Raw genomic sequence first — 144,179 nt, 5'->3', positions numbered from 1 at the left:
TGTTCCCCTCCCTCAGTCAGCCAGTAGGTAATGCAAGGTTCTTTTCACTACCCTGGCCACATCCCAGAACAAATTATCAAAAAAGACCATTATAACAGGCAGGAGATGGCCCTGGCTATGAATCAAGGCAAAAGACTGTTTCAGTATAAACAGAGTGTCAAGGAAGGCATTCTGGATTCATTCACTGAGAAAACCCCTTAAGGCAGTGATCCCAAATTGTGGGGCATGCCCCCCCAGTGGGGCATGGAGGAACATTTGGGGGGCTTGATGGGGCTCCAGCCAGCCCCCATTGGGGTCAGGGAAGGAGCACCACCCAGCCCCACTCTGCCCCCATCTCTGCTCCAGCCCAACCCCAACCCCAGCTGAGGCCCTGGCTTTGGCTTCTTGCTGCCAACCATGGCCCGGCCCTGGCCTCAGCCACTGACCATAGCCCGGCTTCCGGCTTCTGGCTCCCGGCTCCAGCTCAGCTCCCAACCATGGTCCCAGGTCTGGCAGTGGCTCTGCTCCTGGCCGCAACCCCAGTCACAGCTCTGGCCTTGATCTCCGGCTCCCAGTCTCCAGCTCCCGAAGGGATGCAGACAGATTACATTACAGGTAAGGGGGAGCATGACATAAAAAGTTTGGGGATCACTGCCTTAAGGAGCAGGGGTCTTTCATGAACATTTTGATGCTGGTTCTGGTGAACCCAGCCAACTTTGCAACAGACTGAGCTTTGCAGGGGAAGCCTACTTTAGTATATTGGAAAGGTAACTATTGAGAAGGGTACACCAAGATTTGTGTTTTATGCTTTTATATTCTAGCCATTTGCTTCTATCACTTTCTCTCAATTCTAGTTAAATACTTATTATTTCTCAAACAAACGTTCTTTCATTCTATTATAAGTGCTCACCAGGGCTATGTGGTTTACAGGAGTGGTGGTTTAAAGTAAAACTGGTAAACTGAGGTAAACTGCAGGGGAGCTAGGATTTCTGTGAGTAGCCCGTGGCCGGGACTGGATATCACAGGGGAATGAGTCTCGGGGATTGAGGTTCACATACTGTTAACCACCCTCAAGGCAAATCTACGACTGGCACGGCCCAGAGGAGAGAGCTTGTGTGACTGAAAGGCTGGTGGTGTCAGGGAGCTGCCACCCAGCTACCACAACAAAGACTTCTTCGAGCTGGAGGCAGGGAGAAACAAAGTGACTTAGGCCTTGTCTTCACTACCACGCTAAATCGGTGCTGCTGCCATTGATGCAGTGGCGTCGATTTAGCGGGCCTGGTGAAGACACGATAAGTCAATGGGACAGCGCTCTTCAGTCGACTTCAGTACTCCAGCTCAACAAGAGGCGGAAGCTACGTTGATGGAAGAGTGTCTCCTGTCAACATAGAGCAGCATAGACCCAATAGAAGTCAATGTCATTTATGTCAACTTAAGTTACGGAACTTAACTAGTGTAACTTAGATCAACTTCCAGTGTTAGTGTAGGGCTTAGAGTCCCGGGATACCATCCCAAACATCAACTACCCTCCTGTGTGATTTGTCAGCTTCCTCATAACCAATCACTGGAGTAAGGTGGATGATCCCATTCAGGACACAATCCCCCATCCCTTTTGATTCACCGGGTGAAATCCTAACCCCAGTGAAATCAACAGGAGCTTTGTCATTGATTTCAGTGGGGGCAGGATTTCATTCAGAGTGTCCATAGCAAGATTTTATTGCCTTTGATTAAACAGCCATGGTCCAGGTCACACTTCCTACAGCAGTGGTTCTCAACCAGGGGTACTCATATCCCTAGGGGAATGCAGAGATCTCCAAGGGGGTACATCAACTCATGTACATATTTGCCTAGTTTTACAACAGGCTACATAAAAAGTACTAGCGAAGTCAGTGTAAACTAAAATTTCATGCAGACAATGACTTCTTTATACTGCTCTATATACTACACACTGCCATGTAAGTATAATATTTATATTCCAATCGATTCATTTTATAATCATATGGTAAAATTGAGAAAGTCAGCAATTTTCCAGTAATAATGTGCTGTGATACTTTTGTATTTTTAGGTCTGATTTTGTAAGCAAGTGGTTTTTAAGTGAGCTGAAACTTGGGGTATGCAAGAAAATCATACTCCTGAAAGGGGTACAGTCATCTGGAAAGGTTGAGAGCCACTTTCATATGGAGTAAAAATAATGAAGGGCAGGTACAATGAGAGGAAGGGTGTCTCATTGAAATAACCATGGATGAGGACACATAGCTGGATGCCACTCAGAGACCCAGGGTGAGAAGAAAAGATGCCACGTCGGTTACATAGGTATGGAGGAGGGTTCTGTCTTCACTACACAAACACAGGGCAGATGGGAGCACAGAGACCGTTTGCTTTCTACAGACCAATGTAGGCAAAGAAGATATGGAGGCAAAGAAGATATGGATCTGTGGCCCTGCCCTCCCCCTTCCGCAATGCAGAACCCGGAGGACCACAGGGGAAAGTATGCAAGGCCCCATGAGGCAAGTGTGTTTCCTCCGCATAGCCAGGAGGTGTAGGAGGATTCCGATGTAATACCTCCTACCATGGACTGTGTGAACATGGCACAATCTATCCCATAAGGTGTTGCATTAGCTGGGTGAGGAAAGCTTTAGGAAATCAGGCACAAGATACTAGAATGCCATATTCAATTACCTTGATGGAAAATGAGTCATATTTCTCTTTTAAAGCTCTGCAGTCTGTTGTCACCTGGGGAGCAACAAAGAAAACAGTCGCTAGTATCACAATCATAGCTCTACCTTTGCAGATTAGTTATTTTCCCTGTTTGCGATCACGTACTTACAGATAGTATCCTAGTACATATATCCATGGAGGCAGGACATGAAATAACTGCTCAGGTGGAAGAGCTATTAACAAGATCTTTTTAATGGGGACATAGGCACGGACTTCTCCTCTAGCTGGTGGGTGCTCGACACCCCCCCACACCCCAGGCCTCACCCCCACTCCGCCCCTTCCCCCCAAGCCCCCACCACTGCCCTACCTCTTCCCACCTCTGCCCCAACTCTTTCCGCCCCCTCCCCTGAGTGTGCCCCATCGCCACTCCTCCCCCTCCCTCCAGGAGCCTCCTGCATGCCGCAGAACAATTGTTCAAGGCAGGTGGGAGGCGATGGGAGGGAGTGGGACGAGTTGATCAGCGGTGCCGCCATTGGGCAGGAGGCACTGGAGGAGGGGGAGCTGGCTGCTGGCGCTGTGCTAAGCACCTGCTAATTTTTTAACTTGGGTGCTCCAGCCCTGGAGCACCCACTGAGTCAGTGCCTATGAATGGAGGGGTAATTTTTGTTTTCCTTTCCTGCAGTTCTCCAGCCGTCTCAACTGCTCTCGCTCAGACTTTTTGAACAATAAAATAAATAGTTTAAGGCAATGTCTACAGTAGCACTTTTGTTGGTCAAACTTTTGTCCATCAGTGGTCTGAAAAAACACCCCTCCTGACCGATAAAAGTTTCACCAACAAAAGCACTGGTGTGGACAGCACTATGTCGGCAGGAGAGCTCATTGGGGGTGGTTTAATTATGCCGGTAGGAGAGCTCTCTCCTGTCGGCGTAGAGCAGCTACACAGGAGACCTTACAGTGGCACAGTGCAGCTGTGCCACTGTAAGATCCATCCTGTAGACAGAGCCTAAAGGTAAAAAGAGAACCAGATCAACCAGAACCAATGTATTTCATTGTTTAAAGAGGCAGATAGGCATCTACTGGCATTTTCGAAAGCACCTAAGTCTTTAAGCCCATTGAAATCACACTGATCTTTTGGAAATATCGAAAGAGGCTAGATTCACAAATGGATATAGACATCGCAGTGCTACGTGTCTCAACACCTAACTTTTAGGTGCCTAGAAAATCACTGGGATTCACACAGTCACATTCTCAGTCTACACAATGAAGAGTGGAAGAAAGGTTAGGCACCTAAGAATGGGATCCACAAAAGGCAGCAGGCTGAGCTAGCTAAACTGGCCAACAAGAGTTGCCAAAGAGAGGGGTGTTTCCTAATCCCTACCCCTCCCAGGGCATTCAACGCCTATCTCTGCTTGGGGATCTCAACTGTGAAGCCTCTCCTAGAGTCAGGAGCCTAAAGCATGTCTTGAAATCAACAGCACCAGCCTCATAGCTTTTCCTAGGGGTTTGGGTACTCACCAAGCATGTGGGAAACCTCTTATGCAAGTCTTCCCTCTATCTGTGCTGATTTGAATAGGGGATTTGAATAGGGATCTGTCCTCTCGGTTGAGATACTGCACCCTCTCTGGTGACGCATTCACCCATGTGTATACTGCTAGGACTTCTGGGGCCATTTTCCATGGTTCTCTGTGCCATATTAAGCTGAGCCACTGTATGATTCTTTTCCAGAACTTGTTTGTATTTCTGGGCACCCGGGGGTGGGGATTGTGGGAAGGCATTGGAGGACTATCAGAACTCAAGGGTTTTAGCTTGCATCTTCACTGCACACACTGAGTTGCCAACTAGCTCAAGTGAACACAGACCCTTAGTTCTAACTCAGACCCTCAGCCATAGGCACCAACTCCGTGGATGCTCCAGGGCTGGAGCATCCACGGAAAAAAATAGCTGGTGCTTAGCACCCACCAGCAGTCAGCTGCCACCCCCTACACCCCAGTACCTCCGGCCCGCTGGTGGGTCCAGCTGATCAACTCCTCTCCCTCCCTTCCAGTGCCTCTGGCCTGCTGAGGTCAGCTGTTCCATGGTGTGCAGGAGGCACTGAGGGAGAGGGTGCATGTGGGAGAGAGGCCGGAACTGGGTGGGAAGAGGTGCAGAAGAGGTGGGGCGGAGGCGGAATGGGGGCAGGAAAAGGTGGGGTGGGGGGTGGCCTTGGTGGAAAGGGGTGCCGTGGGGGTGGGGCCTGTGGTGGAGCAGGGGTGGGGCAGTGGTGGGAACATGGGGGAAGGGGTGCAGTGGGGGCAGGGTGTGGGGTTGATATGGGTTTGAGCACCCCACGGGAAAGGAGGAAGCCAGCAGCTGTGCCCTGAAGCAATGCCAGCTAGCCTGGGTTGAAAGGACCACTTAAGTTGAGTGAGATGGTTTTGTGTGTGGATGAGATGGGGTTTAGGACCAAAATCTAACTTTGAAGTGAAGAGCTACAGTACAAAAGTCCATTCCACAACACACATACCTTATCCAGTGTCTGGTCATAAAGTTCACTGGCAGATTTCCCTTTCTCTGTGGGAAGCAGAGGGTATTGCAAGATATCAGGGTTTCGGTCAACATCTCTAGATTTTGCCCTGATGTTGTTAGCCAAATACCAGGCATTGTCATTAGTATTATAGAATGGGTTCAGTTTAAGTTTGAATTTGGTAATAAATTCACGCACAACCCTAAAGAAAAGAGAAGGAGTAAAAAGAGAAAAATTCCAAAATGAGAGAGAATGTTATATGCTCATATATGGTCCCGAGCATGAATGGCCCAGTCCTACCTAGGTAAATGACATTATTTGTGTGTCATATGACCTCAAATCTATATTTTACCAAATCCACATTCAACCTTGTTTTGCAGTAGATGAAAAATGTGGATAACTAGTTCAATAATGATGATAAATATGTTCATAATAAAAATTTTAGTTAAATGTGTCATGAAACATTTTGCTAAAACTGAAACAAAAAAATGCACTAAACAATTTACTTTTGAAAAAATGCCACTTGGCATTTTGGCTGGTGGAGTAGATTGTTATAACTCAACCCACTCTGCTCTTCCGCCCACCCAGTCCCATCCCATCTATGCAGGAAGAGTTACAGCTCCATAGAGATTTCAGTCCATGCACACAGACTGACTATTTGATGCAATGCAATTAGTCCACATAAGGAAGCCAGGGGAGATTTTAACTACTCAAATTTGAGCCTTCAAAGATTTTTTTTCTTGGAATTATCATAAAAGTCTTTGAAATGCGGCTTCCACTATTCTGAACAAGGTTGGCGGGTGAGGAGGGCAACTGTGTCTTACTTATGGTCTCTTGGCAAACGCATGGCTCCCAGCTCCGCATACCAACCTTTTTCTCGATAGGTCAAGATACGTCCTCCCACGCGGTTACTGGCTTCCAGAATCAGGACCTAGGGGCAAAACACACGTCATGATTTTCAATCCTTTGCTGGTACCTAGTGGTTGTAGGTAGGACTTGATTTATCCCACATCCTTTCGTTTGTAAATGGCCATCAAAGAAAGAACATTAATGTTTTATCAAAGTAATTTCAGATGATATGTAAGCATACAAGCCTTGATTCAGAAAAGCAGGTACACATATGCTCAACTTGAATTTCAACTTCATAGGACTTAAGCATAGGCTTAAAGTTAAACATGTGCTCAACCATGCTTCCAGAATCAGGCTTTATTCCTGCATTGGGTACTCAAGGAACACATTCCAGTATGGAAGTTTTCATAGTAATAGTGATTTTTCCATTAATTATTAATGCCAGATTTTCTGCAAGGGAGGTTTTAAACCAACATCATCAACTAAGCACTTCAAATATAAATACACAAGCTATCTCTGTTGACTTTTCCAGACTCAAGGGCTGTAGTTCTTGGGTGGTTTTGAGAAGGGGGAGTAGAGGATGTTTAGGCAATCTATAGGGATAATGGATTTTGGTCTTTCCCATGGCACAAGACAGTAGCTCTTTCTATGGAAAAACAAAATAAAACAAAAACAAACAAACAAACATATAAGAGTGAAAGTTAAAGTTGTTATGGGATAGTTAATATCAGTTTTCACAGGTAGAGAATTTTGTCAGAAATATGCGAACTGTTAGGGCATTTGAATCTTTTGAAACATTTACTTAACTAATCACCATTTCCATAAAAGGTACAGATTAGAATTTTTTTAGCTGCAGCATTATTTTTCATACAGCTATGCTATTATTTCACTAATAACCTTAACTTCAAGGCAATTAACATGTCTGGAAATCAAAATAATAGATTTTTCTTTCTCTCTTTCTTTCGCAATTCACCCAGTTTACTTAAGTTCACATCGTTTTGTTCTTCAGCATTGTTTACTTTATCAAAAAGGAATGATAAGACTATTTCAGAGGAGCACTGCCTCCCTGGCCTGTTTCTGGCTCCTCTTGGTCATTATAGGTTTCAGAGTAGCAGCCGTGTTAGTCTGTATTCGCAAAAAGAAAAGGAGTACTTGTGGCACCTTAGAGACTAACAAATTTATTAGAGCATAAGCTTTCGTGAGCTACAGCTCACTTCATCGGATGCATTTGGTGGAAAAAAACAGAGGGGAGATTGATATACACACACAGAGAATATGAAACAATGGGTTTATCATACACACTGTAAGGAGAGTGATCACTTAAGATAAGCCATCACCAGCAGCGGGGGCGGGGGAAGGAGGAAAACCTTTCATGGTGACAAGCAAGGTAGGCTATTTCCAGCAGTTAACAAGAATATCTGAGGAACAGTGGGGGGTGGGGTGGGGGGGGGAGAAATAACATGGGGAAATAGTTTTACTTTGTGTAATGACTCATCCATTCCCAGTCTCTATTCAAGCCTAAGTTAATTGTATCCAGTTTGCAAATTAATTCCAATTCAGCAGTCTCTCGTTGGAGTCTGTTTTTGAAGCTTTTTTGTTGAAGGATAGCCACTCTTAGGTCTGTAACCGAGTGGCCAGAGAGATTGAAGTGTTCTCCAACTGGTTTTTGAATGTTATAATTCTTGACGTCTGATTTGTGTCCATTCATTCTTTTACGTAGAGACTGTTCAGTTTGACCAATGTACATGGCAGAGGGGCATTGCTGGCACATGATGGCATATATCACATTGCTGAAGAAATACTAGAAACAGAGATGCAAAGAAAACACCCATGTTGAAGCAAACTCACTCTTTGAGACCATGCAGCTCAGTAACATCACTGACATGATACTCCTCATCTCTAGGAAGACGCTAACAACCTCAAATGCAGAGCTCTTTTATATTAACAAACCAGGAATGTTATTACAATCCAATACAATCAGCGTATAAATCCAGAGAAGGGAAATCAGTTCTCAAATCCTCTCACAGTTCATGCATTCTTATAAACTGGAAAATATAAGAAAGGCCATACTGGGTCAGACCAATAGTCCCTCTAGCTCAGTATCCTGTCTTCTGTCAGTGGCTGGTACCTCACATAGCCCACCACCCAGTCTACCATTGAGGGTCCTGGGCCCCACAGATTCACTTAGATCTGTGCATACCACAGGGATGTGATGATTTTGGGGGCCAGCCATGATCTAAGGGAATGGTGCAGGAGAAATTCATCCATGGTGGACAATGTGACTGAACAAGGTCTTCAAGATTTAACTTCATGAGGTGAATTAAGGAACCTAACCAGAGTCTCTGTCTTATGCCATTAAAAAAAACCCCTCAGTTCTGTTTTTGCTTTCAACAATTCAAGATAAGTGTTTTTTGTTTTTCAAAATGGAAAGCTGTGATTCCCCCTCTCGATGACCATGAAGGAGCTCTGTGTCCTGTGGAGCTGTGTCCAGTTACAGAAGGATCACAAAAAGAAATATGTAGTTCATGAGTCAACAGTCCCTTACAGCTTTAAAATCAAATCAACACTCGGAATTCTGTCTGGAAGTTCACAGGCGGTCAGCGCAGTTTTCAAAGCAAGATTATTATGATATTCTCAATGGAAAGCTCCTTCCTAGTGAGTACCCACATTTTCCACTAGTATCAGTTTTTGACTGGTCTAAACTGAAAGTGACAAAGGCATGGAGGTCCCACATTTCACAGAAATGGTGACTCTGCTGCTTTTTTCTCACCTTTTTGAGCTTCCTTTATCTCCCTTTCCTGCTTGATGACTCTGTTCACTGCTTCAATGCAAATTAAGCAGAGCACACAATCCTCTGTTTGAGACAGAGCTGTTTGCCAACCTCAGTTTGGGACATGAGTTAAAAACACCATACAGTGGAATCTTATAACTGCATGACAATGTTGCCACACGTATGTTATCAGGACAATATTAATCATCAAATTATGAGTTTTCAATTGATACCTTAAAAGACATATTGGTACAAAGATTATTACCATAATAATATGGAGGGTGTGGATACAGGGCTATATCCTGTCACCAATCCTGTTACTCCTTCTCATAACACAAGAACTAGGGGTCACCAAGTGAAATTAATGGACAGCAGGTTTAAAAGAAACAAAAGGAAGTATTTCTTCATACAATGCACAGTCAACCTGTAGAACGCTTTGCCAGAGGATGTTGTGAAGGCCAAGACTATAACGGGGTTCAAAAAAGAACTAGATAAATTCATGGAGGATCGGTCCATTAATGGCTATTAGCCAGGATGGGCAGGGATGGTGTCCTTAGCCTCTGTTTGCGAGAAGCTGGTAATGAGCGACAGGAAATGGATCACTAGATGATTACCTGTTCTGTTCATTCCCTCTGGGGCACCTGGCATTGGCCACTGTCCGAAGACAGGATACTGGGCTAGATGGAACATTGGTCTGACCCAGTCTGGCCATTCTTATGTTTTTATCTTCTAAATAACTATCCCATGAAACCAAAAATGGTACAGAGTCACCACAGCCATAAACACCCATGTAATGTGTTTTTAATGACAGTGTTGGAACTGTTAGCAAAAAGCAAAACCAGGAAGGACTGGATTAAAGCCATCGATACTCTTGACAATTATGATGTTCTCCTTACTCTGCAATTATCCATATCTTCAGATGTGATACGCTGATATTGCCAACAGGAAGCATGGGCTGGAGGATTGCCACCACACCTGTTTATTTGCAGTGACACTGAAGGGGATAGTGCATCTTGACCTTTAGCAGCATGATCACGTTATTCCCACAGCGCATAATGTTTCTTTTGTTAAAATGTGTGTATGTGGGGGGGGGGGGAACATGGACTCCTGGCCCTCCTGTTTCTGGCACCAGTGCACCACGCTCAGTTGTGGCCGTATGAGCATTGAGGCAATTACGCTTCAGTTTTCCTCCTGTCTTCTTTGGCCTATTTTGTCTGTAGGAGTGGCCTGACCTTCCATCCATGACACCTTCAAATGTCTGACCCCATCCAGGACCACAGCATCCTTTAACACAAGGCTCCTCAACATTTTTTCTTTCTGAGGCCCCCCTGACAGGCTATAAAAACGCCACAACCCACCTATGCCACAACAACTGTTTTCCTGCATATAAAAGGTAGGGTCAGTGTTAGGGGGTAGCAAGCAGGGCAATTGCCCAGGGCCCCATGCCACAGGTGCCCTGCATAGCTAAGTTACTTGGGCTTCGGCTTTCGTCTGGGCTTGGGTTTTGGGCCCGAATGGCGGGACTTGGCCTTCAGCTTTCTGCCCTGGGCCCCATTGAATCTAATACCAGTCCTGCTTGGCAGACCTCTGAAACCTGCTTGTGGCCCTGAACGGGGCTACAGACCCCCATCTGAGAACTGCTGATTTAACAAGTCCAACAGAAACATAGAAATAACTACATCTTCGGCCTCAGCTGGCCACCCCTCTCCTTTGCAGGTGGGACCCAGCTACCATGCACATCTGTCCTCAGTCTCCTGTGCTTCGCTCCACCCCACGGTCTAGACCTGGCTCAATTCTCCCCACCTTCCCAGGGGTTTGCAGGAAGGCTGACATCCCTCAATGGCTCCTGACAGCCACTCAAGCATCAGGCTCACCTTAGGGGCATCTGTTTTCTTCTTAGTCCCTTAAACCTTCTATCACGCACAGAGAGAGGGAACTCACTACATCCTCCCTCCTAGGTCTCCATCCCCAGCTGACCTCAGTCATGGAACGGCAGGGATTTCCTGGTGGGAGAGGTGTAAGGATGCCCATGCGAGTTGGAAATGGTGACAAGACATTCATTTTTCTTTACTTGTTTCAGATGTTACAAATCAGCTTCAACTGCTGAAAACCAGAATGTATCCAATCCTCCGTTTTTAATTAAAATGTATTTTAAAAGACAATTAAAAATTTCCCATCAACTTTTTTGTTTAGAAAGAAGGTAAATTTTCCTAAAAAAAATATTCTTCAAATGACATATTTTGACCAGCATTAAAATTAACTTAGTTTTCCAGAAACATGCTTTGACTCAGCTATCTTCAAAGAAAGGACAGACCACATCCTATTCATGGAGCCCTTCCAACAATCAAAGGACATGACAGCAATCATAGAATCAAAGAATCGTAGGACTGGAAGGGACCTCAAGAGGTCATCTAGTCCCATCCCCCACACTCAAGGCAGGACTAAGTATTATGTAGACCATCCCTGACAGGTGTTTGTCTAACCCGCTCTTAAAAGTCTCCACTGATGGAGATTCCACAACCTCCCTAAGCAATTTATTCCAGTGCTTAACCACCCTGAAGGTTAGGAAGTTTTTCCTAATGTCCAACCTAAACCTCCCTTGCTGCAATTTAGCCCATTGCTTCTTGCCAGTTAAGAAGAACAATTTTTCTCCTTCCTCCTAGTAACAGCCTTTTATGTACTTGAAAACCGTTATGTCATGTCCTCTCTCAGTATTCTCTTCTCCAGACTAAACAAACCCAATTTTTTCAATCTTCCTTCATAGGTCATGTTTTCTAGAGCTTTAAATGCAGATTAATTCAGGACTGTGAAATACACCGTACAATTTAACTGTAACAGTTGCAGGTGAAAACAATCAGCCAAGGTATAATAAATAATAAATAAAATAAAATAAAAATAAAATAATAATATTAATAATAATAATATTTGCATTTCTCTTCCATCCACATTTCCAAATGAACATTGGACAAGAAATAAACAGGGCATCTAACATATACTGTGAGAAAAAACAGCTTGCAGTTTGGAGCACCCTTGCCATGGTAACTCAAGGGAACAATTCCTTAGAACCCCCACAAGAACTTCAGCAGCATCAGTACTTTGATTTTTGAGTAAATGTATTTAAAAGATCAAAGTTTTTCTGTTGTATAAAAATAAATATGTTCAGCACTGACTTACAACACTGTTGTTCCTTCCCTTGGTGAACATACAATTTGCTCTCTTAATGTTTTAAATGAATCTAATCACTGAGTCACAACCATGGAAAGTGCAGAGCTGCTATACCTGCATCCCACAGTGTCACTGAGGCCAAGTGCGACCGAAAATACCACATTGGTGTTTGTTTCCTCCTAAATTCACACAAAGAGGAGTAGAGGATTCTGGGAGAAGCTCAACTGAAAGTTAGGAAGAAAAAGACAAAAAGAGAAAGACAATAAGAGAGAAAGATGTGAAACATGAAAACCCATTGATACAGTAAGATGTGCCCAAAAGAATAATGTATCCCATCGCTCTGAAAAAGCTCAAAGAGAAGTTTCACTCACCGAACCTGTCCATTTCAGATGGTCGGTGGAGTCATCCAGTTGCCCTCTTATTTTATACCCACCTTTTATATAGACAGATTGATTTTCTGTAGTATCTGGCTGGTGAATCTTGCCCATATGCTCAGGGTTTAGCTGATTGCCATATTTGGGGTCGGGAAGGAATTTTCCTCCAGAGCAGATTGGAGAGGCCCTGGAGGTTTTTCGCCTTCCTCTGTAGCATGGGGCGTGGTTGACTTGAGGGAGGCTTCTCTGCTCCTTAAAGTCTTTAAACCATGATTTAAGGATTTCAATAGCTCAGACATGGGTGAGGTTTTTCATAGGAGTGGGTGGGTGAGATTCTGTGGCCTGCACTGTGCAGGAGGTCAGACTAGATGATCAGCATGGTCCCTTCTGACCTTAGTATCTATGAATCTATGAATATCCTAGCAGGAACTGCTGACTCTGTGTCTAGTGAAACTGGGAGATGGCTGTCACATGGCCTTATAAGACCTCCTCCTGAAATAAGCTCATAGCCTGCGGGTTACTCTGAGTTGAGTCAGCTCCAACTAGGCACATAGAACTTGGGAACAAAGGAATTGTGGTAGTAGACTCTGTTCCATCTATCTTCCTCCACACCCTGCTGAATCTGGCAGCCTCCTATTCTGTCCTGGAAACCACTCCACATTTCCCTCCATATCCTCATGAGCCCATATCCTCTCTCCTGTTGAAGCTGTTCCCCTGTGGGGAAAAAAAAAGTCATTGGCACAGAGGGACTGGATGCTGGGTCTCCCACGTCAATGCTTTAACCACTAGGCAATGGAATCATTCTCAGGCTTGTTTTCTTTCTCTAGCCCAATGTGTTCTTTCAATAGTTAGCCACAGTGGGTGCTTTGTTTCAGAGGCACAAGTTAAACTTGCATCTGATGAAGTGAGCTGTAGCTCACAAAAGCTTATGCTCAAATAAATTTGTTGGCCTCTAAGGTGCCACAAGTACTCCTTTTCTTATCATGGCTGCGATAGGGCAGAGTTATGGTTAAGCTGGTGTGCATTGTGGCAAAGGAAATGTTGCAGGCTCAGGAGACCATTGCCATCCTTACAAAGATCAGCCGGCTCATGATAAGGGTGTAACAGAGTAGGTGGCATTTGGTGACGTACCAGTCATTGGCTATCATGGCATGGAGGATGCACTTGGTTATCCCCAGGAAGAGGAAAATGTAAATCTGGGTGATGCAGCAAACATAAGAGATGCTCTTCTTCCTGGAGAGGAGAAGGAGCAGCTCCTGGAGCATGGTGGTTTCAGTGTAACTGATGTCCAGAAAGCAAAGGTTAGGCAATCCCAGCAAGGGCAATGAAGAGGCTGTTCTGAAAGGAGGCCTCCAGAATGATGGCCTGAAAGTCTACAAGGAGCAGCAGCTGCATTCTCTGCCAGCTGGAAAATCTCAGCAGGATGAAATCTTGACACTGAGCTTCTGCATCTGAAGCTATCATCCAAGCAGGGTCTACATGGCCATGCAGGAGGGCATGGGAAGCATAACTCAGCTGCAGGGACAATCTGGACCTTGTTAAGTCTGAATTTCTCTTGTGTGAGAATGCCAGGAGATCAGACCAATAAGCACTTTCCTGGCCTCTCTGGCCAAACCCCTCTCTTTAGGGCTTCCCAGAGTAGATGGTGAGGGCATTTCCAAGAACCTATTGACAAAGTCCATCTATCTATTTGCCCAGGGGCCTTTTGCAAGGGTGTCTACTGGTATAAGCATAAATGTGAGTTAACTTTAGAAATTTGTCAGGGGACCAGTTAGATTTTAAAGCCCAAATATAACACATAAGATTTGCCCCCAAAAAAAGGCCAAAACAAGCCAGTCCCTAAGAACCCCAACACTCTATGTAACTAGATCCCCCGAGTGTGCAATCTGGGACTATGGTGGACCTGCTCTGTACCCCTGACTCTCTTTCTCCCTTGCCCCTGCTTGCCCCTGGCCCCTGTTTGCCAGGAGCTGATCAAAAAAAAGAAGCAACAAGCAACAACCTACAAGCCCAACAAGCGACAGGCCTGTCATGAATGTGAAGGGAAGGGTAAACACCTTTAAAATCCCTCCTGGCCAGAGGAAAAGCCCTTTCATCTGTAAAGGGTTAAGAAGCTAGGATGGCCTCACTGGCAGCTGGCCAAAATGACCAATGGGGAGACAGGATACTTTCAAAGCTGGAGGGGGGGAAAAACAAAGGGTCTGGGTCTGTCTGGGTGATGTTTTTTCTGGGGACAGAACAGGAATGGAGTCTTGGAATTTAGTAAGTAATCCAGCTAAATATGTGTTAGATTATGATTTCTTTAAATGGCTGAGAAAATAAGCTGTGCTGAATGGAATGGATATTCCTGTCTCTGTGTCTCTTTGTAACTTAAGGTTTTGCCTAGAGGGATTCTCTATGTTTTGAATCTAATTACCCTGTAAGGTATTTACCATCCTGATTTTACAGAGGTGATTCTTTTTACTTTTTCTTCTGTTAAAATTCTTCTTTTAAGAAACTGAATGCTTTTTCATTGTTCTTAAGATCCAAGGGTTTGGGTCTGTGGTCACCTATGCAAATTGGTGAGGTTTTTTTTACCAAACCTTCCCCATTAAGGGGGGTGCAAGGTTTTGGTGAGGATTTTGGGTGGAAAGACGTTTCCAAACAACTCTTTCCCAATAATAAACCCGGTTAGACGTTTGGTGGTGGTAGCGAAAGTCCAAGGGCAAAAGGTAAAATAGTTTGTACCTTGGGGAAGTTTAACCTAAGCTGGTAAAAGTAAGCTTAGGAGTTTTTCATGCAGGTCCCCACATCTGTACCCTGGAGTTCAGAGTGGGGAAGGAACCTTGACATGGTAGCAGAGTGGTGGGATTAACTTGAAATCATTTTGAGATCAATTTGAGATTTTTTGAACCAGAAACACAGATTTTAAAAGGGATTTTTTTTTTCCTTTGGGCTGCTGGAAAGCAGGTTTCCAACTGGAAGCAGTTGGAGGTTTTTTTCAGTGCTTTGGGGCCAGAGCAGAGACAAAAGGGAATTGTCTTTTGTGAGCTGGAGTTTTCTCTACCTAAAGGCAGGGTAGGTTTCAGAGTAGCAGCCGTGTTAGTCTGTATTTGGTGGAAAACCACCAAATGCATCCGATGAAGTGAGCTGTAGCTCACGAAAGCTTATGCTCTAATAAATTTGTTAGTCTCTAAAGTGCCACAAGTACTCCTTTTCTTTTAAAGGCAGGGTAGTTAACCTCCTGCAGGGAAATTCACAAGTCTTCACAGACCTGAAGTTTTTTGCTTTTTGGTTTTTCTTTCTTCTCCTAAGAACAACTACAGGGGTTTTCTGCCTATTTGCCTGGAGACAAAGGTGTTAGGGGTTGGGGTTTTTTTAGGATTTTCTGTAGGCTGACAATCACTATCAGAGAACATAGGTATCCGGACAGCACAGCAAAATTTTACAAGCCAAGTTTTTTTGGTTTTGGTTTTCTTTCTAACTCTCAGGTGTAAAGTTAGTTGAAAACAGAGAGTTTAGAATGACAGACTCCATGGTTCAACAAAAGTTGGAATTAGCCAGATTTGAGGCTGAGGAAAAACAAAAGGAATATGAAAGACGGATACAACTCATGCGGATGGAGATGGATGCACATGCAGCCAGGGAAAAAGAAATGGAGGCTGCCCACAGGAGGGAAATGGAGGCAAGGGACAAAGAAGGAAAAAGAGAGGAAGCATGCACTGGAGATGGAGAAGGCAAAGGCTCAGCAGAATATACCAACAAACCCTAGCAATCCTTCTCCAGGTACCACTTCCCATCCCAGAAAGTTCCCCACCTACAAGGCAAGCGATGATACTGAGACCTTCTTAGAAAACTTTGAAAGGGCCTGCTTTGGGTACAGCATCTCTACAGACCAATACATGGTAGAGCTCAGTGGACCCTTAGCTGAGGTGGCAGCTGAAATGCCTAAGGAACAAATGAACCAGTATGAACTGTTTAAAACCAAGGTGAGAGTCAGAATGGGGCTAACCCCCGAGCATTCCCATCGGCAGTTCAGAGCCCTAAGGTGGAAACCAGATGTGTCATTTACCCGATATGACTACCACATTGTGAAACATTGGGATGCCTGGATATCAGGAGCAAGTGTTAAATCTCCAGAAGATTTGCCCTTCCTAATGCAAATGGAACAGTTCTTAGAGGGTGTTCCTGAGGAAATAGAAAGATACATCCTAGATGGGAAGCCCAAAACTGTAATCGAGGCAGGAGAGATTGGAGCCAAATGGGTGGAGGAGGCAGAGAGGAAAAAAACTGGTCACAGTTGGAGCGGATACCAGAAGGGACAACCTCAGACCACACCCTACTACCGGGGGCAGCCCAAGGCCCCACCTACCCCCCAAGGAACCCTCCAGCCACCTTATCGTCCCACCACACCATTCTCCAGCAGTGCCCCATCAGCTGGACAATGTTTTAAATGTAATGAGCCGGGACATGTAAAGGCTAACTGCCCCAGGAACCCCAACAGATTACAGTTCATTGCACCGGAATCACCCCAGAGGTCCTCAGGCCCAGATACCTCCCAGATACACCTGGAGCAGAGGGAAACTGTGACCATGGGCGGGAAGAAGGTCACCGTGTGGCGGGACACCGGAGCACAAGTGTCGGCTATCCATGCTTCCTTAGTGGACCCCAATTTAATCAACCCAGAGATCCAAGTGATGATTCAACCCTTCAAGTCAAACTCTTTCAATTTGCCTACAGCCAAGTTGCCTGCCCAGTACAAGGGCTGGTCAGGAACGTGGACTTTTGCAGTCTGTTCCATCCCCATGCTGTTGGGGAAGACTTGGCCAATCATGTGAAGCAAGCCAAGAGGGTGGGAATGGTCACACGCACGCAGGCTGAACAAGCCATCATGCCTAGCTCTGTTCCGGAAACTTCTACCAGGACCTGGTCAGAGGTGATGGACCCAGACACCAGGACAATGCCTGCAACAGCAGTAGTGGATCCAGTCTCAGAGACCCAGACAGAGCCAGTCCCAGAACCAGAACCAGCGGAACAACCAGCACCAGACCCATTGCTAGCACTGAATCCAGTACTTGCAACCCCAAAACCAGAGAGCCCCACTGAACCTAAACCGGCAGCAGCCGATAACCCTACACAAGAGGCTCAGCCGGAGCCTGAAACCCAACATAGTGCACCAGTGGAGAGCGGTTCACAGTCAGTGGAAACAGCCCCATCCCCTACATCGCTTCCAGAGGGACCAAGCATAGGTCCACAATCCAATGAGGAACTGACGTTTCCAGCATCAAGGGAACAGTTCCAGGCTGAACAGGAAGTACATGAAAGCCTCCAGAGAGCTTGGACGGTGGCACGGAGCAACCCACCGCCTCTCAGCTCTTCTAATTGATCTAGGTTTGTTGTAGAAAGAGGACTTTTATACAAGGAAACTCCTTCTGGTGGACACCAGGAAGACTGGCATCCTCAGAGACAGTTGGTAGTTCCAACTAAGTACCGGGTCAAGTTCTTGAGCTTAGCCTACAATCATCCTAGTGGCCATGCTGGGGTGAACAGGACGAGGTCATTCCACTGGCAGGGAATGGGCAAGGATGTTTCTACCTATGTCCGGTCTTGTGAGGTATGCCAAAAAGTGGGAAAACCCCAAGATCAGGTCAAAGCCCCTCTCCAGCCACTCCCCATCATTGAAGTTCCATTTCAGTGAGTAGCTGTGGATATTCTGGGTCATTTTCCGAAAAATACACCCAGAGGAAAGCAATACATACTGACTTTCATGGATTTTGCCACCCGATGGCTGGAAGCAGTAGCTCTATGCAACACCAGGGCTAAAAGTGTGTGCCAGGCACTAGCAGACATTTTTGCCAGGGTAGGTTAGCCCTCCGACATCCTCACAGATGCAGAAACTAATTTCCTGGCAGGAACTATGGAAAGCCTTTGGGAAGCTCATGGAGTAAATCACTTGGTTGCCACTCCTTACCACCATCAAACAAAAGGCATGGTGGAGAAGTTTAATGGAACTTTGGGGGCCATGATACGTAAATTCGTAAATGAGCACTCCATTGATTGGGACCTAGTGTTGCAGCAGTTGCTCTTTGCCTACAGAGCTGTACCACATCCCAGTTTAGTGTTCTCACCATTTGAACTTGTATATGGCCATGAGGTTAAGGGGCCATTACAGTTGTTGAAGCAGCAACGGGAGGGATTTACACCTTCTCCAGGAACTAGCATTCTGGACTTTGTAACCAACCTACAAAACACCCTCCGAACTTCTCTAGCCCTTGCTAAAGAAAACCTACAGGATGCTCAAAAAAAACAAAAAGCCTGATATGATAAACATTCCAGAGAACGTTCCTTCAAAGTAGGGGACCAGGTCATGGTCTTAAAGGCACTCCAGGACCATAAAATGGAAGCATCGTGGGAAGGGCCATTCATGGTCCAGGAGCGCCTGGGAGTTGTTAATTATCTCATAGCATTCCTCACCTCCGACCGAAAGCCTAAGGTGTACCATATTAATTCTTTAAAGCCCTTTTATTCCAGAGAATTAAAGGTTTGTCAGTTTACATCCCAGGGAGGAGATGACGCTGAGTGGCCTGAAGGTGTCTACTACGAAGGGAAAAGTGCTGGGGTGTGGAAGAGGTGAACCTCTCCATGACCCTTGGGCCTATGCAGTGACAGCAGATCAAGGAGCTGTGCACTAGCTACGCTCTGACGTTTTCAGCCACCCCAGGACTGACTGAACGGGCATACCACTCCATTGACACAGGTAATGCTCACCCAATTAAAGTCCAACCTTACTGGGTGTCTCCTCAAGCTAAAACTGCTATAGAATGGGAGATCCAGGATATGTTTCAGATGGGCGTAATCCGCCCCTCTGGCAGTGCATGGGACATTTCCAGTTCCCAAACCAGATGGGGAGATATGTTTTTGCATGGACTACTGTAAGCTAAATTCTGTAACTCACCCAGACAACTATCCAATGCCACACACAGATGAACTATTAGAGAAACTGGGACGGGCCCAGTTCATCTCTACCTTGGACTTAACCAAGGGGTATTGGCAGGTACCGCTAGATGAATCCGCCAAGAAAAGGTCCGCCTTCACCACACATGTCGGGCTGTATGAATTTAATGTACTCCCTTTTGGGCTGCGGAATGCACCCGCCACCTTCCAAAGACTTGTAGATGGTCTCCTAACGGGATTAGGAAAATATGCAGTCGCTTACCTTGACAATGTGGCCATATTTTCGGATTCCTGCGCAGAACACCTGGAACATCTACAAAAGTCTTCGAGCGCATAAGGGAGGCAGGACTAACTGTAAAGGCTAAGAAGTGTCAAATAGGCCTAAACAGAGTGACTTACCTTGGACACCAGGTGGGTCAAGGAACTATCAACCCCCTACAGGCCAAAGTGGATGCTATCCAAAAGTGGTCTGTCCCAAAGTCAAAGAAACAGGTTCAATCCTTCTTAGGCTTGGCCAGTTATTACAGACTATTTGTACCGCAATACAGCCAAATTGCCGCCCCACTGACAGACCTAACCAAAAAGAAACAGCCAAATGCTGTTCAGTGGACCGAAGAGTATCAGAAGGCCTTTAACCAGCTTAAAGCGACACTCATGTCTGACCCTGTACTAAGGGCCCCAGACTTTGACAAACCGTTCCTAGTAACCACAGATGCGTCCGAGCGTGGTGTGGGAGCAGTTTTAATGCAGGAAGGACAGGATCAAGAATTCCACCCTGTAGTGTTTCTCAGCAAGAAGCTGTCTGAGAGAGAAAGCAACTGGTCAGTCACTGAAAAAGAATGTTACTCCATTGTCTACGTTCTGGAAAAGCTATGCCCATATGTTAGGGGACGGTATTCCCACCTGCAAACCAACCATGCTGCACTACAGTGGCTTCATACCTCCAAGGGAAATAACAAAAACTTATTTGGTGGAGTTTAGCTCTCCAAGATTTTGATTTCAACATCCAACACATCTCAGGAGTTTCTAACAAAGTGGCTGATGCACTCTCCCATGAAAGTTTCCCGGAATCAACTGGTTAAAATCATCCTTGTGATGTGGAAAATACTGTTAGTCTTTATATACTTGGTAGGATATTTAGAGGTGCATGTGTCTTATTAACTCTGTTTTCTCCTAGTGCTCCAGGAAGAAATAAAGCCTCTCTCTCTGTCAGTCTGTGTGATGCTTTTGCCAGGGACAGAACAGGAATGGAGTCTTAGAACTTAGTAAGTAATCTATCTAGATATGCGTTAGATTCTGTTTCCTTTAAATGGCTGAGAGAATAAACTGTGCTGGAGGGAATGGATATTCCTGTTTTTGTGTGTTTTTGTAATTTAAGATTTTGCCTAGAGGGAATCTCTACGTTTTGAATCTAATTACCCTGTAAGGTATTTACCATCCTGATTTTACAGAGGTGATTCTTTTTACTTTTTCTTCTATTAAAATTCTTCTTCGAAGAATCTTATTGTTTTTTCATTGTTCTTAAGATCCAAGGGTTTGGATCTTTGGTCACCTCTGCAAATTGGTGAGGATTTTTTCAAACCTTCCCCAGAAAGCAGAGGGTAACATTTGGGAGGATTTTTGTGGGGAAAGACATTTCCAAACGGACTCTTTCCTAATAATAATACCGGTTAGATGTTTGGTGGTGGCAGCAAAAGTCCAAGGGCAAAAGGTAAAATAGTTTGTACCTTGGGGAAGTTTTAACCTAAACTGGTAAAAGTAAGCTTAGGAGGTTTTCATGCAGGTCCCCACATCTGTACCCTAGAATTCAGAGTGGGGAAGGAATCTTGACCAAGCCAAAAGCTAGTCAACAAGCAACCCAGAAGCCAATTAAACCAAAAACAAGCCCAATTTCTCCATTTTTTTCATGGGTTTGCCATGTCTGATTCAGATTTTAACCTTGCACATTAGAAATGACTATCATAATTAACAATATATTCAAGGGATAGCTGATATCTATACACATCACACCTGATTCCATCCATGTTGACCATGGAATGACCATAATCAGGGTCAAAGATGAGGTCATTGGTTTCCTGCTACATGTTGCATTTCACTGGTGGACAGACTGCAATGGAGGCAAAATCCTGAACAGGGTGGGATGCAGAGCGACTTATCCTCTCCCAGGAGAAGCCTCCTGTGAAATTTTGCTTTGGGGAGCTCTGAGGAAGTGCAGAAGCATTGCTGCCAGATTGGAGATCAAGGCATGTACTGCTGACTGCAGCCTTCCAGTTCTCCTCCCACTTTGGGAATGCTGGTGTGGCTGATAGGATCTGCAAGGGCTGGACTTGTTAGCTCTGGAACCAGGAGACAGAATAGTAATTGTTTGCCTGCCACGAGGCTAGATGGTGAAGCAGATTATTTTCCTCATAAGGGAAGCAAGAACCACCTTCAGACGTGGGCTACATAGACCTTGAGAGTAGGGCAGCTAGACGTTACTGGGGCTACTCACTCATTCCTTCCCTTCTTAGGAGTAGGTGAGTGGATTGGGCACAGCTGTGGCATTACCCTCTGGTGGCTGAACAGGATGGCTGAGTGTGAGGGCATGCAGAGTTGTTGTAGCTAGGTTGGTCCCAGCATACCAGACAGACGAGGTGGGTGAGGTAATATCTTTTATGGGACCCATAGGCACCGACTCCATGGGTGCTCCTGGGCTGGAGCAACCACAGAAAAAAATTAGTGGGTGCTTAGCACCCACCGGTAGCCAGCTCTCCCCTTCCCCTGCAGCACCTCCCTCCCACCGGGATCAGCTGTTCTGTGGTGTGCAGGAGGCACTGGGGGGAATGGGGAAGAGCAGAAACCATGCGCACTCGGACTAGGGGGCGGAACTGGGCGGGAAGCGGAGGGTGGGGGTGCAGCAGGGGTGGGAAGAGGCAGGACAGGAGTGGGGGCTTGGGAGAAGGGGTGGGGTGGGGGCAGGGCCTGGGGTTGAGCACTGGGTGTTGAGCACCCCCAGGGCCCAGAGGAAGCCAGACCCTGTGATTGAACCAACTTCTGTGGGTGAGAGAGAGCTGAAGAAGAGCTGTGTGTAAGCTTGAAAACTTGTCTCTCTCACCAGCAGAAATTGGTCCAATAAAAGATAGTTACCTCACCCCCTTCTCTCTCTGAGTGTAAGGGTAACAGTCTAATACCAATGCATACAGTTTATGCATCCCCCTCATCAGGGCTAAACCTAAAGTAACAATCTTGTAATGCCCACTGATTAGCGGTGCAATTTCTAAATTCCCCAGTCAGTAGCTGATGCATTTGTGCCTTCCCCAAGCACCCTTATTATTATTATATCATCAATTACATTTTATTTTTCTTCAGCTCTTGCTGCTGCTGCCTGGATGATGCATTAATAATGCCATGGATGTTTCTTGCCGCTCTCACAGCAGATTTCACAGCGGTTTCAATCCAGGCATGAGGCTGGGCTGTGAGTTCTCCTGTAAAACGGATCCTCCCTTCATTCTGAAACAAAGCTTTGGAGTAGTCGACAAACTGGTACGGGGTGAATGAAACATAGGATCCCATGGAATATCTGTCCAGGCTCCATTTCTTGATCACATGCTTATTGCAGACACTCTGGATATAATTCTTGGGCACCTGGTGGATTTCTTCCAGGTCCCCCAGCACCACATCAACACACTTTTCATCACTGAGGGGAATGAAGAATTCAGCATCATTGCCCCAGGTGTATGAAGCCAGTATCACCCCCACCCCACTGGAGAAATTGTGGCTGGTAATAAATGAATCTGGATGGGCAATCAGTGATTGACCTCCCACCTTGTATTCCCTCCTTCTCCCAAAACCTTTCAATACAGACCAAAACAATCTTATTGGCTTCTGAGTAGTGAATGGAGCGCAGGGCATGGGCCTTGTTAGTCGAAAGAGGTGGTGAAAATTTAATAAGCCGTATGGCTTTTGCTGTGGCCGTGACAAAAACGTAGTCGGACGTCACAGCCAAGGGAACCAATGCATCTGGCCCCTGGTAAAACACTCTCACTTGGTCATCCTCGTTTAGTATCTTCACTACAATGGAGCGAAATAGAACGCCCCTGTGAATATACTGGTAGAAAGTATCAGGAAGCTGATCAAATCCCCCAGTGATCTCATCATAACTGAAAGAAAGGGGGAGAAAAGAGGATGGTAAGGCAACAACATCATTGGACAACAGTTAACTGAGAGAATGTCACAAGAACAACAAAGAGAGCTGTAAGGAGCTGCATAGTTAAGATAGAACCTAGCCCCCACTGAATGCCAACTCCAACTTCTTTTATTATAGTAGAGTGCCAGGTCTGCTGCTGCTAAGGTTAAGATCAACTATCTGTTTAAAGCTTGACTCTGCTAAATGCTCTAAAATCTGCATGATTACTCAGATTCCCTTGGAATTAGTTCTGCCTCATGGGGGCACTGGGGAGCATTAATGATACTACTTTAGCGTCATTTGACCTAGGCGCTTTTGAGATACAGCAGAGTGATGCCCCAGTATGCCCACAACACATGCATTCTGGACTTAATTACTGAATTCCATAGGATCTGACCCAGTTAGAAGCTATGGACTTTATGAAAGTGACCCTGGTTTTTAATGGCTAATAAACTATAGTAATGAACACTTACCCTTTCTGACAAGTCAGACCATCAGTGCCTACTTCAAAGAAGGCAAAGGGCTGCATTGATAAGATGAGGTTGATGGACAGTTAAATGTATTGAAAGATGGATGGATTGCCAGACAGATCCTACCAAAGCTACATGTCCCTTCCACATACAAAGCAACTGAATAAAGATTCCTTTTTCCTTACCCCTTCTCAGAGAATGTAACATGGTCCATGAAAGAGTGAAGAAATGACATCTGGAATTCACTATCTTCATTCAGCAAGTCATCGATCATGTTGATGGCTCCTCTACTTAAATTTTCTTCTTTAATCAAATACTCCTGGATGGGGAAGAGTGGAGTGGGTGGAAGGTGCATGCATATTATATCCCCATAGAGAAATGACAGTCAAAGAGATATTTAATTTCCGTTGAACATAGGAATTTTTCAATATCCATAAGGGATGGGCAGAAGTCAAACCCATCCACTATCCTACTCGATGATTTGTCTGCTTCTTCATAAACAATCACTGAAGTAAGGCTGATGCTCACTTTCAAGACACAATCTCACCCAGTTTTGATTCACAGGATGCAATCCTGACCCTCCCCCCATAAAGTCAATGGGAGCTTTGCCATTGATTTCAACGAGGCCAGGATTTCACTCCTAGTGTCCATACCAAGATTTCATTGTCTTTGATTAAAGATTCATGATCCAGTCCACACCTCCTGTGGGGTAAAAAGTAATTGTGGATGGGTATACGGAGACAGGTTCTCTCACTGAAATTTTGGATGGGTATACATAGGTGGATGTCACATAGAGTGTTGTGGTGGGAAGAAGAGATGCCAAATCAATAACACCAGAGTGGAGGAGGGCGCTACACAAACACTAGGCAGATTGGAGCACAGAGACTGCTCACTCTCTGCAGACTGGTGTTTTGGATAGGGAGAGGCAGAGAAGATCCATGGCCTTGCCCTCCCCCTGCCACTAAGGGGAATCCAGGGGACCATCGAGGGAAGAAGGCTGTGCTCCGTGAAGACTCATGAAGCAAATGTGTTGCCTCCGCCCAACTAGTAGCTTTTGGAGGATTCGGATGCATTATCTCCTACCATGGACTGTGTGCACGTGGCAAGAACTATCCCTCAAGGAGTTACATTGGCAATGTGAGGAAAGTATGTCTACACTACCCGCCAGATCGGTGAGTAGTGATCCATCTATTGGCAGTCAATTTATCACATCTAGTATAGATGCGACAAAATCGATCCCCGATCACTCTGCCATCGACTCCGGTATCCCACCACTGCAAGAGGCAGAAGCAGAGTCGACAGGGGAGTGGCGGCAGTCAACCCCGCGCCATAAGGACACGAGGTAAGTCGATCTAAGATATGTCGACTTCAGCTAGGCTATTCTCATAGCTGAAGTTGCATATCTTAGTTCGATCCCTCTCTCCCCCCTGCCTCCCCACAGTGTAGACCAGGGCTTAGAAAATCAGGCACCTTTAGATTTAAAGATACTGGAATGCTAACTTCAATTACCTTGATGGAAAAGGAGTCATATTTCTCTTTCAGAACACTGCAGTCTGTGGTCACCTGGGTAGCAACAAAGAAATAAGTTGTTTGTTTCACGATCACAGTTCTACCTTTAAAGGTTTGGTATTTTCCCTGTTTGTACTTATATATGGTATCCTATTACATATGCACAAAGGGTCAGGACATGAAATGACTGCTCAGGTGAAAGAGTTGTTAAGAATATCTTTTAAATGGAGATACAAGGGACAGCTTTTGTTTTCCACTGCTGCAGTTCTCCAAATGACTGAATTGCTTTCACTCAAGCTTTCTAAACAATACAAACATATAGACTAAAGGTAAAATGTTCAAATGTGGCGAAGTGAATCTGGGATCTAGCTCCAACCTTCAGAAGTGACTTAGGTACTTTAGGGGGCACATTTTCAAAGGTATTTAGGCATCTAAACATGCAGATAGCACCTACTGGGATTTTCAAAAGCACCTAAGTGCCTAAATCCCATTGAAATCCATGGGAGTATGACAAATAAGTCTTTGGAAATACCACTAGGGGCTAGATTCACAAAAAAACTTATGCTCAGCACCTCAATGCCTAACTTCTAGATGCCTAGAAAATCAGTGGGATTCACAAAGGTTGAATTTGGCATTCTGGATTATGTCTATACTGGAAAAAAACCAACAACCCCAAAACCCACACCTCCAAGTCTCAGAGCCTAGTCATGACTTGGGAATGCAGGACTGGGGCCACAGGGATAAAAATAGCAGTGTAGATATTCCCTCTGGAGTCCTGGCTCTGAAACCCAGTGAGGGGAGAGAGTTTCAGAGCATGTGCTCCAGCCCAAACAAGAATGTGTACACCAATATTTTTAGGCCTGTAGCCCAAGCCCCCTGCTCCCACGTCAACTGACCTGGGCTTTGACACTTGGCACCATGGGTTTTTCTTTGCAGTGCAGACTTAGCCTCAGGCTCCCTGCACAATGAGTGGAGGTAGACAGGCCTCTAAGAATTAGATCCACAAAAGCCAGCACACAGACTAAATACGTCAATGGGAGATGCCACGGAGAGGGGTGTATCCTGTGGAGGAAAAAATCTAGTAGGCCTAAACTTATAGGCCTAAAACTTTGGTCAAGCTAACTGTGTATATAGAGAATAAGAACGGGATGAGGAAAATTCCATTGTGGGGCAGTTACAACGGCACATCTTAAGAAATGTAACCATAATAGTTAGAAATTAGGAAAGACCGTTAACTGCAAAAAAACAAATTTGTCAATAACAGGAAATGCTTGTTTTGCTATACTCCAAATAAGAAAAGCTGCTGTAAAAACTTGCACTATATGCCAAATATGGGAAAATGCTGTTAAAGGAAATGTGCTTAACAAATTGTGGTTTTCAACTATATAAACTCCTGTATTTTCTGTATATGATAGGAACAGCTACTTAGAGCTGTTACCCCCTGCGCTTGTAATCAATAAAGGAGCCTCAGGCTTGTTCTGATCCAAACACAACCCGTGGTTAATTTTCCACCACAATCCTAAATCCCACCCTTCTTAGGAAGTTCGGCACCTAAGTCTGCTTGGGATTCTCAGCTGTGAGCTCTCTCCTGGAATCAGTCACCTCAGATGTCTGTTGCAAGCAGTAGCAGCAGCAGCCGCTTTGTAGCTTTTGAAGGCAGTAATTAGAGTGAGTCGGGGGAGTGGGCGAGAGCTGCCCCCTGCCCATGTCCCTTCCCCTGGGGCCCCCTGCCCAGTGCAGGTGGAGGGTCCATGTCGCGACTCCCCACAGCTGCCCAGCCATGCAGCTCTTACCATCCCTCGGCCAGGGGCGGGGCCTTGAGCAGAAGGAGCGGGGCAGGATGGAGCCACAGAGGGGGCAGGGCCCTTGGCCCCCCATTTTTGGGAAGGCTCCACCACTGCTGGTATAAGTATGCTAATGTGGGAGACCACCAGTTCAAGTCCCCTCTCTACCTGCTGAGGGGTAGGGACTTGAACAGGAGTCTCCCCACCTCTTACATAAATGCCCTATCTGCTGGGCTAGTCCCAATCTCTCTTGCTGAAGCTGTTCCATTTTGGATGAGCAAATAGTCATTGGAGCAGAGGAACTGGATCCAGGGTGTCCCAGGTAAGTGGCTTAACCACTGGATTACACAGTCATGCTCACTTGCTCCCTACTTTGTCTCTTTTTAAAAAAAATCTAGCCCCAGGTGCCTCTGCATCCATGAGCATAGGTGCTTAGTTTTATTTTTCTCCAGGGATGCTCCACCCTGGCTCTGTCCCAAGGTCCCTTCCCCACTCCGCCCCTCCCCCAAGGCCCTGCCCTTGCTCCACCTCTTCCTGTCTCCACTCCTACTCCAACCCTGAGACTTCTGCCCACCCACTGCTTGCTGCTCTCTGCCCTTCCCCAAATGCCTCTGCCAGTGCCAAATTGCTGATGGGTGGCACCCACAAACAGTTGTGGCTGATCATAGAATATCAGGGTTGGAAGGGACCTCAGGAGGTCATCTAGTCCAACCCCCTGCTCAAAGCAGGACCAATTCCCAATTTTTGCCCAATATCCCTAAATGGCCCTCTCAAGAATTGAACTCACAATCCTGGCTTTAACAGGCCAATGCTCAAACTACTGAGCTATCCCCCCTCATGGGTGCTGAGCACCCACTAGTTTTTTTTCTATGGGTGCTTGAGCCCCTGAGCACTCCCGAGTCAGTGCCTATGTCTGTGAGCACCTAAACACCTGTGAAAATCTGACCTTGAAGAGCCTAAATCTCATGAGTTCAGCTGTAACACTGCACTTCTGTGTGTGTGTGTGTGTGTGTATGTAATAGACAAAAAAATCTAGCAAAACTCCAAAGTGAGAAGCTACTGCTTATTCAAATTACTATATCTTTAACACTGCTTAACCTCAAGTTTTCAACAACAACAAATGTCTCCTAGGGGCCAGCGCTATATGTAATAAAATTGGGGCAGAAATTTGGGTTGGGATTGGGGAGTAAATTTGAGCTTAATTTGGAAATATATGTACCAACTTAATATAGATTTACTATCCTAGCTAATATGTGTCAGAGAATCATGTCACTCTGAGGTTTACTTTCCTAAACATTTACTAAGGATACCGAGCACCCTTGAAACCAGTGGAACTTGAGAGTGCTCAGCACAGTTGTCTACTGTGTTTCTTGTAACAGCTGTGTGACAGCTACAACTCCCTGGGCTACTTCCCCATGGCCTCTTCCCAACACCTTCTTTATCCTCACCACAGGACCTTCCTACTGATGCCAGATAGCATTTGTACTCCTCAGACTTCCATCAGCATGCCCTCTCACTCTCAGGTCCTTGCACACCCCTCACTGACTGAAGTGATGTCCTTTTTAAACCAGATTAACTGGTTTAACATTGCCCTGATTAGCCTGCCTGTCTTAATTGATTCTAGCAGCTTCTTAATTGGCTCCAGGTGTCCTAATTAGCCTGCCTGCCTTAATTGGTTCCAGCAAGTTCCTGATTGTTCTGGAACCGCCCCTGTTACCTTACCCAGGGAAAAGGGACCTGATTTATCTGGGGCTAATATATCTGCCTTCTATCACTCTCCTGTAGCCATCTGGCCCGACCCTGTCACAATATATATATCACACTGTTACTGTCAGCCAATCCTTAGTAAACTAGCTAAAGATTTATTAATAAAAGAAAAGAAAAGATTTACTGAATGGTTAAAGAATCATTTACATACAAAAAGAAAAGGAGTACTTGTGGCACCTTAGAGACTAACAAATTTATTAGAGCATAAGCTTTCGTGAGCTACAGCTCACTTCATCGGATGCATCCGATGAAGTGAGCTGTAGCTCACGAAAGCTTATGCTCTAATAAATTTGTTAGTCTCTAAAGTGCCACAAGTACTCCTTTTCTTTTTGCGAATACAGACTAACACGGCTGCTACTCTGAAACCTGTGATTTACATACAAGTGACAGTCAGCATTCATAGATCAGGATCATAGCAGTGATGGAATAGACTGCCAGCTTGCAAAAGTCTCTCTGGTGACAGAAGATTGGAAGGTCCTCAGTTGACAGTTCAAAATACTCCTTTTAGTTGTAAATCCACTGTCCAGAGAACTGGATCAGGAATTAGGCAACATGGAGATGTCTCTGGTGTCTTTTATATCCTCTGCCACATGCATGGAAAGTTACTGTCCCAAACAGAGCCTGTAGCCCCTGTGTATGGAAAAAGAAAAGGAGTACTTGTGGCACCTTAGAGACTAACAAATTTATTAGAGCATAAGCTTTCGTGAGCTACAGCTCACTCCGATGAAGTGAGCTGTAGCTCACGAAAGCTTATGCTCTAATAAATTTGTTAGTCTCTAAGGTGCCACAAGTACTCCTTTTCTTTTTGCGAATACAGACTAACACGGCTGCTACTCTGAAACCTGTGTATGGAAAGTTTCTGACCCAATATAGAGTCCCGGGTCACATGTCCTTACTACATGTCCTTATGTGCTTTGCTGACTCACAGGGACAGCCATTGCTCATATTTCTTCTGAGGCATCCACGGGAAAGGCTTACTGGGCAGGATGAGTTTCTTCAATGGCTCACTGTGAGAGTGGAGTGTCCTTAATGGGCCATCAGCACATAACTGTCTAGCCAGGAACTAAGTCTGTCTGGGGGTGTCAACCTGGCATACAACACATGTTTGAGATACAGATACATAACCAATATTCACAACTTCAGATATAGTGATGATACAGGGATTTCACCAGGATAATCATACTTGACAGGTTGTAACTTTTCCACTGACACCTTACATGATATGCTTAGTGTAAGACTTGCTGCTACCACTGTTCTACAATTGCAACAATTATACAGTCATCTTCAATCATACATAGGACCCTACTAAATTCATGGCCATGAAAAACGTGTGTCAGACCATGAAATCTGCCCCTCCCAGCGTGATATCTGGCTATTGTAAGGGGATTGCAGTACTGCCACCCGTACTTCTGCATTGCCTTCAGAGCTGGGCGACCAGAGAGTGGCGCCTGCTGGCTGGGTGCCCATCTCTTAAGGCAGCACCGCTGCCAGCAGTAGCAGAGAAGGAAGGGTGGCAATACCATACCATGCCACTCTTCCTTCTATGCTGCTGCTGGTGGTGGCGCTGCCTTCAGAGCTGGGCACCCAACCAGCAGCTGCCACTCTCCACTCTGCTTTCACAGCTGGGTGGCTGGAGAGTGGCAGCTGCTGGCTGGGCACCCAGCTCTGAAGGCAGCGCTGCCACCAGCAACAGCATAGAAGTAAGGGTGGCATGGTATGGTATTGCCACCCTTCCTTCTCCTTCGCTGCTGGTGGCAGTGCTGCCTTCAGAGCTGAGCATCTGGCGAGCAGCCATCATTCTCCAGCCATCCAGCTCTGAAGCCAGTGCAGAAGTAAGGGCAGCAATACTGCAACCCTCTTACATTAGTGTTGCGACCCCCCACACTACCCTCTTCTGGTTTGGGACCCCCATGTTTATAACTCTGTGAAATTTAAGATTTAAATATCTGAAGCTGTGAAATTTAAGATTTTTTAAATGCTATCACCGTGAAATTTATCAAAATGGATCATAAATTTGGTAGGGCCGTAATCAAACACCATTAATAGGTACAGGCTCCATAGCTCTGGGGTTAAAGCACTGGTCTTGTAAACCAGGGGTTGTGAGTTCAAATCTTGCTGGGGCCTGGTATTGTCCTCAAGTTACTGGGTGGCAGGTTGGTGCTTACTTGCTCCAAATATCCCTGTAGATGAGGGTTCAAGACCTGCAATCCCTGACAATTCTGTGGCTGCAAATACCAGTGAACGTTTTTGGAAGGAGGGATAGCTCAGATGGTTTGAGCATTGGCCTGCTAAACCCAGGGTTGTGAGTTCAATCCTTGATGGGGCCATTTAGGGATCTGGGACAAAAATTGGGGATTGGCCCTGCTTTGAGCTGGGGGTTGGACTAGATGACCTCCTGAGGTCCCGTCCAACCATTATACTCTATGATCACAACCAGCATCACTCACATGTCATCAGCCCTTACATTCTCACTATGTTCTCCCTCTCCTTCATAATCACTGTTAATGATGGTAATATAGCATTCGGGCCTGTATATTTGTCTCAGATAGAATTTTGGATTTTGTTGGCCCATTTGATAGTCTTATATTCTTATTAACATGTGTGAACAAAGAACAAAGATGCTGTATGTTGCTTCTGCCCAGCCAGATGGGTTTGTCAGAAAAGATAAGGAAGAGAGTTAAAGTGTTGCTGGGTATGGTGGGAGGTTAATATATAAGTGTACAACTGAAGACCGCCTTGACTCCTATCTCAAGGCAAGGTCAAGCAACCAGTTGGGGGGGGAAGAGGGGTTGAGGGGGAGACATAAGAAACATTAAGAAGCCGGAGAAAAGGTGTCTCTGGCCAGTACATAACCTTACTCCCTACACCTCCCGTGGGGTATAAAAGAGATGGTACCAAAGCCTCAAGACTCACAACCCTCGAAAACGGAACATGACCATAAATGGTAAGGGGCATGCACTACAGGTACAATTATGCCTGCTAAGAAAGGGGAGGGGGACAGAGAAAAGCTCTGTGACATACAGAGTTATGGATCTGCTTGCTTGATTAAGCCAAATAAACATCACATTGCCTGCACTTCAGATTCTGGTCTTCTGTCTGTGTAACAAGAACCAAGTGAGGGGGTGAGGGAAAGCCATAACAATCACACCATGTGAGTCTTGTTCTCCCCTCCAAGTAAATCCATACAGGTAGAGTCTCACTCTGCCAGTTAATCTCTGCTTGTCATTCAGATCCATGGAAATGAAACCACAGGGAATCTTTCCAGTTCTGCAGTGAAAACTTCATACCACTAAGCTCAGGAATCTTGGACAATGGAGGAGTAACAGAAGAAGTCAATGGAGTGGTAGCATTTTTCTGCTGACCCTAGTGAAGACTTTTAAAGAGAAAATTTCCTGGTGCAGAAATAAAATGAAGTAAAGCTAGTCAGAAAATGGTATTGTCCTTGACAATTTTCAAAAGAAGTGTGTGTGTGTGTGTGTGTGTGTACTAGGGCTGTCAACTGATTAAGAAAAATAATCACAATTAATCATGAGGTTAAAAAAAGCCTGATCTTAAAAACTTCTAAGAAAGGAGATTCCACCACCTCCCTAGATAATGCATTCCAGTGCTTCACCACCCTCCTGGTAAAAAAGTGTTTCCTAATATCCAATCTAAATCTCCCCCACTGCAACTTGAGACCATTACTCCTCGTTCTGTCATCTGCTACCACTGAGAACAGTCTAGATCCATCCTCTTTGGAACCCCCTTTCAAGTAGTTGAAAGCAGCTATCAAATCCCTCCTCATTCTTCTCTTCCTCAGACTAAACAATCCCAGTTCCCTCAGCCTCTCCTCATAAGTCATGTGTTCCAGTCCCCTAATCATTTTTGTTGCCCTCCGCTGCACGTTTTCCAATTTTTTCACATCCTTCTTGTAGTGTGGGACCCAAAACTGGACACAGTACTTCAGATGATGCCTCACCAATGTCAAATAGAGGGGAACGATCACGTCCCTCGATCTGCTGGCCATTGCCCTACTTATACATCCCAAAATGCCATTAGCCTTCTTGGCAACAAGGGCACACTGTTGACTCATCTCCAGCTTCTCATACACTGTAATCCCTAAGTCCTTTTCTGCAGAACTGCTGCCTAGCCATTCGGTCCCTAGTCTGTAGCGGTGCATGGGATTCTTCCGTCCTAAGTGCAGGACTCTGCACTTGTCCTTGTTGAACCTCATCAGATTTCCTTTGGCCCAATCCTCTAATTTGTCTAGGTTCCTTTGCATCCTATCCCTACCCTCCAGTGTATCTACCTCTCCTTCCAGTTTAGTGTCATCTGCAAACTTGCTGAGGGTGTAATCCATGCCATCCTCCAGATCATTAATGAAGATATTGAACAAAACTGGCCCGAGGACCGACCCTTGTGGCACTCCAATTGATACTGGCTGCCAACTAGACATGGAGCCATTGATCACTACCCATTGACCCCGACAATCTAGCCAGCTTTCTATCCACCTTATTGTCCATTCATTCAGCCCATACTTCTTTAACTTGCTGGTAAGAATTGATTTCAATTACAACATAGAACGCAAAGTGTACAGTGCTCACTTTACATTATTATTTTCTATTACAAATATTTGCACTGTAAAAAAAGTAAACAAAAGAAATAGATTTTTCAGTTCACCTCATACAAGTACTGTAGTGCAATCTCTATTGTGACAGTGCAATTTACAAATGTAGAATTACTTTTTTAAAAAATATTTTTTTTACTTTTTTTACCTCAAAAATAAAACAATGTAAAACTTTAAAGCTCACAAGTCCACTCAGTTCTACTTCTTGTTCAGCCAATTGCTAAGACAAACACATTTGTTTACATTTAGGGGAGATAATGTTGCCCGCTTCTTATTTACAATATCACCTGAAAGTGAGAACAGGTGTTCACATGGCACTTTTGTTGCTGGCATTGCAAGCTACTTACGTGCCAGATATGCTGAACATTTGTATGCCTCTTCATGCTTCGACCACCATTCCAGAGGACACACTTCCATGCTGATGACGTGTTCTGCTCGACAATGAGCCAAAGCAGTGTGGACTGATGCACATTAATTTTCAGCATCTGAGTCAAATGCCACCAGCAGAGGGTTGATTTTCTCTTTTGGTGGTTCGGGTTCTGTAGTTTATGCATTGGAGTGTTGCTCTTTTAAGACGTCTGACAGCATATTCCACACCCCATCCCTCTGTGATTTTGGAAGGCACTTTAGATTCTTAAAACTTGGGTCGAGTCCTGTAGCTATATTTAGAAATCTCACATTGGTTCCTTCTTTGCGTTTTGTCCCCTCTGTAGTGAAACTGTTCTTAAACCGAACAAGATGTGCTGGGTCATCATCCGAGACTGCCATAACATGAAATATATGGCAGAATGCAGGTAAAACCATGGAGCAGGAGACATACAATTCTCCCCGCATGAGTTCAGTCACAAATTTAATTCACACATTATTTTTTTAATGAGCATCAAAACCAATTTTGGGGATTGTCTGCCCTGAATATAGCATTCTCAGTGTGGCCCATCCAGGCATCCAGTCACAGCAGTACGCTCAGTATCAGAGACAATTATATATGAAACAAGTAGCAAAGCCAATTTTCTGTGATGCACAGATGTTACCTGCTACAAAGAAGAGCGGATGTGTGGCTGCAGGCAATTTAGTTGTAACCATGTCAGTCCCAGGATGTAAGGCTGCCATTTCTATTAGGAAAGAACTCAAGTAGTTTGGGTACCTTGTTTGAAAAGCACAACTTTAAATCTTTCTTGGGTTTCTAAACATCTGATATTTTATTTTTAGCTTTATCATTCTTGAAAGATAATATACTCTCAACAATAAATGATGAATTTTAAATGTCTCATTTCCACAGTTTGGATTAAAATATCATTTTGGTTTGGATTTTGGAAACCAAGACAAAATGTTTTCCTTTTTCTTTTTTTTTTAATTTTATTTTTCTGCTCTTTCTTCCTTTTATAGTCTTTCAAAAGAGAAAAAAGGAAAAGAGGATAAGAATGTAGGTAAAAAATTATTCTTTGTATTACATGTCTTTACTTTTTTCCAAATGATACATTGTGAAAACATCTTTTAAAAACACATGATTAGGTTTGGGGAAAAAATACATTTTTCACACTTTTCCAGTTGGTACATAAGAACAGCCAGACTGGGTCTGACCAAAGGTCCATCTAGCCCACGATCCTGTTTTCTAATAGTGGCCAGTGCTTCGGAAGGAATGAACAGAACAGGTAATCATCAAGTGATCCATCCTCTGTCGCCCATTCCTAGATCCTGGCAAATAGAGGCTAGGGACACCATCCCTGTCCATCCTGGCTAATAGCCATTGATGGGCCTATCCTCCATGAATTTATCTAGTTTGGTTTTGAACTCTGTTATAGTCTTGGTCTTCACAATATCCTCTACCAAAGAGTTCCATAGCTTGACTGTGCATTGCGTGAAGAAATACTTCCTTTTCTTTGTTTTAAACCTGCTGCCTAGTAATTTCATTGGGTGACCCTTAGTTCTTGTGTTATGAGAAGGAGTAAATAACACTTCCTTATTTACTTTCTCCACACCAGTCATGATTTAACAGACCTCTATCCCCCCTTAATTGTCTCTTTTCCAAGCTGAAAAGCCCCAGTCTTATTAATCTCTCTGCATATAGAAGCTGTTCCACACTCCTAATAATTTTTGTTACTCTTTTCTGAACCTTTTCCAATTCCAATATATCTTTTTTTGAGATGGGGCAACCACATTTGCACTCAGTGTTCAAGATGTGGGTGTACCATGGATTTATATAGAGACATTATAATATTTTCTGTTTTATTATCTACCCCTTTCTTAATGATTCCCCACATTCTGTTCACTCTTTTGACTGCAGTTGCACATTGGGTGGATGTTTTCAGAGAACTATCCACAATGTCTCCAAGATCTCTTTCTTGAGTGGTAACAGCTTGTCAAGGTTCCTTCCCCACTCTGAACTCTAGGGTACAGATGTGGGGACCTGCATGAAAACCTCCTAAGCTTATTTTTACCAGCTTAAGTTAAAACTTCCCCAAGGTAGAAACTATTTTACCTTTTGCCCTTGGACTTTATTGCTGCCACCACCAAGCGTCTAACAGATATATAACCGGGAAAGAGCCCGCTTGGAAACGTCTTTTCCTCCAAAATCCTCCCCAAACCCTACACCTCCTTTCCTGGGGAAGGTTTGATAAAAATCCTCACCAATTTGCATAGGTGGACACAGACCCAAACCCTTGGATCTTAAGAACAATGAAAAAGCAATCAGGTTCTTAAAAGAAGAATTTTAATTGAAGAAAAAAAGTAAAAGAATCACCTCTGTAAAATCAGGATGGTAAATACCTTACAGGGTAATTAGATTCAAAACATAGAGATTCCCTCTAGGAAAAACCTTAAGTTACAAAAAGACCCAAAAACAGGAATATACATTCCATTCAGCACAGCTATTTTCTCAGCCATTTAAACAAAACAGAATCTAACGCATATTTAGCTAGATTACTTACTAAGTTCTAAGACTCCATTCCTTTTCTGTTCCCGGCAAAAGCCTCACACAGACAGAGAGAGCCTTTGTTTCTCCCCCCCTCCAGCTTTGAAAATATCTTTTCTCCTCATTGGTCATTTTGGTCAGGTGCCAACGAGGTTATCCTAGCTTCTTAACCCTTTACAGGTGAAAGGGTTTTTCCTCTGGCCAGGAGGGATTTTAAAGGTGTTTACCCTTCCATTTATATTTATGACACAGCTAATTTAGACTCCATCATTTTATATGTGTAATTCGGATTATGTTTTCCAATGTGCATTACTTTGCATTTATCAACATTGAATTTCATCTGCTATTTTATTACCCAGCCACCCAGTTGTGTGAGGTCCCTTTTAAACTCTTTGCAGTCTGCTCTGGGTTTAACTATCTTGAGTAGTTTTGTAACATCTGCAAATGTTGCCACCTCACTGTTTACCCCTTTCCCCAGATCATTTATGATTATGTTGAATAGGACTGGTCCCTAGGGGACACCACTATTTACTTTTCTCCATTCTGAAAACTGACCATTTGTTCCTTCCCTTTGTTTCCTATCTTTTAACCAGTTACTGATCCAGGAGAGGACCTTCCCTTTTATCCCATGACAGATTACTTTGCTTAAGAGTCTTTGTTGAGGGCCTTTTCAAAAGCTTCCTGAAGATCTAAATACATTATATTCACTGAATCCCCCTTGTCCACATGCTTGTTGACCCCCTCAAAGAATTCTAGTAGATTGGTGAGGCATGATTTCCCTTTACAGAAACCATGTTGAGTCTTCCCCAATGAGTTGTGTTCATCTAAGTGTCTGAAAATTCTGTTCTTTACTATAGTTTCTACCAGTTTGCCCAGTACTGAAGTTAGGTTTACCAGCCTGTAATTGCCAGGATTGCCTCTGGAGTTTTTTTTTTAAAAATGATGTCACATTAGCTATCCTCAAGTCATCTGATAGAGAAGTTGTAATAAAAAGTTAAAGAATATTATTTTGCCCATTTTCCTCTACTTTCTAAAATATTCCCCCCCCCCCAGAATTTGCTTTTTTCTGTACTCACTTTTGTACCTTTTGCATAGATCTTTTAATTAGAAAGCAGAGAAGGGGGAAGCAGAGAAAGGGAGGGGAAGTGCCAAAAATCCAGTACAGCAAAGATGATATCAGATACATTTCATTTCACATTCTTTTGGTGTTTAGAACAGAACAAGAGACAGCCTGTTGGAGGAACAAGGGAGATTAGCCACATGTAGAGTTGGCATATCAGACTCACAAGGAAGACGAGAGTAGAGTTTTGTTTGTTTATTTTGTTTTGTTTTTTTAATTCATGGTAAAAAAGAGGGGGTTCATATTCTAGGGTATTGGGACATTTGATCTATTCATCTTCTTCCTGTTTCTTGGGGTTAAACAGCAAGTTTCTTCTACAGTTGCCATTCATATATCTTTGATTCAGAGGACCCAGTGGGCCAATATTTAGGAAAAACAGAATTTTACGCTTAAGTGTCAATATTCAGGGAGGGTGTTTCAACTAACTACAGGGCAGAAAAAGGAATCTCATCCATATGTAAATTTCTGAGACTCTTCTGTCCCAGGAACTCACAGTAGTTTGACAATATTAATTAAATATCCCAGCTTTTAATCTTTGGGGGTGGAGTAGGGAATGATTTAGTACCAACTTCAATTTTTCTGGGATTCCTTAGGCAATATGTTTCATATGTTTCATGGGGTGTGAAATGGTGTTCACCCGTTGTTTTAATTTTCTAGCTAGAGTTAGAAGAGGCTAAGCATGATTTCGGGTAAAATGGGATGGTGCAAATTTTTGCTGTGGCACTGAGAGGAAAACAGATTCAGATTTCAACCTAACAAATTACAAGGGCATGTAGTTATTAACAATATATTCAAGAGATAGTAAACATCTATATACATCACACAGTCTTCTATACAGGTAGATCATGGAAAGACCAGGACCATAATCAGGAGTGAATATGAGCTAAACGGCTTCCTACTACACACCGCTTTTCACCGATGGACAGATTGGGTCAGTTAGGCAGAGACCTGAATGGGGTGGGATGCAGAGCTGCTTATCCCATCCACAAGAACCACAAAGGACCACAAGAAACATTTTTTCTGCAAGGATCTCCAAGGGAGTGCAAAGACTTTGCTACTGGTTTGGAGACCAGGATATATGCTGTTCTGTGCAGCTATTCCTTTGGGGAGTGCTGAGGTGGCTGATGGGATCAGCAAGGGCTGGACTTGTGGCTGGCTCCAGAAGTGGGAGGCAGAACAACTACAGTTTCCATGCAGTGTAGTCTGTGGTTCAGATTATGTGACTGATTAAGTCAGGAGGAGTAAGAACCCCTTCAAACTCCTACATGGGACACCAGGATTTAGGACTAAGTGAAGCTACTTGCTCACTTGTCTTCCTAGAGCATGTGGGTGCAAGGGGACTGGGCAGGGACTGGGCACAACCTTGGCTTCACTCTCTGGGAGCTAAGCAGAGTGACTGAGGCAGCTCAGCAATATGAGTAACAGTCTAATGCTAGTGCAGGCAATTTATGCACCACCCCTTCAGGGCTGAACCACAAGTAACAATTGAGTAGCGCATGGTGATTAGTGGTGCAATTTCTAATTCCCCAAGTGCTAGCTGGTTCCTTTGTCCCTTCCCCAAACACCCTCACTATTACAGTTCTTGAATATATTAAAGTTCATTTTCCTTCAGCTCATATTGCTGCTTCTTCGGTGAGGCGTTAATAACAGCATGGATGTTCCTAGCTGCTCTCACAGCAGATTTCATAGCTGTGTCAATCCAGGCATGAGGCTGGGCTGTGAGTTCTCCTGAAAAATGGATTCTCCCTTCATTCTGAAACAGAGCCTTGGAGTAGTCGATATATTGATACTGGGTGAAGGAAACATATGAGCCCATGGAATATCTGTCCAGGCCCCATTTCTTGATCACATACTTGTTGCAGACACTCCGGATATACTCTTTGGGTACCTGGTGGATTTCTGCCAGGTCCTCCAGCACCACATCAACACACTTTTCATCATTAAGGGGAATAAAGAATTCAGTATCATCGCCCCAAGTGTAGGAAGCCAGGATCACGCCCAGGCCACTGGGGAAATTGTGGCTGGGGTAGTAGACGAATCTGGATGGGCGATCAGTGATTGATCTCCCACCATGGATTCCATCCTTCTCCCAAAACTTTTTAGTACAGGCCAAAGCAATCTTAACATCCTTTGTGTAGTGAATGGAGCGCAGGGCATGGGTCTTGAGAGGAGAAAGAGGTGGAGAAAATTTAATGAGCCGTGCAGCTTTTGCCGTGGCTGTGACAAGGACAAAGTCGGCCGTCACAGATAAGAGGACTGATGTGTTTGTCCTACGGTAAAACACTCTCACTTGGTCACCCTTGGTTAGTATCTTCACTGCCGCGGAGTGAAACTGAATACCCCCACGAATATACTGGTAGAAAGCATCAGAAAGCTGATCGAATCCCCCCGTGATCTCATCAAAACTGAAAGAAAGAGGGAAAAGAGCTTATGGTAAAACAATGACAGGTTTCAGAGCTGTCAGAGCATGTTCAGAGGTTTCCATGTTAGTCTGTATTCACAAAAAGAAAAGGAGTACTTGTGGCACCTTAGAGACTAACAAATTTATTAGAGCATAAGCTTTCGTATGCATCCGATGAAGTGAGCTGTAGCTCACGAAAGCTTATGCTCTAATAAATTTGTTAGTCTCTAAGGTGCCACAAGTACTCCTTTTCTTTATGGTAAAACAATGACATCCTCTGACAAGTTATCTGAATGAATTTCAGAAGAAGAATAATTATGAGAAGAGCTGTAAGGAGCTGCATAGCTGAAGATACAAGCTATCCTCCACTGATTCGCCAACTCCAGCTTCTAGCAGAGTGCCAGATCTGCTGCAGTTAAGGTGAAGACCAGTTCTATGATTAAAGATTCACTCTTCCAAATGCTCTAGAAACCTCATGGTTACTCATATTGCCTTGGAATTAGGTATGTCTCATGGAATTGTGGGTAGAATTAGTGATCCTAATTTGGGGTCATTTGACAAAAGGGTTTGTGAGATACAACAGATCTCTGCCCCGATATCCCCATAGCACATACACTCTCGAGTTAATTATTGATTCCATAGGAACCCACCCAGCTAGAAGCCATACACTCTTTCAGTAATGTCCTGCTCAGCCTGTGTGAAGGGACCTTTGCATTTCATGGCTAGTGAATTATACACATACCCTCTGTGACTACTGAGATCAACAGTGCCTTTGTGAAAGAAGGCGACCAGCTGCACGGATAGAAGGGATGATAGATGGATGAGATAGAATGAGGTTGCAGAGGTATTTAAAAATGGATGGTTAGATAGACAGATCCTACCATAGGCACATGTTCTTTCAAATATAAAGCAAGTAAATAGATTCATTTCTTCTCACCTGTTGTTGGAGAAGGTAACATGAGCCATGACCGAGTGAAGAAATGACATGTAAAATCTACCATCTTCATTCAGCAAGTCACCGATCATGTCGATGGCTCCTCTACTTAAATTTCCTTCTTTAATCAAATACTCCTGGGTGGGGAAGAGTGGAGCAGGTGGAAGGTGCATGCATATTATATCCTCATTTAGAAATGACATCCGAAGAGATATTTCATTGCAGTTGAACATAGGAATTATTCAATATCCATAAGGGATGGGCAGAAGTCAAACCCATTCACTATCCTACTCGGTGATTTGTCTGCTTCCTCATAAACAATCACTGAAGTAAGGCTGATGCTCACTTTCAAGACACAATCCCTCATCCAGTTTTGATTCACTGGGTGCAATCCTGACCGCCCTCCCCCCCACCCCCGCCAATAAAGTCAATGGGAGCTTTGCCATTGATTTCAATGGGGCCAGGATTTCACTCCTAGTGTCCATACCAAGATTTCATTGTCTTTGATTAAAGATTCATGATCAAGTCCACACCTCTGAACCCATGCATTATCGTCCTGTGTGATTTGTCTGTTTCCTCATAAACAATCATTGAAGTAAGGTTGCTGCTTCTCATTTTCAAGACACAATCCCTCACTCCTTTCCATTCACAGGATGAAATCCTGGTTTCAGTGAAGTCAATGGGAGCTTTGCCATTGACTTCAATGAGCACAGGATTTCATCCATAGTGTCCATACCACAGTTTAATTGCCTTGGATTAGAGAACCATGGTCCAGACAACACCTCCTACAGGGTAAAAGTAACAATGTGAGGGAAACAGAGAAAGGTTGTCTCATTCAAATAAATGTGGATGAGGATACAAAACTGGATGTCAGCTGGGATGGGAAAAAGAGATGCTAAATCTATTACACAGGAGTGGAGGAGAGTCCTGTTTTTACGACTCAAGCACTGGGTGTATGGGAGCACCTAGACAGCTTGCTTTCTATGTGTTGGTGTTTTGGGTAGAGAGAAGCAGAGATAATGTGGATCCATGTTCCTGCCCTCCCCCTGCCAGAAAGCAGAGCCAGGAAGATCCCAGGGGGAAGTATGTGGTGCCCTCTGAAGACCCATGAGTAGAACGTACTATCTCTGCCCAGCCAGGATCTTTAGGAGAAATAGGCATTATCTTCTACCATGACTGTGTGCATGTGGCAAGATCTATCCCACAAGGAGTTCTATTGGCTAAGGTAACAAAAGCTTTAGGAAACTAGAAACATTTAGATTTAAAGATACTGGAATGCCAACTTCAATTACCTTGGTGGAAAAGGAGTCATATTTCTCTTTCAGAGCAGTGCAGTCTGTTGTCACCTGGGGAACAACCAAGAAAACAGTCATTTGTTTCATTATCATGGCTCTGCCTTTAAAGCTTCCCCTCCCCCCTCCTCCACATGATTATGTACTTAAAGACTAGGGCTCTACCACATTCACAGACATGAAAAATGTGTCACAGACAGTAAAATCAGAAGGAGGGGCAGGGCTCTTACCGGGGCCCCGGCTCCAGCTGCTAGTCTCCTCTGGGCTGGGGAGGAACGTCAATTACCCTTCCCCTGTGAAGCCACTCTGGGAGGGAGATTAGACCCACCTCTGGATATCTACCCCAAGATCTCCCTCCCAGCCCTGCCGGGACTAGCAGCTAGGAGCCCGCAAGCTGGGGCACTCCCAGCAGCACAGGGGAGATCAGACCCACCTCCAGAAACTTCCTGCAGTTGCAGAAAGCTCTGGAGGTGCTGGTGTGAAAGCAGCACAGAAGTGAGGGTGACAATCCCACAACCCCTCTACAACAGCTTTGCAACACACTCCACCTGCCGCCCCCCACCGCCTCCTTTTGGATCAGGACCCCCAGAGTTACTACTCCATGAAATTTCAGATGTAAACATCTGAAAACTTGAAATTGACTAATTTTCAAATCTTATGGCCATGAAATTGACCAGAATGGACCATGAATTTGGTATGGCCCTATTAAAGACAGTATCCTAGTGCACATGAACAAGGGGGTGGGACATGAAATGGCTGCTCAGGTGAAAGAGCTATTAACAAGATCTTTTTAATAAGGGTAATGTAGCTTTTTGTTTTCCATTTCTACAGTTCTCTAGCTAACTGAAGTGCTTTCACTCAGACTTTCTAAAATATAAAAATAAATAGACCAAAGGGAAACCATTCAGTAGTGCCTAAATGAATTTGGGACCTTAACTCTTACTTTCATAAGTGACTTAGATACTGTGGGGGAGGGCAGATTTTCAAAGGTATTTAGGCATCCAGAGATGCCAATAAGCACCTGCTGGGATTTTTGAAAGCATGTCGGGTTGGGATTTGCAAAGCATTTAGGCATCTAGTTGTCAATAAAATAAGTGGGAGTTAGCTATGTCGGTCATGTAAAAAAACCACTAGGTGCTAGGGCCCACATTTTGAAAGACATTGCTGTGCTCATTGATGCACTGATTTAGGAGACTAAGTCTCATTTTGAGAAGGTGCAATTGACAAAGCAATTTAAGCGCCTAACTCCCTTTGTAATCAATTGGAGTTAAGAAACTAAATATCTCTGTGAATCCCACACTTAATCATCTCAATCCCATTGACTGTCTCTGGGAATCCTAAGTGCCTAAATCCTTTTTGAATATGAGATGTGTGCTCCTTAGTCAGTTATTTTTAAACATCTGGGCCTAGATTCCCACAGAGACTTAAGGCATTGCATGCACAGTACCTAACAAGTAAGTGCCTAGAAATGCACTGGGATTCACAAAGTCTGAATTAGATGCTCAGATTCCTACATGATGAATGGAAGAAGATAACATCCAAGAATGTGAACTACAAAAGCTAGCATGTCAAGTCACCTCAATGAGCCAATGGGAGATGCCAAGGAGAGGGGTGTGTCCTAAGTCCCACTCCTATCAGCAGGGCTTAATTTTTAATGAAATGTTCAAGCAATTTTTTTTTACATTCATAACTGACGCAGCATGCCCTGAGATGCCGGGGTTATGAACTACCTAACCTAGAGGTGCTGGGGCTCAGTCCTGGCAAGCCCTGGCACAAATTGAGCACTGTCTCTCAGGCAGTTCAGCACCTAAAACCCAAGCTCTGCCAGCTAGCCTGAGTTGAAAGGACTCTTCAACTTGAGCAAGATGGCTTTGTGTGTCTGGATGAGACAGGTTTAGGGCTAAAATCTGATGAACAGCCCATGCTAACTTTGAAACGAAGACCTACCTACAGTACAAGAGTCCATTCCTCAACACACATACCTTATCCAGTGTCTGCTCATAAAGTTGAGAGGCAGATTTTCCCTTCTCTGAAGGGTGCACGGGGTACCGCAAGATATCAGGGTTTTGTTCTGCATCTTTATATCTTACCCTGACATTGTTAACCAAATACCAGGTATTCACATCAGTATTATAGAATGTATTCAGTTTAAGTTTAAATTGTTTAATAAATTCACGCACAATCCTAGAGATAAAGGACAGAGGAGAAAAAAAGAAAATGTCAAAAATGTGAAAGAATGTTATATGCTCATATATGTTCCTCTAACAAAAATCAGATGGCTCCTACTTATGTAACGGAAATTATTTGTGGGTGTATGACCCTAAAGATATATTTCACCTGAAGACAATCATGCAACTAGTGCTGTTAACTTTTTTCAATTGCGAAAATTTTTGAAATATTGACATTATTTCAGTTTTGCAGGGCTCACATCAGACTCACTTTAACAACTCTTTAATTAAAAAAATGGGGGAGAAATGTACTCCAAACCCAAGTTTTCAGTAAATGAACAACATTGATATGTATTTAAATAATGATTTATGTTTCGAATAAAAATGTAGGTAAATGTGTCATGAAAAACATTGGTAAAAACAGCAAATGCCATTTTTCAATGAAAAATACTTTTTGCTTGAGAAATTTTGACCATCTCTTCCCATCATGTCCACTCCTGGAACAGTCCCATTGACTTTAATGATTACACATGATGATGAAGTATTACATCTACTAATTGTAAAATCAGACTCTTTCTCACTCATTACAAGACACATGACAGCAAAAGCGGCCTGTTCCTAAAATTCTTCAGAGCAAAAAAATATCAGATATATAGATGTATTTGTAATAACACTACCAGGGGGTGTATCTGCAGGGATTGAACCTGGGAGTTAAGGATTTGAAACAAAACCCTGCTGTGGTTGAGCTACAGGGTAAGACAGTAGCAGACTCATAAGCAGAGCTGTTTGTGAAAACTGACATTTTATTCCGAGGGAAATACTGGTATTTTCATGTTTGTTTTTATCCCAGAGTGTGATGAAAGGTTCTGAACATAAATGTCAAAACAACTAGACTTTCCCAAATCAAAATGTTTCATTTTGGTTGGCTTACTTGCAATGAAATGTTTGTCTGTGACTGCCACAGTCAATGGAATCTTTGGTTCCCCTTTTGCTTCAGGGGGAATTAATTTGGAGCAGTCCTGGGCCCTGGGATCTCTATGGTGGTTTAGCTGCACTGGCTGGTGCAGTAGCGAGCCATTACTTAACCCACTCTCTGCTTCTGCCCATCCACTTCCAGCCCCTTGTGCAAAAAAAAAATGGCTCCAATTTTTCTCCTTCCTGCAGATAGGTTGATTATTCAACGCAGTACTTGTAGTCCACACAAGAAAGTACAGGGGCATTTTAACTATTCAAATCTGCACCGCCAAAGATTTTTTTCCCTAGGAATTATCATAAAAATCTTTAAAATGGTATTTCCACTATTCTGGACAAGGTTGGTGGCTGAACAGGGCAAACTGTATATTACCTGTGATGTTTTGGCAAACGCATGGGTCCCAAATCCATGTACCAATCTCGTTCTCGATAGGTCTCAATGCGTCCTCCCAAGCGGCCATTGGCTTCCAGAATCAGAACCTAGGAACATGGAACACAGGCTACCATTTTCAATCCCTTGCCAATAAATTTCTCTCTTGTATGGTAAAGGTTGATTTGGTTATCACGGAAATAAAATTAATATTTTAGAAAATAAATTTTGGACAGTATGTAAGCACTCAGGCTTTGATTCAGGAAAGCAAGTAAGCATATGCTAAACTTGAATTTGAACTCCCTAGATTTAAGCATGTGCTCAAAGAAAACATGTGCTTAAAGTAAGTATGTGCTCAAGCAGCTTTTCTAAATAGAGATGTATTCCTGAACTGAGATCTCAAGGATCAGATTCTAAAATGGTAGTTTGTACACTAATAGTAGCCTTTCCAATGTATTGTAAATACCATATTTTCAATGAGAGAGTGTTTAGTACAACAACTAAGCCCTTAAAGTATAAGTGCACAACTGATCTCTGCTGATTTTTCCAGCCTTGGGGGGGCTGTAGTTCTTGGGTGCTTTCTAGAGGGAGAGTTGTGGATGTGTAGGCAGTGGATAGGGATAGTGGATTTCAGTCTTTCCCAAGACCTACAGGAGGGCCAAAAGAGTAGCTCCTTGGAAAAACAAAACAAACAAAAAAGACAAGGTTGCAAATTCAGGTTGTTATGGGATGGCTAATATCCACTTTCACATACAGAAAATGTTGTTAAAAACGTGGACTATAAAGGGGTTATGGTGAAGTGTTTAAGTCTTTTGGAACATGTCCTTAACTAATCACCACCTTCATAAAATATAGTGATTGCAGGGCTTATTTGTTACAACATTATTATTTTTGCTTTTGGTTATGTTGTTATTCCTCTAACAACCTTAAGTTTAAGTCAATTAACTTTTTGTCTGGAAATGAAAAACATATATATTCTGCCATCTTTCTTCTTTCTTTGTTCACCCAGCTTACTTAAGTTCACCTACTTTGGTTCTTCTGCATTGTTAATGCTATGAAAAAGAAACAATAAGACTATTTCAAGGGAGCACTGACTCCCTGGCCTTTCTCTGGCTCCTCTCAGTCAATAGAATTACCTTGCAACCAGCATCTCTCAACAATTTGGCAGCTGTGAGTCCACTGATTCCTGCCCCAACAATCACCACCTTCTTTGAATTACACTTTTTTTCCAATCCGTTTTTGACAATATCCACCAGTTCATCATAGTCAGGGTCATCAAAGCATTGTTCCCACTTCTTCGGTTTGCCAGGCAGGCTCTCCAAGCTTGGGAATGCCACAAGGAGGAAGAGCTGAAGAAATACTAGAGACAGATACACAAAGAAAACAGATGACACGAAAGGTGAAGGCAACTCTTTCTCTGAGAACATGGAGCTCAGTAATGTCACTGACATGATGCGCCTCAGTTTTAGGAAGAGGCTAACACCCTCAGATGTGGAACTCAGTTGTATTAACAAACTTGGAGAGTTATTATGCTAAAATGCAGTGAGCATATAAGATAAAGGAAGGGAAGTTAATACTCAAATCCTCTAACAGTTGGTGCACTCTTCTAAACTAAAACATCACATGGCCCATTCAAAACATTTTCTACATTGAGGGTCCTGGCCCCCACAGATACATTTAAATCTGTGCATCCCACAAAAAACTGATGATATGGGGGCTGGCTGTCCTGTGAGGGAATGGTGCAGGACAAATTCATATGATGCGATTGATAATAAGGTCTTCAAGACTTGGCCTCATGGGTTGAATTGAGGAACCAAACCAGAGTCTTCTTCACAGCATTTAAAAAATCAGTTCTGCTTTTCCTTTCCATTATACAGAACAACTTTTCCTTCTGTTTTTCCAACATATAAATCCCAGATTCCCCCTCTCACAGAGCACAAAGGAGTTCCCACTCCTGCTGAGCACAGCTGTTTAAGTGTCAGACAGTGAACAATGTGGTTCATCACATATCCAATTCCCAATCCACTTAGAGCTTTAAAAGATCAAATCAACAATCTAAATTCTATTGTATAGTTCAGAGCAACCTTAGCAGTACCCACACCACCCTTCCTTCCCATGCTAGTGTAGGCAGCATTGCTGAACAAAAAAGAGGTGAACTTTATACCCCAGAGCTCTCTGACAGTCCCTGTGGGCCACTGGTCACTGAAATAAATATATCTTACAAGACATATATATCTTGCAAGGCATAATATATCTTGACTTTCGTCAGGCTTTTGACACAATCCCACGTGACATTCTCATTAAAAAACACCTAGGGAAATATGGTCTAGGTGAAATGAATATAAGGTCAGTGCAGAACGGGTTGAAAAACTGTACTTAAAGTGTAGTTATCAATGGTTTGCTGTCAAACTGAGAGGATGTATCAAGTGAAGTCCTGTAGAGGTCTTTGTTTGGTACTGTATTATATAATATTTTCATCAATGATTTGGATGATGGAGTAGAGATTATGCTTATGAAGTTGACAGATGACACCAAACTGGAAGGGGTTGAAAACACTTTGGAGGATGGGATTGGAAAATTGAAAATGATCTTGGTAAATTGGAGAACTGGTCTGAAATCAACAGAAAGAATTCAATAAAGACAAGTGCAAAGTACTATACTTAGGAAGGAAAAATCAAACGTACACCTACAAAATCGGGGGGAACTGGCTAGGTAGCAATAATGCAGAACAGGATCTGAGGGGTTATAGTAGATCACAAACTGAATATGAGTCAACAATGTGAAAAGGCAAATGTCATTCTGTATTAACAGGCATGTTGGATGTATGACATGGGAGCCGATTGTTCAGCTGTGCTTGGCACTGGTGAGGCCTCCGCTGGAGTATTGTGACCAGTCTGGGGCACCACGTTTTAAGAAAGATTTGGACAAATGGGAGACAGTCCAGGGCAGAGCAACAAGAATGATAACAGGGTAAGAAAACATGAGCTATGGGGAAAGGTTGAAAGAACAGGGCATGTTTGTTCTAGAGGAGAGAAGGCTGTGGGGAACATGATAACAGTCTTCAAACATGTAAAAGATTGCTATGAAGGAGATTATGATCAATTGTTCTCATGTCCACTGAGAAAAGGACAAGAAATGATCAGCTTGAATTGTCATAACAGAGATTTAGGTTAGATAGTAAGAAAAATTCCTGACTGTAAGGATGGTCAAGCTTTGAAATAGGTTACCTAGGGAGGCTGTGGAATCCTCACCATTGTAGGTTATTATGAACAGGTTGCACAAACTCCTATCAGGGATAGTTGAAGTATACTTGGTGCTGCCTCAGCACAGAGGTGATGGACTAAAAGAACTCTTGAGGTCTCTTCAAACCCTACAATTGGGTAATTTCTGTGGTGAAGTAGAAGATGTCTGAGCCTCCTCTAGTTTTCCTTTGGCAGTTGGTATGCAGTGGAGCAACTCTGAACCTCCTTTAGTTTACACCACTGGTAGATAGAGATCCCCCAGATCAGGAAGTGTCAAGGTTCCTTCCCCACTCTGAACTCTAGGGTACAGATGTGGGGACCTGCATGAAAACCTCCTAAGCTTACTTTTACCAGCTTAGGTTAAAACTTCCCCAAGGTACAAACTATTTTACCTTTTGCCTTTGCTGCACTACCAAACGTCTAACCGGGTTTTTTATTAGGAAAGAGCCGTTTGGAAACGTCTTTCCCCCCCCACAATCCTCACCAAAACCTTGCACCCCCCTTAATGGGGAAGGTTTGGTAAAAAAAAACCTCACCAATTTGCATAGGTGACCACAGACCCAAACCCTTGGATCTTAAGAACAATGAAAAAGCATTCAGTTTTCTTAAAAGAAGAATTTTAATAGAAGAAAAAGTAAAAAGAATCACCTCTGTAAAATCAGGATGGTAAATACCGTACAGGGTAATTAGATTCCAAACACAGAGAATCCCTCTAGGAAAAACATTAAGTTACAAAAAGACTCAAAAACAGGAATATCCATTCTATTCAACACAGCTTATTTCCTCAGCCATTTAAAGAAATCATAATCTAATGCATATCTAGCTAGATTACTTACTAAATTCTAAGACTCCATTCCTGTTCTGTCCCCGGCAAAAGCATCACACAAACAGACCCAGACCCTGATGCCTCTGGATAGAATTGTCATTCAGTGACTTTGCTCTGTAGCGGCTGACCTTACCTCTGCAACCTGAAGGCTGAGTGCCTGAGTTAATAAATATGCTCCCAGCTTCACTTCATTCTCTGGGCTCTCTGTATTGACTGAAGTTTTAGATAGCTAGACCAGTGGGCTAGGAGGCTGGATATGTAGATATATTTTAGTGAGACAAGGTTCATGAGGTAATATCTTTTATTGGACCAACTTCTGTCGAGCTACATGGAAAAGTTAGTCCAATAAAAGATATTACCTCACCACCATCTCTCTATAACATCCTGACACCAACATGGCTACAACAAAACTGCAAATAACAGGTATATACATAGATAGATAGATAGATAGATAGATAGATAGATAGATAGATAGATAGATAGATAGATAGATAGATAGCATTAGGATTTAGACAGATAGGTAGTCAGTTTATTTTTAAGTCTGGAAAGTGCCCAGTTATTTGCCCAGCACAGACACCTAAATGGAACAGAATGCCAGGATATAGACACATGTCTGAGCCAGTCCCCTCGACCTGGGGCTGGATCGGAGCTGGAGCCCCCTAGAGAAAAAGAGACCCTGTCAAGGTTCCTTCCCCACTCTGAACTCTAGCGTACAGATGTGGGGACCTGCATGAAAACCTCCTAAGCTTACTTTTACCAGCTTAGGTTAAAACTTCCCCAAGGTACAAACTATTTTACCCTTTGCCCTTGGACTTCCACTGCCACCACCAAACGTCCGGGTTTATTTTTTGAGAAAGAGTTGTTTGGGAACGTCTTTCCCCCCAAAATTCTCACCAAAACCTTGCACCTCCCTGCCTGGGGAAGGCTTGATAAAAATCCTCACCAATTTGCATAGGTGACCACAGAGCCAAACCCTTGGATCTTAAGAACAATGAAAAAAGCATTCAATTTCTTACAAGAAGAATTTTAATATAAGAAAAGGTAAAAAGAATCACCTCTGTAAAATCAGGATGGTAAATACCTTACAGGGTAATTAGATTCAAAACATAGAGAATCCCTCTAGGCAAAACCTTATTTCCAAGAAAGACACAAAGACAAGAATATTCATTCTATTCAGCACAGTCTAATTTCTCAGCCATTTAAAGAAATCATAATCTAACCCATATCTAGCTAGATTACTTACTAAGTTCTAAGACTCCATTCCTGTTCTATCCCCGGCAAAAGCATCACCCAGACAGACCCAGACCCTTTGTTTCTCCCCCCATCCAGCTTTGAAAGTATCTTGTCTCCTCATTGGTCATTGTGGTCAGGTGCCAGCGAGGTTATCCTAGCTTCTTAACCCTTTACAGGTGAAAGGGTTTTTCCTCTGGTCAGGAGAGATTTTAAAGGTATTTACCCTTCCCTTTATATTTATGACAGGGAGGTAAAAATCTACATTTGGTCCAAGCTTCAATTCAGCCCAAGAACTGAGCCATTGAAAAGATGGAGGGGGAGTATCTTCCAGGTTTGGAGACATAGTTAGTGCTTCATTTAGAGTACCAAACGGACCAAGTTTACAAACCGGTCTGGGAACAAATCTGTTATAACTTAATTTCCAACATGGTAGGAACTGTCCTGTAGATACAGCTTTGAAGGTCAGGAGGAGAAATTCAGTTTCCTAGAACCTTTTTTGAGAACTGAAATATAATTTTAAAAATGGAAAGTTTAATTTTTGTTTTGTGGTATTGAAAGAATAAGGCACTCTTAAATTTTTCCTTAAAAGCCAGTATTGTCTGCCCATAAAATCCACAACTCTGGTTGAGGACAGAGCCATATATTTCAGAGTGACTGAAAGTAACTGAGTTACTTTAAGACCAGGAATTATTTAGGGTCTCCACAGGTAGAAACACACTTATGTAATGTATTTCCTGCGGCAGTGTGAGAACTCCAGGAAGATCTGGGTTGAAGGCACTAAACATTGCTGCCTCTGAAGAAGTGGGATTTTTTACCCATAAAAGCTTATCCCCAAATAAATCTATTAGTCTTTAAGGTGCTACTGGACTCCTTGTTGTTTCTGTGGATACAGACTAACATGGCTACCCCCTGATACTTGAACATTGTGTGTCACAGTTCAGGGCAACTGCACCTGTGTTTTCCCCTTCCCCACACTTAGGCTTACAGCTCCCCAGCCATCACCTCTCTTGGGTGGAGACCTGCATCTCCCTCCATCCTGACTGGGATATTTCCAAGCTACACAGCTGCCTGCCTACACTGCAAATTCCCTAGCAAGTCAGACTGCCCCACTGGCCTATTTTGCTTTCTCCTCAGATGCCATAAACAGCATAATTGTCCACTTGTCACCACAGAGCTCTTTCTAAACAAGTACATTTACTCTTAAGGTGAAAGCATTACAGAAGCTACATCTACACTACACAGCTTTTAGTGACATGGCTGGGTCCCTACAGCTGTGCTGCTAAAAGTCACACAGTGTAGCTGCTGTTTGTCGGCTTTCCTGCCGACAAAAATCTCCCCCCCCACCCCCCCCCAAGGAGCAGCATTTGTGTTGTCGGCAGGACAGCACTCCTGCTGACAAAACACTATTCACACTGGTGCTTGTCACTGGCAAAACTTTTGTCTTTCAACGTTGTTGTTTTTTAACACCTCTGAAAGGCAAAAGTTTTGTCATGCAATTGCCAATGTAGACATAACCAGAGAAAACCTACTAAAAACAATAAAAGAACTTAGACATGCATGCCAGTAAGCTTACCAAAACCACCCTAACTGCAGCAAGGGTAGGTGAACAGGCCTACAAACCCCACCAAGGCAGGTTTCTGTGATCACAAGTTCATAACAGCTGTTCCTCAGGACAAGCACGCTCATTAAAAACTTAGTCCCGCCTTTATACAGCCAGGGTCTTTGATCTGGGAATAAATAATTTGTAGGCAATGCTTTTCTCCTCAGGGTTTAGCTTCAAAGGGCTGCGAACTTGCCCAACTGGAAGTGTTATATATGCATAACCTTTCCCCTATGGATTTCCTGGGAAACTCCCTTAACTTTAAACATTCACATTGTTTCAAATAGTCCTTTGAAGATCATAACACTTATCAAGGTTTTATTCACCATGTCTCCTCCCTAGAAATGCCCCCTGCAATCCCAAAACCATACATAAACATTTGCTTTTTTAATACAATGAACTCCTAAAATATTGATGCTTAATTCCATAAGGTTTGTCCAGGATATTGCAGGAGATTGCTATATTAGTCACACCTAGGTTCTTCTTACTCTGGAATTATCAGCATCCTTTTCCTTATCTTTTGTATGCGATAGGATTGACATGAAGATGATAGGACTGGAGAGAAAAGTTCTGATGCCAGCGATATATTCGCTATTACACTGCAGAACTAGAGATGTCCGCCAGAGCTAAACACCAACCAGAGATTATTTGGCAGAGGTTATAGCCATCAACAGGCAAGCAGGAGTGCTTTCCTTCAGAGCTCAGCTGGGAACATAAAAACAATGTGGATGAAATTCATCCTGATGGAGAATAAAGTCCTACACACCACATGAGTTCCATGTTCACTTGCTCCTGAAAGGAACAGCCATCTTGGGGATGGTATGGAGCCCTCTACACCATAAGATATTCCTGGAGGAAGGGACATAAGGATGCGTGGGTTGGGAATGATCACCATAATTTAATTTTTGCTTTATTGATGGATATGAAATTAATTTGTAGGCAAGTGAAGTAAGTGGAAGAGGAAAGGAAAACAAATATAATGGCTATGTTGGACCGCTAAGCATCCAGAAGCAATCTTTGATCTAAGCAAACACCTGCAATTTCTTTTATTTTTTTTCCAGTCATGTCCAACTCAATTCCGTTGTGGGCGGTGATATACAGCTGAACAATTCCTATGTTTGTTTCCCCCAACCTATCAAAGCTATTTCCCTCTTATCTGAAATGAACCTCAAGCAGCTAATCCTCATAAATGCCCTGATCTCCCGCAAGCCCTGGATAATCAGGTTCACCGCATTGTCAAGGGTCAAATGAGAGGTGATTAACATCAACGCATTATCATCAGCCAGTCCTTACAAGTGCTGTATGTTCTCCCTCTCCTCTGTAACCGTACACCATGAGTCTCTCATTGTCACAGGCTAATCATCCCCCCTCCAACTAAGTCTATACAAGTAGTCTCACTCAAAGTGTGGATCTGGCATTGACCCTTCCCAAGTTTCATGCCACCAAGTCAGGTATCTTGCACTATGGAGGAGTAACAGAAGAAGTCAATTGACTGATAGAACCTTCCCACTGACACAAGTGAAGGCTTTGCAAATAAAAATTTCTCAATGCAGAAATAAAGTGAATTAGTGCTAGACATAAAATTGTATTTTCCTTGTTTTTTGTTATTATGTTCTGTTTTACTGACCAAAAACCAAGCCAAAAACCCTGGAAAATAATCATTTTTCAGTTTTTCCAAAATATTTCCATTTTTGAAAACAAACAGAAAAAAACCCACAACAATTCAATATTCACTTTATTAAAAATTACTTTCTAAACAAATTTTAAAAATCCATGAAAATTTTTATTTGAAAAGCAAAACAATTTTCCGCTGAGTAATTCTTCATATGATACATTTTCATCAGCTGTAAAATTAATTTAGATTTCCACATTTGCATTCACAACTTGTTCCCCTTCCTTGGTCAAAATCAAATCTAAGGGCTTGTCTACACTTACCAGGGGATCAACAAGAGGCAGTTGATGCATCGACCACAGATCGCTCTCCCGTCGACTCCTGTACTCCACCAGATTGAGAAGAGTAGGGGGAGTCAACGGGAGAGTGTCTCCTGTCAACATCACATAGTGTGGACCCTATGGTAAGTAGGTCTAAGGTACGTCGATTTGAGTTACGCTAGTCACGTAACTCAAATTGCGTAGGTTAGATGGAATTTCCCCTGAAGTGTAGACAAGGCCTAGAATAACTGCCCCCATCCCAGATACTTCCTCCACTTCTGAAACAAAAAATGGTTCCCAGTTTGGACAGAGCAGAGTTATTACTCCAGTGTACCACAATAACATTGATTTTCCTGTGTAATTGAGGCCAAGTGTGACCAAAAATATGCCATTAGTGCTGTTGTCTGCCACACTTAAAGAGAAGTAAAGGATAATGGGAGAAAAATGATTAAAAGAGAGAGAGAGAGAAAGAAAAAGACAAAATGAGAGACACCATAACAAGAGAAGGAGAAAGATGTAAAACAGGAAAGTTAATTGAATATCATCAGTAGAGTAAGATGTTCCCAAAATGACGACCTATCCCCATCCCTCTGCAAAAGTTTTAAGAGAAATTTCACTCACAGAACTTGTCCATGTCTCAAGTGGAAGTTCAAGTCATCAGGGGAGCCCTCTCATTTTATACATACAACTAGCCTGGCTGATAAATAGCCTCTAGGGAACTGCTAGCTCCATGTATAATAAAGCTTGGAGATCAAAGGGCTTCTTCCTATGATGTATTCAGCACAGCTTGTGGGTTGAGTCAGCACGTTCCAGGTACATGGGACTAGGATCAAAGAATGTGTGGGTGTTGAGAGGCTCTGCCCTTTCCTCAAGCCCCTCTGAATCTGGTAGCCCTCCATTCTTACCTGGAAAACACCTTCTTTTCCCTTCATCTCTTTCTGCCCCCCTTGATCCTCTGTGCTCTACTGAACTCAGTAGTGGTTGTGATACTTTATACCCTTTTTCATAATCATATACTTTAATCACCATGCAAATTATGGCTTTGACTAGACACATAACAAAGGCAAAAACTCCCCAGTCTTTATTTAGGGTCCCATCCTGCAACTTGTTCAGGGCACTCAGAATCTCACTGGATCAGACCTTATGGTTCTGTGTAGCACCCAGTTCTCTGAATTTCAAACGATTCAGGTGTTTCCATATTCCAATTTTACCGTACACCCAGATCATGGAATTGGAGAAAATCCATGTAAATAACTCTGATTAGTACAAGGAATATACAATGCACTTGGTATCAGAGACAGTTATACATGACACAAGAAGCAAAGCCAATTGTCTGTGACACATAGTTGTTATATCCTACAGAGAAAGGAAGATGTTTAGCTGGCATTTCTATTCAGGCAGAGCTAAAGACATTTTGGTGCCTTGTTTGAAAAGCACAACTTTAATTCTTTATTTCCTCAGTGTCATAGACTCATAGATGTTAATACCAGAAGGACCTGTCGTGATCATCTAGTCTGACCTCCTGCACATCACAGGACACAGAACCTCGCCCATCCACTCCTGTAATAGACCCCTAACCTCTGGCTGAGTTACTGAAGTCCTCAAATTTTGATTTTAAGACTTGAAATTATACAGAATCCACACTAATTCTAATTCAAACTAGCAAGTGAGCCATGCCTCATGTTGAACAGTAGGGCAAAAAACCCTAAAAACAACAACCCAGGATCTCTGCCACTCTGACCTAGAGCAAAATTCCTTCCTGACCCCAAGTATGGTGTTCAGTTAGACCCTAAGTATGTGGGCTAAGCTGGGAAAGAATTCTTTATACTATCAAAGAGCCCTCGCTCTTCAGCATCCCATCTTCAGCTGCTGGAGATATTCACTAATAGCAGTCGCAGATGGGCCATATGCCACTGTAGGACACCATACCATCCCCTCGATAAATGTATCAAGTTCAGTCTTGAAACAAGTCAGTTTCCCCTCCCTCCCCCCCACACCTGACTACTTCCCTTGGAAGGCTGTTCCTGAACTTCATTCATATGATTGTCTAATTTCAGGCCTTAACTTGCTGATAGGCAATTTATATCCATTTGTTCTTGTGCCGACATTGGCCCTTAAGTTAAAGAACTCCTCTCCATCCCTGGTGTTTGTCCCTCTGATGTATTTATAGAGAGCAATCATATGTCCCCTCAACTTTCATTTTGTTAAGTTAAACAAGTCAAGCTTCTTAAGTCTTCTCTCATAAGGCAGGTTCTCCATTCCTCTGATCATCCTAATAGCTTTCTCTGCACCTGTTCTAATGTGAATTCATCTTTCTTAAACATGGGAGACCAGAACGGCCCACAGTATTCCAGATGAGGTCTTACCCGCATGTTGTACAATGGAAATAACACTCCCCGGTCTCTACTGGAAATACCTTGCTGATGCATCCTAGGCTGCATTAGCCTTTTTACACAACCGCATCACAGGGGTAGCTCATAGTCATTTTATGATCAACGAGCAGACCCAGGTTTTTCTCCTCCTCTGTCACTTCCAACTGGTACGTCTCCAGCTTACAGAAAAAAATTCTTGTTGTTGGTCCCAAAGTGCATGACCTTACACTTTGAACTACTACATTTCATCCCATTTCTATTACTCCAGTTTTCAAGGTAATCCAGATCTTCTTGTACAATATTCCTGTCTTCATCCACATTGGCAATACCTCCCAACTTGGTGTAATTTGCAAATTTTATTAACACATTCCCACTTTTTATGCCAACGTCATTGAGGTAAGGTTAAATAAGATTGGTTCCAAGACTGATCCTTGAGAAACTCCATTTGTAACCTTCCATCAGCCTGACAGTTCACCTTTCAGTATGACCCGTTGTAGTCTCCCCTTTATCCAGACCCTTACTCAGCTTTCAATTCTGTATTAATCCCCAGCTTCTTCAAGTTAATGAAAATTTCCCCATGTGTAACTATATCAAATGCTTTACTGAAATCAAGTTAAATTAGATCTACTGCATTTCCTTTGTCTAGAAAATAATTATCTTCTTAAAGGAAGAATTCAGGTTGGTCTAGCATGATCTCACTTTGGTAAAACCATGTAAAACTATGTTGTATTTTATCCCTATTGCCATTTATCTTTTAAGCCTTTAATTACTCTCTCTTTCAAAATTTGTTCTAGGATGATTTTTCCCAAATATTTTCCCTGCATGACCCCATTTTCGGATACATTGCTTCATAGAATCATAGAATCATAGAATATCAGGGTTGGAAGGGACCTCAGGAGGTCATCTAGTCCAACCCCCTGCTCAAAGCAGGACCAATCCCCAAGTAAATCATCCCAGCCAGGGCTCTGTCAAGCCTGATCTTAAAAACTTCTAAGGAAGAAGATTCCACCACTTCCCTAGGTAACGCATTCCAGTGCTTCATCACCTTCCTAGTGAAAAAGTTTTTCCCAATATCCAACCTAAACCTCCCCTACTGTAACTTGAGACCATTACTCCTCATTCTGTCATCCGCTACCACTGAGAACAGTCTAGATCCATCCTCTTTGGAACCCTCTTTCAAGTAGTTGAAAGCAGCTATCAAATCCCCCCTCATTCTTCTCTTCCTCAGACTAAACAATCCCAGTTCCCTTAGCCTCTCCTCATAAGTCATGTGTTCCAGTCCCCTAATCATTTTTGTTGCCCTCCGCTGCACGTTTTCCAATTTTTTCACATCCTTCTTGTAGTGTGGGACCCAAAACTGGACACAGTACTTCAGATGATGCCTCACCAATGTCAAATAGAGGGGAACGATCATGTCCCTCGATCTGCTGGCCATTGCCCTACTTATACATCCCAAAATGCCATTAGCCTTCTTGGCAACAAGGGCACACTGTTGACTCATCTCCAGCTTCTCATACACTGTAATCCCTAAGTCCTTTTCTGCAGAACTGCTGCCTAGCCATTCGGTCCCTAGTCTGTAGCAGTGCATGGGATTCTTCCGTCCTAAGTGCAGGACTTTGCACTTGTCCTTGTTGAACCTCATCAGATTTCTTTTGGCCCAATCCTCTAATTTGTCTAGGTTCCTTTGCATCCTATCCCTACCCTCCAGTGTATCTACCTCTCCTTCCAGTTTAGTGTCACCAGCAAACTAGCTGAGGGTGCAATCCATGCCATCCTCCAGATCATTATTGAAGATATTTAACAAAACTGGCCCCAGAACCGACCCTTGTGGCACTCCACTTGATACCAGCTGCCAACTAGACATGGAGTCATTGATCACTACCCATTGAGCCCAACAATCTAGCCAGCTTTCTATCCACTTTATAGTCCATTTATCCAGCCCATACTTCTTTAACTTGCTGGCAAGAATACTGTGTGAGACCATGTCAAAAGCTTTGCTAAAGTCAAGGAACAACATGTCCACTGCTTTCCCCTCATCCACAGAGCCAGTTATCTCATCATAGAAAGCAATTAGATTAGTCAGGCATGATTTGCCCTTGGTGAATCCATGCTGACTGTTCCTGATCACTTTCCTCTCCTCTAAGTGCTTCAGAATTGATTCCTTGAGGACCTGCTCCATGATTTTTCCAGGGACTGAGGTGAGGCTGACTGGCCTGTAGTTCCCCGGATCCTCCTTCTTCCCTTTTTTAAAGATGGGCACTACATTAGCCTTTTTCCAGTAGTCCGGGACCTCCCCCGATCGCCATGAGTTTTCAAAGATAATGGCCAATGGCTCTGCAATCACATCCGCCAACTCCTTTAGCACTCTCAGATGCACCGCATCTGGCCCCATGGACTTGTGCTCGTCCAGCTTTTCTAAATAGTCCCGAACCACTTCTTTCTCCACAGAGGGCTGGTCATCTCCTCCCCATGCTGTGCTGCCCAGTGCAGTAGTCTGGGAGTTGACCTTGTTTGTGAAGATAGAGGCAAAAAAAGCATTAAGTACATTAACATTTTCCACATCTCTGTCACTAGGTTGCCTCCCTCATTCAGTAAGGGGCCCACATTTTCCTTGACTTTCTTCTTGTTGCTAACATACCTGTAGAAACCCTTCTTGTTACCCTTAACATCTCTTGCTAGCTGCAACTTCAAGTGTGATTTGGCCTTCCTGATTTCACTCCTGCGTTCCTGAGCAATATTTTTATACTCTTCCCTGGTCATTTGTCCAATCTTCCACTTCTTGTAAGCTTCTTTTTTGTGTTTAAGATCAGCAAGGATTTCACTGTTAAGCCAAGCTGGTCGCCTGCCATATTTACTATTCTTTCGACATATCGGGATGGTTTGTCCCTGTAACCTCAATAAGGATTCTTTAAAATACAACCAGCTCTCCTGGACTCCTTTCCCCCTCATGTTATTCTCCCAGGGAATCCTGCCCATCAGTTCCCAGAGAGAGTCAAAGTCTGCTTTTCTGAAGTCCAGGGTCCGTATTCTGCTGCTCTCCTTTGTTCTTTTTGTCAGGATCCTGAACTCGACCATCTCATGGTCACTGCCTCCAGGTTCCCATACACTTTTGCTTCCCTACTAATTCTTCCTGGTTTGTGAGCAGCAGGTCAAGAAGAGCTCTGCCCCTAGTTGGTTTCTCCAGCACTTGCACAAGGAAATTGTCCCCTACACTTTCCAAAAACTTCCTGGATTGTCTGTGCACCACTGTATTGCTCTCCTAGCAGATATCAGGGTGATTGAAATCTCCCATGAGAACCAGGGCCTGCAATCTAGTAACTTCCGTTAGTTGCCAGAAGAAAGCCTCATCCACCTCATCCCCCTGATCAGGTAGTCTCTAGCAGACTCCCACCATGACATCATCCTTGTTGCTCACACTTCTAAACTTAATCCAGAGACTCAGGTTTTTCTGCAGTTTCATACCAGAGCTCTGAGCAGTCATACTGCTCTCTTACATACAATGCAACTTCTCCATCTTTTCTGTTCTGCCTGTCCTTCCTGAACAGTTTATATCCATCCATGACAGTACTCCAGTCATGTGAGTTATCCCACCAAGTCTCTGTTATTCCAATCACATCATAATTCCTTGACTGTACCAGGACTTCCAGTTCTCCCTGCTTGTTTCCCAGGCTTCTTGCATTTGTGTATAGGCACTTGAGATAACTTGCTGTTTGTCCTGCTTTCTCAGTATGAGGCAGGAGCACTCCCCTCTCGTGCTCTCCTGATTGTGCTTCCTCCTGATATCCCACGTCCCCACTTACCTCAGGGCTTTCTTAAATATAGGTACTATATTTCAATTCTCCAGTCATAGGATATGACCCCCAAATTTACAGATTCATTAACAATCCTTGCTATTGGGCTCTCAATTTTATGTGCTAGTTCCTTTATTATTCTTCAATGGAGATTGTCACTCTGTCTGGAGTGTTTCACAACTGTGCATGCCTACCTCAGGGCAGACTGTGAAAAAGAGGGCAGACACCCCAAACTGGTGCTATGGTCTATAATTAGATTTTAACAAGCCAATAACAAATGTGAATTCCTAGATCACTGTATCAGTCTTACTATGGAGTCACAGACAGTCCCCTGAGATTCTCCAGTCTATCTTATCACCTAGGCAAACTGGACTTACTGATACGCCAAAAATCACACCACATTCAGGTTGCTTCTGGACCCAAGAGACCAATCACTTACTCCAGATCAACTGGTACGCTAGATCTGACACCAAGGATAATGCCAGTAGCCAATTCTGTAATAAACTTTCTAAAGGTTTATTAACTAGGAAAAAGAAATAAGAGCGTTATTTACAGGTTAAAGCAAGCAAGCATACACACAAAATGAGCTTCAATCTAAATCCTAAGAGAGACAGAGTTGTAATGTTCGTAATTCAAAATGTCTTTCAGAGCAGACCCAGGAGGTAGCCTCTGGGTCTGGCTTCAGTTTGGTACTCTGGCCCTGTGAGAGACCAAACAGTAAAGAGATAGGTTTCAGAGTAGCAGCCATGTTAGTCTGTATCCGCAAAAAGATAAGGAGTACTTGTGGCACCTTAGAGACGAATAAATTTGTTAGTTTCTAAGGTGCCACAAGTACTCCTAGTAAAGAGATGGAAAATGTTCCTGTGTCTTTGTTTGATTTCCTTCATTCAGCTTCCAAGTCCACAGGACAAGCTTCCTTGCATGTAGCATTTCCAAGGTGTGATAGGGCCATTAACCAATCCTTTGTATTGCTGTGTTCCTTGATGACCCATTTGATTTTGATAGTTCCTCTAGATGGGGGCCAGGGGAACACTCTTCCCATCTGGATTCACAAGTTTAGAGTAAACATTTTTGAAGTGAGTTGTAGCTCACGAAAGCTTATGCTCAAATAAATTTGTTAGTCTCTAAGGTGCCACAAGTACTCCTTTTGTTTTTGTGAATACAGACTAACATGGTTGCTACTCTGAAACCAACCATTTTCAAAGATGTAAAGCAAAACTAACATATTTCCTCATAGCATGAAATACAGACATTACAAATAAGATTAATGCATGCAGCAACTTACAAACATTCTATAGAGTCTAAACACTGAATACATTCTTATATGACTAATACCTATTTTGAGCAACACTAACACGCAAGTGAACCAGTCTAATCTTCAGCTATGAGTTTGTCAGTTCTTAGCTAATGCCTGCAGGCTTGTCAAGCGCTGGCCTCTGGTGCCAGCATCACAGAAATTATCGGTAAAAAGAAAAGGAGTACTTGTGGCACCTTAGAGACTAACACATTTATTAGAGCATAAGCTTTCGTGAGCTACAGCTCACTTCATCGGATGCATACAGTGGAAAATATAGTGGGGAGATTTTATATACACAGAGAACATGAAACAATGGGTGTTACCATACAGACTGTAACAAGAGTGACCAGGAAAGGTGAGCTATTACCAGCAGAAGAGCGGCGGGAGGGCGGGGACGACGACGACGACCTTTTGTAGTGATAATCAAGGTGGGCCTTTTCCAGCACTTTACAAGAACAGTAGGAGGGGAAATAAACAAGGGGAAATAGTTTTACTTTGTGTAATGATCACTCTTGTTACAGTCTGTATGGTAACACCCATTGTTTCGTGTTCTCTGTGTATATAAAATCTCCCCACTATATTTTCCACTGTATGCATCCGATGAAGTGAGCTGTAGCTCATGAAAGCTTACGCTCTAATAAATTTGTTAGTCTCTAAGGTGCCACAAGTACTCCTTTTCTTTTTAAGGATACAGACTAACACGGCTGCTACTCTGAAACCAGAAATTATCTGGGGCCCCTAGTTTGGTCCAAACAGGCTGTTTGAGTCTGGGTTCCACCTCATATGTGGTCATTTCTATTTCCATATTCTTGTTCTCATGTGTCACTCTGGCACTGCCCCCAAGCTCCTCATTACCCTTATTAAAAACTTAGGCAAAGCATTTAGGTGTGGGCCATACCTAAATTATCTTTAATCTCCACCACGTCTTCAATGTTTAGCAGTCTCACTTCTTCTTTTCTGCTTTCTTTTTACTTAGCTAGCTAAATAACCTTTCTTATTTGTTTTAATTTCCTTTGCAAGGTCCACCTCTGCTTGGCTTTTGGCAGTTCTCACTTTATCCATCCAATTTCTGACCTCCACCAGGTAGCTTTCCTTGTTGATCCATTGCTTCTTCCATTTCTTGTAGGCTTTCTGCTTTCTATTAATCACCTGTTTGAGCTGCTTGGCCATCCATTTCAAAATATTTGAAAATTTTATTTCATTTTTAGCTCTAATGGTCTTGAAAGGTAATATGCACTCAACAATGAATAGTGAATTTTGCCTCATGTCTCACATTTTGAATTAAAGCATCATTTTGGCTTGGATTTTGGAAACTGAGAAAAAAAAGTTTTCTTCTTTCGTTTTCATTATTTTCCTGATCTCTCCCTTTCAAAAGGGAAGAAAGATAAAACATATGAGAAAGTAGGGTGAGAATTACTCTTTGTATTATGCCTTTACTGTATTCCAAGTTAAAAAATGTGAAAACATTTCTTCAAGATTTGTTTGTGAAAAAAATTATTTGACATATTTTGGTTTTTCACCCTTTTCCATTTGGTAATAAATATGTAAAAAATGTTATTCCCCCTATTTTCCATTACTTTCTAAAACTCCTCCCCCAGCCCCAACAAATTTGGGTTTTTCTCTACTTTCTTTGACTTTTGTACCTTTCCTACAATTTTTCCATTGGAAAGGAGAGAGAAAAGAAAAAAAAGGCAGAGAAAAGTTAGGAAAGTACCAATATTGCAATAAAACAAAGAGAGGATACTGACATCATTCAATTTCCAAAACCAGAAAAAAACCCTGACATTTGAAATCAAATCCTTGAAATATAAAAAACATTGAAAATCTCCATTTCACATTAAACTTTTTCATCATTCCATTTTGTAAATTTTCCATGAGGCAATGGAAATTATTTAGTAAAAAATAAAGAGATTATCCCATTAAACATTGCATAGTCAATATAAGCATGGTTTTCAGTGGGAAAAGAGTTTGGTTGACACATTTTGACCAGCTCTAAATATAGTTTCCTTCTCCGACTCAGTCTGAGCTAATATTTTTGGCCAGACTGGAGCTATAACCAATTATACACCAATGCGAGGAGCCTAGGTAACAAAATGGAGGAACTAGAGCTACTGGTGCAGGAAGTGAAACCAGATATTATAGGGATAACAGAAACATGGTGGAATAGTAGTCATGACTGGACTACAGGTATTGAAGGGTATATGCTGTTTAGGAAAGACAGAAACAAAGGTAAAGGGGGTGGAGTAGCATTGTATATCAATGATGAGGTAGAATGTAAAGAAATAAGAAGGGATGCAATGGATAAGACAGAGTCCGTCTGGGCAAAAATTACATTGGCGAAGAAAACTAGAAAGCGTCTCCTACGATAGTGCTTGGGGTGTGCTATAGACCTCCGGGATCTAATTTGAATATGGATAGAGCCCTTTTTAATGTATTTAATAAAGTAAATACTAATGGAAACAGCGTGATCATGGGAGACTTTAACTTCCCAGATATAGACTGGAGGACCAGTGCTAGTAATAATAATAGGGCTCAGATTTTCCTAGATGTGATAGCTGATGGATTCCTTCATCAAGTAGTTGCTGAACCGACTAGAGGGGATGCCATTTTAGATTTAATTTTTGTGAGTAGCGAGGACCTCATAGAAGAAATGGTTGTAGGGGACAATCTTGGCTCAAGTGATCATGAGCTAATTCAGTTCAAACTAAATGGAAGGATTAACAAAAATAAATCTGCAATTAGGGTTTTTGATTTCAAAAGGGCTGACTTTCAAAAATTAAGGAAATTAGTTAGGGAAGTGGATTGGACTGAAGAATTTATGGATCTAAAGGTAGAGGAGGCCTGGGATTACTTTAAATCAAAGCTGCAGAAGCTATCGGAAGCCTGTATCCCAAGAAAGGGGAAAAAATTCATAGGAAGGAGTTGTAGACCAAGCTGGATGAGCAAGCATCTTAGAGAGGTGATTAAGAAGAAGCAGAAAGCATACAGGGAGTGGAAGATGGGAGGGATCAGCAAGGAAAGCTACCTAATTGAGGTCAGAACATGTAGGGATAAAGTGAGACGGGCTAAAAGTCGAGTAGAGTTGGACCTTGCAAAGGGAATTAAAACCAATAGTAAAAGGTTCTATAGCCATATAAATAAGAAGAAAACTAAGAAAGAAGAAGTGGGGCCGCTTAACACTGATGATGGAGTAGAGGTTAAAGATAATCTAGGCATGGCCCAATATCTTAACAAATACTTTGCCTCAGTCTTTAATAAGGCTAAAGAGGATCTTAGGGATAATGGTAGCATGACAAATGGGAATGAGGATATAGAGGTAGATATTACCATATCTGAGGTAGAAGCAAAACTCAAACAACTTAATGGGACTAAATCAGGAGGCCCAGATAATCTTCATCCAAGAATATTAAAGGAATTGGCACCTGAAATTGCAAGCCCATTAGCAAGAATTTTTAATGAATCTGTAAACTCAGGAGTAGTACCGAATGATTGGAGAATTGCTAATATAGTTCCTATTTTTAAGAAAGGAAAAAAAAGTGATCCTGGTAGCTACAGACCAGTTAGTTTGACATCTGTAGTATGCAAGGTCCTGTAAAAAATTTTGAAGGAGAAATATAGTTAAGGACATTGAAGTCAATGGTAAATGGGACAAAATACAACATGGTTTTACAAAAGATAGATCATGCCAAACCATCCTAATCTCCTTTTTTGAAAAGGTAACAGATTTTTTAGATAAAGGAAATGCAGTGGATCTAATTTACCTAGATTTCAGTAAGGCATTTGATACCATGCCACATGGGGAATTATTAGTTAAATTGGAGAAGATGGGGATCAATATGAACATCAAAAGGTAGGTAAGGAATTGGTTAAAGGGGAGACTGCAACGGGTCCTACTGAAAGGCGAACTGTCAGGTTGGAGGGAGGTTACCAGTGGAGTTCCTCAGGGGTCGGTTTGGGGACCAATCTTATTTAATCTTTTTATTACTGACCTTGGCACAAAAAGTGGGAGTGTGCTAATAAAGTTTGCAGATGATACAAAGCTGGGAGGTATTGCCAATTCAGAGAAGGATCGGGATATTATACAGGAGGATCTGGATGACCTTGTAAATTGGAGTAATAGTAATAGGATGAAATTTAATAGTGAGAAGTGTAAGGTTATGCATTTAGGGATTAATAACAAGAATTTTAGTTATAAATTGGGGACGCATCAATTAGAAGTAACAGAAGAGGAGAAGGACCTTGGAGTATTGGTTGATCATAGGATGACTATGAGCTGCCAATGTGATATGGCTGTGAAAAAAGCTAATGCGGTTTTGGGATGCATCAGGAGAGGCATTTCCAGTAGGGATAAGGAGGTTTTAGTACCGTTATACAAGGCACTGGTGAGACCTCACCTAGAATACTGTGTGCAGTTCTGGTCTCCCATGTTTAAAAAGGATGAATTCAAACTGGAGCAGGTACAGAGAAGGGCTACTAGGATGATCCAAGGAATGGAAAACTTGTCTTATGAAAGGAGACTTAAGGAGCTTGGCTTGTTTAGCCTAACTAAAAGAAGGCTGAGGGGAGATATGATTGCTCTCTATAAATATATCAGAGGGATAAATACAGGAGAGGGAGAGGAATTATTTCAGCTCAGCACCAATGTGGACACAAGAACAAATGGGAATAAACTGGCCACCAGGAAGTTTAGACTTGAAATCAGACGAAGGTTTTTAACCATCAGAGGAGTGAAGTTTTGGAATAGCCTTCCAAGAGAAGCAGTGGGGGCAAAAGATCTATCTGGTTTTATCAAACTACTTGATAAGTTTATGGAGGAGATGGTATGATGGGATAATGGGATTTTGGTAAGTAATTGATCTTTAAATATTCAGGGTAAATAGGCCAAATCCCCTGAGATGGGATATTAGATGGATGGGATCTGAGTTACCCAGGAAAGAATTTTCTGTAGTATCTGGCTGGTGAATCTTGCCCATATGCTCAGGGTTTAGCTGATTGCCATATTTGGGGTCGGGAAGGAATTTTTCTCCAGGGCAGATTGGAGAGGCCCTGGAGGTTTTTCGCCTTCCTCTGTAGCATGGGGCATGGTTGACTTGAGGGAGGCTTCTCTGCTCCTTGAAGTCTTTAAACCATGATTTAAGGACTTCAATAGTTCAGACATGGGTGAGGTTTTTCATAGGAGTGGGTGGGTGAGATTCTGTGGCCTGTGCTGTGCAGGAGGTCAGACTAGATGATCAGAATGGTCCCTTCTGACCTTAGTATCTATGAATCTATATTCTGACATAGCTCTACAAGGTGACTGTTCATGTATGTATGTATGTAATGTAATAAATTTTAGTGGTAGTCTGGGAACTCCTAGCATTACCAGGAAGGACTGGATTAAAGAAATGACCTTCTTGATAATTAACCTGTTCTTTTTATTTTGCAATTATTTTCATCTATTTGCAAATGGTTGTAAGTGATATGCTAAGAGAGACACAAGGATGATTGGGCTGAAGAGAGGAATTGCCACCATAGCTATTTTTGCAATTACACTGCAAATCTGGAAACATTCCCTGGAGATTAACTTCCATGGATCTGAACACCAAGCATGGATTCATTGCAGAAATTATGTCCAGCAACACACAGGCAGGAGTACTTAACTCCATCTCCCAGCTGGGAGCATAAAAATGATGTAGGGTGAACTTAACAGAAGGTTATGGATGGTTTTTTATACCTCCATGAGAATAGCTGGAGGCCAAGGGCATGGACATGTCAGAACCATAGAAGACCATCATCATGGTGATGTGTGAAGTGCATCTGGAGAAGGCTCCCTTCAGCTGGACAGATCCACAAGATGGCCATTAGGATGAATGCTTAAGAGACCAAGATCAAGGAGAACTGAGTCAGGAGCAGTATCAACCCCTCAATGAAATCTACCACCTCACTAACCCATGTGTCCATGCAGGCCAGCATCAAAATGGCCAATACCTCAAAGAAGAAGTAGTTGATCTTGTTCAGGCTGCAATAGACCAGACCCATGGTGTGAAGCTGATGTACCTTGTGGCAAAGAGGAAGCCTCATGGCCATGAGCCAGTTGCCATCCTGGCATAGATCAACCTGCTCTTGATAAGGGTACAGCACAGAGAGTGGCAATTGTCTGAGTACCAGTTATAGGCCATCATGGCATGGAGGACAGACTCGGTTATCCCCAGGAAGAGGAAGATGTACATCTGGCTGATGCAGCCAGCATAGGAGATACTCTTCCTCCTGGAGAGGAGGTACAGCAGTATCTGGAGCATAGTGGTAATGGTGTAGCTGATGTCCAGGAATGACTAATTAGCCAGGAAGACGTATGTGGAGATGGGAGTCACATAATGAGGCCAGTCCCAAGGAAGTTCTCCAGGTTATGGGCTGGAAGTCCACAAACAGCAGCAGCTCCATCCTCCTATAGATGGAGAGAATCCTAGAAGGCTAAAATCTGACATGGAGCTTCGCACTTGGAGCTGGCATCTGGGCAGGGTCTATATGGCCATGCAGAAGGACATGGAAAGCCATACTTAGCCTTCAACGGGATAATCAGGTAAATCCATATTGTCCCTGCAGCTAAGTTTCGCTTGTCTGGGAACTCCAGGACATGGGATGAATGTCTCTGGCTGAACTCCTTTTTTTTATACTCCCCAGAATAGGTGGAGTGGGCATTTGCAAGAACCTATTTTGAAGGTCCATGGGTGGTGGGTGATGCTTCCCTTTGGGGAGGCTAGCCCCCCTGACCCACCTTTTCTGGCTGAGGCCCTGCCCCATCTCGCTGCTCTTAGCTCCCCTTTCCCCCAGGGCCCGGAGCGGGGGGAGATGAGAGTTTGGTTCCATCTGGGGTCAAGCTCTCAGCCTCAGCTGGGACAATGGCAGAGCTCTCTGCCCTGGCTGGGGCTCCCCCGTTTTGACCACAGCCTGTCCATGGCCCCACCTCATTCTGCCCCTTCCCATGCAGCCCCACCCTGGTTCTTCCCCCATTCTGCCCCCTCCCATGCAGCCCCACCCCTGCATGCTCCTTCCCCCCTACCCATCTGCTGTGGCCCTCAGAGTGGAAAAGCTCTGTGCCCCCACCGTGGCTCTGAAGCCATGACAGGGAGTGAGATCTCCTCCAGCCCTGGGGCTATGGTGGGGGAGATTTTTCAGGAGGCTCCAAATTTGCCACTGCCCCTCCCTGCCCTTTGGTGGCATGGGGTTTGGGAAAGCTTAGCCTCCCCGACCTCCATTATGTGCTGCCCATGACAAGGTCCCTCTATCTATTTGCCAAGGTGCTTTTTGCAAGAGTCTCTATTGGTGTAAGCGTAAATGGGGGTCAACTTTTATAAATTTGCCAGGTGCCAGTTCGATTTTAAAGCCCAAAAGTAACAAATAACATTTGCCTATTTTTGATAAATAGTATAGCTCATATGTGTATGAAATTTAATAAAGCCACCCCAAATCCAGGGATGGTTACCTTACTAATTTTAATGATAGGATCACCTCAGGTCAACTTTGACCTTGGACAGTTTTTCTCAAATCAGGACATTTCGCTATTCTTAAGCAAGCGAACAGTTTTATTAATTCACCATCAAGTCTATGTGTATACAATCAACAGTTTAAAGAAGGCTTGTAGATTAAGTTTGGATGCTAGCAGTTCCAGACACATACTGAATACAACATACAGTTGCGAAAGCAATTGACATAGGCTAATGCTGAGGCCAAGCACAGAACAATCAAATTGTCTACAGTTCTTTCTCACAACAGTTACTTTATAATGATCAGTTATCAATTCTTTAGGACTTCGAATACAATTAATGTATATAATATAGCTCCTAAGGGAATGAAAGTTGCACTTTGTCTTCTGCTTTTGATAAATGTGCTTAATTCCTGCTGATTAGTTTGAGAGAGACTAGTTTAAAACATCAGAAGAAATCATATAAAAGTTGACCTACATGGGAATGACAGGTTTCAGAGTAGCAGCCGTGTTAGTCTGTATTCGCAAAAAGAAAAGGAGTACTTGTGGCACCTTAGAGACTAACAAATTTATTAGAGCATAAGCTTTCGTGAGCTACAGCTCACTTCATCAGATGCATTTGGTGGAATGCATCCGATGAAGTGAGCTGTAGCTCACGAAAGCTTATGCTCTAATAAATTTGTTAGTCTCTAAGGTGCCACAAGTACTCCTTTTCTTTCTACATGGGAATGGAATTTTCCATTTTATAATAAATCTTGTAAGAGTTCAGAAAAGATAGGTGGTCTTCCCGGCTGCCCAGGGGGCTCCCATGCAGCCAGCCACACAGGCTGCTTCAGAACCAGGAGTCCCTGAGACCCTGACAGCTCACCTACCATTTAGCTGGCTGGTGGGGGAGATAGCTTTTAACCTATGTGTCTGCTGTCATAGAAAATGGTAATGGAATTAATACATTCCTGCAGAACATTGGCTCTGACTCTGTGGGTGCTCTGGGGCTCAGCACCCAACGTCAGCCCTGCTGATCAGCTCCTCCCCCTTCCCCTAGTGCCTCCTGCTCACAGACAACCCAACCAGTCAGCTCCTCCCCCTCCCTCCCACCACCTCCCTTCTGCCGTCATCAGGTGTTCAGCAGCATGCAGAAGGCACTGGGGGGAGGGGGAGGAGCAAGGGCATGGCACGCTCAGGGGAGGGGGTAGAATGGGGTGGGAAGAGGCGGGGCAACAGTGGAGTGAGGTCGGGGTCTGGATAGAGGGGGTCAAGCACCCCCAGGCAAATGAGGAAGCCAGCGCTTATGCTGCAGAACATCTTGGTTCCTTTGAACCAGCATTTTCTGATAGAACTCTGTGCTGACCTACCCTACCTGAAAGATATTCTTTGAGATTTCCATTCAGCCCACCAGTTTGGACCTGTAAAGAATAAACCAGCATGTAGCATTATTCAATCAAAATCCTAAAATTCAGTTCTTCTCGGGGTAGTTCGCGAGCACAAACTCAGTGCAGCTAACTTTACAGGTACTTACATTTAATAAAGCAAAGAGAAATACAGTCTCTTGCCACTTCCTCTTAGTCCTGGTAACCATGAGAGGGGGAGAGAGGCTGTTCACACTGGCTGGTCTGAATTATCCAGTCACATTTCTGGGGATGAGCAGCTCTTTGGTGTATTCAGGAACTCAGATGTTCCACTCAATGGTCTCATGTTTCATACCCTTTCCTGCGGTCTTTGGAGAATGGTTATCGTCTTATTTTTGTATTAAACTTACCATTGTTCTCTCACATTCCTGCTCCTCCAGTTTTTCTGCTACTTCCTTCCATAGCCAGAAGAAAGCATTCATGGCACTTATTGGATTTTTTTCTTGTCAGATAATTTTTTTAGGTTTTATTCATTTCAGAGATTGTATTTCTCTATTAGCCCCCATTATTAATTAGAATGTCCCCTTTTAAGTAATTCCTCTTAATAGTCGAAAGCTATACATATCAAGTATTTACAGCTTTCACTGTTTGCTTTTTTTCTTCTTCCATACAATTCATAAACAAGTTTTTTACATTCTTTGATTATATTTGATACATTTCATTTCACTTTCTCTTGGGGTTTACAACAAAATAAGAGACATACTATTGGAGGAATAAAACAGATTAGGCACATGTAGAGAGATGGTATATCAGATTCATAAGGCAGACATGAGTACAAGTTTCTTGGGTTTAATTTGTGGTGAAAGGCAGGTGGTTCATATTCTGGGGGTATCAAGACCTTCATCCTTCGGTTTCTTGGGGATGAACAACAAGGGTTTTTGTTTTTTGTTTTGTTTTCTCTAGTTAGTTCAATCATGCAGTTACCACTCAGATATCTGGGACTTGATTCAATCAGTGGATGCAACTGGCCAATCTGTTTAGGAAATAAGGGTTTTACCCTTATTTTTCAATCTTCCAGGAGGATGCTTCAGCTAGCAATTTCAAATTTGGGGGATTCCTTAGACAATGCGATTCATACCTTGGGATGTGGATAGATGTTCTCCTATAGTTTTAATTTTCTAGCTGGAGTTAGAAGTGGCGAGGCATGATTTTGGGGTAAACAGAGGTGTGTGCAAGATTTTCCTGTGGCATTGAGAGGAAAGTAGATTTGGTTTTTACCCTTGCAAATTACAATGGCATGTAGTTATTAACAATCTATCCAAGGGATAGTCAGCATCTATATGCATCACACCAGCTTACATCCAAGTAGACCATGCAATGACCACAACTGTAATCAAGGCTGAAGATGAGCTAAATGGCTTCCTACTATGTACCGCATATCACCGATGGACAGATTGTGTCTTTGAGGCACAGATCTGAAGACCTGTGTCTTTGAGGCAGAGCTATCTACCCCATCTCAGGAGGGGTCTTACGAGACAATTTTTTCTCAGAGATCTTCAACGCCCTGCAGCGACTTTTCCACCCATTTGGAGATGAAGAGTATTCTGTGCAGCCATTCACTTCTGCACCTTGGGGAGTGCCAGAGTGGCTAATGGGATCTGCAAGGGTGCTGGAATTGTGGCTGGCTCCAGAAGCAGGAGGCAGAACAACCACAGTTTCCATGCAACCTAGACAGGAGGTTAGAATGTGATTCAGATTATGTGCCTGATCAGGGAGAGGGAATAGAAACCCCCTTTATACTCCTACATGGGCTACCCAGAACTTGGAGTAGGACACCTAAGAGTAACTGAGGCTACTTGCTCACAAATTGCCTTCCTGGAACATGGGGGAGTTAGGGGACTGGGCACAACCTGGGTTTCACCCTCTGGTTGCCAAGCACAATGACTGAGGCAGTGCAGCAGTGTGAGTGTAGCAGTCTATTCCTGGTGCAGGAATCTTATGCACCCCCACTTCAGGGCTGCACATAAAGTCACAATCTAGTGATGCCTGGTGATTTGTGGTGCAATTTCTAATTCCCCAGTCAGTAGCTGATGCGTCCCCAATCACCCTTATTATAATTATTATTACTATTAATTACAATTCATTATCTTTCAACTTCTTCTGCTGTCGCCCAGGCAATGCATTGATAGCAACATGGATGTTCCTGGCTGCTCTCACAGCAGATTTCATAGAAGTTTCGATCCAGGCGTGAGGCTGGGCTGTGTGTTCTCCTGAAAAATGGACCCTCCCTTCATTCTGAAACAAAGCTTTGGAGTAGTCAACAAACTGGTATGGGGTGAATGAAACATATCCTCCCATTGAATATTTGTCCAGGCCCCATTTCTTGATCACGTGTTTATTGCAGACCTTCCGGATATAATTCTTGGGCACCTGGTGGATTTCTGCCAGGTCCTCCATCACCACATCAACACACTTTTCATCATCAAGGGGAATGAAGAATTCAGCATCATCCACCCAGGTGTAGGAAGCCAGAATTGTCCCCGTCCCACTGGAGAAATTGTGGCTGGGGTAGTAGATTACTCTAGAGGGGCGATCAGTGATTGACCTCCCATTATAGATTCCATCCTTCTGCCAAAATTTTTCAGAACAGATCAAAAAAATTTTAGTGGCTCTTGCATAGTGAATAGAGCGCAGGGCATGGGTCTTTTCAGCAGAAAGAGGTGGAGAAAATTTAATGAGCTGTGTGGCTTTTGCCGTGGCTGTGACAAGGACATAGTCGGCCATCACAGATAAGGGGAATGAGGTGTGTGGCCTGCGGTAAAACACTTTCACTTGGTCATCATCTTGTAGTATCTTCACTACCGGGGAGTTAAATATAACGCCCCCGTGAATATCCTGGTAGAAAGCCTGCGGAAGCTGATCAAATCCCCCCGTGATCTCATCGAAACTGAAAGAAAGGTGGGGAAAAGATGATAGTCAAACAGTTACACCCTCTGTTACACCACAGTTATCTGAGAGAACGTCACAGGAGTAATAAGCAGAGCTTGCATAATGGGAGAGAGAATCTAGCGCCCTAGTGACTGTACAACTGTTTTATTAGAGCGGAATTTACTGCAGAATTACTAATTTACAGAATTTAAAAATTTACAGAATTACTAATTCTGCAGTAATTAAGCTTAAGGCCAGCTTTCAGTTTAAAGCTTGTCTCTTCTAAACACTCTAAAATCCTCATGTTCTCAGACTGCCTTGGAATTAGGTGTGCCTCAGGAGGGTGCTGGGTGGAATTAATGAGCCATGATTTGTGATCATTTGACCAAGGGCTTCCTGAAATATGACACAGCTACGGTGCAATATGCCCATAAACCATACTTGCACTATGGAGTTAAATATTGAATTCCATCCAAACTCACACAGTTAGTAGCTGTGGACACTTTCAGTAATGCCCAGCTCATCTCCTGTGAAAGTGTCCCCAGCCTTTCATGGCTATAGCTCTATAGTAATGAACACCTACCCTCTATGACAATTCAGACTATCAGTGCCTACTTCAGAGAAGGCAGCCAGCTGTACTGCTAGATGGGATGACAAATGGATGAGATAGTAGGAGGCTGACAGACAAATGGATGTATTGAATAATGGATGGATATCTAGACAGGTCCTACCATAGACACATTGTGCTTCCTCTTACAAAGCAAGTAAATAAAGATACTTTTCTACTCACCCCTTCTCAGAGAAGGTGGAAAAGACCATGACAGAGTAAAGAAATGACAAGTGGAATAGACCATCTTCATTCATCACGTCACCAATCATGTCAATGGCTCCTCTACTTAAATTTCCTTCTTTAATCAAATATTCCTGGGTGGGGAAGAGCAGAGATGGTGGAAGGCACATGCATATTATATCACCATTAAGAAATGACAATCAAAGGGACATTTCATTTCAAATGAACACAGGAATTATTCAACATCCATGAGGCAGGGGAGACGTCAAACCCATTCACTACCCTCCAGTGTGATTTGTCTTCTTCCTCATTACCAGTCATTGTCAATCAGAGCTTTGCCATTGACTTCAACAGGGCTAGGATTTCACCCAAAGTGCCCCTACCAAGATATCATTGTATTTGATTAAAGAACCATGGTCCAGACCCAAGTCTCCTGTGGGGTGAAAATAATGATGTGCAGGGCCACAGAGGAAGGTTATCTCATAGAAATAACTGTGGATGAAGATTCAAGCCATGACTACACTTGCAGATGTAGAGCGCTTTGAGTTAAACCAGCCTTCGGAGAGAGCAGTAGGGAAAGCGCTGCAGTCTGTCCACACTGACAGCTTCAAGCGCACTGGCATGGCCACATTTGCGGCACTTGCAGCGGCATTGGGAGTGGTGCATTGTGGGCAGCTATCCCAGCATGCAAGTAGCTGCAACGTGCTTTTCAAATGGGGGGTGAGAGGGGGGAGTGTGACAGGGAGGGTGTTGTGTGTATGTGGGGAGAGAGAGAGTGGGTTTTGGGGGGGTCTGAGAGCATGTCAGCATGCTGTCTTGTAAGTTCAGACAGCAGCAGACCCCCTCCCCCCACACCTCTCTCTCTCACACACAGCATTTCACACTAATGGTTGCTTTGTCTCTTAAGCAGCCGGCTGCCAGAAATGGAGCTTTCAAAGGGCATTTCCGCATTCCTACAGCTGATTCCAAACAATGACAAGAGTGGCCACTTGACTTAAGGGGATTATGGGATGTTTTCAGAGGCTGATCTGAGTGCAGTAAAGCAACACCTCGTTCACAATGGTGCCGCGGTGCTCCAGCGAGGGCGCAGCAAATGTTATTCCACTCGCCGAGGTGGAGTACCAGCAGCGCTGTAGCTGTGGAGTCAGAGTGCTTTACGTGCCTTGCCAGTGTGGACGGGTAGTGAGCTAGCGCGCCCAGGGCTCCTTTATTGTGCTGTAACTTGCAAGGGTAGCCAAGTCCTCATAGCTGGATGTCACACAGTGAGCTGGGGTGGGAAGAAGAGATGCCAAGTAGGTTGCACATAACTGGAATAGGGTTGTGTCTTCATGACACACACACTGGGAGTATGGGAGCACCGAGACTGCTCACTTTCTATGGGCTGGAGTTTTGGGTAGGGAGAAGCAGAAATAACATGGGTCCACATTCCTGCCCTCCTCCTGCCAGAAAGCAGAGCCAGGAAGACCCAAGGGGGAAATATGAGGTGTCCCAGGAAGACCCATGAAGTGAACGTGTGAACTCTGCCAGGCCAGGATCTTTAGGAGGGTTCTGATGCATTATCTCCTACCATGGTCTGTGTGCACCTGGCAAGATCTATCCCACGAGGAGTTCCATTGGCTAACGTGATGAAAGATATAGAAAATTGGCACCTTTAGATTTAAAGATACTGGAATGCCAGCTTCAATTACCTTGGTGGAAAAGGAGTCATATTTCTCTTTCAGAGCATTGCAGTTTGTTGTCACCTGGGGAGCAAACACGAAAACAGTCATTTGTTTCATGCTGATGGCTTTTCCTTTCAACTTTATTATTTTCCCTGTATGTGACAATGTACTTATAGGCCGTATCCTAGGGCATATAGGGGGGCAGGACATGACATGACTGTCTAGGTGAAAGAGCTGTTAACAAAAATCTTTTTAATAGTGCTCTTGTTTTCAGCTCCTACAATTCTCCAGCTGACTGAACTGCTTTCACTGAGACAGTCTAAACAACAAAAATAAATAGACTAAATGTAAAATTTTCAAAAGTGACTATAGGGCCTAACTCCCATTTCCAGAAGTGACTTAGGTACTTACGGGCCAGATTTTCAAAGGTATTTAGACATCTAAAGATGCAGGTAGGCAACTACATAGATTTCCAAAGCACCTAAGTGCCTAAATCTCATTGAATATTATGGGCTAGATTCACAATGGGACTTAGGTATTGCAATTCTCAGCATCACAATGTCTAACTTTCTGCTGCCTGGAAACCTGCTGAGATCCACAATGCCTGAGTCATGCGCTCAAGCCCTCTACAATGAATACCGCAGTCTAACCGCTGAAGAATGGAAGCCACAAAAGCCAGCACACGGAGCCACCTAAGCCAGCCAATGGGAGACACCAAGGAGAGTGATGTGTCTTAAGCCTCCCCCCTCCCCATTTTAGGGAGTTCAGCACCTATCTCTGCTTGGGATTCTAAGCCGTGAGCTCTTCCCACCTACAGCATTTCTAGCAAGCAGTAGCAGTACTGCCCTCATAGCTTTTACTCCAGTGGCGAGTGGATTTCCACAATGTGGGAGACCACCAGTTCAAGTTCCCCCTCTAGCTGATAAGGAAGAGTCTCCCACCTCACACATGAGTGTTTCATGGGGGCCTCCCTTAGTCTCTCCTGTTAAAGCTGTTCCGGTTTGTATAAATAATCAGTGGAGCAGGGGGATTGGATTCTGGGTCTCCCACATGAATATCCTACCCACTAGATCAGTGGCTCTTAACCTTTCCAGACTACTGTACCCATAGGTGCTGTGAGTGCTGCCGCACCCCCGGCTTGAAGTGGTTTCCATTATATAGAGGGTTTACAGTTTGGTTCAATGGCTCTCAGCACCCCCACTGTACAAATTGTCCCAGCAACGCTGACGGTACCCCTTGCAGGAAGCTGATTTGTTTTGAATACCCCCAAGTTTCACCTCACTTGAAAACAACTTGCTTACAAAATCAGACCTAAAAATGCAAAAGTGTCACAGCATGCTATTACTGAAAAATTGCTGACTTTCTTATTTTTACCCTATAATTATAAAATAAATCAACTGGAATATAAATATTACACTTACATTTCAGTGTGCAGTACACAGAGCTGTATAAACAAGTCATAGACTGTATGAAATTTTAGTTTGTTCTGTCTTCGCTAGTGCTTTTTATGTAGCCTGTTGTAAAACTAGGCAAATATCTAGATGAGTTGATGTACCCTCTGGAAGACCTCTGCTTACACCCAGGGGTACATGTACCTAGGGTGACCAGATAGCAAGTGTGAAAAATTGGGACGGGGGTGGGGGTAACAGGTACCTGTATAAGACGAAGCCCCAAAGATCAGAACTGTCCCTATAAAATAGGAACATCTGGTCACCCTCCACATACTCCTGGTTGAGAACTACTGTACTAGACTACAGAGTCATTCTCACGCTATCACTCTAGTGGCATCTATGTCCCTTTGTGAATCTAGCCATAGGTGCCTCTCTACATTCTTTAGACAGTAAATACCTTTGGAAATCTGTCCTTTAAGAGTATTTCTACACTGCAATAAAACACCAGCAACTGGCCCATCTCAGTTGATTCAGGCTCACAGAGTTCAGGCTGCAGGGCTATAAAATTGCAGTGTAGATTTTGGGCAGCCCAAGCCCAAATGTTTACACTGCAATTTTATATCCCCATGAGCTCAAGTCAGCAGACACTGGTGTTTTATTGCAGTGTAGACACACCCAGCCTAAGTCTCATGCATTCAACTGTAATTTAGCAATTTTGTGTGTGTGTGTGTAAATCGACAAAGAAAACTAGGGAAACTCTCAGAAGCGAGAAGCCACCATCTATTCAAATTAACAGATCTCTAACAGTGGTTAACTTCAAATTTTCAACAACCAAACAAATTGGCACCTGGTTAGCCTACCACGGGCATGAGCTGCCACACTGCGAAGACAAGGGACTGTCACCTCAATGGTGCTACATTCACCCATGTGCATCGCTAGGACTTCCAGAGGACTTCTTTGTGGTGCAGTAGGCAAAGCCACTTTATATTTCATCCCTGGAACTTGTTTGTCCTCCTGAGCATCGCCACCGAGGGGGAATTGTGGGAAGGCACTGGAGGCCTATCAGCACTCAAGGGGTTTATCCTCCATCTTTACTGCACAGTGGGTGGGTTACTAGTGCAAGTGAAAGCAAAGTTCAGGCTCCAATGTGCAATGAATCTGGGATGAAAAGACCACTAAGTTTGAGGGGTTTAGGGCCAACACCCAAGTGAGAATCCAGGTTAACTCAGTGAGAACATACCCACAGTTCACGAATCCTTTCCACAATACACATACCTTATCCAGTGTCTGATTATAAAGCTCACTGGCAGATTTTCCTCTTTCTGTGGGAAGCACAGGATATTGCAAGATATCAGGGTTTCGGTCTACCTCTCCAGCTCTTGCCCTGATGTTGTTAATGAAATACCAGCCCTTGTCATTACTATTATAGAATGGGTTCAGTTTCAGTTTCAGTTTTTTAATAAATTCACGCACAAGCCTAAAGAAAAGGGAAAGAGGGGGGGAAAAAGAGAAAATTTCAAAAATGTGAAAGAATGTTATATGCTTGCTTATGATCCTCTAACACAAATACCATGATCCTACCTATGTAACTGAAATAATATGTGTGTAATGACTCCAAACCTACACTTTACCAAAAGCCAATCATGCAACTAGTGTTGGTCGCTTTTTTTAAGTATGAAAACTTTTGAAATATGGAAGTTATTTCAATTTGACATCGTTCGCATCAGACTCATTTTCATAAGTTTTTTAATATAAAATATCAAAAAGTATATTTACTGAAAACCCTGTTTTGCAGAAAATGAAACACGTTGGTAACCATTTCAGTAATGATTGTAAGTAAGTTTACAATACTAATTTTAGTGAAATGAAAAATTTTGCTCAAAACTAAAAAAAAGTTGAAAATTTGCAAAACAGTTTACATTTGGAAAAATGCCATTTTTTTTCCAATGAAAACTACTTTTTGCTTGAGAAATTTAGACCATCTCTCCCAGCATCGTCTGCTCCCTGAACAGTACCATCGACTTCCAGGATAACCCATGAGCAAGCATTACTTCTACTAATTGTAAAATCAGACTTTTCCTTGATTATTACAAGAGACATGATAGCAAAAGCTGCCCACTCCTAACATTCTTAACAGGAAACAAACAGACAGGCTGGTGATACAGATGCACCTTTCACAATGCTCCTGGTTAGTATAGATGCACAGATTGAATTTAGGGACCTGTGGATTTAAAACAGACCCCACTAGTACTTGAGCTAAAGAACCAAATGGAGCTACCTTTAGACAGTAATAGTAGACTCATATATAGAGCTGATTGGACAAATGGACATTTTATCCTGTGGGAAATGTCAAAATAACAGATTTTGACATTATTTCCATCCCAAACTGGGATGAAAAATGCCGAACCATTTCTCTTTGGAAATGTCAAAACATGTTTGTGTAAGTGGAGTTGTGACCTGGTATGTGGAGTTGTGACCTGGCTCATGGGGTTGCAGGGCCACTCACTCAGATTTGGCTAACCGGACTCCCGTCGTCATGACAGATGGGCCAAACCTGAGTGGCACTGGGACCCCAGAGGTTGCAGTGTCTGGAGCAGGGAGGTGAGCCCAGCCAGCTCCATGGGACAGGAGCTGCTATGTGACCTTTTGAAACATTCAAAGGTGGCCTGGAACTTCAAGGTGCATATACACCTCTTTCCTTTGATAGTACACATGAGCGGATTCAGAACCAGATCTCCTCATATCACAACCACAGCTCTATGATGCTCCTGAAACGAATCCCCAGGCCTCCTCAGCAGGGCCGTCCCTACCAATTATGGTGCCCAAAGCAGCCCGAGCACCTGCTTCCCTACCCTGCCCCTCTCCTCCCCCTCCCCCAGTAGAGGGTCTGGGCTGCACTCAAGGCCTGCAGGCCCCCAGAGGCAGGAGCTGTGGGGGCTGCTTTGTGGGGCCCCACAGGCCCAGAGTGGCCCTAGGGATTAGCGGGGGGCCTGGCACTGAGAGCCGGAAGTGGAACAACCTGGACCCAGCCTGCTCCCCTCCCCCTCCCTCAGCTATGTCACTTGCGGGAGGGGGTTTGGAGGAAGGGGTCCATAAAATTTGAGGCAATTTGGTGCCTCAAATTTTGTGGTACCCTACGCAGCTGCATATTCTGCATATACCTAAGGATGTTCCTGCTCCTCAGGTCCCAATCACCACTTTTCCAACCTGCTCCAACATATTCCTCCACCATTACAATACAGCTACGCCTAATACAGTGAATGCAGCTGGCGTGCATGCAGGTACTACCCAGTAAGTATTGCCAGCTCTAGAAGGGCTGAGTTATGTTTCTGTGGGTATTTACTTTGACTCTGTATTTTCTGGTTTCCAGATAGTTTGAGTTTTGCGGAACTCAATGTTTTGGGAGGGCAAGAGCAGTCACAGGGCAATGTCAATGCTGTGTTAACAAGTTTTTGCTGTTTAATTATAAAACTTATCCTGAGTTCCATTTCTTTTAATAAGCAACATGACCCCAGAAAATTGGACATATGTGGTTACCAGCTGGTCAGTCTGAAAACCTGACTAGCTCCAACTAATAAATATTCAGAAAGCCCTTTGAAAAAATCCATAATACAAAAATAGCACATTTTACAAAGAAGGTATGAAAGGAATCATGGCTGGAAGGTGGCAGGATGGGGTTTCCATGGGGCTAGAGCAGTGGTAGCTTGGTATTTTATATGATAAGGTCCAAACCTTCCAATATGGGGGGGGGGTTGTAAGCTCAACCTTAACTGTTGATTTCCTGGTTTATAAACTGGTGTTGCTTTGCTGACTGAAGTGTTCTAGGGGGAGTTTTGCCCTTCATTTACTGATACATGCTCCCAGTCGTAACTTCACTTTACTTCTCCATTGTGGTGTAGTTGCATAGTCCAAGAACATACCTGGGACCTAATTATGACTCTAATATCCATTTCCCCATTTGCTGCGGGGGTGGGGTGGGGAATTAATCTGGGCCAGCCCTAAACCCTGTGTCTTTTAGGCTGGTTGAGCAACTTCTGACCACCTACTCTCAGCCGACCTATGCAGGAAAAGTGACAACTCCATGGAGATTTCTTTCCCCTCTGCACACAGACTGACAACTTGATGTCATGGAGTAAAGGGGCATTTTAACCTATTCAGATTTGAGCCTTTAATGAGTCCCCCCACCCCCAGGAATTATCATAAAAGTTTTAAAAATAGGGCTTCCCCTATTCTGAACAAGACTGGTGGCTGAGGAGAGTTAACAGTATACTACCTGTGATGTGCTGGCAACCGCATGGCTCCCAACTCCACATACCAATCTTGTTCTCTGTGGGTCACGATGCGTCCTCCCAAGCGGTGACTGGCTTCCAGAATGAGAACCTGGGAACAAAACACAAATTATGATTTTCAATTCCTTGCCGGTACCTGGTGACTGTATCAGTGGTTCTCAAACTGGGGGTCATGCACGGGCAGCAGGTATCATAGGCTGGGGAAGGCTGTGCTTCCCCAAACAGCTTGGTGTGGTCCCGCCCACCCTCCACCTCCAGTCCCCCTCTTGCAGTTCCCAGTGCTGTGCCCCAGCCCACGGTGGCTGAGATTGGGGCTCGCTAGCCTGTCATGGGGACTTGGAGCAGCTGGTGTTGGGGCTGAGCTGGCTGCCCGGTGCTTAGACTGGGCTGTCCAGTGCTTTGGGGCTGAGGGCGTTGCTGCTGCATCACCTGGCCAGCCCGGGGCTGCGGTGGGGGTGCTCTGGGCTCCTGCTGGGAAGCAGAGCAAAAGGAGAGGGGCAGGGCCTTGGACAGAAGGAGAGGGGCCGGGGGGGTAGCCTCCTCCAATGGCCAGGTCACTAGCTGCCTCAGGGGGTCACAAGGTGGTTACATGGAGGTTGCAAGCTGTCAGCTCTGTGGGGCTGACAGCTCCAAGTCCCATTAAATTAAATTAACCCCCCATTTTTTATTTATAAGGGGGGGTCACACTCAAAGTCTTGATGTGCGAAAGGGGTCACAAATACGAAAAGTTTGAAAACCTCTACTGTATATTTCTCTCTTGAACGATAACGATTGATTTATCCCCTGTCATTTCTATTGCAAGCAGTCACCACACAAAGAAAATGCTTATTTTATAAAAGTAATTTTGGACAATTTATGGACGCGCTCTCTCCTTGATTCGGGAACCCGTGTAAGCATGTCCTTAAGATGAATCTGAACTCCATGGGACTGAAGGATGTGCTTAAAGTTAAGAATGTACTCAAGCATTCTTCCTGAATAGAGATATATTCCTGAATTGGGAATCTCAAGAAACAAATTCTAATATGAAAGATGTTATCCTTTCCCATGTATTACAGAAAACAGGTTTTCACTGAGATAGTCTTTAATGCAACAACTAAGACCTTCTAATATAAGTGCCCAAGCGATCTCTGTTGATTTTGCAGCTCTGGGGGCTGTATTTCTTGGGTGATACTGACGGGGGGAGTAGCGGATATATGGGCTATGGGTAGGGATAATGGATTCCAGTCTTTCTCAAGGCCCATAGGCAAGCCAAGAGAGTAGCACCTTCAATGGAAAAACAAAATAAAACAAAACAAAGAAAAAGAGCAAAGGGCAAAGTTAAGGTTCTTGTGGGATAGTTAATATGAATTTTCACATGTATAGAATTTTGTTAGAAAGACATGAACCTTTGAGAATATTCCCTTAACTAATCACCACTTCCATTAAATGTAGCGATTGGGATTTTTTTAACTGCAACATTTTTGGTATTTAAGTTTTCTAATGGTAATGTTATTAATACTGTGGCAACCTTAACTTTAAGTTAATTAACTTTGTTTTCCTGGAAATGGCAATAATAATATACTGCACTATGCTTTCTTGCTTCCTTCCTTTCACAGTTAGTTTACTTAAATTCACCTTGTTTTATTCTTCAGCATTGCCTACTCTATGAAAAAGAAGTAATAAGACCATTTCAAGGGAGCACTGACTCCTTTGCCTGTCTCTGGCTCCTTTCAATTAATAGAATTACCCGTGAGCAGTGGGTGAAGCTTCCCCTTGGGGAGGCTAGCCCCCTGCCCCACCTTTTCTGGTTGAGGCCATGCCCCCAGTCACTGCTTTCAGCCCCTCCTCACTCCCGTGGCCCTGGCCAGGGCAGGGGGCTGAGAACTCAGCCCCTCCCATAGACAGCCGGGGGCAGCTGAGAGCTCAGCCCCAGCCAGGGTCAAGCTCTCAGCCCCAGCCAGGACTGCACCTTCCCCTGCAGCCCTGCCCCCACTCTGCATCTTCCCCCCGAGGGCCCACACCCACTCATTCCTTTCCCCTCACCCCCACTGTGACCCTGAGAACAAAAAAAGCTTGTGCTGCAGTGGGGAGCAAGAGCCTCTCCAGCTCTGGGGTCGTGATGGGGGAAATTTTTCCAGGGGCCCTAAATTGGTTGGGGGCCCCTGGGCACAGGCCCTATGGACCCGTGTGGGAATCCACCACTGCCCGTCCCCGTCCCCGTCCCTCTCCCCCCCTCCCCCCCGGTGATGCGAGGTTTGGGGAGTCTTAGCCTCCCACAACCACCATTACATGCCGCCCGTGGAATTACCTTACAACCAGCATCTTTCAACAGTTTGGCAGCTGTGAGTCCACTGATTCCTGCCCCAATGATCACCACCTTCTTTGAACGACACCCGTTTTCCAGCCCATTTCTGGCAATAGCCACCAGTTCTTCATAGTCCGGGTCAATGAAGCATTCTTCCCACTTCATCTCTGTGCCTGGGAGAATCTGTAAACTTGGGACTAGCACCAGGAGGAAGATCTGGAGGAGTACTAGAGAGAAAAAGAGGGAAAGAAAACAGATGACACAAATGGTGAAGCAAACTCATTCTCTTAGACCACAGAGCTCAGTAAATTCACTGATATGATCCATCTGAGCTCTAGGGAGAGGCTAAGAGTCTCAGCTGTAGAGCTCAGCTATATTAACAAACAAAGAATTTTATTATGATCAAATGCAGTGAGCATATAAGCTGAAAGCAGCGAAGGGAATACTCAAATCCTCACACTTGTCTTGTAAACTGTAAAATATCACATGGACTACTCAAACCACAATCTACCATTAAAGGTCCTGGCCCCACCCTCTCAGATACACTTAGATCTGTGTGTACCACAGGGATCTAACAATCTGGGGGCTGGCCATTCTCAGAGGGAACGGTGCAGGAGAAAATCATGTATTGTGGACAATGTGACTCTGAATGAGGTCTTCAAGATTTGGCCTCATGAGCTGAATTGAGGGACCTAACCAGAGTCCGCTTTATGTCATTCAAAAACTCAGTTATGTTGTTCCTTTCCGTTAGTCAAGATAAATTTTTGTTTTTTCCATGATTCTCCCCTCAGTGAGTGTGAAGGTGCTGCGTCTTCTGTTGAGCACAACTATGGAAGTGTCAGAAGGAGAACCATGTGGTTCACCACATAATCAATTCCCAATCCATTTAGAGGTTTAAAAGGTCAATTTAACCATCTAAATTCTATTGTATGGTTCAGAGCAACCTTAGCAGCACCCACACCACCTTTCCTTCCCATGCTAATGTAGGTAGCATTGCTTGGTAAAAAGGGGGTTAACTTTATATCCCAGAGATCTCTGTGGGCCACTGGCTGCTGAAATAAATATATCTTGCAAAACATGGCATGAAATAGCTTGATTTTTGTAAGGCTTTTCACACAGTCCTACATGACATTCTCATAAGAAAACTAGGGAAATGTGGTTTAGGAGAAATGAATACGAGGTGGGTGCACAACTGGTTAAAAAACCTTACTCAAAGAGTAGTTTATCAATGGTTTGATGTCAATCTGGAAGGATGTATCTAGTGGTATCTGACAGAGGTTACCCTGGGTCTGGTACTACGTAATATTTTCATCAAAGGTTTGGATGATGGAGAACATGTGGTTATGAAATTTGCAGGTGTCACTAAGCTGGGAGGGGTTGCAAGCACTTTGACCAAGCTTGGCAGGGTTGCAAGCACTTTGGAGGACAGGATTGAAAACTGAAAATGATTTTGATAAAATTGGAGAACTGGTCCAACATGAAGAATTCAACAAAGACAAATGCAAAGTATTGCACTTAGGAAGGGAAAATCAAACACACAAACACAAAATGACTGACTAGGAAGTCGTCTTGCTGAAAAGGATCCAGGGGCTAATAGTGGATCACAAATTGCATGACTCAACCATACCTCGTCCCAAGCCTGGCTGAAAAAGGAGGAGGATTGGTGTCAGGTTGGCAGCTGGCAATAAAAACATGGCATGAACTGACAAGAGGGATAGGACTTGGAGCGCTGACCCTATTTGATGGGACTGTTTCAAGGAAAAAGAAGAATGTGATGCTGTTGTGAAAAGGCAAATGTCATTAACTGGAGTGTTGTATGTGTGACACGGGAGGCAACTCCTCTGCTCTACTTGGCTCTGTGGCCTCATCTGGAGTACGGTGTCCAGTCTGAGGTACTACAATCCAAAGGAGAGCAATAACAATGATAAGAGGTTTAGGAAACATGAGCTAAGAACATAAGAATGGCCAGACTGGGTCAGACCGAAGGTCCATCTAGCCTAGTATCCTGTCTTCCAACAGTGGCCAATGCCAGGTGCCCCAGAGGGAATGAACAGAACAGGTAATCATCAAGTGATCCATCCCTTGTCGCCCATTCCCAGATCCTGGCAAATAGAGGCTAGGGACACCATCCCTGTCCATCCTGGCTAATAGCCATTGATGGATCTATCCTCCATGAACTTATCTAGTTCTTTTTTGAACCCTGTTATAGTCTTGGCCTTCACAATATCCTCTGGCAAGGAGTTCCACTGGTTGACTAACTAAGAGGAAAGGTTGAAGGACATGGGCATCTTTAGTCTGGAGAACAGAAGGCTGAAGGGGGACATGATAACCATCTTCAAATATGTAAAAGATTGTTATGAAGGGGATAATGAGCCATTGTTCTCCACATCCACCAAGGGAAGGACAAGAAGTAATTAGCTTAATTTGTAGCAACTGAGATTTACCATAGATATTTGGGAAAAATGTGTAACTGTAAGGATAGTTAAGCACTGGAACAGGTTATCTATGTGGAATCTCCGTCATTGGAGGTTTTTAAGAATAAGTTAGACAAACATCTGTCAGGGATGGTCCAGGTTTATTTGTTCCTGTCTCGGCACAGGAGGATGGACTAGATGACCTCTTGAGATCCCTTTCAGCCCTACTGTTCTATGATTTCTGTGACAAAGTAGAGCATCTCTGAGCCTCCTTTAATTTTCACCAGTGACTGGTCTGGCAGACAGAGAGCCCCCAGATCAGGGAGGCAAAAAGCTACTTTTTCTCACACCCCTGACCAAGCTACACTCAATCCAAGCTTTGACTCAGCCCAAAAACTAAGCCTCGAATGATATGGAGGCCTATGCTCCAAGTTTGGGGACATAGTTCGGGTCCCATTTCTAGTACCAAATGGACCTGTGTACAAACAGATCTGGGAACAAATGTATTCTAACTTTGTTCCCAACATGGTAGTAACTGTACTGTAGACAAAGCCTTATAGGTTGGGGGGAGAAATCCAAATTCCAAGAACCTTTCTGGAGAAATGAAAAATAATTTAAAAACTACAAAGTGTAATTTTTCATGGTATGGAAGAATAAGACACTATTTCCCCCCCTAAAATCCAGTATTATCTGCCCTTTAAATTCTCAATGCTATCAGAGGCCAAAGCCATATATTTCAGAATCACTGAAAGTAACCTCAAAAAGAAAAGGAGTACTTGTGGCACCTTAGAGACTAACAAATTTATTAGAGCATAAGCTGTAGCTCACGAAAGCTTATGCTCTAATAAATTTGTTAGTCTCTAAGGTGCCACAAGTATTCCTTTTCTTTTTGCGAATACAGACTAATATGGCTGCTACTCTGAAACCTGAAAGTAACCTGAGTGCAACACGCATCCCATCTTTTGAAATCAGAAATTGTTTTTGATCACCACAATCAGAAACATGTTTATGTAATGCATTTTCATAGGTGAAACCAGGTAGGTGTAAATTGAAGGCATTGATGCTCTCAATAATTACTTTGTTCTTCTTCCTCTATAATTATCTACATCTTTTGCATGTTCTGTATGTGATATGCTAAGATTTCCAAAGGGATGCGTGGGCTGGAGATAGGAGTGCCATACCCGCTATTGTTGCAATTAAACTACAGAACAGGAAATACTCTCTGTAGGTTAATTTCCATGGAGCTACATGCCAAACAGAGATTAATTTGCAGAGGGTAGATCTAGCAACAGGTTAGAAAGGGTAATCACTTCCAAAGCTCATCTGAGGGCATGAAAACAATTTAGGGTGGAATTCGTCCTGGATCAGAAAAGGTCCTACACACCACATGAGTTCCATGCTCCTGGGTCAGTTCCTGAAAACTACAGCTGTGTTGAGAAGGGTATGGAACATTCTGCACTGCATGAAGAAAAGGAGTACTTGTGGCACCTTAGAGACTAACAAATTTATTTGAGCATAAGCTTTCATGAGCTACAGCTCACTTCATTGGATGCATTCCCGATGAAGTGAGTTGTAGCTCACGAAAGCTCATGCTCAAATAAAGTTGTTAGTCTCTAAGGTGCCACAAGTACTCCTTTTCTTTTTGCGAATACAGACTAACATGGCTGCTACTCTGAAATCTGCACTGCATGGAGTTCCTGGAGGAATCACAGATGGGTAGCATTGGAAGGGACTGCGAGAGCTCTTTTAGTCCAGTCCCCTGCACTCAACGCAGGACTGATCCCTGGTCTACACTATGAGTTTAGGTCGAATTTAGCAGCATTAGATGGATTTAACCCTGCACCCGTCCACACGATGAAGCCATTTACTTTGACTTAAAGGGCTCTTAAAATCGATTTCTGTACTCCTCCCCTGATGAGGGGATTAGCGCTGAAATTGACCTTTCCGGGTCGAATTTGGGGTAGTGTGGTCGCAATTCTTCGGTATTGGCCTCCGGGAGCTATCCCAGAGTGCTCCACTGTGAAGCACAGAGGCTATAACAGGGACCCACAGCAGTGCCACGTGAAACTTAAGGAGCTCAGGCAAGCCTACCAAAAAAACAGAGAGGCAAACGGCCACTCGGGGTCAGAGCCCCAGACATGCTGCTTCTATGATGAGCTGCATGCCATTCTAGAGGGTGCAGCCACCACTACCCCATCTCTGTGCTTTGACTCCGTCAATGGATTATCACACAACAGGGATGTGCATTTTGGGGAAGAGGAAGATGATGAGGAGGAGGAGGAGGTTGAAGATGGCACACAGCAAGCAAGTGGAGAAATCGTTTTCCCTGAGAGCCAGGAACTGCTTCTCACCCTGGACCTGGATCCAATACCCCCCAAACCCATCCAAGGTGGCTCCCAGGCCCACCAGGTGGAGAAGGGACCTCTGGTGAGTGTACCTTTGTAAATATAATACCTGGTTTAAAGGCAAGTGTTTTTAATGATTAATTTGCGGCCAGTACAGTTACTGGAAAAGTCTGTTAACGTGTCTGGGGATGGAGCGGAAATCTGTATAAAATCGATTTCTAAAAAATCGACTTCTATAAATTTGACCTAATTTCATAGACTAGACATAGCCTAAGTATTATCTAGACCATTCCTGACAGGTGTTTGTCTAACCTGCTCTTAAAAATCTCCAATGGTGGAGATTCTGCAACCTCCCTAGGCCATTTATTCCAGTACTTAACCACCCTGATAGTTGGGAAGTTTTTCCTAACATCCCACCTAAACTGCCCTTGCTGCAATTTAAGACCATTGCTTCTTGTTCTATCCTCAGCGGCTAAAGAGAACAATTTTTCTCCCTCTCCCTTATAACAACCTTTAATGTACTTGGGACATATGTTATACATTCATTTGGGCTTTACTGATGGATTTGAAATTAATTTTCAGGCAAGTGGGAATGCACACCCAAAGATGGAAAGAAATTTGTATCATGGTGATGGCTTCCCCCTGAGAACCCAGCAGTAATTTTTGATCAAACCAAAACCCCTAAAATTTGTTTCAAATCATGCCCAGCCCCACCCAGTTGTGGGGGCTGATGTACGGCTCAGTAATTCTTAAAACTGCTTTCTCCAGACTACCAACATTATTTTGCTCATCTGAAGTGAACCTCAAGCAGCTAATCCTCATAAATGCTCTGATCTCCAGCAAGCATCGGATGTTCAGTTCTACTACATTGCGAGGGATAAATCAGAATTTTGACAAAGAACAAGATACCAGCACACTAAATACATTGCAACTCTCGTAGTCTCCCTATGTTCTCCCTCTCCAGTCTCCTTCATAACCATACACCGTGAGTCTCTCATTAACCAGCTCATCCCACTAAATCCATGCAGTGTGGGTTTGGCATCAGTCCCATCCAAATTCCATGCCATGAAGGCTTTGCAAGATAAAAATTCCACAGTGCAGAAATAAAATGAACTAATACTGGACACAAAATGGCATTTTCCTTTGATTTTTTTAAAATGCACAGATTTCATTTTTTCCAAAAATTTTCATTGAAACTTTCAGTTTTATTGACTAAAAAGCAAGCAAAAACTAACAAAAACAAAAAGAAGCCCCGCAAATAATCATTTTTCTGCTATTTCCAAAATATTTCAGTTTGGGGGGAAAAATCAGTACTCAGATTTTCATTAAAAGTGATTTTATAGAAATAAAAGTTTTCTATTAAAATCAATTTTTCCACGAATCATTTTTCATATGATACATTTCCAGCAGCTGTAAAATTAAATTAACTTAGATTTCCATCTTCAGATCCTCAACCAGTTCCTCTCTAGTCTGAATCAAATCTAAAAAAGCTGCCCTACAAGTAACTTCCTCCATCTCCTGAAATCCTAATTTGTCCCCAACACATTCTCTGTACTGGAGCATTGGACAATAAAATTGATCTTAATGTGTAGCTGAAGCCAAGTACAAACAAAAATACACCATTGGTGTTGTTTTCCCCAAATTCCACACTTAAAAAGGAGCAAAGGATTTTGGGAGAAAATCAACTTTAAAAGAAGGAGAAAAAGAAAAAGACAAAGATGGTAACGAGAGAGAGAGAGAAAGATGTGAAATAATAAAGCTAATTGAATATCATCATCTAACTGATAAAGTAAGATGGGCCCAAAAGGGCAAACTGTCCCATCCTTCTGTGCCCAGAATTACAACTCATCCCATCCTACTGCAAAAGTTTTAAGACGAGAAGTTTCACTCACAGAACCTGTCCATGTTTCAGCTGGCAGCTCAAGTCATCAATGAGCCCTGTCACTTTAAACACTCTGCTAGATCCTGGTAGGAACTGTTGGCTCTGAGCCTAATGACACTGAGGTGGCTGTCATATGGACTCATAGGGCCTCTTCCTATGAATTGCTCAGCATGGGTGGGTTACTCTGGATTTAATTAGTACATTGACCTCAGGAAAAAAAGATACGTTGGTATTGGAAGGTTCTGCCGCCGCAATTTTTTGCTACTGCCCTCTGAATCTGGTAGCTTCCCCCACACTGGAAGAACTGGAATTAGTGGTGCAGGAGATCAGAGTAGATATTACAGGGATCATAGGAACATAGCGTAATAGCAATCAGGACTGGAATACAGACATTGAAGGGTGTGTGCTGTTTTGGAGAAATAGCAATAAATGCAAAGTTGATGGGATGACATTGTACATCCATGAAATGGTAAACTGTAATGAAATACGAAGTGATAGTGTGAACAAAACAGAAACTGTTTGGATCAAAACATTTTTGCTGAAGAATTGTAAAAGAGGTTCTGTTGGGATAGCATTATGGGTCTGCTATGGAAGCCCAGGCCTGAAGAAAAATGCTGTGTAGCCCAAAAGCGTGTCTCTTTCACCAACAGAAGTTGGTCCAATAAAAGATATTACCTCACTCACCTTAAGTCTCTTTTCAGAGTAGCAGTACAGTGTTAGTCTGTATTCGCAAAAAGAAAAGGAGTACTTGTGGCACCTTAGAGACTAACAAATTTATTTGAGCATAAGCTTTCGTGAGCTACAGCTCACTTCATCGGATGCATTTGGTGGAAAATACAGTGGGGAGATTAATATACACACACAGAGAATATGAAACAATGGGTTTTATCATACACACTGTAAGGAGAGTGATCACTTAACCTATCCTTGCAACAAAGCCCGTTGCCAACTCTGTCCACATATCTATTCAGGGGACACCATCATAGGGCCTAATCACATCAGCCACACTATCAGAGGCTCGTTCACCTGTGCATCTACCAATGTGATATATGCCATCATGTGCCAGCAATGCCTCTCTGCCATGTACATTGGTCAAACTGGACAGTCTCTACGTAAAAGAATAAATGGACACAAATCAGACGTCAAGAATTACAACATTCAAAAACCAGTCGGAGAACACTTCAATCTCTCCAGTCACTCGATTACAGACCTGAGGGTGGCTATCCTTCAACAAAAAAACTTCAGAAACAGACTCCCAACGAGAGACTGCTGAATTGGAATTAATTTGCAAACTGGATACAATTAACTTAGGCTTGAATAGAGACTGGGAATGGATGAGTCCTTACACAAAGTAAAACTATTTCCCCATGTTATTTCTCCCCCCCACCCCATCCCCCACCGTTCCTCAGATGTTCTTGTTAACTGCTGGAAATGGCCTACCTTGCTTGTCACCATGAAAGGTTTTCCTCCTTTCCCCCCCCTGCTGCTGGTGATGGCTCATCTTAAGTGATCACTCTCCTTACAGTGTGTATGATAAAACCCATTGTTTCATGTTCTCTGTGTGTGTATATAAATCTCCCCACTGTATTTTCCACCAAATGCATCCGATGAAGTGAGCTGTGGCTCAAGAAAGCTTATGCTCAAATAAATTTGTTAGTCTCTAAGGTGCCACAAGTACTCCTTTTCTTACGTCTCTTGTCTCCCTCATAGAACTCATGGGTCAGATTCTAATATGAATAGTGATCTCTTTAATATAATTAGAACAATAAACACTTCTGAGAATTGTGTCATAATGGGAAACTTTAATGTCCTGGATATAGACTGGAAAATACATCCAACTAATAAAGGTAAGGCTCAATTATTCCTGGATGTGACAGAGGTCAGCTCTCTTCATCAAATAATCACTGAACCAAAAAGACAAGATGCAATTTTAGACTTCATTTTGGTAAGTAGTGAGTACATCACAGAAGAGCTGGCCATTGGAAATAACCTTGAATAAAGTGCTCATAGGTTGATTCAGTTTAAATTAAATGAAAGGATAATCAAACCTAGGTCATCAACTATGGTTTTTTATTTTAAAAGGGCAGATTTTGGGAAATTGAAGGAAATTAGTCAAGAAAGCCAGCTAGTCTGAAGAGCTCAAGGACTTAACTGTGGAGGAGGCTTGGAATTTCTTTAAATTAGCTACTGTGCAAAAACCAACTAAAATTTGCATCCCAAACAAGGGGAAAAAAACTTGTAGGGAAAGGCCCCAGACCCATACAGATGAATAACCATCTCAAAAAAATTATTAGGAGTAAGCAGAGAGCCTCAAGGGACTGGAAAAAGGGGTTGACCAGCAGAGAAAGCCGCATCATGGATGTTATAAAATGTAGGCATAAAGTGAGAATTGCTAAAAGTCATGCTGAATTTGCTCTTGCCAAGGAAATTAAACTGAATAATAAGAAGTTATTTAGTTATGTAAATAAAAAAAGAATAAGGAAGGATGAAGGTTGGGTATGCAGTATGGATGGGAAGGAGAGTAAAGATAATTTAGGAATGGCCCAAAAACCAAATGAATACTTTGCCTTGATTTTCAATAATATGGAAAATGTGCATGAAGGCAGTATTGCTGGTGGAAATGAGTTCCTACAACTGGACATGACCACATCTGAGATGCAAGAAAAACTCAAAGAGCTTAATGTGCTCAAATTGAGGGCAATGGATAATTTCCATGTTGGAATACTGAAAGAACTGGCACATGAATCTGGTAGCAGGGATTTTTAATAAATCTATCTATTTGGGGGTCGTATCTTATGACTGGATAATAGCTAACACTGTGCCTATATTTAAGAAAAGGGAAAGAAAAAGATCTAGACAATTGCAAACCTGTTAGTCTGAGCTCAGTAGTATGCAATTTTGAAGGACCAACTGTGAAGGAAAGAATAATTACATTCATAGAGGTAAAGTGATGTAACTCAACATAAGTTAATGAAAGATAGACTAACCTAATTTCTTTCTTTGAGAAAATAACTGATTTTTTAGATAGGGAATTGCAGTAGATCTAACATTCATGGACAATAGTAAAGCATTTGACACTGTACTACATGGAAAATTATTAGTTGGGGAAAACAGGGATTAGTATAAGAATTGTAGGTAGGATAAGGAATTGATTAAAGGGGAGAAGTCAACGGCTTGTGCTGAAATATGAATTATTGGACTGGAGGTATGTTACTAGTGGAGTTCTTCAAGGATCTGTCTTGGGACCAATCTTATCCCAAATTTTTGTTATTGACCTTGCCACAAAAAGTAGGAGTGTGCTAATGAAATGTGCTGATGATACATATTGGGAGGCATTGTCAATACAGAGGAGAAACGGACTATTATACAGGAAGATTTGGATGACCCTGAAGACTGAAGTGACAGAAGTGGGCTGAAATTCAAGAGTACAAAGTTTGAGCTCAATCACTTAGGCCTAATAATAAGATCATCTGTTGGAAGTTACAGTGGAGGAGAGAGACTGGGTGCATGGACTGATCACGGGATGACTGTGAGTCACCAATGAGGTGGCTGTGAAAAGGCAAATGCGGTCCTAGGATGCATTAGGGGAGGCATTTCAAGTAAATAGAGAGAAGTATTAATGCCTTGTACAAAACACTGGCAAGACCTCATTTGGAATACAGTGTACAGGTCTGCTCATCCATGTTCAACTTAAACTAGAACAGGTGCAGAGAAGATTTACTAGGATGATCAGGGGAATGGCGGGCCTATCTTATGAGACGGGACTGAAAGAGTTTGGCTTCTTTAGTCTAGCAAAAAGAGGGCTGAGAGGGCATGATTGCTCTCTCTATACATATATGGGGGGGAGGGTAAATATCAGGGATGGTGAAGAGTTATTTAAGCTAAAGGATGAATAACAAATGTGTATCAATTAATCATGAAGAAATGCAGACTTGTAATATAAGAAGGTTTCTAACCATCAAAGGGGTGAGGTTCTGGAACAGCCTACCAATAAAAGTTGTGGGGGCAAACAATGTAATTGGTTTTAAGTCAGAGCTGACCAAATTTAAGAGTGCAGTTGTATGATGGGGTTGCGTGTAATGGTGGGAGGCAGGGCTCAGCAAACCCAGGACTCACTTCTGGTTTATGTCTTCTGTTCCCAAAACTCATGCTTCAGGGTTTCAGATGGCCACTGGCAGGGGTCAGGAAGGGACTTTTAAAAATCTCCTTCCTCTGAAGAATCAGAGATGGCTATGGCTGGAGATGGGGCCTTGAGTGGATTGGGCCAGGGATCTGAGTTGTCACTGAGCATTGTCTCTCTCAGGTGCTTGGCTGGTTGGTTCTTGTGAACAGGTTCAAGGTCTAACTGATCACCATATGTGGGTTTGGAAGGAATTTTCCCCCAGGTCAGATTGGCAGTGATCTTGGGGGTTTTTTCACCTTCCTCAAAAGCATGTGGGTGCGGGTCATAAACCAGAATTACTTGGGTGTATCTCAGTTAACCATTTCTCTACCTTTGCATTGGTGTGCCTTGATCCCTTTATTCTTTGCCTGTGGTACATAATAGTCTAGTCTTCTGAGCAGGGGCAGCGAGTTCTATGGGCCCATGGTGCCTGGGCACCAGGAATATTCCTGGCCCTGGGGCCCAGCTCTAGCAATGTCTGAGGCCGAGTCTCTCCCTTGGCCCCGCCTTCCGCCCGCTGGTGCTCCCCATACCACCTCATCCCGCACATCCCCCGGGTGATTTAAAACGTCCCGGGGCCCCCACTCACCACTAGCAGCACAGAGGAGCTGAGTGACTTCCTGCCTGCTCGCTCCACATGGCTGCCGGCCCCTCCCTGTGGCCCTTGGGTGGGGTGGGTCTGTGTCCCACTCCAAGAGCCTCTGAAGACAATAGGAAGCTATGGGGCAGTGCCTGGGGGTAACAGCACATGGAGGCCCCCCGGCCCGCCCTGCCTAGGAGCCCCAGGTAAGCGCAGCACCCCCCCACGAGCTCCCAGAGCCTGCACCCCCACCCCTTTCCCACAAACCCCTCCCATTGCCAAACTCCCTGCCAGAGACTGCACCCCTCACTCCCTCCTGCACCCCCACCCCTTGCCCCAGACCAGAGCCTACTGTGACAGATTTTTTTGTTAATCTGCCTAGAACCTTAGGTGATTAATCTGAGGCTACAGGATCATTAGGGTCGGAGGTGAAGGAGCACACCAAGTGACTACATTTTAAAGCTTTATTAACCAGACAACAGCGGTGAGTGCCTGGGTATGCCCTACATGACTCAGAGTAAGGAAGAAAGAGTTAGTGCGCGAGCCCTAACCCACTTTCATACTCATACATGCATAACCCAAGGCTGGCCAAGCCTGGGTGTAACATAAGAAGAAGAGGGGGAAGGGTGGATGAGAGTTCTGCCCTGTGCACAGGTCATCCGGGGTCCGTTGTAGATCTCTGTGGAAGAAAAAATCTAGTAGGCCTAAACTAATAGGCCTAAAACTTTGGTCAAGCTAACTATCTGTATAAAGCATAAGAAGAGGGTGAGGAAAAGTCCATTAAGAGGCAGATAGCAACAGCTCAGCTTAAAAATGTAACCCCAACCGCTAAAAGTTAGAAAAGACCGTTAACCACAAAGGAAGCACCTGTAAATAACAGGTAAAGCTTGTTTTGCTATATTCCAAATAAGGCAAAGCTACCGTGGAAGCTTGCACTATATGCCAAATAACAAAAATGCTGTTGAAGGAAGTGTGCTTAACAGATTGTGGTTTTCAGCTATATAAGCTCCTGTATTTTCTGTTCACTGCAGAGCAGCTCCGGCTGACTCTCTCTGTATATGCATGCTTAAATAAAGAGGACCTCAGGCTTTGTTCTGATCCAAACAAAATATGTGGTTAATTTTTCCACCACATCTCCAACTTGCTTCTACTCTCGGGAGAGTTTAAGCCCTGGGTGTTTTGGGGGGAGTCTTGGCCAGGGGAGCACCTCCCCCACCCCATTCCCCATGCTTTTTGCAGCTCCCCTAACTTTCCATAACACACCGGCTCCAGGGTCATGAGGCAGACTGTTGAGTCTCACCAGGCCAGCCTTCGCAAATGTGTAATCTGGTAGTCCTGCAACTTTTTCAGCTCTGTTTGTTTTTGTTTTCATTTTTTACAGCCATTTTGGGGGCTCAGAAGCAGTTTTTTGCTGCTTGGCATGCAGAGAGTGTGTCTCTGTTAGTTTTTTTACCTTGAGCACCGAACAGCTTTTTTTTAATTTTTGGACTGAATTTTTAAATTAACCCATTCCTCCCCCCCCCCACCCGGCCTTTTGCAAGCTGCAAAGGAACCTTCCATTCCCCACGTACTTACACCTTTAACCCTTCCCCACCGCCAATTCACTATATATATAAAAGTGTCAGCAATGTATACTGCTGGTGCTTACCCAGGGGACCCCAAGGGTGGAGTGGGTAGTTCATACTGTGACACTGCACCCAAACTCCATCTCAGAGCCTGCACCCCTCACCCCCTCCTGCACCCCTGCCCCAGCCAGGAGCCTACACCCAGCACCCAAACTCCATCCCAGAGCCTGCACACCAGACCCCCTCCCCTACCCAAACTCCCTCCCAGAGCTCAACCTCTCACCCCTTCTGCACCCAAACTCCCTCTCAGAGCCTGCACCCTATACCCCTCCTGCACCCCAATCCCCTGCCCCAGCCCAAGGCCTGTACCTCAGACCTCCAAGCTCCTCCCCCCATGCAAACTCCCTCCCAGAGCCTTAGGCATGTTGGGGGTGGAGTTTGGGGGTGGGCAAAGTTTATGGGGGTGGCTCTGGGCATTCTGGGCACCATCAAAATTTCTCCAAACCTGCCACCCCTGCTCCTGAGGGCTGTAATACTTTGGTGTCATTTTGGTTGTTGGGGTTTAATGTGCAGGGGCAGGATAGTGTTGGTGGCCTGAGATATACAGGAGGTCAGACTAGCTGATCTTGTGGGCCCGTCTGGCCTTAAATGCTATAATTCTATGATTCTTCCCTGGAAATCACTCACATTTCCTGCCTTCTTCTCCTACATTCATAGCCTCTACGTCCTGCAAGTCATGCCCACTTAACTGAATAGTGGTTGCGGTGTTTTACAGCCTTCTTTGTAGACATTCACGGTACACACCATACACATTACTGCTCAGACAAGCAGCATAACAAAAGCACAGGGTAAGGATTTTGGGGGTTTTTTTTGATGTGGCACTCTAATGTTCTTGAAAGGTAATATGCAAGAACCATGAATGGTGAATTTTGAATAATGTACCACATTTTTGATTAAAATATCATTTTGTTTTGGATTTTGGAAACTGACCAAAGAAAAATCCCCTTTCTCTCTTTTTTTCCACTTTTTCAAAAGGAAGGAAATGTTGGTTTTTTTTAAAAAAAAAGGTCAAAATACATCTACATCCCTCTTTCTCCCCAAAAGCACAGACATCAGCATCTTTAATACCACCCAAAAGACTATCAAACAAAGAGGGGTTCTTTATAAAATCTCCCTATGACTAAAGGAAAAGGGAACTAAGGTTATGATTAAAATAAAAGGTTTATTTAATACTTTACATTTCAAATGTTTTAACTGTTCCCCTGCCCCCCCCCATTTTGTATCTTTAATAAAAAGTTAAAAGGATGTTTAATGGTGTGTTTGCCATGGTGCTAAGCAAACTGAGGTCTATATATAGCAAACCCCAGACTTTGTTTAAAGCTGTTTAATGTTGGACAGTTTTAGGGTCATGTTGACACCTTTGGTTCTTCGGACTCATTTATTCCTTCATCATTAATATAACAGGGGCCAGGTGCAGTGTTCATGCAATTTGAGAGAAAACATAATGTGGGTGTTCCGACAAGGAAGTCCTAGTTTTGTGTCTGATGAAATATGGGGAATTGGCTGACATGTTGAATCATTGGCATTATCTTAAGATGTGCTGAGCACAGTCTCAGGCTCACTCTGGGTGGAGTCAATAACTTCCAGACACCTGGGACTTGGGAACAAAGGAAGAATGGGTGTGTGACGAATGTGGAAATTTTAGCAATATTTTTGTGAGTCATGTGCCTCAGTTTCCTTCAGTGCTTTGTACAGCTATGCACTGAGTGCAAAGGGAGGGAACAAGGTTGGACAGCTGATTGAAGACCAGAATAATCAGAAACCTCTTTCTGGCTTGGCTGGACTTGCTGTAAAGAGACACAGAGGGAGACCTGGTGCAGCTGTGACAGGATGTTGGGGGGCCCTTCCCCCTTCATCTGCCTCCAGACATCTCCGAATCTGGCCACCCCCTATTCTTCCTTGTAAAGCATTCACTTTCCACACCATTTCCTCATGCCCTCTATCTTTTACGCCATTTCTGTTGAATTGAATAATGGTCATGGTGCTTTACAGACATTTTCTTAGCCCTAGTCTAAACTACGGATTTATCTCGGTATAACCACATTGCTCAGGGGTGTGGATGCAGTTATACTACCAAATTCCTGTTGCAGACTGCACTAGGTCTATGTGAGGGCTTCTCCCCTCAACACAGCTACTGCCTCTCAGGATAGGGTAGGGCTGCCAAACCTCCAGGTCTGTCCTGGAGTCTCCAGGAATTAAAGGTTTCAGAGTAGCAGCCGTGTTAGTCTGTATTCGCAAAAAGAAAAGGAGTACCGGTGGCACCTTAGAGACTAACAAATTTATTAGAGCATAAGCTTTCGTGAGCTACAGCTCACTTCATCGGATGCATTATAATGCGTAGCTCACGAAAGCTTATGCTCTAATAAATTTGTTAGTCTCTAAGGTGCCACCGGTACTCCTTTTCTTTTTTCAGGAATTAAAGGTGAATCTTTAATTAAAGATTGTGTCATGTGATGAAACCTCCAGGAACAAGTCCAACCTAAATTGGTCAATCTAGGGAGATGGCGTATGGGAGAAGCTCTCCCGTCAATATAGTTAGCATCTTCACTAAGCGTTACAGCAGCGCAGCTGAACTGGTGCAGCGCTGTAAGTGTAGACAAGCCCACAGATATTGACAGTATGCAGCATACAAGTGATTGCTTAGGCGAGCAGCATAACAAAGGCACACACTACCCAGTCCTTATTAAAGTATGTGTCCTGCAAGGTGCTCCTGGCACAAAGTAACTCATTGCATCACACCTTCTGGGGCTACACCTCCGATTGTCTAAATGTCATATGAGGAAAAGCTAGACTGGCTCCAAATACTGCCTATAATTCAGATCATGAAAATGGAGCAAATGCATGTAAATACAAAGATTAGTGCCAGGTTTCAGAGTAGCAGCTGTGTTAGTCTGTATTCGCAAAAAGAAATATGAAGTGAGCTGTAGCTCACGAAAGTTTATGCTCAAATAAATTTGTTAGTCTCTAAGATGCCACAAGTACTCCTTTTTTAAAGATTAGTGCAGTGAACATGCAGTACATTCAGCATGAGACGAGTTTATATTAAGTAGCAAAGCCAATTTTCTGTTATACATACATTTTATATTCTACAAAGAAGAGAATGTAATCAGCTGGCATTTCTAGTGGGTCAGAATTTAGGCAGTTTGGGTGCCTGGTTTGAGAAACTCAACTTTAAAACTGCATTTCCTGAGTTTCTAAACATTTGACATTTTTTATTTTATTGTTAGCTCTCATATTCCTGAAAGAGAATATGTGCACTGCCATGAATTGTGAATTTTGAATGATGTCCTACATTCCAAATTTGGAATTAAAAATATCATTTCATTTTGACTTTTGGAACCTGCCAAATTTTTGTTTTCTGTTTTCAGATTTTGAATTTCCATTTACCCCAAGCTCCTACCTTGCCTTTTTTACTTCTTCAAAAAGTAGAATGAATAAAGTTATAAGAAAGTAGGTCAAACATACTCTTTCACACTTTTTTTCTTTGTTCCAAGTGGTAAATTGTGAAAAAGAAAAAAATGGGTCAGGTTTAATTTTTTTTAAATTGTATTTTACTTTTCAAATTGTGCTCAGACCCATGTGCCAATCACTCAAGTTAACTTTGCAGCACAAATATGCCTGGGGAGCGATTTGAAGGGAGATCAGCAATTTTGAAGAAAAGTTAAATGGAATTATTTGGTACGTGTGGAGATAAATCAAAACTATTCAATCACTGGTAAATACTTGCAGAGTCACCTAATGGATTGAGCACTGAACTGAGTCTTAACAGCCATGGGTTCTATTCCTGGTTGGTGAATTTACCTACAGCTAGACACTGCAGTGCCCTGTGCTTCAGTTTCCCCATCTGTAAAAGGTGGTTAATAATAATTACCTGCTTTGACATGTAGGGGTGAAAAAATCCTTTTTGGAGCTAGGCATTGATATTAATTAATTTTATTTATATAAGGTGTCTCTGTCTCTATATGCATATATAACAAAAATGTACAAACCAAGAAACATAAGCTGGATTGGTCCATCGTTAATGAATGTGTCCCTGCCCGTGCAATCCAGCGTTACTAATAACTGGCCCACTTATCCCCCCAAAAATCTACCTCTTCCAAAAGATTTGGGCTGAAACTCACAGCCAAGCAAAGGACCAGGAAAATACCTATGCATCATTTACATCCTATTTTGAGAGTTTAAGTTCAATTAAGCTCTGATTGGCACATAATTTAATGAAGCGTTTACTTCTCCAACTTTGTGTATTGACACCATTCTATTAGTATACACCTGCCTTATAAACCAACATAAATGTGTCCACATAGGCGTTTGCACCAGTTTTAAAACAATGCAAATTCTATCCTTTCGTGGTACATAGGTCTTCTGCTGGATCTTTACACAGGAGTGAATTTCACCTTAGGGAATAGATACACCTTATATTGCCTTAAACCATCTAAGGATGTTAGTCCAAAGGCAATGGATGGAGTAGTGATTTCTATAGTTAAGGAGCCTTCACTTAAAATGTCTTGTCATTATCTCCCTGACATATAACAGGGCAACTCTATTAACTTAAACAACTCAGAATTGAGAAGCAGTATGGCAGGCAGTCAGAGGGAGGCCTGGGTTTTGAATACAGCTCATTCCCTTTCTCTGTGCCTTACTTTCCCAGTGTCACATGGTTATTCTGGGCCACAGCGAGGGATAGAAATCAGAAGTTTGCAAAAAGAAAAGGAGTACTTGTGGCACCTTAGAGACTAACAAATTTATTTGAGGAGTGTGATACCTAGTGCCCTCTGCTCTAACTCACTAGATCCCACTTCCCTCCCAGAACAGTGAATAGAACCCAGGAGTCCTGAGTCCCAGTCCCTCCCTGCTCCAGCCACTGGATACTTCTTCTCTCCTAAAGCTGGGGAAAGAACCCAGGAGTCCTGATTCTACTCCTACTGGCTGTAACCATTATCCCCCACTCCTGTCCTAGAACTGGGACCAGAGCCCAGGAGTCCGGAACCACATGACAATTCTTCTTCCCCCTTGATGCAAAGGTCATTTTTTACCCATCAATTTGACCAGCGCTCCTTTGACATCCTTGTTTCTCAGGCTGTAGATGAGAGGATTCAGGAGGGAAGACACCACATTGTAAAAGAAAGAGAAGTATTTGTCCCTCTCGGGTGAGTAGCTGGAGGCAGGATGCATGTACATGAAGTTGGCAGCACCATAGAAGAGTGTCACCATGGTGATGTGCGCAGTGCAGGTGGAGAAGGCCTTGAACCTCCCCTCCGCTGAGGAAATCCTCAAGATGGCCATTAGGATGAACACGTAAGAAACCAGGATCAAGAAGACTGGGGTCATGAGCAGTATCACCCCCATCATGAAGACCACCACCTCGATGACCTGGGTGTCCGCACAAGCCAGCTTCAAAATGGCTGGCCCCTCACAGAAGAAGTGGTTGATCTCATTTGGGCCACAGTAGGGCAGCCTCATGGTGACACTGGTGTGCACCATGGCAAAGAAGAAACCTCCCACCCAAGAGCTGGCAGCCATCTTGACACAGACCGACCTGCTCATGATGAGAGTATAGTGCAGTGGGTGGCAAATGGCCATGTACCGGTCATAGGCCATTACAGTATAGAGGATGCACTCAGTTATCCCCAGTGAGAGGAAGATGTACATCTGGATGATGCAGCCAGTATAAGAGATGCTCTTCTTTTTGGAGAGGAGGTAGAGCAGCATCTGTGGCACAGTGGTGGTGGTGTAGATGATGTCCAGAAAAGAGAGGTTTGCCAGGAAAAAGTACATGGACATGTGGAGTTGGGAGTCAATCCTGATAAGGGCGAGGATGAGGCTGTTCCCAAAGTAGATGGCTAAGTAGATGGCCAGGAAGACTGCAAAGAGCAGCAGCTGCATCCCGGGCTGGCTGGAGAATCCCAGCAGGATGAACTCCGACACGGAGCTTCTGTTCTGCCATGTAAGATTTCTCATCGTGTCTTACATGACAGGGGAAAAAAACAGGGTTGGGGAGAAACAAATGATAAAAACCACCTTCAAGGGAGATAAAGCACAGAAGATTCATAGGTTCCATTTATCTCCATACATATGTGGTCTTCATCACAGTAGTATCTGAGCACCTCACAGTCAACAATGGATTTTAGCCTCATGACACCCCTGTGCATGAAGGAAGCAGACACTATCTCCATTTTACAGTTGGGGAAATTGAGGCAAAAGATAGATTAAGTCATTTACTCAAGGACATCCTTTCTTTAACCAGCCAACATCAGGGCAGCATCATGCTAGGCTCTGTTCATACATGTAACTCTTCTACCAGGTGGAGTTGGCAGCAATATCTAGGGGTGCCTTTTAAAAATACAAAACAGAGCAGGCTCCAGCCCCCACCCAGTAATCTGAGAAAACTAAACACCACCCTGGGCACTTCTAAAAGGCAATAACTGCCCCATTAGCAAGCAATGATTCTCTGCGTAACAAAAGAGAACTTTTATTACAAGGGAAAGGGAACCGGGCATTAATTTTGGGAAACACCCACAACCCACGATTCCAAAGCATGTAACCCTAAGCAAACACCCACCTCACGGTACATTGGGCAGTGTCCTCTGCCTCAGTTTCCCACTGTCTGGAGTGAAAATCTGATGAACGAAAGTCCCTTTAACACACCACTCCCTTTCCCTCCGCTGCACCCCGCTCATGGTTAGCTGTCCTTGGTCAGCAAAGATCCGGAGGCGTGTTCACCTCTCATCCCTGAAAACGAGAGGGGAAGGACATTGACCAATGCTGTAGTTTGGTGGTACTCGGCACCGCTGCTATCTCTGCTGTTATAGGTCACCTGCTGTTACCCCCTGTAGGCTCTCTAGTGTAGCCATAGCCTCAGAAAGCTTTTCCTAATACCCAACCTAAATCTCCCCTGTACTGGGTGGATGCGGAGAACAACTGATCACTGTCCTTTTTGTAACAGCCTTTTACATATTTGAAGGCCATTATTATGTATGCCCCCACCCTGCCTCAGACTTCCATTCTCTAGACTACACATGCCCAGCTCTTTCAACCTTTTCTCACAGCTCATGTTTGCTAAACATCCCATTATTTTCATCTCTCTCCTCTGGACTGTCTCCAATTTTCCCACAAATTCTTTAACTGTGGTGCCCAAACTGGATGTGATACTCCAAGCAAGGCCCCACTAGCACTGAAGGGAGTGGAACAATCACCTCCTCAGATCACTGTTGTGCTCTGGGGTTCAGAGCTGCATTGCTCCAGTCGTGCAAAGCAACCTGGCATAAACAGACAGGTGAACGAGCTTCCTTGGCTGCTTTCCCCATTTTGCTGCAGAGTGCTGTAAAACACCCCTAGCGTACCAGTGATTCTGGTGCACGCTGTTCTTTTATTTGATCAGGGACATACTGGGGAGAGGAAGTTATTAATATGGCCCATGATGGAGCAGAGAAGAATGGTGCAGCTCAGAATTAAATCTCAGTCTAAATCTGACACATTGCCAATTTAAACAGTGATCACTAAAGAAGAACATCAGTTTCCCCGATATTCTGTAGTATTTTATATAGATTCCCAAACAATCCAAAAGTGTGTGTTTGTGGGGCACCAATATGCCCATTTCAGCTCTTGGGATAGGGGTTGCATCTATGCATGTTTTTTTCCACCGCACCTGAATCTCTGTCCAGTGCTTTATCCACAAAACCTTCTCAAGTCCTCCCCTCATTCTGGATTTAACAGTAGTCCATTTATTCCAGTCTCTTAATTCTTATTTCTAGGAACATAGGCATTTCCAAACTATATCAAACTACTTGTACATCTCGTTCAATCACCTATCTACAGCTGTGGCCAGTATCAGCTGAATTAAAGGAAAGTGTAAGAAGTTCCCTAGTGGTTAATTATTTAATTACCAGCCCACAAGGAAAGTTTCCCTCCTAAACCCCATACTTAGAAGTTAGTTTAGGCTCCAAAGTTTGAGAGTTTATATCCTTTCCAATTATTTGATTATTAATTCTCACCAATATATATACAAATTCCTCAGTCTGGTGTTTTCATCACGACAACATTTCATTATAAAATTCACTTACTGTCATTTGTGAGAGAACAGCATAGTGTCTTCAGTTGTAAAAGTACAGGATCTGGATTTATTAATCAAAAGGATCACTTAAGCTAATTCCTCAGGCAAAGCTGCAGAACAGTGCCATGCGTTGTGGAAGACTTTTGTGTACCTCTCACTGGCTCCAGGTGTGGAAAGAAAAACTAATAAAACAAAGATAAATTAAATAGTTTGCCAGTGTATGATAAATTTAATGAAAATGTGTTTCTAACTGAACTGAAACTGATATGATACAGGAGGCATGAATTTACAATGCTACATTGCTACAGATTTTCATTAGGTTAGACTATAAATGAGCTGTAGTTTTTGTGAACCACAGTTTTGGTCGTGTGTGCGTGCATAGTAATTATCACTGCCGTTAATTTATTTTTCTTCAGCAGATTACAGAGTATTTGCTGTTTGTCCCGTGCTGTGAATCTAATTCACTGTCCTGAATTCAAAAAGGCAAACACAATACACTGGACATAAGCAAAGGCTAAAATAATAAAAATGTCCATATAACATTGTGGGGAGAAGATCAATCAACTAAAAGACTAAGGGTTAAGAGTGATTCATTCACTTCTCAAGTCCACTGCTCTTTGAATAAACCTAAAGGATCCAAGGATTGACTGCAAAAAGGTTTGAGATATTTCAAAGGTGGCTTTAAATCCCAGGGCTTTCTTGTGTTTGTTTTTTAATAAACTCAGCAAAGGCAAAAACAAGATGTTATTTTTCAGGTCTTTCAGGGGTTTTGTACTCCAGCCATTCAATTAAAACAAACTTATTAGCTGAAAATATATGCAGTGTAAAAAGATACTTATCTGCACCCCACTTCTCAAAATATATTTATGTGTTTATCCTCACCATTCCCTGCTGGGTTAGGATTATTATCCACATTTTACAGATGGGGGAAACTGAAGCACAAAGAGATGGTGGAACAGGGTTCTTAATCAACAGCAAGTCCCCATTGTAAAAGGCACTGTACAAACCCAGATGATGCTGATGCTGAACAGAGTCCCTGTGTTGGGAAAGTACAGTTCAATAAGCAGAACAGACAAAAGGTGGGAGAGGAGAAAAAGTTGAAGGATGAAATTAAATTATGACACCCACTCAAGAGTATTGTCTGATTACCATTTATTATATGGATTATTGTAACACTTAAAGGCACACTGGGCTGGGCCCTTCTCATACACAGAGAGATAAAGAACAGATGGATATCATGCAGGATAGGTCCATCAATGGCTATTAGCCAGGATGGGAAGGGGTGGTGGCGCTAGCCTCTGTTTGCCAGAAGCTGGGATTGGGTGACAGAGGATGGATCACTGTATGGTTGCCTCTTCTGTTCATTCCCTCTGAATGAACCTGGCATTGGCCACCGTCGGAAGACAGGCTATGGGGCTGGATGGACCTTTGGTCTGACCCAGTATGGCCATTCTTATGTTCTTATTTTAATTTATGCCTCTGGGATGGCGAAGCACAAAGGCAGGATAAATAGTAGAAGGGGAGTTAATCTACTCAGGGACAGCCTAGACAGAGTTGTCAGGAAGATGCTATACTAATAACAAAAGGGGAGGGTTAAAAGAGGCAATTTTAAAATCAAGATGACTTGTTTTTCTGAAAGATCTGCTCTGGGAATCATTTGGGGGAAGTTCTCTGGCCTGTGTTCTACACCGACTAGATCAATGTTCCACGGGAAGGGGCTAAGATGGTCACGCATGCCCCTGGGGCAGTCCCCTGTTCCCCTGCTCTCTCAGTTTCCATGGGAAGCACCACCAGGGGACAATCTGCTGATTGTCCACTCACTGACTCTGGCTGCCTTGGATCCCACTCACACCTCCCCTGGGCATCAGGCACTGGAGTGGGGAGTGGAATTAGGGCAGCTGGAGCAGTGTGAGGAAGTGGCTGGAGCCAGCCCCGTGGACGGTTGGCAGCCTGGTAAGGATCGTGGCCTGGCCATAGGGAGAGAGGAGCAGGCCAGTGCTGGAAGAAGGGGCAGATATGGGAGAGTGAAAGCAAAGCGCTTGGGAGCTGAGCCAGGGGAAGCAGGAGGCTGGGGAGGGGAGGGGAAAATAAGGGGCTGGAGAGGGTGGACCAGGGATAAGGGTGGATCCCCCAAAAAGAGAAAATGCAGCTGGGGGGGTTGCCTTATTGAAAAGTTTGAGAATCACTGAACTAGACAATCAAAGTGGTCCCTTCTGGCTTTGGAATCTTTGCACATATGAATAATGCGAACCCCCCAACTATGCACCTTCTCAGGTCCTGCACCAACTGTCTCTCGGCTGTATCCAGAGATCTAAGAGGAGGGGGTGTAGTAAGAAGAGAGCCTCAAACATAAGCCCTTGTATCAGAGGCCTGGTATGAGGCCTGAGGTCCAGGCTAAAGTAGTGGTCCAAGCTTTGCAGATATAAAGCAAAGCCAGGTTGTGAGCAAGAGGCAGGCCCTACTCACAGAATCTGTCAAGAACAGGGCTGATATTGTAGAAACACACACTCCTAAGAGGTGCTAGGCACAAAACACAGATGCAAACACTTTCCAGAAGGGTGATACTAGAACACCTCGAAACCAACACATTCCCCAAAGAGAACAGGAGCACACTGACCCATCCTAAAAATAAGGTCAGGATGATAGTGTGATTGATAGAAATGATTCGATCGAATGAACATGTACCAAGTAATGGGTGTCACCTAAAAATGTCCAAGGGTGGCACCTAGCCACGTCAGAAGAGCAAAACATAACTTGTTTGTATCAGTGTAAAAAGAGGGGTCTCAGAGAGAGTGTCTTTGGCCAGCTGAGGGGGGAATGGAAAGTCCTGTCATTCACTCAGCTGCATCCATATTCACTGGCATACATATCTTAGTATCCTCGTAGAGTCTGCAGGATATTTATACCATGCTTCGTCAACAATAAACTTGGCAGGATGCCTTCGTACCTTAACGGCCTTTGTGGTCATTGGGTGGTTCGCTCGAGGTCTGCTGTGCCAGCTGACTGTGCAGAGCTGGGACGGCACAAAGAGAGAACACACACACACACATGCCGCCAAACATCTGATGATGGGGAAGGGTGGGTATAGAATGGTCCATTGGCATTGCTGCATGGCAGGGCACAGATCCATTGTGAAACTTTGGAGATCTTTCACTATGTTTGACATATCACCTCTCCACACTCCCCCACCGTGGACAGCATCACAAATGGGAGAGTAACAAGTCCATGGGACAGCGTTTCTCTGGAGACGTCTGTGTTATCGCAGGTTTGGAGAAACCTGATTTTGAAGGATTTAGATGAAGGGACCATATGAGGGCAGCAAAGTGACTGGACGGTAGGAGAAGGTTGCAGTGTCCAAGGATAGATTCTGCAGAGTTTCTCAACCTTGTGTCTCATCACCCAAAACTGGCTTGCCAGAACATGTCAAAGGGTAACATGAGGAGCTGCAGGGTGGGCCTAATCTGCACTGACCCCACAGCAGCAGCTCCGGCTTTCACTGGAGTCTGCAAGTGGGGGTTGCACATCCCCCTTGCGGCTTCCCAGGGCCGTGTGTCCCCCCGATGCTGCATCTGGGCTTGGTGGGGGCTGCAATCAAGACGTGCACCCCTTTTCCCACAGCTGGACCAGCTCAGGGGCAAGGGCTGTGTGTTCCCCATGACTGCAACCCCCACTGTGGCCACTGGAGTCAGGCCTGTGCCCACAACCATGGTGGGGGGCTCGGCCTGTCAGTCGTTTCCCCCCCCCATAGGACTCCATTCCTCCCCCCTACCTAGCCCTGCCCCCAGTTATTTTTAGTAAAGTAATGGACAAGTCACAGGCTCCGTGAATTTTTGTTTATTGTCCATGACCTGTTTGTGACTTTTACTAAAAATATCCATGAAAAAGTCTTAGCCTTACTCATGGTGTACTTATTTAGTACTTATTACATTAATATAGTTAATATATACCATGGAGAAGAAATGTTTAGTAAGCCAAATGTTTTTTGCACTAAAGCTGTTTATTGTGTTGCGACAAGCCATCAAAGTTTACAAGTGGATTCTGAGCCCCAAAGATTGAGTCCCACTTAGATTCTATGAACTTTGACTTCTTTACATTTTAGATTGAAGGAAACATCTCCTTGTTAGAAGGGGCAGTAGCTAAGGGGTTAATCACCACCCACAAAAAAAAATCACTGGCTAATCTAATCATTGCAAGTTAAAAAAAACTAAACCAATCATTGATCTCTGTGGGGAATCCATAACTTAGCAATTGGATGTAAACTTGTCAGGGACTTGAACTATCCCAGAGTTCCCCTGGGAACTCATAATGATATGTAGTGTCATAAGATAACCTGCTGAAAAGTTTGGGGACCACTGATCAATCGATCTATCTATCTATCTTAGTATAGTGTCGCAAAGATTTGCATTTCCTATATAATGTGTCTTCATTACAACTAATCTTCACTGTGGTATATGTAGCTATATTGAATGGCAGAAGGACTAGATGCAGCAGGTGGCCAGAGTTCACACTACCATATGAAGCAAGATATACCAAAAGGGATTAGGGATCCCTTCTTTCTGTTTGAGTTATATAGAGAGACAAGCTGGGTAAGGTAATATCTTTCATTGGACAGACTTCTGTTGGTGAGAGAGACAAGCTTCCAAGCTTACCCAAAGCTCTTTTTCAGGTCCGGGAAAGGTACTCAGAGATCGCCTCAGTAAAGGGTGGCAATGGTGTGTTCTTGCCATGGGGATTTTTAGCACAGGGTTACCATATCTGAACATTCAAAAAAGAGGACACTCCACGGGGGTGGTGGGGAATTTGCTCACGCCCCTCCATCCCAACTCCACGCCTTCCCCACCCCTATTCCAACCCCTTCCCCAAAATCCCTGCCCCAACTCCACCCCCTCCCTGCCCCATTGGACTCCTTCCCCAAATCCGTGCCCCGGCCCTGCCTCCTCCCCTGAGCACGCCTCGTTCCCCTTCCTCCCTCCTCCCTCCCAGCCACGTGAAACAGCTGTTTCATGGCATAAGCGATGGGAGCAAGGGGGAAAGAGCGGACACTCTCTCGAGTGATCAACATTCACTTTCTTTCTCGAATGATTAACATTCACTCTCTTTCTTGAATGATCAACTCTTCTTTGGGGAAAAATAATAATGGCAAAATCCCAGATGTTTTTAGATATTTAAAAATTGCTCCCGGACGGCGATTTAAGAACCAAAAAGCCAGACATGTCTGGGCAAATCGGACATATGGTAACCCTATTCTAGCAGGGTTCACTCCAGGGCTGTGTGCAGGCAATGTCCCAGTGTAGCGAGGAGGAGTGGCCTCCCTCGGAGATTGACAGGGAAGGACGGCCATGCACTCTTAGACCCAGAGAGAATAATTTCTGCTCCAGTCTTAGCCCCAACATTGACACTACAATTTTATAGCCCCGCAGCCCGAACCCTGCACATCTGAGTCAGCTGACCTGGGCCAGCCATGGGTGTTTTATTGCAGTGTAGATATACCCTTTGAGACCTGTCAGCCAGTTTTTAATCCATTTAATGTGTGCTGTTTTGATTTGTATCATTCTAGTTTCTTCTCGTATCCTCAAAGGGTACATTTACAGGCAGGAGGGGGATCAATGGGGCTCTCTCAGCTGGCTGAGGTGCGGTGAGCTGGCACTCTGGGCATGAGGCACAGAAGTCTGCCATGTCTTGGTAGACCCTGGCCAAAAGAACTGGGCTAAAATCTGGGCTAGCGTCTTTTCCCTTCCAAGATGCCCAGCCATGGGTATGGCATGGGAGAGTCACATAACCCCCTTCTGGTACAGTCGGGGCACCAAGAGCTGATGTCAAACCTCTTTGATCGGTTGGTCTTTCTCTATGCAGTACAGACGGTCACCTTGAATCTCAAAGCGTGGGAACCGGCCTGCTTGGTGGGGTTCAACGGTCTCCCCGTTCACCGCCGCCACCTAGTCGTATGACTGACTCAGGGTGTTGTCATTCTGTTGCTCCTCCACAAAGTCAGAGATTCGGGTAATGGGGGGAGCTCCCCTCCTGGCTGGGATGGGGCATGGTTGGCCTGGGTTGATTCTGAGGACTGGGAAGTCCCTTCACCAGGGTCAGGAACCTCCCCCACCCCCCGCAAGGGTCGCAGCTTTAGGCCGGCCGGTGGCCAGAGGTAGTGGCCCTTGTTCAGTTCGGCTAACAATTCCCCAAAATAGTTCCATTCCCTGCCTAAAATAACTGACTAGGCCAGAGTCGGGGCCAGACCAACCATCCGGGGCTCTTCATGTCTCCCCAGCATTAAAGTCACTTCTGTGTGGGGGTAGGCCCTCACGTCCCCGTGCATGCATTCTAACATGATGGTGCCCTGGGTTGGGCCAGGATTAGGCACCACTGTACTTTGTACCAGGATCTGGGCACACCCTGAATCTACCTGTCCCATTACTTCTCTCCCATTTACCAGCAGCAGGATGGTCTGTTTTGCTGGTTTCCTGGGGCGTACTCATGCTCGCAGAGTCCAGACCTTCCCAAAGCTACATTCCATGTATAGACAGTCTCTGGACCAGTGCCCAGAATGGCCCACATGTAAAACATCAGTCCTGATCTTGGGTGGTGCATGGGGTTTCCTGCCTGGGTACCTGATTGCTCTGGTCACAACGGGTCTCCCCAAGTTCTGGGCCAAGCAAGGACCCTGGCTGGGCTTCTGGTGGACCTGTGGTCTCACACGCTGAGTTGGGAAGCCCTGGCACCCCTGGATCCTTGAGCCCTCCGGAGCTCTGATAGGGAGGAGGCCGACATTCCTCACAATCCTGGTGTCCGTTGGGTGGTACCATCCTTTAGGGGCATGGAGCTCTTGGTTCCAGCTGACCCTGAAGGGGGGGTCATCATGGGGGACTTGCTGGCTAGGTAGTTCTCCATGAGCTGGATGGCATCTGTCATGGTGTCAGGGTGATGCCATAACATCCACTCTCTTCCCCCAGGGGGTAGGATCTGGACAAACTGCTCTAGCAGGACCTGTTCAGTGACCTGCGCCCCTGTCTTTGCTTCTGGTTTGAGCCATTTCCAGAATGAGTTGTGAAGCTTCCAGGCAACAAGCAGGGTCGGGCTCCCAGTGGGTACCGCTCCCCCTGGAAGCATTGCTGGAATGTTTCCTCTGAGATATCTAGGGTGTTGAGGATTGCTGCCTTAACTTGGGCATAGTCCTGAATGGCGGTGGGGTCTACACATGGTATGTGGTCTGCAGTACCCTGGTTAAATACGGGGCCAGCACTGCAATTCATTAGTCTCGGGGCCACTGGGTTACCGCCACCAACTTGAAAGTCTCTAAGAAAGCCTCAGGATCATCATCGGGCCCCATTTTGGCAAGCCTGATAGGGGCGGGGTTAGGCAGCTTGGTTGGAGCAGCTGGTCGCAAAATGGATGTGACCTGTTGGACCAGCTACTGCTGCTGCTTTTGGGCTGCCAATTCGCGAACTAACTGTTACTGATGCATGGCCATCTGCTGCAGGAGTTGTTGGTGTTATTGTTGATGGTGGGTGTTTTGCTCGGCCAGCCATTTCAGCAGCTGTTTCATCTCCATTCAAGGGTTTGTCCTTGGGACTTTTTTTTTTTTTTAAATTCCCTTCAGCAGGGACTAGATCAGTGCCTGCATTCTCCATCATTTGTGATAGGACCTTCAGTGGCTGGACAGCCTAGTGGCTAGATCGTTGGTTGGGGGGCTGTAGGAGGACCTGACTTTTCTTTTTCCCTCAGGTCCTGGCCCGGGGTCCTGTGTCGCTCAAATCCCTAAACAGGGGAGATGGACCTTTCTCCCATCCATGTTTTCCTGAGCTGCTCCCTATGCAAGTCCTTTTAATTTGGGGTGTGGCCCCTCTAGTCCAGTTTTCAGGCAGTTTGGGCTTATCTGCAGGTTCCCCTTGGCAGGGGAAGACTTACTTGCCTCCAGTAGCTGTGTTGGCAGGCTGGTTGCCGGCCTGTGCCTTTAAGAAGGTATACAGAGAGCTCCTGCCTCTTCACCAGTCAGTCCCTGACTGAGCCAGGCTCTCTTCTTTTCTCCCCCTCCAGGCCTGGCATTGGCTGCAGGTATAACGCAGTGGGACTAGATGAGCCCACAGTTTTTCTTTGACCCCTGCTGTACCCAGCAGCAATCTCTCTGCTCCTTCACACCCTTCTTTAATTCTTTATTAATAGAGTTCCATATCAGCCACTCCATTAATATTTCCCAGATCAATGTCAGGCTGACAGGCCTACAAATACCCAAGTGATCCCATTTACTCTTTTTAAAGCACCCTTTTAGTCTTATGGAATTTTTCCAGTGTTTCAAGAGTTATAGAAAATCACCATTAATGGTCTAATGAGCTCCTCAGCCAACTCTTTTAAATCTCTTGGATGCAAGTTTTCCAGACCTGTTGATTGAAAACCACCAAACTTTAGTAGCTGCTCTTTAACATCTTCACAAGATACTATTGGAAAGTTTCATCATCATATGATATGATGACAGTATCTGTTTTTTTTTTCCTAATATAGAACAGAAATATTTATTGAATGTCTGCCTTTTCTGCATTATTATTGATAATTCTGCTATTTCCATCTAGTAATGGGCTAATATCATTATTAGGATTCTTTTAGTTTCTAATACTTAAAAACATCTTATTGTTCTTAATTCTGCTGTTTACCTTATCAATTTTCTACAGTTTCTAACTTTTAATTTACGTTCATTACTATCAACTTTCCATTTCTTCTATTAATTATATATTATTTTCTTCTTTTTATATCTGCCTTCATTTCCCCTCAGAGTCATGGCCCATGTTGTTGTTGGTTTTTTAAACCAATGTGACCTTTTTCATTGATTGTGGAGTTTCAGATACCGAGTAAAGTGTTCTTAAACAGTTCCCAATTATCATTTACACTATTCCGTTTAAATTCTTCCTTCCAGGTAATTTATTTATGGTGCCTATGTAGCTGTAGGAGACCAGGATAAGGCCCAGCGGTGCCATCTGGAAGATCACACTGACAGCAAATGCCTGGGTCCCATTGTCAGGGGTGTTGACACAGGCCAGCTTGAGCAGGGCCAGCACCTCACAGACGAAGTGGTCGACCCAGTTCTGTCCACACGGGGGCAGCCCCACGGTCAGGCTGGTCTGAAGGATGGAGTTGCCGAAGCTATTCAGCCAGACGGTGGCCGCCATCTGCAGGCAGAGGCAGCGGCTCATGACGATAGTGTAGCACAGCAGGTGGCAGATGGCGACGTAACAATCATAGGCCATGACGGCCAACAGGATACACTCGGTGCCAGCCAGCGAGAGGAAGATGTAGCGCTGGGCCACATAGCCAGCCCAGGTGATGAACTTGTAATTCACCAGCGTCTGAGGAACGGTGCTGGTGGTGTAGCAAAGATCCAGGAAGGAGAGGTTGCTAAGGAAGAAATACATAGGGGTGTAGAGACTGGTTCCAGCCACAAGACAACAATGATGGCCAGGTTCCCCACCAGGTTCAGGATGTACAAGACCAGGAAGACCACAAAAAGCAGCATCTTCAGGCATGGCTGGTCAGAGACCCCCAATAGGATAAACTCTCACTGGGACCTTCCGTTCCCTCTTTCCTCCTGCAGGGAGAAGGGACAAAGATAAGTCTGAAAGGAGCCCCAGTAGCCATACACAGGAGGGTCACATTCAAGGGCAGCCCCATTTGCTCTGAATAAACCATGCCAACTTGTGACTTGGTAATAGTCAGTCTGGGCCAGTTGGGTGGCAGGTCAGATCCTTCTGCCAGGGAATGGCTTCATTGCAGAAAAGTGGTTCTGTGGCACTTAGTGACAAAGGAGGATCCATATGCCAAGGAATCAAAGTGTCCTAGAAAACTGATTCTGTGGCAGTTCATGGGATCAATAGGATACATGTGCCAATAAATGGATTTGTCATTGAAAATGGATGCTTAAATTGTAAGGTCTTTGGGACATAAGGCGTTTTATTATTAATTATTATTATTATTATTCTGTATTTATATAGATCCTAGTTGTGACTGGGGCTCCTAACTATGACTCCAGTTTTATTCTTATCCTTAATAATATGTCACAAAATTAAATCATAATGGAGCTGTGGCAATTGATGGCAGTCATAGGATACTGTAACAGGGCCCTCCACCTCCCAAATCCCCCTCATGACAAGGGTTGGCTCTGTGGTGCTTTGCCTCTCTTTCTCCTCTTCAGGAGCCCTTAAGAAATCCACACACTCTTTCTCATGGCTAACACCAGCCCTGCCTGGGGCTCATTTAATAACAGAAACAGTTCAAAAGAACCCTCCAAGTCCCAAAAGAAAGTTCATCACAACAACTCAAAAGTTCATATTCAGCTTTGGGGTCTTCTACCACACCTGGACTCTTCTTCCATCCTGGTAAACACTTCATAAAGCCACCACTCCTAGCCCTTCTGAGCTAGAGCTCAACTTCTGGCTCTGGCTTCCAGGTTCCATCCCTTCTCCCAGTCAGGGTCCCCTGTAAGGGCCTCCTGCTCAATGCTGCTCTTATCTGCCACAGCTTCCACCTCCTGTTCCCTTCCCCTCTGGCTCTTTATCGGGAACTCTTGTCCCCTGTCAGGCCCCGTCAAGGCTGTTAATGAGCCACAGGTGAGTGGGAGTAGTTCCCTCATAAAGGGCTCAGTCCACCCTGTGACACAGCTGGATGCCAAGAAACAGAGTTGAGAGACAAGGTAAATGAGATAATATCGTTTATTGGACCAACTTATGTGGATGGAAGGGACAAACTTTCGAGCTTCACAGAACTCTGGAGAGGGTAACCAGAGTATTCAAGTTAAATACAAGACGGGACAGAAGGTTAAGCACATTGCAGAAGACCACTTAAAATGAAGTGGGCAATAAACACAAAGTGGGAAATTAACACCTCTGCAGTTGTCAGACAATGGAAGATTAGTAAGCAGCAGGGTTACAAATTGTTGTAATGGGCCATAAAACCAGAGTCTCTGTTAAGTCCAGGGTTTTCAGTGTCCAGAAGACTTATGAATTTAAGTGCTCAGGCTCATCTTTTGAAGGTGTTGTGCAGCTTTCTTTTGAAGCCTCCAACATAAGTTGGTCCAATAAAAGAGATTACCTCACCTACTTTGCATTGCTCGTATCCTGGGACCAACCTGACTACAACAATACTTCAAACCAGTTGTCATGGTAAAGTGCAGCTGTGGCAGTTGGTGGCAGTTCTAGGATATGTATGTCAGAGAATAAGCAATGAGACAATCTACCCATAACAGAAATTTCTTCCTCAGTGCAGACAATTAGAGGCTGAGTTATACCCTGAATCATGGGAACATATATTCTTTAAACATTTGAATCCTCGATAGTATATATGATGAGGTCATTTCAACATGCAATGCCCTTCTCAGAAACTTCAAAGAAAAATGCTTTTAACTCAAATTGTAACCTTAACTCTGACCTTTACAATAATTTATAAATTTCTGTTAGAAAATTTTTGAATAACTCTTATTGTTATGCTTATACAAAGTACACGAGATTTTTTATAGGGGAGAAGGCAACATGCTGCATTTATTGAGAATAAAGCAGTTAGCATATGCTTTTCAGTTACACACACATACCATGCACTCAGTCCTGCCAGTCGATGTTTATAGTTACCAGTCCAGAGTCTGGATCAATCTAGTGGCCAGCCAGATTGGTCGCAGAGGGGAGCCGGGCTCTGTCAGTCACAATCCGATGCTCCTGGAGTTGTGGCAAGATGAACCCAAAGCCCCATGGCAAAGCATCCTGTTCTTATAGTTCTTTTTTCTCCATTGAAGTCTATGGATTTTGCTGTGTCAGTTTATGACCGGTTACTTCTTAATTGGTGTTATTTTCTGATGTTAACATTCCAAAGCACCTCCGAGAGGGTCATCCTGTTCTAGTTTTGATTTAATCAATTGTCTTATCTCTAGGGGTGCCAGCCTCCACCTCAGGGTTGTCAATTTGCCTTCCCTCAATCATGGATGTGCGTTGATGGTTCTCTGGCGTTGATAAGTCTCATTAAGTCCCTTGACCATCTGGCTCCAACAATAGCCTTCACACCTTATTTTTTCCTGATGCATACACTCCTCATTCACACAAACAATATTTTACAAAGACCTTCAAAAGTATACAAACAGCAGTGTTTTATGTTGAGCAAGAAAGGCATTGTAAATTAAACCTTACTAAATCTTGTGGTCAAAACAGTTTACATTGTGGCCCGGGCCTTTAACGTTCCTTTAATCTATTTAACAGACACAATACAAAACCCTGTCTTTTACTCACTAAACCTTAAAACAAAGAAATGACTGTAATGCATTCTATATGCATTACAGTTTGTAATACATATAGAAAACAAGACCCCATCTTTTATAATACAACTTATCCTAAAACAAAGGGTGACCATAATCAGTCATAAGGACTGTTCTGGTCTGTCCATGCCTTAACATTAGTACAGACACTGGCAGTCTCTCAGATGCATTTCTACCAATGCCACAGGGGGTCCTTCCTTTCTGCTATTCAAAAAGGGGTGGCTGGCAGGATAAACTCAAAACATACATGAATACATTTGATACATATTACATTATAACCTTTAATACAAATGTAAATTCCTACCCCAACATTATTATTAACTGTCATGCATCTTATCAGTAATTTTTGTAGCAGTCATAGAAACTTTGTATGTCATTAAGTTAACTTCTAATTTACCATGGAGCTCTCGACCAACCTTGGTGAGGAAACAACATCTAGAATGAATGCCTAATCTTTCCCTGGGAAATGTCATGAAGCATGAGTAACACAGGTTAATTTTGGGTCATGTTAAAAAGTATTTCCATTTACCTGTGTTACCTTTGTTGCCTTTCAGTTTATTGGAGTTGTCAATTAATCATCAAACATTATCAACTAACCATTAATGATTGCTATGGTGACACCTAGAGGCATTCATTTAACACTGCGTTTCTTGAATTTCAGAGATTTCATCAGCCATCCCTACCAATCTATAGACCCAGAATCCAAACCCCAATAACTTTGTAATCATTCAATTTTGCATCTGGTTCTTGGTACCAGACACCAGATGAGCCCAGGAAAGTCCACTGGTGCCCATTTCATGTGGTTTTTGGAACTGGTTTGTTCCCCAGGTCTGCTCAGTAAAACGTTATAAGCACTGGCAATTCTTAACTGGTAATTTTTTGCAGGAGGATGTATGTCAGGAGCCCCATGACCAAACCCCAAATTTGAACTTCTTACTGCACTCTGTCCCTGATGTGGCATGGCAAATTACAGGGTAATCTACCTATTTGTTTCCATTTTAGATCACTTTGAAAAACTGGCTGATAAACAGAAATCTATCGACCTATCTGTCTACAATCTATGGCTGAAAGGAGTTAATTATATGGAGAGAATGAAATAATTTAATGTGTATAGGTTGTCTAAATGATTATCTTAATTATTATTACTAATAATTAATTAATAATATAATATAAAATGCATTAAGAAAGATATGGACAAATTGGAGACAGTCAAGAGGACATCAACAAAAACTATCAAAGGGTTAGAAAACATGACCTATGAGGAAAGGCTGAAAGAACTGGGCATGTTTAGTCTAAAGGACAAAAGGCTGAAGGGGTACCTGGAAACAATGTTCAAATATGTGAAAAGTTGTTATAAAGAGGATGGTGATCAATGGTTCTCCATGTCCACCCAGGGTGGGACAAAAAGTAATGGCCTTAACCTGTACTAACGGAGATTCAGGTTAACTATTAAGAAAACTTTCTAAGGGCAAGTCTACACTTAAAACGCTGCATAGGCTCAGCTGCTCTAAGCCTATTGGAGAGAGCTTTGAAAACCAATAACTCACTTGTCAATACTATCATGACAAAATGTGTGTAGCAACATTGTACTTAAAGTAATAAACATAAGATGAAATTAGGTCTGAAATGCATTTACCAAATAAGTCTGGGTAAAGCAGTTTCTTGAACACAAAGGAGTCTAACCAGGTGTCATCAAAGTTGATGGGCAATCACCTTTCAAGTGGCCAGTCTTAGGCCAGGAAGCAGCACAGGAACAACCTGATCTGCATTTAAACAAACAACAGCCTGGCACATCTTTCACCATGAGACTCCTTGTCTCCATCCTCGCAGCAGGAATGTACTTGATCTAGGCATAACCCTCAATAAAATTCATTTCAAAGGGGGACTGGATAATAAATGTGAGGGGCAAAAACACCCCAAAGTATCTCTCCCTATCCATCTCTCTCTCTTTCCCCTAAGAAGACAAAAGAAACAGACTTTGTATTTTGGATTACAGAATAAAACACCTTTATTTCTCTACAAAGAGAGAGATTTTAATGAGTACAAGTATAAGGTATTAAAGTCAGATTGGTTACAAGAGAAATAAAGATAAATCACTTCCTAGTTACTAAACCTTAGCAAAGCAGACTTGGCTCAAGGTGAAATCCCTTACCACATGCTCCCAGTAACATTGCTGAGCCAATTCTCAGGCCAGGATCGGCTCCCAAACTGATCCATTGCTGTGTTTAAACTGAATTGTCTGAGTAACTCCATTTAAAGTCACAAACTGTTGGATATTGATCCCCTCACAGGAGCAACAGACCAAAAATATCTGAACTGTCCAGGAGAGGGCTGGGCAGTGCAGAACACACATCTTGGAGGTGGGGGGGAATTCTGGACTAGGAGTGTGTTGGGGTCACCCCACAAGTAGTAACCAGGGCTGGTAGAAGCCAGAATGTGGCTGGTTTTTGCGGACAAGCTGCTGGGGTAAGAGTTCCTGGACCAGGCTCTGGCTACGCACAGACACTCAGGGTGTGACCCACATGCTGGGAGGCTGTTTGTGAGTGACCCATGTTGGACTCTACAAACAGGAAAACATTGGGAGGCAGGCAAGGTTGCAATGCAGGGGTGACACAACCCCTCGCTAATCTGGATTGCACCCCGGAGTGCCATACTATCCTGGGAGTTTTTTAAGAACAGGTGGGACAAATACTGATCAGGTATGGTCTAGGTAATCTTATTCCTGTCTCAATATGGGGGTATGGACCATATGACCTCTGGAGGTACCCTCTAGTCCTACATGTCTATGATTCTACTACCACTGTTGACATGAATCTATTATTTGTATGTACTTCTCTGTGCGACTGACAGGGACCACAGTCTAAACACGCAGGAAGGGCATAAAATAATCCCTGTACCACTAATAATATTTTAGACCCTGATCCTAACAGCAGTTAGAGCTGAGGTTTCCAAAGGAGCTTTAAGGAATGATGCACCCAAATCCACTGATTTTCAGGGGGATTATGGGTTCAGATAGGGCTAAATATGCAGATAGGCACCAAATAGGATTTTCTTACTCCCATTGATTCCAATAGGAGTTAGGCCCCTAGCACGCACGTGCATCTGTAGCCACCTAAATCACTTTATAAATTTGGTCTATGCTGCCTACATGCCTTAATCTCCTTTATCCAAACCCATCCAATTGATGTCAGTGGGACTGCCTGTGGGCTTAAGTTAACCACATGCATAAATCTTTGCAGGATCAGGGACTCTCAAGGGACAAAAGGTTTACACAGCACTTTACGAACACAGGATCCAGTCCTGAAGACGCGTATCCAGGTGATTAACTACTCACCTGTGGAAAGTTATCCCTGCATAAGTTTGTGGGTTAGGGGCCCTGGATAAGACAGATTCCAACCCTAACCTAATCTACCAATCTATGATAGTTGTCTGGTCCCCAGCACCACAGTATCTGAGCACCTAACAATCTCTAATGGCCTGCTCCCCAGCTCTTGAACCCTCCCCAGTAATAAACACAGTGATCATGAATAAGTGGTGGAAAAAAACCCGGACTCACATCCATTCATCTCCGGCTCTGCTCTCTTCAGATCCCTCCTGCCTGTGTTGGATCATATTAAAGAAGTTCTGTATTAAAATCACAAATGAGTTTGACTCCCCACAGTTTAAATTCCAGGGTATTATGAATTAAGAGGTCTCTTGGTTTTTGGTCTCTTGTTTTTACTGTTTCTCTCCATCTCTGGGTGAAACTTGCAAGCTGCTAATTGTATTAGTACATCCTAAGACAGAGTCTGTTCTCAGAGCAATACTTTGCAACAACTATTTGCACAAAGAGAGACTCAAAGCAATACTTTGTAACAACAGAAACAACACACAGAGACTCCCCGCCCTTTTGTTGTATTTATCTCACTTTGTTTAACAATTGTGATTAAAATAGAGATAGAGGATGTATGTGGATGGATGCTTGGTGTGAATAATAAATGAATGATCAGGGAAGTGCCAGTCTAGGAGTTCAGTGTCGATCGGCCGAAGAATGCGCAGAGTGGAGACAACCAGAGGACCCCCCGGAAGGCAGACTGGAATCCACCCAACAGACTCAAGGATGGGAGAACCAAAGAACAAGATAACATCTGGCATCACAGAGGCATCAGGAATGTGCCATCTGCTGATTGATTCAGCTACAGCATGATGAAGTAATTCCCGTAGACTGACATAGGAATAAATTCCTGTAAAAATGGATTCTAGAAACTGAGAACTTTGGGGTCTGATTCTGCAGACCAACTTCCAGGAACATCAGATGAGCATCTGACAAGGCCCTGCTCCCTCCTCGTCTCCAGGCCACCTGGCCAGTGGCTTGGCACGAACAGCTCTAAGGCTGGTAACTATGATAACAACCTTGCAGAACCTGTGTGTATGTGTATGAATGAATGTGTGAATAAATATGAAATTGAATGGAATGTTATAGCTATAACTAACTGCTTACTATGATTCTTTCTGTATTCACAGTAAATGTGGCATTTTGCCTTATTCCCTTTAATAAGATCCTGCTGGCTTTTATTTTATTGGTATAACACCTGAATAGCTCCAGGCCATTCAGATGTTCCAATACAGGGCAGAGTCTGGAGTCCCTGCTCTCCTGAGCCCCCCAGCGCCTGGGATGAAGCAGCCCTGAGCTGTGGATCTGAATGTCTAAGTATCTACAGTACCAGCCGGATCAGTGGGCAGCGATCGATCCAGCAGGGATCGATTTATCGCATGTAGTCTAGACATGATATATCGACCCCCGAGCGCTCTCCCATCGACTCCTGTACTCCACCGCTGTGAAAAGCACAGGCGGAGTTGACGGGGGAGCGGCAGCAGTTGACTCACTGCGGTTATTCACGTAGCTGAAGTTGTGTAACTTAGATTGATCCCCACCCCCCTAGTGTAGACCAGGGTCTCTGGGTCTATACTAAGAGCCTCTGGGGTCAGGGGTCTCTTGGGTCAGGGAGACCAGCTAACTTTGCCCCCTGTTGTGGGGCAGCACTATCTGTATCTGGCTCTGGAAGCCCTGAGGCTGTAGGTGTTGCCCCACCCTCTTCTCGGGCCCTGGAATGGGTCTCAAAAGAAGGGGAATGGAGCAAACTGGATGTTCAGAGCCAGTGTCACATGGTCACAGAATACCCCTCATCCCAGGGACCTAGCCCACTCGGTGTATGTGTGAAGTACCTGGGCACAGGTTGCCCCAGGTTGGGAGGGATACCCTGTGCTTCTCAACTGGCAGGATCTCCTAGAAGCCCAGAGTCCACAGTAATGGAATAAATAAAATCCCAGAGATGGGGAGGAGACAGAGAGAGATGGTTATAGTGAGAGGGATGGAGAGAGAGTTGATGGATGAGAAAGAGAGAAAGAGAGAGGTGAATTGTTAGGACAGAAAGAAAGGCAGAGAGAAGGATGGATAAAAACAGCAATAAAGAGAGGATAGATCAGAGAGATGGATGGGTAGCAGGATGGAAGGGGGAGAGGTAGATGGATAGAAGGATACAGAGGGAGAGAAAGAGAGATGGATGAGCAGATGAATAGCGAGTGGGTAAGAGATGCAGAGAGATGGATAGAAATACAGTGGATGGCTGGAAGAATTGATGGAAGGAGGTAGGATCCCCAGCCTGATCCCCATCCTACTCCAGCCCTGGGGTCTCTGACCTCCTGAGAACAGTATCACACTATATGTGGGCTTCCCCAGCTCTGAAGAACAGCTGAGAAGGGCCCTGTGTCTCTGTGAAAGTAGGAGGCTGCTCCTTGCGTAGGTCATGATAGTTGTCCCTGACTGCATAGGGCCATGGGTGTGGGGGAGGGAGCAGACAGCACCCTTATGAATGTCAAAGCGGGGCAGGGAGGAGGGGCTGTGCCTCCCTTAAGCCTCCCCAAGGAGCTGGGACTTGGCTGGAGAGGTTTGTGGGGCCTCAGGGTCGCACACACACCAAACTGGACATGAGACTCCTGCAGCTACTACAGGACAGGCCCATCAAGGAAAATAACAGATCACCACTGGCCATCACGTACAGCCCCCAGCTAAAACCTCTCCTGCGCATCATCAACAATCTACAACCTATCCTGGAAAATGATCCCTCATTCTCACAGGCCTTGGGAAGCAGGCCAGTCCTTGCTTAAAGACAGGCCCCCAACCTGAAGCAAATACTCACCAGCAACTACACACCACACCACAGAAACACTAACCCAAGGACCAATCCCTGTAACAAATTCTGTTGCCTTCTCTGTCCCCCATATCTACTCTAAAGACGCTATCATAGGACCCAGCCACACCATCAGGGGCTCATTCACCTGCACATCTACTAATATGATAGATGCCATCATGTGCCAGCAATGCCCCTCTGCCATGTACATTGGCCAAACCAGACAGTCTCTACGTAAAAGGATAAATGGACACAAGTCAGACATCAGGAATGGTAACATACAAAAGCCAGTAGGAAAACACTTCAATCTCCCTGGGCATTCAATAACAGATTTAAAAGTAGCCATTCTTTAATAAAAAAAACTTCAAAAACAGACTTCAAAGAGAAACTGCAAATCTACAATTCATTTGCCAACTTAACACCATCAGTTTGGGCTTGAACAAGGACTGGGAGTGGCTGCCTCACTACAGAAGCAATTTTCCCTCTCTTGGCCCTGGTCTACACTAGGCGTTGAGGTCGAATTTAGCAGCGTTAAATCAATGTAACCCTGCACCCTTCCACATGATGAAGCCCTTTTTTTCAACTTAAAGGGCTCTTAAAATTGATTTCCTTACTCCACCCCCGACAAGGAGATTAATGCTGAAATTGGTTTTGCTAGATCAAATTTGGGGTACTGTGGACGCAATTAGATGGTATTGGCCTCCAGGAGCTATCCCAGAGTGTTCCATTGTGACCGCTCTGGACAGCACTCTCAACTCAGATGCACTGACCAGCTAGACAGGAAAAGGCCTGCGAACTTTTGAATTTCAATTTCCTGTTTGCCCAGCGTGACAAGTTGCAGGTGACCATGCAGAGCTCATCAGCAGAGGTGACCATGATGGAATCCCAGAATCGCAAAAGAGCTCCAGCATGGACCGAACGGGAGGTACAGGATCTGATCGCTGTATGGGGAGAGGAATCCGTGCTATCAGAATTATGTTCCAGTTTTCGAAATGCCAAAACATTTGTAAAAATCTCCCAGGGCATGAAGGACAGAGGCCATAACAGGGACCCGAAGCAGTGCCACGTGAAACTTAAGGAGCTGAGCAAGCCTACCAGAAAACCAGAGAGGCGAACGGCCACTCCGGGTCAGAGCCCCAAACATGCCGCTTCTATGATGAGCTGCATGCCATTTTAGGGGGTTCAGCCACCACTACCCCAGCCGTGTTGTTTGACTCCTTCAATGGACATGGAGGCAACACGGAAGCAGGTTTTGGGGACGAGAAAGACAATGATGAGGAGGTTGTACATAGCTCACAGCAAACAAGCGGAGAAACCGGTTTTCCCGACAGCCAGGAACTGTTTTTCACCCTGGACCTGCAGCCAGTACCCCCTGAACCCATCCAAGGCTGCCTCCCAGACCCACCAGGCAGAAAAGGGACCTCTGGTGAGTGTACCTTTTAAAATACTATACAAGGTTTAAAAGCCAGCATGTTTAATGATTAATTGGCCCTGGCATTTGTGGCTCTCCTGTATATACTCCCAAAGCCTTTGCAAAAGGTTTCTGTGGAGGACAGCCTTATTCCATCCACCATGGTAGGACACTTTACCACTCCAGACCAGTAGCACGTACTCAGGAATCATTGTAGAACAAAGCATTGCAATGTATGTTTGCTGGCGTTCAAACAACATCCGTTCTTTATCTCTCTGTATTATCCTCAGGAAAGTGATATCATTCATAGTCACCTGGTTGAAATAGGGTGCTTTTCTTAAGGGGACATTCAGAGGTGTCCGTTCCTGCTGGGCTGTTTGCCTATGTCTGAGCAGAAATGTTCCCCTCTGTTAGCCATGCGGTGCGGGGAGGCAAAATGCGACCTTGTAACGAAAGCACATGTGCTATGTATGTAATGTTAATAGCAAGATTTACTGTGAAAGAGTGTACCCATTGTTCTATAAAATGTGTCTTTTCAAATAGCACTGTCCCGTTTTTTTCTCCATCAGCAGCATGTGTTTCAAGGATCACAGGATCTTCTCCTTCCCAGAGGCTAGCGAAGATTAGAAGGCGAAAAAAACGCACTCGTAATGAAATGTTCTCTGAGCTCATGCTGTCCTCCCACACCGACAGAGCACAGACGAATGCATGGAGGCAGACAATGTCAGAGTGCAGGAAAGCACAAAATGACCGGGAGGAGAGGTGGTGGGCTAAAAAGAGTAAGTGGCGGGCTGAAGAGAGGGCTGAAGCTGAAAGGTGGCAGCAGCATGATGAGAGGAGGCAGGATTCAAATGCTGAGGCTGCTGGAGGATCAAACTAATATGGCCCAGCGTATGGTTGAGCTGCAGGAAAGGCAGCAGGAGCACAGACCACCGCTACAGCCCCTGTGTAACCACCGCCCTCCTCCCCAAGTTCCATATCCTCCTCACCCAGATGCCCAAGAACGCGGTGCGGGGCCTCCGGCCACCCAGCCACTCCACCCCAGGGGATTGCCCAAGTAACAGAAGGCTGGCATTCAATAAGTTTTAAACTTTTAAAGTGCTGTGTGGCCTTGTCCTTCCCTCCTCCACCTCCCTCCTGGGCTACCTTGGTAATTATCTCCCTATTTGTGTGATGAATTAATAAAGAATGCATGAATGTGAAGCAACAATGACTTTATTGCCTCTGCAAGCGGTGATCCAAGGGAGGTGGGGAGGGTGGTTAGCATACAGGGAAGTAGAGTGAACCAATGGGCGGGGGATTTCATCAAGGAGAAACAAATAGAACTTTCACACCGTAGCCTGGCCAGTCATGAAACTGGTTTTCAAAGCTTCTCTGATGCGCACCGCACCCTCCTATGCTCTTCTAACCGCTCTGGTGTCTGGCTGTGCGTAACCAGCAGCCAGACGATTTGCCTCAACCTCCCACCCTGCCATAAACATCTCCCCCTTACTCTCACAGATATTGTGGAGCACACAGCAAGCAGTAATAACAGTGGGAATATTGGTTTTGCTGAGGTCTAACCGAGTCAGTAAACTGCGCCAGCGTGCTTTTAAACGTCCAAATGCACATTCTACCACCATTCTGCACTTGCTCAGCCTGTAGTTGAACAGCTCCTGACTACTGACCAGGCTGCCTATGTATGGCTTCATGAGCCATAGCATTAAGGGGTAGGCTGGGTCCCCAAGGATAACTATAGGCATTTCAACATCCCCAATGGTTATTTTCTGCTCTGGGAAGAAAGTCCCTTCCTGCAGCTTTTGAAACAGACCAGAATTCCTGAAGATGCGAGTGTCATGTACCTTTCCCAGCCATCCCACGTTGATGTTGGTGAAACGTCCCTTGTGATCCACCAGTGCTTACAGCACTATTGAAAAGTACCCCTTGCGGTTATGTACTCGTTGGCTTGGTGCTCCGGTGCCAAGATAGGGATATGGGTTCCGGCTATGGCCCCACCACAGTTAGGGAATCCCATTGCAGCAAAGCCATCCACTATGACCTGCACATTTCCCAGGATCATTACCCTAGTTACCAGCAGATCTTTGATTGTGTGGGCTACTTGCATCACAGCAGTCCCCACAGTAGATTTGTCCACTCCAAATTGATTCCCGACTGACCGGTAGCTGTCTGGCATTGTAAGCTTCCACAGGACTATTGCTACTTGTTTCTCAACTGTGAGGGCTGCTCTCATCTTGGTATTCTTGCACCTCAGGGCAGGGGAAAGCAAGTCACAAAGTTCCATGAAAGTGCCCTTATGCATGTGAAAGTTTCGCAGCCACTGGGAATCATCCCAGACCTGCAACACTATGCGGTCCCACCAGTCTGTGCTTGTTTCCCGAGCCCAGAATCGGCGTTCCACCACATGAACCTGCCCCATTAGCACTATGATGCCCACATTGGCAGGGCCCATGATTTGAGAGAAGTCTGTGTCCATGTCCTCATCACTCTCGTCACCGCGCTGACGTCGCCTACTTGCCCAGTTTCCCTTTGCCAGGTTCTGGTGCTGCATATACTGCTGGATAATACGTGTGGTGTTTAATGTGCTCCTAATTGCCAAAGTGATCTGAGTGGGCTCCATGCTTGCCATGGTATGGCGTCTGCACAGAAAAAAGGCACGGAACGATTGTCTGCTGTTGCCCTGATGGAGGGAGGGGCGACTGACGACATGGCTTACAGGGTTGGCTTACAGGGAATTAAAACCAACAAAGGGGGTGGCTTTGCAAGAAACTGAATGGCCGCCTCAAGGATAGAACTCAAAACTGGGTTTAGCAGGCCATTGATTTCACAGAGGGAGGGAGGGAGGAGAAAATGAATACAAAACAAATCTCGTCTATTTCTTGTTTTGAGCCACTTCCTCTATCTTTATATATCATGCTGGCAGCAGACTGTGCAGTACGACCGCTAGCCATCGTCACCTCCTGGGTGCTCGGCAGAAGATGGTGCAGTATGACTACTGGCCATCATCTTCTGCTAGCTGCAGATTAAAAGACAGTGCACTGCCGGTAGGACTCAATCACCATGAGACGAAACAAGGGAAATGACCTGGCTGAGTCACTCCCATGTTTGCCCAGGCGCCCGGTTAAAAGAGTACCCAGGATTACGTTGACGACGGCTACCAGTCATACTGCACTGTCTGCTGCTAAAAGGCAATAAACTGCTGCTATGTAGTAATGCAGTACCACGTCCGCCAGCACCCAGGAGACATACGGTGATGGTTAGCTGAGCGGGCTCCATGCTTGCCGTGGTATGGCGTCTGCACAGGTAACTCAAGAAAAAAGGCGCCAAACGATTGTCTGACCTTGCTTTTATGGAGGGAGGGAGGGAACAGCGGCCTGACAATATGTACCCAGAACCACCCGCGACAATGTTTTAGCCCCATCAGGCACTGGGATTTCTACCCAGAATTCAAATGAGCAGTGGAGACTGCGGGAACTGTGGGATAGCTACCCACAGTGCAAAGCTCCGGAAGTCGACTGTTGCCTCGGTACTGTGGACAAAGTCCGCCAACTACATGCACTTAGAGCATTTGTGTGGAGATACACACACTCGACTGTATAAAAATGCTTTCTACAAAACCGACTTCTATAAATTTGACCTAATTTCATAGTGCAGACATACCCTTGGTATTAACACCTCCTCATCAATTATTGGGAGTGGACCACATCCACCCTGACTGCATTGGCCTTCAACATTGGTTCTCCACTTGTAACATAACTCCCTTCTCTTCATGTGCAAATATATATTTATGCCAGTATCTGTAATTTTCACTCCATGCATCTGAGGAAGTGGGTTTTTTACCCACAAAGCTTATACTCAGATAAATCTGTTAGTCTTTAAGGTGCCACCAGACTCCTTGTTGTTTTTATCTGGTCAAGTGACTTGGGCATGGGGTGCATGGGGGACTGGCCAATGATCTGAGGCAGAGGAGTGTGGGGTTCAGGAGTAACAGTCAAGTGATCTGGGGCAGAGGTGTATGGGGTAATGAACTAGCTGCCAGTGATCTGGGACGGGGTGTATGGGGTACTGGAGTACTGGAGGATGATCAGAGGCAGCGGTGTATGGGGTACTGGACTAGCTGACCAGTGATCTGGGGCAGGGGAGTATGGGGTACCATAGTAACTGGACAATAATCTGGGGCAGAGGTTTGTGGGGTACTGGAGTAACTGGCCTGTTGTCTGAGGCAGAAATGTGTGGGCATTGGAGTAATTGACCAGTGATCTGGGGCAGAGTTGTGTGGGCACTGGAGTAACTGGCCAGTGATATGAGGCAGGGGTGTATGGCATTGTCAAGGCTCCTTCCCCAACTCTGAACTCTGGGGTACAGATGTGGGGACCTGCATGAATGACCCCCTAAGCTTATTCTTACCAGCTTAGGTTAAAAACTTCCCCAAAGTACAAACTTTGCCTTGTCCTTGAACCGTATGCTGCCACCATCAAGCATGTTAAACAAAGAACAGGAAAAGAGCCCATTTGGAGATGTCTTCCCCCAAAATATCCCCCCAAGCCCTTCACCCCCTCTCCTGGGGAAGGCTTGATAAAAATCCTCACCAATTTCTACAGGTGAACACAGACCCAAACCCTTGGATCTTAAGAATAATGAAAAATCAATCAGGTTCTTAAAAGAAGAATTTTAATTAAAGAAAAGGTAAAAAGAATCACCTCTGTAAAATCATGATGGTAAATACCTTACAGGGTAATCAGATTAAAAACATAGAGAATCCTTCCAGGCAAAACCTTAAGTTACAAAAAGATACAAAAACAGGAATATACATTCCATCCAGCACAGCTTATTTTACCAGCCATTAAACAAAAGGAAATCTAACGCATTTCTAGCTAGATTACTTACTAACTTAACAGGAGTTGTAAGGCTGCATTCCTGATCTGTTCCCCAGCAAAAGCATCACCCAGACAGACAAACTCTTTGTCCGTCCCCCCCTCCAGATTCAAAAGTATCTTGTCCCCTCATTGGTCATTTTGGGTCAGGTGCCAACAAGGTTATCTTAGCTTCTTAACCCTTTACAGGTGAAAGGGTTTTGCCTCTGGCCAGGAGGGATTTTATAGCACTGTATACAGAAAGGTGATTACCCTTCCCTTCATATTTATGGCAGGGGTACTGGACTAACTGACCAGTGATCTGAGGCAGAGGTGTATGGGGTTCTGGAGTCACTGTCAAGTGATCTGTGGCAGGGGGGTATGGGGTTCTGGAGTAACTGCCCAGTTATTTGTCTGGCACAGGCATTGGGCAGGACACTTCCCTGGTGGTTCATTTCTGTGATCTTAGTCAAGCCTCTCTCCTTTTTGTCCCAGCCCTTAGCTGGTGAGCCCTGGACTCTCCAGTGTGTCACCTCAATGAGTTCCATGGCAGCTCTGTGCAGAGAGTCCCAACCCCCAACCCCCTGCCTGCAACAGAGAAAGGTCTGGGAGCTGCCTGGTGCCTCGTGCCTCCTGCGGAGTTAGGACCCACTGGGAGCAGGGTGCTGTTGCCCCAGGTCTCTTCATTAGGCATCGAGATGCAGCGTGCCAGGCATTGTTAGCACATTGGCTTCCACTCATGTCTGGGGAAATCTGTGTCTTATTAAAGATGCTTGCTATTTGTGACACAATCTTGATGATCTTACAGCGTGACCAGACAGGTCATTGACATTTTTTTCTGTGCCAGACTGAGAAGTGAATAGAAATGTGTCAAGAGGAACCCAACCTCAGGGTGCATTCCACATGCTGGGGAAGAGCGCAGCACAAAGATATCTAACAGGAACATACTAGTCCCCAAGCTGGATCCCACCTGGTACATCTAGCCTCCATCTCCAACGGTGGCCCAGCATCAAAGGAAGTGTCAACACACACTAAGTGGACAGCTGGGAAATTTCTTACTAACCCCTATCAGCCCGTGATTCACTTACACCTTAAAGAATGATACCTCTACAAAAAACAAGGCCATGCTGTTCAGTGCCACTGATATTTCCCTCCCTTACCTCCGGTGTAAATCATGGATAAAACCATCAGTCATGGGTGCTGAATTTCCTCATACTCAGACATTTTCAAAACCATGAGGTTAGCTGTGATCTAGGAATGGGATATGGGGCCTTTTTTCTTTAGGGGGCTCTGGCTCTAATCCAGCCTCAGGTCGAGGGGACCGGCTGAGACATGTCTATATCCTATATATTGTTCCATTTAGGTGTCTGTGCTGCGCAAATAACTGGCCACTTTCCAGACTTAAAAATAAATTGTGACTACCTGTCTGTCTAGATCAGTGGTTCCCAAACTTTAACAACCCGCAAACCCCTTTCACAAAAATATCAAATCTCGCGAATCCTCTCCTAAAACTGAATATTTCCAGGGATTTTCTCCCTTACCTGAGCATAAATCATAGAAGCAGTGATCTTTGAAATAATTTGGGTTTTTTATAACACGCTTATTACACACTATTTATTATTACATTATTATTTATCATTACATTATTAATTTTATTACATTATGAAAACCTCAACACTCTTCCAAGATTTCACTTTTGTAACTCATATCACTTCGATTAAGCCTCCCACATGTTTCATCAAGGAGTACCAGATGTGAAACAGCATGAAAATATTTAAGAAGCCAATTCAAATAAAGAAAAGGAGTACTTGTGGCACCTTAGAGACTAACAAATTTATTTGAGCATAAGCTTTCATTGGATGGATACGATGAAGTGAGCTGTAGCTCACGAAAGCTTATGCTCTAATAAATTTGTTAGTCTCTAAAGTGCCACAAGTACTCCTTTTCTTTTTGCGAATACAAACTTACACGGCTGCTACTCTGAAACCTGTCATAATTCAAATAAAGAGTTCTTCCCACAAGCATTTGGATCTTGAGCAGTCCAGGCAAATAACACACAACTATAACAAAGCTTAAACTCATTCTTCTGTATTTGGTTTTCAGATGTGCAAACAAGGAAAATGCTTTCTTGCATAAGTATGTTGTTGAAAATGTTAACAAAACTATAGTAGCTTTTTCGGCCAGCAGGGGGTACTCATTTCTTAAACTCAGCCAAAGGGTGATTAATGACAGACTTCTGAAACTCCTTTTTAGTTAATAATCACAGGAGATCTCCATCACTTTCTCTTTTTCTTCAGTGCTCAATATCTGCGTTGAGAAAGTGGTGTCATCAAAGGGGTTGCGAATCCAGTCATTATCACCTGACATAGCTGGAAAGTATTGCCTGAATTGAGGGTGCAGGAACAAACCATCCCGATGTACAGAAAGAATAGCAAGTATGGCAGGCGACCAGCCTGGTTTAACAGTGAAAAGTTCAGTGAGCTTAAACTCAAAAAGGAAGCTTACAAGAAGGGGAAATTTGGACAGATGACTAGGGAGGAGTATAAAAATATTGCTTGAGTATGCAGGGGTGTAATCAGGAAGGCCAAGGCACAATTGGAGTTGCAGCTAGCAAAGGATGTGAAGGGTAACAAGAAGGGTTTCTACAGGTATGTTAGCAACAAGAGGAAGGACAGGGAAAATGTGGGTCCTTTACTGAATTGGGAAGGCAACTTAATGACAGATGATGTGGAAAAAGCTAAAGTACTCAATGCTTTTTTTGCCTCGGTCTCCACAGACAAGGTCAGCTCCTAGACTGCTGCACTGGGCAAAACAGTATGGGGAGGAGGTGAGCAGCCCTCAGTGGTGAAAGAAATGTTAAGGACTATTTAGAAAAGCTGGATATGCACAAGTCCATGGGTCCAGATCTAATGCATCCAAGGATGCTGAGGGAGTTGGCTGATGTGATTGCGGGGCCATTGGCCATTATCTTTGAAAATTCTTGGCAATCAGGGGAGGTCCCAGACGATTGGAAAAAGGCAAATATAGTGCCCATCTTTAAAAAAGGGAAGAAAGAGAACCCAGGGAACTACAGACCGGTCAGCTTCACTTCAGTCCCCGGCAAAATCATGGAGCAGGTCCTCAAGGAATCCATTTTGAAGCACTTGCAGGAGAGGAAGGTGAACAGGAACAGTCAGCATGGATTCACCAAGGGCAAGTCATGCCTGACCAACCTGATTGCCTTCTATGATGAGATAACTGGCTCTGTGGATATGGGGAAAGCGGTGGATGTGATATATCTTGACTTTAGCAAAGCTTTTGATACAGTCCCCCACAGTATTCTTGCCAGCAAGTTAAAGAAGTATGGATTGGATGAATGGATGATAAGATAGATGGAAAGCTGGCTAGATTGTCAGGCTCAATGGGTAGTGATCAACAGCTCGATATCTAGTTGGCAAGCGGAGTGCCCCAGGGGTCGGTCTTGTGGCCGGTTTTGTTCAACATCTTTATTAATGATCTGGATGATGGGTTGAATTGCGCCCTCAGCAAGTTCACAGATGACCCTAAGCTAAGGGGAGAGGTAGATATGCTGAAGGGTAAGGATAGGGTCCAGAGTAACCTAGAGAAATTGGAGGATTGGGCCAAAAGAAATCTGATGAGGTTCAATAAGGACAAGTGCAGAGTCCTGCACTTAGGAAGGAAGAACCCCATGCACCGCTACAAGCTGGGAACTGAATGACTAAGAAGCATATTCTTCATAGTAATATTATTATGATACGAGTATGGCATAACTATGATGTATTTTGTGCAGGATAAGGCATGTGAGATATCTTTGGAAAGGTTATGATTTACTGAATATGATTATCCTACTTGTAAGCATATATCATTTTGGCATCTGAAGTTAGGAATATTGTCTATGCATCTATTAGTGTGTTTACACCTGGGGAACACTCACTAGACAGAATGCCATAAATCTAGATGGCTGGCTGGGGGAAGGACCATTAGGGAGAATAATAGGTCTTAAAAGATGTTAATCTCCCAATGGTAAGCCTTTCTGGGGATTCTGGAAACAGCATGGATGTGGTGACCCTACAGGGACATGTGACTAAGTAACCTGGCGCTGGACTCCATGATAATACTCGTATTTTTCCACTGACCGGGTGTGGGAATCAAACTGGGAGACAAAGGGTTCCTGCCATATGTTAAAGCTATTTAAGGCAGGGGAGTCACATCATCATAGTTTGTTCTTCACTGACTCCCTGCCCAAGAAAGGCGACTGCTGGAAAATCTGGAGAAACAAAAAGACTGAATTAGGGGAGTAAGGCTGAACCCAGGCTAGATGGTTGTCTAGCCTGTGAAAGGAATAACTGGGGTTTTAAGTTGCAAGCAAGTGAAGCTTGTCTTCAAGAATCTCTGCAATCTGCCTAAACAACATGTAGGGTGTGAATTTGCTACACATATTGTGACAAAGCTCTGTCCTTGTCTCCTTGGGTCCCGCATTTCCTGGTGGATTTTGCTAGCCTGAAAGGATCACTGTGACCTCCAGGTAACCCTCCTCTCTCTAGAGACAAGGGTCACACTCTACTGAGCCATTTTCATCATAAACCAGTGAGGGAGATGAGGAGAAGCTATCGTCCCTTGCACAGTCTCTGTTGTCTCCCAGTCTCAGTGATTTATCGGGGGGGGCAAAGGGGGAGCCCAGGCCCCACCTCTACTCCAGGCTCCGGGGACCCTAATAGTATCAGCTATGGTAGCTGACCTTTTAGAAACATGACACGTACAATTCCCTGAGCTATTTCCCCACAGTGGCCCGCACTTCCTCAAACTCCACTTCACCCTTAGCTCAGGGCGTTCTTCCTTGTGCCCGATATGGTGTGTACAGCTCAGTCTCTCCAACAGCACAACTTCCTCCCACAGCTCCTGACATCCACACCCACCTGACTAACTGGGAGGCTTTTAACTAGTTTCAGCCAGTCCCTGATGGGCTTCAGGTGTCCCAATCAACCTAGCGTTCTCCCTGCCTTCTGGAAAGTTCTTAATTGGCCCCAGGTGTCTTAATTGACCTGGAGCAGCTGCCATGTAACTTATCCTGGTATCAGGGATTTGTTTAGCCTGGAGCTAATAAATCTATCTCCCACTACTTTTCTATAGCCATCTGGCCTTGCCCCATCACAATATCCAATTTCTTTAGCATATTAAGCTTAGATTGCGTGTTTGTTTTATTTGCTAGGTAATCTGCTTTGATCTGTTTGCTTTTCCTTATAATCACTTAAAATCTATCTTTTATAATTAATAAACTTGTTTTGTTTTGTCTAAGACCAGTGTGTGGAAAATATTACTTAGGGGCAAAAGCTGTTGCATACCTTCCTCCACATTGAGGAAGGGGGCGAATTACATGAGCTTACACTTTTCAGATCTCCATGTAGAGCAAGATGGTATAATTTTGGGTTTACCCTCTAGAGGGGGGATGCACTTGAGTACTGGGCAGTTACTTAGCTGAGCCTTCCCATGCAAAGCTGATTTCAATGTCTATGTGTTTCTGAAGCTGCATATGTGACTATCTGTATGTGTACTGGTAAAGTGCAGTCTGAAGCCTGAAGGAGGGCTTGGCAGGCTGCACAGCAGTATAGTGTAAAGGGAACCCAGGGTGGTGGGTCAGGCTGGCACAGTGGTACCCCAGTTTCAAGTGGCACCCCAGGGGGGAAGGGAAACCCATATTCAGCACACACAAGCCACAGCTGTTCGGTGCTGCAGCTAATCGACCAGTTTGGCCATGCCCCAGATCAGCTAATCAGGGCTGCCTCCAAACAGCTGATTGGGGATGCCATCAAACAGCTGGTAGGTGCACCACCAAACAGATGTTTGGCAGCTCAGGGAGGGGCTAGTGGGATAATGGAGACCAGAAAGCGACAGGCAAGCAGGGGCTTTGAGGGGGGGCAGATCAGAATGGGAAGAGATGGAGTGAGGGCAGTGCCTTGGGGGAGAGGGTGGAGATGGGGCAGGAAGAGGCAGAAGGAACATGGGGCCTTGGGGCAGAGCAGGGGTGGAGCACCCCTGTAGAAAAATAAAAGTCAACACGTATGATCTATCTATCCAGCATCCTAGCCTGCTGGACTAGCTATCTGAACTTCAATCAATGCAGAGAGCCCAGAGAATGAAATGAAGCTGGGGGTATCTGTAATGCCAACAGACCCCGGTCATCGGCTGGCAGGATTGAACCTGGGCCCTCTGGAGCTCAGTGCATGAGCCTCTACTGCCTGAACTAAAAGCCATATGGCACTCAGCTAAGGCTTTCTCTCTCTCTCTCTCTCATATATGTCTCAGTGCCACTAGAACACCAAACCCAGAAAGTGTGTGGGTTACACATATCTATTAACTCAGGCACTCAGCCTTCAAGTTGGAAAGGTGTGGTCAGCAGCTACAAAGCAAAGTCAGTAAAAAATGTCAATTCAACCAAGAGACATGAGAACATAAAGTGAAGATTGAACCAAAAGAGGAACTCCCTTGCCTGTGCTCAGTAAGAGACTGTTGTAATTACGGGTTCAGGCCATTAGAGAGATGCACGGACCAAGATTTACAAAAGTGACTCATGATTTTGGGTACTGCAGTGTTGCCAACAAAAGTCTTGCAGTACTAGGTCTTCTCCTGAAAGCTGCAGCTCCTGGAAGAATGTGGTTACAATTAAAAAATAATTTTTAAAAGAAACATTTCTAGCCCTCACAGAGATGGAGAAAAACGGTGAAATATGACCCAAGTGCAATCTAAATCTCAGAAATTTGAAGGCCAAGAAAAAGAACCCAACAGTTACAATTTAATTAAATCTCATGATTTTAAAGACAATGACATGATTTTTGGAGCATGACTCATGGCTTTTAAATGCTTGCTTTTCAGGAAGCCCTGAACATTTGCCTTCTGAAAATCAGGTGCCTTTAAGGTGTCTTATTTTCATCATCCAAAATCATCTGTCACTTTCCCATACCTTAGCCATTGTCACATGCACTTTGAGGGCCAATCTGATGCTCCTTGAAATCAACAGGCCTCTTTGAATTAACCTCGGAAAAATCCCATAGCCAAAGTTGTTCAGAATCAACAATTAAGCTGGTGGATCCCAGACAAATGGATGATGTGGTCTAGTAAATGGAGTTTCTAACCTTCTGGAGGAGCAGAGACATGAGTGGAGGAAGGGGTAGCATGTCTTCCTCTCTTGGTGGGGAGTATGTAGTCTTGCCAACACAGAGCATTCTAAAAGGGTGAGTCAGGCCCTAAAAATCAGGAGATTGGCTTAAAATCAGAAGCTTTTTTTAAAATAATAAATTTGTTTTTTTTCCTTTTCCTTCTGCTTTCTGAGTCTTTAGGTCACTCTGGTGTCATCTTTCCAGCTGTACTAACCAACCATAGGGGGTGGGATGGAGAGAAACTTTTTTTTAATGAAAGCTGACATCCTGGTGTAATCTCAGAACTCCAAGGCCTGGTCTACACCACAGACCTATATTGCTATAAAAATCCACACCCCTGAGCGAAGTAGTTATACCGACCTAAGCCCCCTGAGTAGACAGGGCTATGTCAGCAGGACAGGTTCTCCTGCCAACATAGCTACTGCCTCTCAGGGAGGTGGATTAACTATGCTGATGGGAGAGCTCTCTTGCATCAGTATAGAGCGCTTCTCCCATTAAAGCTCTACAGCAGCGCAGCTGCACCAATGCAGAGTTTTAGGTGTAGACATGCCCCGGGAGTTGTAGGGTTGCATGGGTTGAAAGAGGGCAGGTGACTTGTATGGCTTGGGGAGGGCAGGTTTTTCTTTGGGGTGGGAGAGGGCAAGGGCAGTTGTGAAGCGTGGAAGCGGGCAGAGGGTAGAAAAGTCCAATGGGCAGGGAAGAGCTACAGAACCCAAGAGAGGCACAGATGGTTCCATGCCCAACTACTGCACCAGCTCAGGTCCCCTAGGTGGTTGGGCTCTTCCCCAGCACTTTCCACAGAGCCCTGTGCACCTCCTTGTTCCACAGCATGTTGATCAGGGGGTTGAGTATGTGGGCAACCGGGGTTTAGAACAGAGAGATCATTTTCCCCTGGTCCTGGGATGGGGTCTGCATGTACACGTACATAGAATGAAAAGAGTGTTTTCACCATATGATGAGGCTATATCTCCTTTTTTTCCCCAAATACAGAACAAAAACATTTATTGAACAATTCTGTCTTTTCTGCATTACTATTGATAAGCCTACCATTTCCATCTAGTGATGAACCAATACTATTGTCAGGATTCTTCCTGCCCCCCCACCATATTTTAAAAACACTTTTTCTTAATATCTTTAAGTCTCCTTGTGTCTCTTTGCTTCCCTGATCAGTTTTCTACAATTCCTAACTTCAGATTTATATTCATTACTGTCAGCTGCCCCTTTCTTTTATTTGTTATAAAAAATAAAAAAGCCCCATATTCCATTCTCACACTCAGCACTATGCCTGCCCAAGGGCTTGATTGGAGCCAGAACTCCCAGTGAGGAAAGGTCCCATAGCACATTCCCCAGTTCATCTGTGCTGGAGCTGGATTAGAGCTAACACCCCAATAGAAGGGAAAGACCCTATATTCCATTCCCAATCCCCCACCTTAGGCCAGCCAATCCTCCCAGCCCCCCTCCCCCTTTTTAAAAAAATTGTAGTAATAGATTCATAGCCTTTAAGGACAGAAAAGACTATAAGGTCCATCCAGCCTGACCTCCTGCATCCAGCCTGATAGCTTGTGATTGTCATTCCGTTCTGTGTTTGTACAGTGCCTAGCACAAGGGCATCTGTCTCCTAAGTACTGCCTTGATGCAAATAACCAGCTGCTGGTGTGTTGAGACCACTGCTCACCTTGCTGACAAATACTGTCTCATTGTTACTTTGTGCTCCCCCATCTGTCTGTATCTATCTGTTGTCTCTTGTCTTATACTTAGACTGTCAGCTCCTTGGGGCAGCGACTGTCTCTTTGTTCTGTGTTTGTTCAGCGCCTGGCACAGTGGGGACCTGGTTTATGACTGGGCATCTCGGCGTTGTCAGCTTAACATAAATAATAAATAATAATACTGTGTGGAGATAAGTGATTACACTCACAGAGCTCTGGGCCCTCTAGATACCAAGCTGGCCAGTAGATGTTGTAGGAAGAGTTTACTAAAGTGAGGGATATTTGGGCAGGAATTCCCCATCTGCTCCACTCATATAACTCACGGACAGATGCCATCTTGAGAAGGGCACTCAAATGATGGAAAACAGAGATGGGTAGGAAAGCGTGTTCACATCTTGTGAAATTGTTTGAGATTTTAAACCTTGCCCCATCTGGAATCAGCACAAAAAGTTGAAATCTTGAAAATTTGCATGAACCAAAAATTTTAAAAAAAAATTAGTTTAGGTCAATTGAAATGTTTTGTTTTGACAATTTCAAAATGTTTTGATTTTTTAAAATCTCAAATTAGCTTTAATTTCCTAAATTAAAAGTTGTTTTGAACCAGAAAGACAGAAATTTCCATTTACTAAATGTCAAAATGGGAGGTTTCCACAATTTTGAAACTTTTTTACTTTTCTCGAAAAATATTGACCTCCACGCCAAAATTTTCATGTTAGATGAATCCGCATATTCTGACAAGAAAATGTTGAGTTGAAAAATTCCCAACCAGCTGTAATGGAGGGTCCACATGGTCCAAGATGAATGCCACCTACCGCCCTACTAGTAGAGAAAGACTCAGCTCTATAGACTATGTCTGTTTCAAGGCATCCCACCACTGGGATTGCCATTCCATTAGCTGCTGTTACATGTACTGAATTGTATGAGTAAATCTATTTGAAGTAGCAAACTGTTGGATATTGCCCCCTTCACAGGACAACAGACCTAAAATATCTGAACTGTCCATGAGAGGGCTGGGCAGTGCAGAACAAACATCTTGTGGGGGGCAAGGGGGAATTTTGGACTAGGAATGTGTTGTGGTCACCCTGTTAATCAGGAACTCAGATCTTGCCTATGGTTAACTGGATGTGCTCTAGGTTCCAAACCTCAGAGTTCCCACCCAGCAGACTCGTTCCCCCAAACCCCATCTATCAATGGAGAGAAAACTAAGGACAGGATTAACTATAAAGCAAACTGGTTTATTAAACAGTGACTCAAACAGGAAACAGTAACTTATAGGACCCCAGGGAAAACAATACACAAAGGGCATACAGATACAGGTTGGCACAACAAATTGACATACAGTCAAGGTCTTAAACCCATGAGGACAAAGGTGAATTTACTACAGGTAAGGTACAGAGGTACCCAGCATACTACACCAGGTTCAGAGGAATGGACCCACGATAGAGGACATCATGGATGGAATACACCAGGACAGCAAGGTGAGGACACAGGAGTTCAGGACTCAGGTAAGATAGGAATCAATCAGAAACTGATAGCTGGAACTATGGAGTTTGATTCTTCTTCTGTGGTCTTCTACAGATCCCTTAAAGTCTTGGCTAGGACATGTACTGAGCTGCCACGAGGAAGGACAGCCTCTCCTCTCGGGTGTAGCAGTCTTTTATGCTCTCCTGTTACTATGCAGAACATAGGCCATGTGACCATTGCTTTTTCCCACCTTAGAGAGAAAAATGTGCCAATCGTCCTAAGAAGAAGGTCACCAACATGGTGGACAAAAAATAACTCCTTACAAACAAAATGGCAAAGTGCCTAAACAAAATAGAACTTGCAGTGAAACACGCTGCTTGTGTAAGAGTTGCTGGACCAGGGCTGTGGCTACACACAGACACTCAGGGGGTGACCCAGACGCACATGCTGGCAGGCTGCTTGTGAGCGACCCATGTTGGAAGTTACAACAGCAAAACATTGTGAGGCAGCCAAGGTTGCAGGGTCATGGAGCAGGGATTGTCCCTTCCCATCTGAGTCGAGCAGAGACAGTTCTCAGAGTGAGTCAGTGCTGGCAGCAGGATTCTGGGGTTAGTGCACAGCAGAAGCATCTGCAAGTTACATCTCTGACCCCCAGGACACCTGGGTTCTCTTCCCACCTCTGGGAGGGGATTGGGTTAGAGCAGGGGGCTGGGAGCCAGGACTCCTGGCTTCTCTTCAGCTATCAATTTTGAGTAATACTTGGTAACTTAATATCAGGCCCAGAAGTGAGTGGGTGGGGTCAAGGCACCCCCAGGCAACCAGAATTCCCTTCGCTAACAGGTATGAGAACGTGGAGGACCGTTTATAGGTGTCTGAAAGCCACCAGTCCCCCCCCCCAAGTGGGAGAGGAATGTGGGGGGGGGGGTTCCTGGGAAAACTGAATAGGCTGAAACTGAAAGAAGGGCCATTTGGGTTGGAGTCCAAGCAGGCCTGGACTGAAAAATTTTGGGGCTCTGAGCATCACAGAAATTGGGGGCTCCCCCACCTTCCATAAACTAGAGAGCAAGGGCCCCCCTCCCCATACATCATACATACCCACCAAACACAGACCCCCAGATGCCCCTCCCGTGCTGCCTGATACAGACCTCACTCCACTCAGACCCCCAGATGCCCCTTCCTCCCCTCCCCGTACATACTCCTCCCCACAGAAATAACCCCAAATTCCCCTCCTACCCCACATATATCCCAACAGACCTCCACCAGACCCTGCTTACCCTGACAGCCACCACCCATAGCCTAGTGTTGGGATGGTGTCAAATTGGTGTGGCCATACTGAATGAATGGTGTGAGCATAACCTGACATGACTTAAACATGGCTGAATGGCTGCAGAGGATCCTGGGATCAGGGTTCCCTTTAAGCAGACGTAAATTTGATAAAGGACTGGCAAAGTCTGTGTGTATGATCGATATTGAACCTATTGGTTGGCAAGTATGTGTCCATGCAAAAGTAAATATCACATGTATAAAGTTGCAGCATGGAGCACAGGTCAACATGGTTATAGTGACCTTACAGCAAGGACACCATGCAGAGAGCCAGAGTGAATGATTGATGAGTGGGTAAACGTGGAGTGATCTTTGTTCATTACCACATTCCCAGCCCCTTCTAAAATACAAATTAGGTAAAAATTAGTAATCACATGCCCACTGGGCATGCTTTTAAGACATGTGACTCCTCTGAGGAAAATGAATATAAGAATCAAGCAAAGCAAATTACTGTGGTTGGGATTCCTTAATTGACTCTTGAAGAAGCAACGCTGTCAGACAGAGTAGCCAAAACTCTGCTCCATGAGCTCGAGTAGGATTGTGAACCAGAGGGGTCTCAAGGCAACCATGGCCTTGCCTCGAGGGAATCCAAGACAGGCCAGAGGGCTGAGAATAACAGACAAGGAGAGAAGAAGCCATCTATAAAATTCCGTTCCCTGTATAAAAAACGTTCCCTGTTTGCTAGGGAGGAACTGTGTGAGGCTAGCGCTGGGCTTGTTTGTGTATGTTTGTGAAAGAGAGACTCGTTAAGGGGAATGTATAACTCTTAATGCATAACATTTAATGTCTAACATAGGAGTTAGGTGCTTAATATAACCCTTTACCACTTGTGTAATTACTTCTCAATAAACTGCTGTGTATTGAAGATAATTACTGTGGAGCTTTTTCATTGGTATGACAGTAATGTGCTCCACCAGGAGCAGTAATCTGCTCCACCGGGAGCCCATTTCAGGGGTCATAGCACCCCTCTGTTGTCAACACCTGGCAGCCCTGACATGCATCCCATTCACCACAGCCCCCAAAATCTCAGCCCCCTCCCCGGGCACAGTCTCCACAATCCCAGCCCCCCAACCCACCCCCCAAAACCGCATTCCTCCCCAACTCATCCCACTTCCCAACATTCCCCATTCCCTCCACAGCCACCCCATTATCACCAACATCCCCCATTCCCCACACAATCCCCACAACTCCCCTCACAGCCCCCAGCATTCCCCACTCACCCCTGCACCTCCCCAACACTCCCAACTCACCCCAAAACTCAACCCCCAGCTCCTCACTCAACACCACCAGGACCCTCCTGGCCACTCACCGGCGCATCCCCAGCTCAGCAGTCTGTTCCCATCCCAAGAGAAGGGAGGTTCTCCCGAGCCTGTCCACCCAACTCCACTCACTCCCATCACCCAGCCCTCACTCACATGATCCCATGCCAAACCTTCCATTGTGACAGGGGTGATGGAGCGTGGGATGGATGGGCCATATTTGAGTGAGTGATGTTGCAACTTGTTTCATCTGTGTTTCAGGTGGCCCTGGGCAAGTGTACCTAGTGCACATTGGATAGTCCAGGCCTGAGTCTGTAAGTATGCCCTTCTGAAAGGCAGTGTTGTCTAGTGGTTAGGCTGCTGGACTAGGCATGAGAGCCCCATGGTTCTCTTCCCACTTCCACCCCTAACTTTGGACAAGTCTCATCTGCGCCCTAGCCTCGGTTTCCCCATCTGTACAATGGAGAGCAGAATATCTGTATATTCCTTCATCAGGCACTCTCAGACAGCAAGTGGAGAACAAATCTGATCTGCTTTTATGGGGAGGGGTTTGTGAACCTGTGAATTTGTGTGGAGGATGGAAGGAGCTGACCTATAGAGCTAGAAGGGACAATGACCTCATTCATTGCAGAGGAAATGAACTAGTTGGCCAGTTATCTGGGGCAGGGGTGTATGGGGTACTAGAGTGACTGGCCAGTGATCTGTATGGCACAGGCAGAGGGCAGGACTTTTGCCCCAATGGGTCATTTCTCTGATCTCAGTCAAGCCTCTTTCCTTCCTGTCCCGGCCCTTAGCTGGTGAGCCTTGGACTCTCTACTGTGTCACCTCGATCAGTTCCGTGGCACCTCTGTGCAGAGACACCCAGCCCCTGCCTGCTACAGGGGAAGGTCTGGGAGCCACTTGGTGCCGCGCACCCCCTGAGGAGTTAGGCCTCTGGCGCAGGGTGCTGTTGCTCCAGGGCTCTTTGTTAGGTGTTGGGAGGCAGCATGCCAGGCATTGTTAGCACGTCGGCTCCCACTCACAGCTGGGGGCTACATCAAGAGGGGACTCTGGGTCTTATTAAAGATGCTTGCTATTTGTGACATGATGCTGACGAGCCCACAGTGGGGCCAGACAGGTCATTAACATTTTTTTCTATGCCAGGTTCAGAAGTGAATCAAAGTGCATCAAGAGGGATCCAACCTCGGGGAGCGTTACACGTGCTGGGAAGAAGCACAGCACAAAGACAACTAACAGGAACATATGAGTCCCCAGGCTGGATCCCACCCAGGTCCTTCCAGTCCCCATCTTCTACAGTGGCTAGTCCCAGCTTCAGAGGAAGTGTCATCACACGCTTCATGGACAGCTGGGAAATTTCTTA

The 144,179-nt window shown here is 44.2% G+C and overlaps 5 protein-coding genes and 1 long non-coding RNA gene across 7 annotated transcripts; 1 reads left to right on the top strand and 5 right to left on the bottom strand.

Annotated features, from left to right (window-relative positions):
• Window positions 1–22,558: 22,558 nt before the first annotated feature.
• Window positions 22,559–26,295, bottom strand: LOC119843050 (L-amino-acid oxidase-like). Its single transcript, XM_038371950.1, is given in 5 exon segments — window positions 22,559–22,991; window positions 22,993–23,370; window positions 24,052–24,185; window positions 25,376–25,429; window positions 26,272–26,295. Coding segments are annotated over 5 exon segments (1,023 nt in total).
• Window positions 26,296–39,154: 12,859 nt separating this feature from the next.
• LOC119842483 (L-amino-acid oxidase-like) lies at window positions 39,155–55,167 on the bottom strand. Its single transcript, XM_038370693.1, has 7 exons — window positions 55,155–55,167; window positions 46,837–47,060; window positions 45,704–45,810; window positions 44,173–44,374; window positions 42,191–42,244; window positions 40,902–41,035; window positions 39,155–39,968 (listed from the first exon to the last, which is right to left on the bottom strand). Exons 1-7 carry the CDS (start codon window positions 55,165–55,167, stop codon window positions 39,155–39,157), a joined length of 1,548 nt encoding a protein of 515 aa, XP_038226621.1.
• Window positions 55,168–72,934: 17,767 nt separating this feature from the next.
• Window positions 72,935–90,808, bottom strand: LOC119842484 (L-amino-acid oxidase-like). The gene is made up of 7 exons (XM_038370694.1): window positions 90,796–90,808; window positions 84,148–84,371; window positions 81,845–81,951; window positions 78,847–79,048; window positions 76,208–76,261; window positions 74,520–74,653; window positions 72,935–73,748 (listed from the first exon to the last, which is right to left on the bottom strand). The coding sequence occupies exons 1-7, from the start codon at window positions 90,806–90,808 to the stop codon at window positions 72,935–72,937; spliced, it is 1,548 nt and encodes a 515-aa protein (XP_038226622.1).
• A 4,692-nt stretch (window positions 90,809–95,500) lies between these two features.
• Window positions 95,501–101,110, top strand: LOC122456671. The gene is made up of 3 exons (XR_006275662.1): window positions 95,501–95,630; window positions 99,325–99,328; window positions 101,099–101,110. It is a non-coding gene; the product is annotated as an uncharacterized LOC122456671 (long non-coding RNA).
• A 1,064-nt stretch (window positions 101,111–102,174) lies between these two features.
• Window positions 102,175–108,429, bottom strand: LOC119842514 (putative olfactory receptor 2B3). 2 transcript variants are annotated; one of them, XM_038370778.1, is made up of 2 exons: window positions 108,407–108,429; window positions 102,175–103,081 (listed from the first exon to the last, which is right to left on the bottom strand). In XM_038370778.1, the coding sequence occupies exons 1-2, from the start codon at window positions 108,427–108,429 to the stop codon at window positions 102,175–102,177; spliced, it is 930 nt and encodes a 309-aa protein (XP_038226706.1). The 2 variants fall into 2 exon arrangements, with proteins under 2 accessions (XP_038226706.1, XP_038226705.1); XM_038370777.1 differs by lacking the exon at window positions 108,407–108,429 and having other exon boundaries at window positions 102,175–103,110.
• Window positions 108,430–113,966: 5,537 nt separating this feature from the next.
• On the bottom strand, window positions 113,967–116,291 carry LOC119843049 (olfactory receptor 2B2-like). Its single transcript, XM_038371949.2, is given in 3 exon segments — window positions 113,967–114,617; window positions 114,620–114,745; window positions 116,285–116,291. Coding segments are annotated over 3 exon segments (675 nt in total). The 3' UTR covers window positions 113,967–114,075.
• Window positions 116,292–144,179: the final 27,888 nt, after the last annotated feature.

Source organism: Dermochelys coriacea, chromosome 14 (genome assembly GCF_009764565.3).
Source record: "Dermochelys coriacea isolate rDerCor1 chromosome 14, rDerCor1.pri.v4, whole genome shotgun sequence".
NCBI lineage: Eukaryota > Metazoa > Chordata > Testudines > Dermochelyidae > Dermochelys > Dermochelys coriacea.
Note: the sequence above shows the minus strand (reverse complement) of the source record. Positions and strands in the feature narration are given on the sequence as shown.

What these genes read in the sequence shown, in the direction of transcription:
- LOC119842483 (XM_038370693.1), bottom strand. An exon ending in ATGAGCAGACACTGGATAAG is followed by an intron (nt 42,245 to 44,172) that starts GTATGTGTGTTG and finishes GTTGTTCCCCAG; the next exon opens with GTGACAACAGACTGCACTGC. An exon ending in ATGACTCCTTTTCCACCAAG is followed by an intron (nt 41,036 to 42,190) that starts GTAATTGAAGTT and finishes TTCCCCACCCAG; the next exon opens with GAGTATTTGATTAAAGAAGG.
- LOC119842484 (XM_038370694.1), bottom strand. An exon ending in ATGACTCCTTTTCCACCAAG is followed by an intron (nt 74,654 to 76,207) that starts GTAATTGAAGCT and finishes TTCCCCACCCAG; the next exon opens with GAATATTTGATTAAAGAAGG. An exon ending in TCCACCTTCTCTGAGAAGGG is followed by an intron (nt 73,749 to 74,519) that starts GTGAGTAGAAAA and finishes CCTTTCTTTCAG; the next exon opens with TTTCGATGAGATCACGGGGG.
- LOC119842514 (XM_038370777.1), bottom strand. Translation starts at nt 103,110, where the DNA reads ATGAGAAATCTTACATGGCAGAACAGAAGCTCCGTGTCGGAGTTCATC.